General features: G+C 40.0%; 1 protein-coding gene across 4 annotated transcripts; it reads left to right on the top strand.

Moving 5' to 3' along the window:
• The first annotated feature begins 7,052 nt into the window (after positions 1-7,052).
• Positions 7,053-103,521, top strand: DUSP16 (dual specificity phosphatase 16). Of its 4 annotated transcripts, none has more exons than XM_033116916.1 (8): positions 7,053-8,357; positions 30,942-31,070; positions 61,648-62,241; positions 63,223-63,361; positions 79,924-80,087; positions 92,255-92,414; positions 97,759-97,882; positions 99,760-103,521. In XM_033116916.1, the coding sequence occupies exons 3-8, from the start codon at positions 62,014-62,016 to the stop codon at positions 100,934-100,936; spliced, it is 1,992 nt and encodes a 663-aa protein (XP_032972807.1). In that variant the 5' UTR covers positions 7,053-8,357; positions 30,942-31,070; positions 61,648-62,013; the 3' UTR covers positions 100,937-103,521. The 4 variants fall into 4 exon arrangements, with proteins under 4 accessions (XP_032972807.1, XP_032972806.1, XP_032972809.1 ...); XM_033116915.1 differs by lacking the exon at positions 7,053-8,357 and adding an exon at positions 23,524-23,982; XM_033116917.1 differs by lacking the exon at positions 7,053-8,357 and adding an exon at positions 24,975-25,125.
• Positions 103,522-107,086: the final 3,565 nt, after the last annotated feature.

Genomic DNA, 107,086 nt, shown 5'->3' with positions numbered 1-107,086 from the left:
TCTCTGTTGTATTGTTGCCAGTTCAAGATGGCCTCGTGCTGGCTGACACACATGCAATTAGGGATTGTGCAAGGAATGGTGATCTTTTGCTGGCATGTCTGGCAGCTCGGTCATCGGCCTGGACTCTCTTACCTGCTCCTCCATGCTTCACCTTTTCCCTTTTCTCACATGGTTCTCGTGTTGTGCTCCATTGTTTTTGTCGTTTTATATTTTCAGACAGCAGATCCTGAGAGGAGGTTATCCTTTCCCTAATGTTGTAAGATTTTTTCATTTGTTTTGTCTTGGAGAGCTTCAGGCCTTCTGGTGAGTTTCCCTTAAATAGCCTCCTTTTCCATTCAGCATGGAATTTGTCTGTTGATCTGCTCTGTTCAGGCCGCTGCAGGTGAGGCCCAAATACATGCTTGCTCCCTTCGTGCCCAGTTACAGCTTCCAGAGATCAAACCTCCTCTTCATGGTAACCCCCATCCTCCTGATCACCCCCCGCTTCACTGTAGGATCACTGAAGTAAGGTGAACATAGTACCAGCTACACTTGCCCCGTTTCCCGCCCTCAGTTGTGTTTCCTCCCCATTCCCATCCCTTCTCTCTTTTCTCCCTTGTTTCTACTCCTCCATCAAGACCAATTTCTCTCCTTGCCGCTGATACAGTGCTTGACAGCTCCTCGGTTGTGCCCTCCTTTAGGCTTGGGAAGAGCTACTTCTGCATTTTCTCCAGGTGCCTGCTGGGCAGCTCAGTTCCAGCCAACCAAAGTGCTAAGGTACACAGCACAGCTGTTCTCTTGATTCCACAGGTGCTACTGCTAAGTTTGGAGGCGGCAGTTTGTCGTAGGGAGGCTGGTGATAGAATCAGACCCCCTTGAGCATTCTTCAAGGGAGCTGCCTCCCCAGATTTCTTTCTTTAACGTTTCCAGCAAACAGGTGGTCACTCCAGTGGTAGTAAATTCCTGGATATTTTTACCCAACACCGCAGAAATGAAATGACAATGTTATTGGACATGTCATACAACCAGGCATATGAGTAATGTCCCCATTAATCAATTTGCCAAAGAAAACAGGTTGCTATCTAAGCTTGTTTGGAGAGATGCTAGCTATGTGAAGGAAGAAAAACTCAGGCATCTGGTTAAAAGTACACTGTCAAGATTAAAATGATATATATTAGTAACTTGGTGTGTTTCTAAGTTAACCTTTTGCTATGCAAGACGGCACCAACTGTACAGTTGACATTCAAATAATTGTTACAAGACCCTCACTATAATGCCTTGGGTAAGTGCCTGTTGCATAGGAACTGAGGTAAAGATAAGATAGAATCCAAGAGAGAACAAGTTTTACCATATTTTGTCACCCTATTAAGAAATGTCATACTACAAAGAAACCGTTGGCTGTAGTATGACCGATTCATTTCTTAATCTATCCATTCATTTATAAGATGGATAGACCACTCCTTTTCAAAAGGCATCATGCCATCCACTAGACACACCAAGACTGATGAGACACGGTCCCTGCTCTCAAGGAGCTTACACACTAATGGAGGACTCATTTGCATACTTCTTTAAATTGTAAACAAATAACTACAGGATAGTGTGTTAAGTGTGATAATAAAGGTATACATAAAATATAGAGAGGATCTAGGAGAAGTCTTTTCTGAAGGACTGACTTCTAAGCCAGGTCACAAAGGATGAATACAAATTTTTCAAGCAGGCAAGAAAAGAAACATTTGCAAAGGCACACCGGCATGAAATAACAATGAGGAACTGCAAATAATTTGGTTTGGGCGTAACATAGACCTCTCAGGAGATGGGAAGAGCAAAGTCAAGAGCTAGCGCCAAAACAAGCGAACAGGAGATAGGTGATGAAGCACGTTTAGGAGTGGGTACTTAATTTGAAGGTGCATGGTAACCACTGATAGTTTAAGCAGGAGAGTGATGATTAATGCTGGGGGGAATTGGGCTTTTTCATATGCGGCTGGTAGCTCTTCAATATCTTTTATTTTATTTTGTAATCTTTGATTATATTATGTCAGACTTATAATATATGATGGCATGGTATAGGGTATATGGAATTTACCTGGCATGTAGTAAGGGCCTGGCATATATTAAGCTCTTACTGAAAATCTGATGACTGAAGGAAGGGACTGGCATAAGTCTCTCCACCTTGGTCAGATGGTGATGTTACTGGCAGGCCCATAGGCCAAGCCTCCTCACTTTCTGCCCCATCCAGGCTCTGTCTATTACACATGAGCAACAAGGGACAAAGGAATTGCTGGGATGTCTCCATAGGTAGGCATTGCAGCTACATGACAATGCCCAATATATATGTTCCATTTGCATACTTCTTTAAGTGTGTAAACACTCCATGACCCAGAATTTTCATTCAACCTGTTGTAATATCTCTGGGAAAGGACAGTAAGTTTAAAAATGTTAGTAAGACATGGAATTCACTCTAGAGAAGACTTTCATTTTCACCTTCGCTGAATATGTCCATTTTGCAAGGTGAATAATAACCTATAATGAGTAACTACTTGTACTGTTTTTGATCCTTAGTTGGGAATTCGTAGATGTGGGGGGCAGATTATGCATTTATCTGTGCCTTTTATGTAAGGGACTTGAGTATCTGCAGATTTTGGTATCCGTGGGGGTCCTGGAACCAATCCCTCATGGATACCAAGGAACAATTAAGTTTTTTGGGAGTCAAGTTATATGCAGATTTTCGATTGCATGACACCCCTAACCCCCAAGTTAATCAAGAGCAAACTATAGTTATACTTATTAATCTTTTCTTTATGTCTTCTGGATTTTATTTCATATTTAGAAAAAGCCTTTTCCATGACAAAATTATACAAAAATACATTGTTTTATTCTAGTAATTTATGATTTGATTTTTATATTTAAGTCTTTTGTCTACCTTAAATTTAAGTCTTTTGTCAGATTTATTTTTGATGTGCAGAGAAAAATAGAGCTCTACTTCTATTTTTTTCTAAAAGACTAACCACTTATCCCAACACTATTTATTCAATATTTTTTTTTACTGACTTGGAATGCTCCTTTAAACTTATTTTGTTTGTACTTGGGCCCATTTCTGGATGGTCCACCTTTTCCCATTGATCTATCTATTTTAGTACTATACCAAATGTTTTAATTAGTGTAGCTTTAGAAAACATTTAAAAAATCTAATGGCTTTAGATTTTTATCAGACAGTGAAAATACTCCTAATGATATTATAATGATGAATATATGTCCAAACTCATAGAAAGTACAGTACCAAGAGTGGACTCTCAGGTAAAGTATAGACATTAGGTGATTATGATGTTTAATGTAGGTTCATCCTTGGTGAAAAGAAAAAAAAGTACCATTCTAGTGAGTAATGTTCATCATGGGGGAGGCTGTGTGTATGTGGGGGTGGGGACATATGGGAAACCTCTGTACCTCCCTTTCAATTTTATTGTAAATTTAAAACCACTCTAGAAAAATAAAGTCTTTAAAAAATAAAATTCAAATTTAAAAAATCCAACGGAACTAATTTCCTTTCATAATTCTGTTCTCATGTTTATATTTCCAGATGGTCTATACTCAACTGTCAATAAAAAATATAATTGTATGCTCTGTTTGTACAGGGTAACAATGGCTGGTAAGATAATTTCGTGATTCCTAATACCCAGTATGGTTTTTATTATTGTTTTCATTTCTAATATTGTAGCGTAAACAACATTGATCATATCTATTTTTTTTCTGATTTGTTCATATGTATTCCTTCCCCAAATTAAACTTTTGGCTGAAAACTACTTGAGAATGCACCAGTGTTTACCATACTGAACCCTCTAAAATGCACAAAAACAGGCAGTGCCTATTGAAGATTGGAAACACGAGGCCTGTGCTAGAATATGGATAAAAAAAGCTCATGTTCATCATGCTTCTGATCCCACACTCCCAGTAAGTACAGGGTTCCAGAATCAGTCTTTGTTCACTATCTTTTTCTCCTTACCACATATCTCTCATCCATGTAGTTAGTTAGAGATGCAACTTTTCAGTCTTGGAAAAATACAGATTTATCAAAAAGCACTAAGGAAACATGTGGAATCATAGTAACTACAGTCACTGTCACAAAAGTCTAACCTTTATGTGGTTTCCCATAGGCTCAATCCTCCCTCTGACCGTGCCTCCCGCTTCTTGAAGTCCACAGGCATTCTGAAGTTTTCTTGCAACATCTGTGAGTCACAGGTCAGGGATTCAGAAAAGAAGATCCATAAAGCTCAGGAGCTACAACCAGAAGGAAATGACCAATGGCCTGTTGGTAAGCTCTGTCCCTCCTCCTCATCTGAACACCACCATCCTGCTCCCTGCCCCAACCCCCAAGATCTGAAAGTTCAAAGGTAGCATTGCCTCTATAGGACCTGCCCAGGGAATTTCTTAGTTAGGCTCCCAACTTCTAACTCTCCATTCACCTGGAATCTTCTGATGGTTGCTATTTTCACCACCATCCACAGAAAAACTGGGTAAACAGGAACTGATAGATTTCCACGTGAAAAACAATAAGAAATGGCTTTGACTGGTTTATGTGACCATGAGCACAGCCTAACACCAGTTGTCTGGTGAAGTCATGCGCTTTTCCTTTGATGACCTCCCGCCTGGGTGCCTTCGATAGACTTTCTGAATTGGGCTAGAGACTAGACTAAATGATCTTTGAATTGGGGTGTGTATGAATCATGGAAAGCTTCCCCAAGGAGGTGGCAGCTGAGGCAACCTAGAATGGGATTCAAATAGGCACATAAGGGGGAGGAGAAGAGAAAATAGCATTCCAGGTAGAGGGAAGAGTATACACAAAGGCATGGAGATATGATATAGCACAGCAGGACCTACAAATAATTCATTACTGAGATATCACTGGAGTATTAAATACCCGGAGTGGCACGGATGATGTTGGAGAAGTAGGGAGTGGCCGGGTCCTGGGGGTGCTGGTGTACCATGAGCAAAAGTTTGGGTTTCATCTTACAGACATTTGAAGGGTTTTTAAGCAGATGAATGACATATGGTAAATCATGATGACCTCACCAAAAAGAATATAAGGCAATTTTGAAATTAACCTAATCAATGAAAGCTGGTGTGATTCTTGTCATTGATATGCTCGAGGATCATCATACAGATTCTAAGATTGACAAAAAGAAGTCTCCACTGACCTATCTTCTTACACTGGGTTATGACATAGTTGGATTGACATATTAGAAAGATCACCCTGGTGGTGTTGCAGGAAATCATTTTAAGGGTATGGAGACTGGAAGTAGGGAAGTAAGTAAAAGCATTATTGGAATTGCCTAGGTGAGCAATGACAGAGGCTTGAACTAGGGCAGTAAGTAGAGACATCTGTTGAAGAAAAAACTCAGCAGATTTGTTTGAAGAGATAATGGAGCAGAATGTGGCAGCAATGAAAATGTATCTCTCAGAAAGGATTACAGCTGATAATCCCAGTCTCTGTGCTCTGAAATCCGTCACTACTCCTTGCTACGGTCATGCCTCCCCCAGTCTGCTTCATGACGAAGTGTGGGAAGGATACTAAGGCAGGCCCACCTCTGGGAAACGTGGGACTGCTCGGATGAGCAACTTCAGCTCCAAGATGTTTCATCAGCTTTGCTGAACTTTCTCAGAACTGCACTACAATTAAAGATTCTTTCACTCAACCAACCTTCCAACCAACCCTTCCTCCCTTCCTTCCTTTCTTCTATGATTTGTAAGGATCAGACCTACATCATGGTCTGGCGGCTTTCCCCGAGAACCGGGGGACTAAACTTATGGTGGGTCAGCTTTTGGGCTCTGGAGTCACAATAACCTGGGTGTGAATCTGGCCCCACCATTCCTAGATATAAGAGTGCAAGCAAGGAATTTAATTTCTTAAAAGTGCCAGTCTTCTCATCTGTAAAATCATAATAGTTCTTGTGAGGATTAAATTAGTCAGGCTTATCAAGTATCTTAGCACAGTATCTGGCACATAGTAAGTGCCTGATAAATGTTAGCCATTCTTATTATTAGATGTGGGGGATGAAGGAGAGGAAGAAGTCAGAGGTAACGCCTAGGTTTCTGGCTATTTACAATATATAAAGTCATCACAAATAATTCACTCAAGTTGGTTCTCCTTTTGCATACAGCACGTATCTTTTTGAGTACAAAAGAGATTAGGACATCCTTCCTTTCTTTCCTCCCCTCTCTTAAATCTCTTGAGTCCTCTAGCTCTCATGGCTAAAGGAAAATAAACAATTAAATGGTACATCAAAATGGACATAAAAAAACCTCTCGATTCTGCAATTTAGAGGGTGGCCTTTCGCCACATTACCCCAGGCACCAAGTTCCGCGGATGAGACAAGCTCTGAGAATATTCTTCAGCCCATTCTAGAGCTCCTGCATATATACCAAGGCGGAAAAGTTAGCCACCTCCCTTAAGGATCTGAAAAACTAGGCCAGGGAATTCCAAATTAAATGCTCTTTATAGTTTTATTTAGAACAGGTGAGCTATTAAATAGGCGCTAGCAAGCACACTGCAAAGTGCACATTAGCTACGATCTTCCCCTTCCCCAGCACACTTAAAAAGCTTAAGACAAACACAATTCAAATTATAGACTGGAATATGAAGTTAAAACTAGCAAAATGGAATGAAAGGGAAAATGTAAACCCCTAAACAAAATTTTAGGAAATGAATGGTATAAACCTGGGATGGGGAAAATGCAGCTGAGCAGTGGTTTGTATGAAAAATGCCATGGGTTTTAGGTTAACCATCCTCTCCATGGAGCCAACAGTGTAATTTTGGTTGTAACGAAATGAGTGTACTCGTCAGCGGTGTACTAGAAGTATAATAACGGGAAACTTCTGTTTCCTCATCTGTAATATTAGGGGCTGGATTAGATGACTTCCAAGTACCATCTAGGCCTATGATTTTGTAAGTGCATGACTAGGACTCGAAAGCGCTAAACCCGAATTCCTACATTTTCAGGACCTGACCATAGAAAAGATACATAGGCTTGATGAACACAGACAATCCATTTTAATCTGGTTGACTTTACAGCTTAAATGATCTTGGGGACGGCGGATCTTCCCATGTGCTGAAGTGACCCACAGATACCTCCCCAGATGAGTGTGGCAATGGAACAAACTTACGTACATCTATTTCGCACCATGTCAAGCTTTACACAAAACTGTTTCTCTTGAGGTGGCAAGCTTGAGCAACCAGTTTTTCCTGAAGTTTGCCTGATACCCATGTTTACGGTGAGCTGTTCTGTCGTTCTTCTCTCTTGCCATAGCCATGGAGGGGCCCTCCCAAGTCAACTAGCTGACTATTGACATTGGTAATCAAGGATTTCAGAGGCAGAGATCAAGGTCAACATAGGGCAATGACAGAAAGGACTAGAGAGCCCTAGTTCACGGGGCCCCCTTACTAGGCTCTGCTGTACATTGGCTGAGGGAGGGCATGGATCCAAGTTTTAGCCACAGCATAACAGGCAGTCTGTGATGGTTTTGTGGGTAACCAGCGAGCTTCCTCCCTCCATCAGTGCTGCTACCATTCTCTTCTGGATACCTAAGCTGGCATTTTCAGGCATTTTAAACATCTTCTGAGAAAGAGACAGTAAGAGACCAATCACGGGAAAAGCAAAACTTAAATAAAAATAGAATTCCAAATATTTCAGCTGGAATCTCTTTGTCTAGCTAAAAGAGATTTAGAGAGTGGATCAGAAAGCCTGTGTGTCCTTGTTCTGCAGTAACCAGGTGTATGTATGCCCTTGGGTAAGTCACTCAACAACCCTGGGCCCGTTTCCTCACTTGTAAAATGAGGAAGAACCCCATTCAGCTACTTTTGAGTGTCGGAGTCCCTTTAGACTCCCCTGGTTTATGGAGGAGCCCTGTCCTAGGAACAAATTATATACTGTGCAGGAAAGGAATTGTATATAGACTGGGAGGTGATCTCCATCAAGCCAGTTAGAAGTACCCTAGAACCTTAAAAGGATGTTTGTGAAGAGCAATAAGCAAGAACTGAAATCACAGGACTCCCAGGTTCCTGCCCCAGGTTAGTCCCTCCCAGGTACTGGCTGAGTTGTTCTGTGTCTCATTCTTAACTCGGTCAGGCAGAAGAGGTCACAGAGGGTGGGGCTATGACCAATGGATCACATTCTCAATGTTCTGGAAAAAGGACAGAGGTAGCAGAAAGGCCAGAAGAGGAGTTTCCGCTGCACATTAGCCTCAATTGACTACCCCATTCTCTTTCCAGATTGGAAAGGACATGCCAGCCAGGTAGCTTTGGCATCCCCGGCTCCTCAAGTACCTTTATCACCTCAGCAGCACAGCCACCAACTTGGGAAGGAAACCAAGATCTTGGACCAAAAGGGGTAAGTCCAAGAGATGCTAAGTTCGATGGGCTTTTGGAGATTTTTGTGGGATTCATAGACACTTATATTTTCAGGGGAGAGGTCTTCCTTTTTTTTTTTTTTTTTTTAACTGTGGTACAATATACATGAGTTTTACGATTGCGACAATTTTTAAATATACAGTTCAGTGGAGAAGTATTTTTTGATTACTTCAGTTCTCTCCCTATCCTGATGTAGAGTGTGTGTTCCCTGCTACCAAGATTCTTGATTATTCTGTAGGGTTCAGACTGTAGGGTCTGAACGGTTAAGCTGGGTTTGACTTCTGCAATAGAACATCCAAAAATACCAGAAACAGGACAGGAAATTATTCAGTGGTCATTTCTCCTTTGATATGGGTGATATCACACTTGCTGCTCTGTCTCTTTAATTTTTATCTCTGCCTTGGCCCTAACCACTTGTCCAGACCTGTGGCTTGCCCTTGGGCCTGCTTTCTTTTGTTACACTGCATTTTTGTTCTCTGATGACTCCTGGCTCATTCTCACAGTGAGAAAATTATTTTCCCTGGGATGGGACTAGTCTGCCCCTTCAGTGATCCTGCAGAGCTTCTTTGTCAGATAGAACTGACAGCCTCTGCTCTCTACCTGAGCTCCGATCCCACACCCCTGACCGTGTGCTGCCCATTTCCTCTGGAATGTGCCAGTCATTGTTCTGCCAAACAGATTGCAACATGTCCAAAAGCAACCTTCATTTTTTTGCCACAAACCAGCTGCTCTTATAACCTTTGAGTCCCTTACTAGTCCATTAAGTCATTTGGAGGAGAAGCAAAGTCTGCTTTGATTTAATCTCCTTTTAGTACCCTTAGCCATTCGGTCCCCAAGAACAATCAGATTTTCCTTCAAATACTGGTCATTGTTCCCGCCCCTCCCTCCCACCCTCATGCTCACCTCAAATATCATCTGGTGCTGTGTCCACTCTTTCCCTGATTGGATTCCCTGTGCCAGGCCGATGCCAGACCTAGACCTACCTTCACTAATCAAGTCACATCTGTTCGAAACCCGGAAGGTCTTCCCCATTCCTATGGTATAGGCTTCTTGCCCTTATTAGGCTCTTAAAGTTTTCCCTAATTTGATCCCATTCTAGAAAATCCATATGCCAGGCAGCTGTATTTTAAGGGGAAGTTTAATGAACTTGGAATTACTGGACCTGCTTTCAGATTCTAGCTTTGTTCTCAGCAGAACCTTGCACAATTTACTGATTCTGGGAGCCTTACATCCCCATTTGCAAAATGGGGATACAAATACCTATATCATGGGAATTTTATGAAGATGTAAAGAGATAAATATGTGTGGAGGCAGGTTAGCATTGTACTCAGAACCCACATTTGAACTGACTCCCTTGGTTCACATCCAGGCTTTTCCACTCAATAACTATGTGACCCGGAGCAAGTTCCTGAACCTCTCTGGGCTTCATCTTTTTCATCTGTAAAGTAGAGATACAACAGTGCATACCTCCTAGGTCTGTAGTGATAATTAAATGAGATACTATATGTAAAGGGCTTAATATATGCCTGGCACACTGGAAGCTGTAATAGGCGTAAGCTATTATTATTATTATTATGTGCAAGAGCCCTATTGCTTGACAGCTAATCAGCACTGAATCATGTTTGCTAAGTTTGTTAATGAATTCATCTTATCCATGTGATCTCATTTCCCACTAATTCTTGCTATGCACATTTTTGTGCCACTCCTCCTCTAGACCACCTTGGCTTTCCATTAAAACCTCATCTACTTTTCTTGTCTTTGGTTATGGTATTTCTCTTTTCTACAATGTCAAAATTTCTCTTCTCTGCCTATCCAAATTCTTCCCAGTGTTTAAGGTCTATCCTAAACCCTGCCTCCATGAAACTTTCCCTCATTACTTCTGTACTTAGTGATTTCTCATTTTTCTGAACCAATTACCATTGATTTAGCATCTGATAACACTCAGATGCTGTTTCCTGTGTATTCATTTTATGTCTTCAACTAGTTTGGAAGATATTCCTGTTTAACATTGTTTCAGAATTCACAGTAAATATGGTGAATATTTAATCTACTAGACTACCTTATCAACCCAGACTATCTCATGGGTTATGCTCAGATTATATTTGGGGTGGAATTTGGAGAAAGGGAAACACATTTCGTTGCTTGAAGGTGAGGAAGGGCCCAGAAATCTAAAAGAAATTTTCAGACCTAGAGTCTCTTATCAATAGAGTGGCACACGGGCAGATGAGGGAGGTGAGGGGTAAGGAGCTCCTGCTGCATGGGACAAGGTCCTGTGGCCTCTGGGCCAAAGTGCTGGAGAATGCTTAAGGATGGAGGTCTCCACGGCGAGGGGCTGGAGGCAGACCATACCTAACACAGACAAGAAAGTGTCCCCATTCAAATGTGGTTCTTGCTGTGACAGGCTTTGCCTTTAACTAGTTTCTCAAGCTTCTTACACCTTTACACAACATTTGCCCTATTGAGAAACTGGTTTTGCATGAAACTTCCCATGGCTTGAAGCAAGTCTCCATGACGGTGTTTGCATACCAGTGGGGTTTTACCCCTCCCTTATGTACCAATAAAGATGAAGTGGCATTCAGATGACGTGATAGGAGGGACATCACTGCAGCCTCCAAACTGAGAATGTTTGAACTATGTGAAAGGTTCATACCAGGATTTCACAATTACAGTGAAGACCAAGAAAGACTAGTCCAGATACAAGGTACAGAACATAGTCTTTGCCCCAGTTCTCACAAAGCCTTCTCTGAGTCCTGCAGCCTATGTTCATCTCCCCTGTCTCTGGACTCCTGTAGTAGATACTGTCTAGACTACACAGTTCAGTCCTGCTTATACATTGTCTTCTAAAAATATCTCTGTGTGTTGGTTGTGTCCCCCTAGCTAGTTTTAAGTTCTGAGAATGCAGACTATCGCTTAAACTTCATTGCCTGTGGAGCCTCTCAGGACAGTTTAACTCAGTGTTGGGCACAATAAGATTCTCAATAGTAAGTGTTGATGATTTGTTTTTGGAAATGTGAATTCATAAAAGGTGACTCCACAAAGGAGAATTAGAAGACCTGTTTCTTTTGGAAGTGGTGGGCATTGGGAGTCCCATCATCCTCTGTGGTGTTGTCAGTAATAGTGGCTTCCTGTCATAGGTCAGGGAGTCAAGACAGTACAGCTAGGACACTAAGTCCCAGTCCTTTCCCACTTAGGAGAGAGGTGATCTGCCCTAGTGCCCGAGACCCCTTCCGGATTCCCCTTTCTCTCCCCAGCCACTGAAGGCCATACAGTGAGAGAGCTGTGAGGGGCGTCAGAGATTGACTCAACTCCTTTATTTCATAGATCAGCAAACTCGGGGCTCAGGAATGAACAGCTGAGGGTGGCAGAGGGAGGGTGTGTGGACTTTGGAGTCAGGCAGAATTGGACTCCAATCCCAGCGCTGCCACTTTTTAGCTGTGTGATTTGGGAGAGTCTCTTCATGTCGAGGAGCCTCAATTTCCTCATCTTTAATGTGGGGTAACGATGCTTACTTACTGAGGTTGTAGTGAGAATTAAGTAGGATAATGTATGTAAACATGGTGTTTGACAATAAGACATGCTCAATACTTGTCGGCTCTCTCTCCTTTCCTTCTCTTGAGTGTCCTACCCAAAGTCATAAAAAAAAAAAAAAAATTAAGTGCTAGCCTCTCCTGTTTTTCAAGCTAGATATTCTTCCAATCACGTGCTGAAGCTAGCCTCCTACCTACTAGAAAATTAGGATTAACCATTAAAAAATTTTAAATTAACTTCACTGGGGATTTGGACCAATTTATTTTGAGCACGTTTATATGCCTCAGAAATAAAGGAATTAGAAGACAGGACTACTGAATTTCAGAGTGAAATTCAAAGGTATTGAGGTTTTATGCATTTCTAACTACAGTGTTTGAACTCCTGCTACTCCTAAAATAGTACTGATGGCCTTTTACCCCTTTAAAAAAAATTCCAGTCTCTGATATATTTACATGCTTTGCTTTCAACCTGATATTTTTCACCTGTTTTTCTTAAGACATACCCTTCTTTCCATTAATCATCAATTGGAGCTAAAATGAAAACACTGCTGTTAAAGTTCCATTAAAGAAATAAATTGGTAATGATCATGGTGGACTTGTGGGTGGTTCAGTCTCAGAAATGAAATGGAGGGGTGGTCGGTTAGCTCAGTTCGTTAGAGCGTGGTAGCACCAAGGTTGCCGGTTTGATCCCCGCAAGGGCCACTGTGGGCTGCGCCCTCCTTAAAATAAATAAATAAATAAAAAGTTTTCACTTAAAAAAAAAAAAAAGAAATGAAATGGACGTTCACATCATTTGTAAAAATTAGTGCTTGATAACAATCCTTTCTTTCCCGTGTGACAGAATATTTACTGGGATCATTATTTCTTTTTAAATTTTTAGTTTGTTAATATTCATTGTGTTTGGCTGCAAATATATCTCTAAACATGGAGAAGAACCAGTATTAGACAAGAAGAAAACTCAGCATGAAATACCTCCTAGTTGTTACTATTACAGTTATCAAATTGTGTTTGATGGTTCATCATTTGGTGAACCAGGCAGGACTTACAAGGCAGAGGGGTAAAGCAGGGGCAAACCTCACTGAAGTTGCCTTTGTGGTAGGTGTGGTGGGCAGAATAATGGTCCCTCAAAGTCTTTATTCTAATCCTCAGAACCTGTCAATGTTAGGCTACATGGCAAGGGGCGGGGAGCAAAGATGCAAAAGGAATTAAAGTTGCTAATTAGCAGATGTTAATAAAGGAGGATTATTCTGGATTATCCAGGTGGGCCCAGTGTCATCTCAAGGGTCCTTAATAGGGAAGAGAAGGGCGGAGGAGAACCGGAGAGAGGGTTAGAGGTGGGAGAAGAACTCAACCCATTGTTGTTAGCTTTGAAGATGGAAGAATGGACCATGAACCAAGGAATGGCAGCCTCTAAGCTGGAAAGGGCAAGAAAATGGATTTTCCCCTAGAGCATCCAGAAGGGAACTCAGCCCTACTGATACCTTGACTTTAGCCCAGTGAAACCCATTTTAGATGTCTGAATTCCAGGAGCATAAGACAATAAATTTGTGTTGTTTTCAGCCTTTAAGTTTGTAATACTTTATTTATAGCAGCAATAGAAAACTAATACAGAGGGTCTCTTCAAACATAGGCTGACAGACCATTTTGCCTCAGAAATGGTGCCTGCAGTATGGGATTTCATACCATCATGGGTAACAAAGTTCCCAAAGGGACTGAGACACAGAGAGAGGCTGAAGACCAATATCAAGGGGGCAAAGTGATTAGCAGTTAGTAAAGAGTGCTTCTCATGTTTGGGCCTGTAAAGGATGGAGAAGAAATATAAATACAAATCATAAACTCCAAGAGAGACAGGCTTAATAGCCATACTTGGTATTTATATCATATCTTTTATTTAATAAAGGATTTCACTTAAATACTCTCATTTAGTCCTCCCATCAGCCCTATGAGATGGAAATTTTTACTACTACATTTTGTAAAAAAGAAAACAAGCTTAGAGAGTTCGTATTTCTGAAATCAGACAACAGTAAGTAGGCGCTTCACTACTTTGATATCTGTCCTACCAGAGGGGCCATTCAGCCAGGAAGTCAACATGTGTAGGGATTGCCCATTAGTTAGGGTAATTTCTACTAATACATGAAGGTTGTGGGAGAGGTGCAGATAATACTTTACAGTGAGTATCTACTCTCCACATGTCTGCTTCTCATGAATACAGAGTCTTCCTAGAATGTATCTCTTGCCAAAAACATCACTTGCCAGTGATGGCATCTTGCTGAACGTTTTAAATTAACTATCCCTAAGTCTAAATTTGACATGTCTTAAATATAGCTCAACCCCACTTCCCTCACCTCAATCAGCCCTCTACCTTATTTCCTCTTTCTTTTTTAAGAATTTTGTTATTAACCCAGTCATCGAGATTGAACAGCTATACAAACAACAATAGCTAACACTGAGAATATATTCTAGTTATTGTGCTAAGCATTTTAGATATCATTCATTTAATCCTCCCAACAACCCTATGAGGAAGGTACAATTATTAACTCCATTTTAAAGATGAGGAAATTGAAGCTTATATAAATTGCCAAAGGTGACACCTTGGCATCATCTTTCATTACTCATCCCCTTCATCCTCCGTAAGTCATCAATCACCAAGTCCTCTCAATTTTCCCTCTGTACTATTCATTGCATTTATCGTTTCCTTCCATGTCCGTTACCACTGTACCAGTCTTGGCCCTTTCTGACTTATGCCTGAATTGTTTCAATAGGCCAATATGGTCGATCTTGTTCCATGATCCTCTTACTTAGATCTAATAGGCTTTGGTCAAACTAAGCCACCCAAAATAACATTCTTATCCCACCCATTTCTAAGTTCAATCTTTCAGCTGAAAAAAGGTGTACCAAATGTCCCCAGAGGTTATCTTTGGACAGTGTAATGGTAGCAACATTTTTTTTTAATTAAGTAATTTCATTATATTAAAATTAAAAGGAAAAAAATACGACAACTATAGGTTTAAATTGTAATACAAGATGTATTAATACAATAAAGATAAGCAAACACTTTACCCCGTAAATGTGTAGCTCTAACTTCATTTTTCCAGCATTGAGGAGCTGTCACTGCTTATTTGACCATCCCAAATATGCAATTCCACTTTTTGGAGGTAAATAAGAACCTTGCATAAGAACACAGTTATATAAATGTGCTTTGTGTTTGCCATGTATTTATAAACTTCATTGTTAGTATTAAAATAAATGTACATGGTAAAAGAAAAACTGAGTCAAAATACTGCCAAAAGGATTTAGCAGTAAAAAAATTTTCTCTCTCCTCCAAGGTAACCATTGAACAAGACAACTTATGTTTTCTACTTTACACTTTTCTGTAATTTACAGACATTTAGCAATGCACGTGTATTGCTTTATAATAGAAAATAAGGCCAGTAAAAAATAATGTTAAAAAGAACCCAAAATTTCCAGCATCCTCTGCTACTTACAATGTAAAAGCTAAATTCTTTGGCTGAGGCCCTATGTAATCTGGCCTCAAACTGCTTTCCAGTCTTATTATATACTATTCAATACAAATGTTCTGCTTCAGTTAAACTATTTTAAACACTCTTTCTCTGCTGTGTCTCTGACTGTGTGTTTTACCTTCCTGGAATGAGCTTCCCTATTCTCTTTTAATATCCCAATTCAATCTATTGTTCAAGATCGAAGTCAGTTCTACATACAGCCTTCCTAAAAAGGAAGGAATCAGTATGTAGTGAGTATTTACCATGTGGGCTATGCACTATATTTGGTGCTTTACTTGGTATTCATTTGAGCCTCACAACAGCTCTGGATGATTGGAATTAATCACCAATTTATAGAAGAGGAAACTAAGTGTCCCTCAAGTCACATAGCCAGTATGTGGCAGAGCTAGAATTTGTAGCTTACTGACTGTTCTGCCCCAGCTCAGAGAGCTCTCCTTTTTCCCCCAACTTTTATAGCACATATCTGAGTAAGCTGGACCAATAACCACAGAAGTACATTCCAAAATAGTGGCATTGCTTATAATGTTATTTTGAATTACTTATATTTTGTATTTATGATTATCCTGTGGGAAAACCAGTGTTTGAGTTTTAATCTGTGTATTTCCTAGCTATGGGGTGTCTTTGGGCTATCTCCTTAACCTTTCTCAGCCTCAATTTACCCCACTCTAAAATAGGAGAGACCATAATATACCTAACTCTTAGGATTGTTATGAAAGTTAAAAACTCAGTATATACCTTGTACAAAAGAGCTGATTGTTGTATATTTGAGTTAACGTAGTGATATTGGTTTATTTTAAAATTCCATTTAATTTCTTTATCGTAGTGGTTTCAGATATTCCTAAAACTCAGTGACCTAAAGAGGACTAGACCTTTTTTTTCAATACATTAATTGACTTTACATAAATTTTAAAAGAACTTTTTAATCAAAATAGTATTTTGCTATATAGTCAGAGTATCCTATCTTGCTGTTTAATCAACATTGAATAAGAGGTTCAGTTACTTGTTAAAGACTGTTCCTAAAGGTAAATGTTTACATTTATAAACATGAATGTTGTTACTGAATGTTATCACGGTTAGTCCAGGAAGCCATTGCAAATTTTAAAACTAAGCGCATTGAGGCCCATATTTACTTGGAAAATGGAAAAATCACTTAAAAATCCCTGGCCTTCAAAAGCAGACACCATTTTTTTTTTAATCTTCTTTATGTCAGAGGAAAAAAGGAATCACTGTTCATCCCAATTATTTTCCTTCAGAGTCAAATGAAAGGAAGTACAATTCACAAATATTTTTTAGCCTTTTATTTGTTTCCTTTCCCTCCTACTACTGTCACCATTTTTTTTCTGGTTATAAAAGAAATTTTCAACTTTTTGAAAGATAAATACATCTGACGTTAGAAATGATAATTCTTTTATCCTTAATATTTTATTTCACTGTTATTAAGAGACTTCTCAAAACGACCCAGACAAAAACCCCAAATGTGTATTCTACATAATATTGAAAATAAAGTTTGGGCTGTAGATAACAAAACTCCGTCTGCAACTTTCTTGAGATTGCAACTGAGAGATTTGCATTTCTCAGAGTATTTCTCTAATACCTGTTTGTCATGAATTGTTTGATTAAAACAAACCAAACAAACAGTATGGTTATCAGGACATTAGGTTCTTTGTAGGGTTTAAATGTCCTACATTTGTCTGTAGCTAGGTATCACCCTTCTTTTTCCTCCTAACAGTCAAGCTATTTGAGAGAGGAGTTTTTATTCCAGTGTTTCCATTTTCTTCCTTCTTATTCCCTTTTCAACTCACCTCAATCTTGCCTCTGGCAAGACTGTTTTCAGTTAAACCACCCTCTCCAGTGTCACTATTACTAAATCAAAGAAAGACATTTTTAGACCTTATGTCATGGGGTTTCTCTGAGCAATAACTCGCAGGAAACACTCTTTCCCTACTTGAAACTCTTTTCTTGACTTTCTGGAATATCTGTGTTCACTGCTTTTCTTTTTACTTCTCTAGTTTCTCCTTCTCAGCATCCCTTTAAGCGTTTTTTGGATCGCTTCTTTCCTACACATCAGTATTCCCTTGGTATCCAGCACCTTTTTTCTTGCACTCTCCCTGTATGATCTCATCCACTAGCTATGACTGCAACTAAATATGGCAAATAGATCCCAAATCTTCATCCCCTTCCAGCTATGGCCTGTGAGCTTCAGACCCATAAATGCAACAGTCTATTCCTCTTGAGGTTCCATAGGCATCTTGAAGTTAATATGCTTAAAATTCAACTTCCCACCTTTCCCTTAGACATAGAAAGTAGCACCATGATCGACCCATTGATACAGCCTTCCCCCTTACCAGCTCAGATCACACCAGTCACAAGATCCTTTGGTCAGAGTTTTTAAATCTCTTGAATCTGTCTTATATATCCATTTATATTTAATTCTCTGACTTGCACAAATGCCTCTTATCTTGCTTATGTCCTCTCCACCAAACCATTCTTTACATAGCAAAATGCAGATCTGATCCTGTCATCTCTCCTGCTTAAAATCTTTCAGTGACTCCCCCATCGCTTACCTTGAATAAAGTTTAAGCCCTTTGTCATAGCTTACAAGGCCTCCATGATCTTGATTCTGCTTAGATGTGTAGTGCATGTTATTCAAATCCCAGCTCTTCCATTTCCTGTGCGACCTTGAGCAAATTACTGTAAAAGGGAGGTAATGATTGTGAGGATTAAATGATGTAATTTTCAATAAATGTTAGCTATTATTTTAAATTATGATTAACACCCTTATTTATATGTCTTTGGAAAAATAGTACTAGTATTTCCTAAGATAAATTCTTAAAGTGGAGTTGTTGAGTATGCGTTTTAAAGACTTTTGAAAACATTGTCAAGTTGCCCTGCAGAATTGTTGCACCAATTTATACTCTTATCAGTGGTATTGAGAGTGTCTCCACACTCTTGACCCAATCCTAGGATTAGCCATTTTTTAAATCTTGGCCAAATTGATAAGTGAAAAATCATCTAGTGTTTATAACATTGTACCTATTTACATATTTGCCACAGAAAAATCAGTTGTACACTTATAACATAGTGTTATTGCTATCTGCTTCTTCTTGGCTATGTCTTAATTTTACATTGAGATTTTTTTCATCTCTTTCAGAGCTGGGATTTGATATGTTTTTGAACCGCTTTACCTCCCTCTTTCCTTCCATTTCCTTAGGAATGAGCATGTATTTGTTTAGTTGAATTGAATGAATTAAACATTTAATTCCTATGAAACTTTTAAGCACTGTATTTGGTCCAGTTTCTTTAGATGAGGAGCACAGATGAGCGTTGGAAGATGTTTCCAGTCCAAGTTTAGTCTCTAAGTAGCTGTGTTTCCTTGGGCAAGCTACTTAACCTCTTTGGGCCTTTACTTTCTTATATGTAAAGTGACTGGGATGGTACCAGGTAATGTCTTAAATATCTTCCAGTTCTCACATTAGGTAAGTAAAAGTTTCTTTCCATGAAGTTCCTTTGGAGGCAAACTCTTAGAATATTCCTCCTATTCTGCTGCAACTACATGTTGCTCTCCTCCAACATAGTGTCACCTCTTGGAGGCAGAACTTGCCTCTTTCCAGAACTGTGATTCATTTGTGTGGTGCTGTGAGTCCTAGGAGAATAGCAGCAACTACAATCCAAAAAGCACAGCCAAGACTTAAATGTAAAGTAGGTCATATTCGTTTTGAGTGTGTGTGTGTGTGTGTGTGTGTGTGTGTGTGACAAAATCCTTCGAAAATCTGTTGAAAGCTAGGGACCCACTCCAGGAAAACACATAAGCATATATGCACATTTTAGGGGGCTCCTGGACCCTCTGAAGCCTATTATGTACTTCCTAGGCAACCATGAATTCTAGGCTAAGAACATTTGATTTGGGGACATTAAAGGGATCCCTGGAGAATAAATAAATTATCAAAAATGCTTCCTTCATGGGGCAGCAGTTAGCTCAGTTGGTTAGAGCACAGTGCTCTTAACGACAAGGTTGCCGGTTCGAGCCCCACATGGGCCAGCGTGAACTGCGCCCTCCGCAACTAGATTGAAACAACTACTTGACTTGGAGCTGATGGGTCCTGGAAAAACACACTTAAAAAAAAAAAATGCTTCCTTCATATTGGAAAAGGGCGCTACTAAATTAAATATTTATAGAATATTATTAAAACTCTCTTTTCAAAACCAAACTATTACGCTTACTTGCTCAAGTCTTTAGAATAGAATGCAAACTCCTTACCATGCATTTTAAGGTTCTACATATTCTGGCTTATGCCCACCCTCACTTTATACTTTTGAGCCCCACTGGCCACCCTTTTGCTCTGGAACACACCAACTCTCACCAAGTCCTCTCTCTGCTTAAGAGTCTGAGTGACCTGTTTCCTCTGCCCAGGCCACTCTCCTGGTTGCCATCCTTCAGGCCTCAGTTAAAATGTCCCCCCCCATACAGATGTCCCCCAACCACCTTTGTCCCTACCCTCAAATCATATGCCAGCACATCACCCAGTTTTTCCCCCGTATAGTTGATCTCGTTATAGTACTGACCACTGTTTTTGCTCATTTGCTTATTGTCTTCTCTCCTGGCTAGAATGTTAGTTCCATGAGGGAAGGGGCCTTGCCTCTTATTTATAACCATATCCTCAGAGCCAGGCAGTGCCTGCACATTCTGGCATTAGGCACTCAGTTACCAATTGTAGAGTGAATGATTACCCTTCAGCCAGGGATGGATTAAGACCTTAAGAGGGTCTAAAAACTAAAGATTATGGTGCTTTTCCTCCATATTTAATTCTAACTAAAAATATTGGTGCTCCTCCCCCATGTTTAACTCTAACTAAAACCAATATTAAACCACCCATACACTTACAAGTACTGAAGTGAAAATAGCTTCTTTGTAGATTAATTATCTGATTTAAGACCTTGGAGCCCCTGCTTTGCTGGTAACTTAGGTATATGAACTTTGTCTGCCTTTGGGGAATCTAGCATTCACTCATCCCTTTAAACATGCTGGAAGCAGTTTTAGGTTAAGTAAGTTTGTCTATGCCTAAAAAAAATCCTTGTTGGGATTTTGATAGGAATTGTGTTAAATCTATAGATCAATTTGGGAAGAACTGACATTACTATATTGCTTCTTCTAATCCATGAATATAGTAAGTTGCTTCAATTATTTAAGTCTTCTTCAATTTCTTTCGTCAGCATGTTCTAATTTTCGGAATACAGATCCTGTGCATAGCTTGTTAGATTTATACCTAATAATTCATGTTTTTTGGAGCAATTGTAAATGGTATTGTGGTTTTAATTTGGTTCCACATGTTTGTTGCTAGCATACAAGTATACAGAAGCTCTTTTAGTAGAACAAGGAGAAATGTATGCTAGTGAAGTAAACTCATTCGGTGTTACCTTGGGCACTAGTAACGAGCTATTTATCATAACATTCATGAACTTCTATAATGTGTCTCGAAAGCTCTTACATTTAACCTAATTCTTAATTGCTACACACAAATCTCTATTATTAGAAGGGTCCACTCATCCCTCACCTGAATACACCTTATTCATTCCACCTCGTGTCTTTGCTCTTGCCATTTCCCCTTTACTGTGCTTCCCTGAAAATAAGACCTAGCCAGACCATCAGTTCTAATGCATCTTTTGGAGCAAAAATTAATATAAGACATGGTCTTATTTTACTATATAATAAACATAGTATCATATCATATCATATAATGTAATAATACAATATAGGACCAGGTCTTATGTGAATTTTTGCTCCAAAAGACTCATTATAGCTGATGGTCCGGCCAGGTCTTATTTTCGGGGAAACATGGTAGAATAGTCCCTTCACCGAGCCCCTTTACCCAAACTAAACCTTAGCTATACTTCAAGGATGAGGTCAAAGCTCTTCAGAAGATGCCTTCCCTGACAACTCCTACATTGCTCTTTTCCTCCACTGGATTGATTTAACCAATATTGTATACCACTCAATCATTAATTTAGTTTTAATCCATGTTTTAGTTTCCCAATTAGATCATATATACAAGACAGGCTCTCATAATAGCTATCATAGCACCACATACATGGGAGGCACTCCAATTTAATTATTGTATAGATGTAGAAAGGGAAGAGAGGTTTCAAGATGTGTCACTAAAAGTAAGGCTACTGAAGCTGCAGCATGTAAAGCGTACTCTATAAATTCTCTTGGAGTCTTTCACCCAGGCAAGAGCCATGCTCTCTACTCTAGGTACAAGAATTCTTTCTCTTTTCCTTCTTTCTCCCAAGTCCTAACTCCTCCAACTAAGCAGATTTGAGATGCAGGTCCTTTCCAACTACCCCTTCAAGACTGTTCTAAACCAGTAGGTCCATGGTTAGATTCTTAGAGGCTTCCTTGAGCACAATCCCATTGAAGCTGCAGTAACATCTCATGGCCAACAGAGGACAGGGAGCAGCGGGAGAGATTGCTCCCCCTCTGCAGAAGTCTTAAAGAGGTCAAAGGCAGAAGCAGAACGTAGGCTCTGCACCTATGGCCTTCAAGCTTTTTTTACTGCCTGAGGTCCTCAGCGGTCTCCCATCTCCAGATGGGCTCCCTTTCCTCCTCCAAAAGATGGACAGGAAGTTTCCAGAGGCTTACCCCAATACTAACCTTAAATGATTATCAATAATAAAATGCACTTTAGTTGCAGGATTTAACGGCAGAAAAGGAGTACGGAGGGAGATGTTGTTTCTCTTTCTAACCTATCCCAAACCTGCTTCTCAGCTCTTGAGCGAGTTAAAAAGAAGTCCCTTCAGCAGTGTTCAAATCAAATAGACATTCCACAACAAAGATGGCTTTAAGGGACCAATGTCCCAAATCCAGTACATTGCAAATGGAATATTTTAGGAGCTAGATTATTCCTACACATAAATTCTGGCTCATGGCGCAGTCCACTCGCAGTGTGCTTTTCCGTCATTAATCACATCTTTGTTATGTGATATCCACGTGAGTCCTTCTCAGTAGAAGCAGCTTCATGCTCAAATGCTCAAAGAACACTAGAATAAAGCTCCGATTGTCCTGTTCAGTGATTCCAAGTCCTGGTTTGTCACCACTTCAAGTCTCCAGTTTTCCAAAGTGTGCAATGTAGTCTCAAAACAAAGTTATTTTAATTAATCCAAATACAAAATGCACAAAGTGTATGGAGTTAAATCAACAGCGTTTGGCACCTCTGAAGACAGTGAAACTCTGGTCTAATTTAAAGATGATTCTGTGCTGCGTGATGTCTTAAACGTTTTTAAAGAGAATTTTTGGGTGCTCATACTCTTTAAATTTGTAAATATAAACAAGTGTAAGAAAATATAAACAAAGTAAAATAAAGAATGCTAGGAACATTCATGTGGGGGCTTTCAACGACACATATAGAAAGCTGAATGGCTGGCAACACCAGTGTGACTTTTCTTAAAGTACCTGTAGCTTCTTTCATAAAAGATTGCAGTGCCCTGCATTTTGGATTCGTCAGACTTTTTAAAGAGTGATTGTAATTCTCTCAAATCATTGTTTGCATTTCTTCACCCTGGTGAGGCCGCTGGAAACAGCCCAAGGAAATGGAAAAGGCTCTGTCTTGGTGCGGGGGAAAAACCCTTCAATACCTGTTGGGGTGCAGCGCTGAAGGCGCGCGGCCGGGGCGAGGACCCCGGCCGGGATCTGGGGCCGGGAGCCCGGGGGCGACCGGCGCGCGGGAAGGAGGAGGCCGCGGGGGCCGCCTCTGCGGGCAGCCCCGGCTCCTCCCAGCGGCGCCTGCGGAACCTGCCTGGGAGTCGCCGAACTCTGGAACGGAACGTGACCCGACCCCTCCCCGCGCTGCCGAAACGAGGCGCGGAGCCGCGCTCCGGGCTCCGGCGGCCGCGGGATGGGCGGGCGGGCGCGCGGCCCCGCCCGGCGCCCACCGCCCTGCCCTCGCCTGTCTCCTCCTTTCCCCCGGGCTCCGCTGAGTTCATTCACTGGGATTGGTTTCAAGTGACGCCATCTCTTTATTTTTAAACCAATGACCTCATCCGCGCTTGAAGTTTCCTGACCAGCGACTCTTTCTCTTTCCCCCCAACCCCCACCCCACCCCACCCCCCCGCCTTTCCCCCTCTTTCTGTGTATCACTGTTTGGGGGGTTTTAATCAGTTTTTAAACGATTATTATCACCTCTCTCCACCCCCTTCGCGATCCCCACGCGGACCCCCACTTTCACCTCCTAACTTCTTCACCCCTTTCAACATTGTTTTTTCAAGGCTGATTGGTGGTGGTGGTGGGGGGGTGGTGGAAGAGAAAGAGTGAAGAAAAGTTGCAAACGTCTCCTCTCTTCCTAAACCTCCCGCCCCCGCCCACCCCTCAGAGAAGGAGCAGATAATATAGTGAAAAGAAGACCAGGCGGAGAGCGCGACGGGACGGACGCGAGCGGGAGCGCAGCCGCCCTCCCGGCTCCGCGGCGGCGCCTCGCAAGTCCGGGAGGCGAGGGGGAACCGAGGGGAGACGCCGTGACAACTTTCGTTTCCCCCAGAGGGAGTCGGGAGGTCGGCGGCCCCAAAAGTAAGTGGCCTCGGGCCGGCCGCGCGGACCTTGCGGGCGGGAGGGTGCGGGGCTCGGGACACCCGCCCGCGCCGGCAGCATGGACGCTCCGCGGCGCGCCGGGACTCCGGGTGCCGGGCGCCGCGCTCTCGCCCCGCCGGTTCTGCCTGCTTGGGCGTCCGGGCCACCTTTTCGGACGGCAGTGTGGGGGCGACCGCGGCCCGGAGCCGCGCGAGCGTTTGAGCGGGGGTGTAGGCCTGGCTGGGGGCCGGCCCGAGCGGGAAGGGGGCGGGCGGCCGGGCGCGGGGTCTCGGTCCTTGCGGGCCCCGCGGCCGGTTCCACCGCGAGCAGCAGCCAACGCGGAACGCGTTACTTTCGCGGGCGAAGCTGCTCACTTCCAGGCGCGTCTCTTACACAACACGCCTGCCAAGTGGAGCCCCGGCCTGACTGTTCCCATTATCCCAAATTCGCCTTTGGTGTAAGGAGCGTGGCCACCTGGGTGGTGACGGTGTTGCTTTCTTAAACCAGAGGAACCAACCAACAATTCAGTTTTCATACTGGGGCCCGAGTCATGAAGTTGGGGGGCCCGGTGCGCCAGTGACTTCTACATTTATACTAGTCGTAAAACGTGAGAAATAAAGCCCAGGGAGACAACCGAGGGTCTGTTTATCATGTGTGGTTTCACGTAATAAAACACCAGGGAGGAAAATATTTATGCAAAACTGAAGTTTGCAGATGCTGGGTTTATTTCCTAAAACAAAACAACAACAAAAACCAGGTAATTATTATGACTTGAGAAGATATAATTAGATCTTAAAATGAATGGATACTGCAAAATTCTACAGAAGATTATTAGACGTTAGCTGCAAAGATCCTAAAGTCCTGGATGTCTCAAGTTGTTTGGAGAAAGCACACCTCTAACCAGCCTGTGATGAATAAAGTGGAGAGGAAAAACCTGTTGCATAATCTCATTTGCCGTGGGGTTTGCTGTGCCGTCCCCTTGAACCAAGGGGAAGTGAGTTAAGATGCAGGGTTTTAAAAACTCTCTGAAGTTTTTATTTACCCAGTGCTCTGGCTGCCACTTCTGCTTTAAAAGATTATAAGTAAATACTCTGCTCTTAACAAGGGAACTAAACCTATCAAACCTGTTTAGAAAATGACCAGGTATGTTTCTTTTCTTTCTTTCTTTCGCGCGCGCGTGTGTGTGTGTGAAATTTACCATCCGCGAAAGACTTGACGACTACTATTTGAGGAACTTTGTCAGAAAAATGCCTCTTTATGCCACTCATTTTATGGGGCTGATTGAGAATGCACATAGGTGACAACTGTTTATTCAAAGTATTTATACTATTTTGAACTCCATCAAGAAAAAACATATTTGAAGTTAAGGTAAATTTTTAAAAGAAAGCAAGAATTATTAACAGTTGATTTAGTTAATTTTTAATTATTTACTTTTCTTTGAGAATCATGTATATTGGTGCACACACAACTTGGGAGGCCGTAATTAATTAATTGAGATCTGTGGAGTTCTGTATTTGGTGAAGGCAGCAACCTGGAGAAGCAAATTAAAAAACGTAAGAACTTATGACCTTGTATAGGTATTTTAGTCAAAATGTGACTATGCACAATGAAAGTTTTTTTTTTTTTTTTTTAAAAATACAGTTGTGGAATTTATGAGTTTTAGGACTGTGGAAGGTTGCTGTTACTATTTTTTTTGGGGGGGTGGTTAATAGTTAACATCCTACGTAAAATTTTGGGCTAAATTACACCAGCCCAAAAGTTGGTTTTTAGGTAAAATAATTTGTACTTATTAAGGTTCCACATGGGGAAAAATTAGAAATTAGTTTATTTTTAATTCTGCTGGCAATATGGTAGCTAATGTATGGAAAAAAAGTTGGTTGGAGCACTATAAACCTACATTCAGTTGTAAAATAATTGAGTACCTATAATGTAAAAACAGTCGTGTAATATTGAGGATGAGGGGTCTCTTTGGCCAAAAGCTTAATGGCAGTAACTGAAAAGGGGGCAAAAGAGAAGATCTGTTAACTCAGCTTTTTTCTTTTTGTGGGAGTGAGGCTGAAATCAGGTCTCAGGTGGGTACAGGGTTTAGGCTGGGGTCAGAAGGTTGATGTGTGAGTTTTGATGCTGTTTTCTATAAATGCCTGTATTGGGAATTTAATCCATAGAGTTTTTGGCCTGTGGGATTATATATTGATGAAGCTGATTTATATAGCTGTCCAATGTTCATGTTTTTCAACCTGTCATAGTATGCTACTAAATATAATTTTCTGGAATTACCAGTATAATGGGTTTCCTAGAAACCCATCTTTTTCTGGAGTATCTGAAAAACGTGGAGTTTTCTATCCTGTTATTTGGACTAAAAATTTCACTGGGTGTATGTTTTTAAAATGCTTTGAGTTCTCAAGCAAATGGTACTTTAAATTGAAGAAGTAAGTTAATATAGGTAAGCTGATTTGGATCAGATACCCAAGAAAAGGGAGGAAATAATCAGGGGAAAAGAAGCCAGATTTTATGACAGATTTTAACAGATTGAGGAAACTAGTTAAAAGGGCTTCATAGGAAAAAGCACAGTTGATGTTTGATGGGCTTTTTAAAAAAATTACATCAAAGTTTAAAACCAAGGCAAATATCCACCATCATAAAAAAAAAAAGTTACTAATGTTGGCTTAAGTAAAAACATAATTAAGAAAGTAAATCTTGCCCAAAGCTACATATGATATATTCCAAAGCCAGATGTCATTTTTTCCCTGATTTTCTTGTGTTGTGGATAATCTGATATTTTTATACATTTCGCTAGTCCAGATGATCAAGGGTTGGCCATGTGAAGGGCTGAGACTTATGAATGTTTGACTGGATTTAAAGAAGCAGGCTCAGGCTTTAAGAAGAGGCTATTCTCATCCACAGACTAAGAAAGGGAGTTTGAAATTTAATCAAATGACTGGAGGAAACAGGAGTGGCTCAAAAAGAAGGATCTAAGGCAGATTACCAAAGACAGGTACAAAGAAATAATAAAAGCTTGCCAGGGTATGATCAGTAAAGAAGGAAATGGGATACATCTTAACATGAAAGGAAAAAGGCATAAAGGGAAAAAATACCCTCCAATACCTTAGTAACGAGAAGAGTGTAATGAAACTTCACCTCCTTGATTGGGGTTAGATACCTCATTAATAGGTATCACCAAAAAGTCCAAGACTTTTTTATCACATACAGTTTTCATCTTGGGGGAGGAGGATAGGTAAAGTAAATTATGAGCATAAATTATTATGAGAATGTAAAACTTGGCAAAGATAAATTAAAAAATAGAGGAAGACCCACTGCAATTTCAGTGGAATTTTTGGGAAGGGAGGGATTGGTTATAAAAAGGTGAAACTATTCATTGACTTCTGAATTTGCTGCAGATATAAATCAAGCAAAACATTTATTGATGGTATACTAATTAGGTGTACTGAGGTGGATGCCAAAAATTGGGGACAGGGGCCCTTAATAAGGATTATAAGAATTTTAAGGGAGGTATGTACATATGCAAAGATAAACAATTATCCGCCAGCAGGGAAGTGCCAAATTCAAGGTCTAAAGGAGTAAGAGATTGGAGGATTAGGGGAAGTAATCTTCATAGAGATAATAGAATTTGACCCTGGCCTTAAAGGATGGTTAACATGTGTATGGAAGAAAGGAAGTGGGGGAGGTCAAAGAATAAGGCCATTCATCTCTTCATTTAGCAAATTTAAATTTATTTGGATTCTCTGTTATGTGGTAGATACTGTTTTAGGAACTGGGCACGCAGTGGAAAACAACAAGTTTTTTGCCCTTATGGAACTTACATTCTAGTGGGAAAAGACAAAAGGACAATAAACAAGTAAACACTACATGGAAAAGGTGATAAATGGTGAGGTTTTGTGAAACTAATAATGATCAGGGCCAAGGAAATTATAGAGGGTTAGTTACAGTCCCACTTACTCTGTGAATAACCTATTTTGCCTATGATATCCTGATAATGTTAATGATAGAACTTTTTAATATTTATTTACAGTCCAAACCAATTTGAGAAGTCTACACATTAATTAACTTCATCTTTAACCAGTTTTTTAAAGAAACCTACATAATGTTTTTTAGATTGAAGCATCTGAGCTTTGAGTTTTTAACTCCTCATTAACAATTTGTCTACAATTTTTTTTTTTTTTTTTTTTTTTTTTGCTGCCCTTTGCTAAGAACCTCATGTTTTTCAGTGAGGTTCATATCCTTATTTACAATTTACTTAGTGTTGTGTTGTATTGGGCTGTATACTTAGGTTAGCTTCTCCGTTAGGAGCAATAGTCACAATAGTACTATAAAGTTAACGCCAAATTTCAAGGGCACTTTTTAAAAATATATATATACTTAAATTTTTTTTTTATATTGGGGAACTGTGTTTCTCCAGGGCCCATCAGCTCCAAGTCGTTATCCTTCAATCTAGTTGTGGAGGGTGCAGCTCAGCTCCAAGTCCAGTTGCTGTTTTTCATCTTTGGCTGGGGGCACAGCCGACCATCCCATGTGGGAATTGAACCAGGTTAACCAACTCACGCTCTAACCAACTGAGCCATCCAGCCGTCCCTCTGGAAGCTCAGCTCCTTGTCTTCAATCTAGTTGTGGAGGGCGGAGCTCACTGGCCCATGTGGGAATTGAACCAGTAACCCTGTTGTTCAGAGCTTGTGTTCTAACCAACCTCACCATCCGGTTTTGATGGTACCTTGTATGAGAGCACACAAAAGATGTACAGACAGTGTAGGTAAGCTATTTGGCTTGATTACTAGATGGGTAAAATAGGGTAAAGGGATGACACCTCTCTGGGTCTTGTCCACATAGTAGTACAGGAATTGGTTGGTAAATTTGGACTGTTTTGCTCTGTGTGCTTAGTTACGTTTCCTTAAAAGTTTGTAGGGGACCTAGTGATCTCACTGGAAATACTATCTGAAACATGATTTTTACTGTCTTTCTACAAATAGTAGAAACCCAAAGCAAAAGTATCAGTTCTGCAATGGGGAAGTCTAGATTCTTACTGCAGTTATATAACTGCCAGGTTTTGTTGTTGAGAAGATGTCCTTTACAATGAACTAAAAATTCCTTTGTGACTATTTTCTTGTTTTTGGACACGTTTATGAAGTACTTCTCAAGCATTCTTGAAGAATTATGTTCCTCCCTCTTCATTCTTTCTGCTGTTTTAAACTTAAAAGAAATTTATAGATGAAATTGAGATAAAGGAATCCTTTTGTGTGTCTGTATTTTGTGTGTGTCTATAGAACCAAATCTCGAAAATTTTTCTATGTGCATTTGACCAATTTTTATCTACAGTATATTCTAATGCACTAGAGTAATCCTATGGAAAAGAAAACAATTTTCAGAGGAGGTAGGAAATTCTTTAGCATTCCCTTGATTTTCTTCTAAATTAAATACTGCATTTAGAAAATAATTGTAGGTATAAATGCTGGGGGAGTCTGTGGTGTGTGTGACAAAAGCTAATGTGACGTGTACTCTTCAAAAATATTTGGGAAGGAAGGGCAGTAGAACTCAGATTTGTTTCAGTGTCTGGGTGAGAGGTGGGACAAACTAATTGACAGAAAAGATGCACTATAAATTGTAATGGTATATGACAAGGTAATTAATATTAAATACCTCTATTTTTCCCCTTAAAATTAATCTGGAAAGAGATGCGTAGGTAAGTATGTGTATGCTATTTATTGTTTGTATTGTATAAATTAAAACAAACAAACAACTCATATCCTAGGATAGCACCTGGTAGGGTCAATTTTTGGTAAATGTTTGCTGAATAAATTCTCACAACTGTTACTTTTGATCATGGTTCTATTATATCTCTAGCTTAGAGCACTATTCATTGAGTTTTGTGTTGAAACCTGAAGGGAGTTGGTTGCCTTAACCGATTTGGGCATCTGACTTGTTTGATATGCTCACTCTAGAACCTGGACCCTGAGCTCGCCTCCAGCTTGGCTGAACCCATGGCTGACCTGATCTCATCTTTTCCTAAATGGCATGTGGTTGTTTGCTATCAACTCCTTTAATTCCCGAGCAGCTAAGCTGTGTCCTCTTCTGGTCACTACTCAGAATACTGAAGGTTACCAGTCTGGCCTATTTTTTAGTGGGTTTCTTTTGTTATTTTTGTTTGTTGTTTGGTTGGGGGAGAAGCACATTCCTCAGGAAGATAGTTTTTGACATTGTTTGGTGAACTGTACATGGTATAGAAAGAATAGTATTATTTCTTCTTCCTAGCTTTTGCTAAAAATGTTATGTTCCTTGAAAATGCACTGGTAAGAATGATATTTTGATGATACAAACCAACTGAAAACTAAGATTTTTTTTTGAGACAATCAAGAATTAGAACATGGAGTGTGTATTAGGTCGTATTTAACGATTATAACCATAAAATTTTTATATCAATGGTATTATGGTTACATTAAAAAATTCTCATATGTTAAAGATACATATATGCAAGTATCTATAGACAAAATGAAATCATGCCTAGGTAATATTTGTTTTAGAAAACTTCAAGATAGGCGCACACACATACAAATGGGAAATAAAACAATATTGAAATATTAAAAAAAAAAAACAATATTGACAAATTTTTGATAATTGTTGAAGCTGGGTGATGGGTACATTGGAATTTGTTACTATTTTCTATACTTTGTGTATATTTAGAAATACTGATAATTAGTTAAACTATACATTAACGATTATAACTGTAAGGGAAGAAATTTAATACAGTAAAATTATGTGGTTGGACATTTGAGCTAATTGGCTAATCAAAAATCTCCAGTTTGCTTTTAGTAATAAATCTTTAAGAAGGGAGAATTTTGTAGAAATATGGTCACAAGAAGTGTTCATAAACTCTTAACTTTGAGAACTTGTAGTAATAATATACCTGTAGTTTGTAAATTGCTTTTTCACATTTTGTCTTTTATCTTCAGAACAAGACATGAGTTACCCATTTTACATATGAGGAAACTAAGACCTTAGACTAAGTAATTTATCCAAATGCCAAAGCAAGTAAGAAGTGGTATTAGAACTGGAGCTGAGATCTTCTGATTCATTTTCAGGTAACCATTCTCTTACATACACACATAAGTCCTCTTTTTTGTGGTATTATAAACTAGCGGTTTTCAAACATTTTGGTGTCAGACACTTTTGTACTCTTAGAAAATTATTGAGGACCCAAAGAAAGATGTTTTATTATATATGGACTGTATCAATATTTAACGCATTAGAAATTAAAACTGAGAAATGTTTAAAGGTTTATTTATTTAAAAAAAACTCATTAAAGGTAAATATAAATAACATACTATTATGAAAAATGTATTCCAAAACAAAAAATATTGTGAGAAGTGTGACATTGTTTTACATTTTTGCGTCTCTCTTTACTGTGTTGCTTAATAGAAGACAGCTGATTTTCACAACTGCTGTTATATTCAGTTTGTTGTGATATATTTGAAGTATATGAAGAAAACCCAGCCATACCCAGATATATAGTTGAAAAAGGGCAGAGTACTTTAATGTCTTTTCATGAAATTGTAATATTCTTTGTTACATCAGAACTCAACAAGTGGTAGATTCTTAAAAGGTTAGTTGCAGTGTTAACTCAAACCATATCAGTGAATTTTTTGTACACTGTAACATTAAAAATCTGTTGGTCCATCATGCACTTTAAATGGATCTTTGTGTGTGATTTTGTAATATACATTGGTCATTTGAAAAATAATGATATACTGAGTTATACAGATTTTTCATATGTTGACACATTTGCTTACCCAGTATTTAAGAAATTATTCATTAATATGACCATGAGTCCCTCAAAAAAGTCTTTAAGAAATTGGAAGTGGTTAAAATTTTGGTGTTGATTTAAATTTTCCAAAATTCTATTGTTTTTCTCGAAAGCTCAAATTTTATCATTGGCAACAGATTTTGTCTGTTTCTCCTTGAATTGTCAGGCTTACTTTATTCATTTTAGAGAAAATGTCTGCTAAGTTTCTAGGTCTGCATAAACTATAAATTGTTTGCCAGTTATTCTTTTAAGCAAAAGTGGTATTTTATGAAAAAAGTGTATAGTTACCTCATAACTCAAACAATTGCATAAATGCTTTTCCTCAAGACAACCACTGTATTAGGTATGTAGCAAAAGTGCTTTTTGTGTACCTCCCATTTCATCACACAGAAAGGTAAAAAGACCAAGTTCTCAAGAGTGAGATTTAATAAAATTAATGTATATTTATACCTTTTATCAAAAGCATTGTTAAGTGAAACTGGCTTTTTAAAGTAAGTTTGATAGTGAGGTATATAATTATTACTAGTACAGTTTTGTACCCTTGCCTTGATTCATGCTAAAGCTTCAGCATTTTGTCCACCATTGCTTTTGTACCATCAAAAGAGATATCAACATGGTTGTTTTAGGATAAATCACGAGATTCAAAAAGTTATTTAATACTTTGAGTCATTCAGTAGCACTTGTATTTGTTGCCAAGTATTCATATAAAAGAAGACCTTTTTCGATGGTTAGTTGGCATGGATATTGAAATAATAAAAACAAAACAGTAAGTCTACCCACATCGATAGATTTTGTCCACTTATAAAGTAAAAGTAATCCTTAAGGCGAGATATTAGCTTGTAGTTCATGTTTGCAGTAAAATCTTTAATTTGATGAGACACTGCATCATTGGTAAGTGGCATTGCTGTGATTTTTTTTTTTTTTTACTGACTTTTCATCCAGCAGACATTCAGCAGTGTCAACCATGCAAACCTTTATTAATTTCTCAGTTCTTGTGTGCACTGCTCCAACCTGTGCAATCTGATCATTTACCCTGTGTGATGCTTCAGTGACTTTTTTATTTCTAATTTGAAAATAGTAATTTAAAAATAATCTTTTAAAGAGCTCATCATGTGAATGTTTGAAACATTCAATTTCTTTTTCTTTAAATTCTCAATGAATTCATTGGAGGATAATGAAGTTGTGGAGATTATAGCAGATATAATCAAAGATTATTTTCCCTAGGAAATAGAAGTACTGAGAACACACTGAGTTAATTTTTGAAAAAATAGCATATTTATACCTTAAATTTGCTACCTTAGAAAATTCTAAAAAATACAAGATTATACAAGCATATGTTTCATTAGCAGCCAGAGTGATACATTACCATCACACACCATGTGTCCTCTGGATTCACTGTTGTATACTCGTGACAGGATGAGCAAACAAGACAGATGATATCTTTGTATTACTAAAAAATAGTTTTGACATTGTGGATCCCAGAAAGGTTCTCTGGGACCTCCCCCCAGGGGTCTCTGGATCATACTTTGAAAATGATATAAACTAGTGTGGTGTCCTAATATATTGTTAAATCAGTCTAACACAGACATCTATATCAATAAAGTAATATTTTTATCTTAACTGATTAATTTGCAAGGAAGAAGGAGCTGTGCTAGTGTGTCGGATGAACCATGTGACCCAGAGACCGTAATGGGTGGAAGGTCATATAGCATCAAAGAGAAATGCTATAAAGGGTAGACAGAAGGGTGGAGTCGGTAAAGGCACTTTACAACTTAATAAAAAACGAGCATTTGCTCCCTGTTGTTTTTTTTTTTTTTTAACTAAAAGAGCACTGAGCCCACACATGTACATACACACACATAATGTTCATATTTATTCATTTGTATCTACGCTCAAAATCAGGAGTACTCAGCCATTTTTCCCTTGAGAGATCCAGGCGAGAGACACTAACCTACTTGAGAGGAGAACGGATGCTCAGGGTGGTTGTTTGTTCCTTTCAACTAGGGAGGCTGTTGACCTTTTTTTCTGAGGAAGCTGAGGGATGACAGAAGACACATGAAATTAGAAGAAATTTGTAAGAGGGGGAAATGAAATAGACATAGTGATCATGGGAACAGCTATCGGCAGAACTGGGCTGTGGACAGAGTAGAGATAAGCAATTGTGAGCAGACAGGACGACTGGGTTGAACTGAGTTCTATGCCCTGGACACAGGAAGAATCGGGCCCGGGCAAGTACGCGATGGGGGTAACGAGTCATGAAGATGAACATGTATGTGAAAGAGTTCCATGAAAATATAGTTGCAATAACTCTGCTGGATAGTCTTTTTATGTCTTACCAATATATTCAAATTGTGTTATAACCAGTAGGAGAAAACAGTGCCATGAGTTTGGTGTAGTGCTCGTAAGTCTCTAAGCTTTGGTTACAGGCATCAGGATATGAAAATACTGACTGGGCCAGGTTTGGGGCTGGAAATTGAAGAATGAAGTTTTAACACTTTATTTTTTTTACTAATAGGTAGTTATGATTAAAGGAGACAGAAGAAGAGTTTAGTTCAAAGAGGTATCATCCATGAGTTTGTTATTTATGTGGTACTTAATTCCAAAAAGGATTTGAGATGGTAGAAGGATCAAAGTCAATAATCAAGAACAAACATGATTCTAAATTATGTGGTGTCTACTGATGATATTTATGTTAATACGGTCCTATACAGAGGGTGCCAAAAAATGTATACACATTTTAAGAAAGGAAAACTGTATCAAAATTTTAATACTTAATATACACCGATAACAAAAGATGAATACAAGTCACGTTTGACTTCTGCAATTACAAGAGGTACTCAAAGTGATTACCTCAGTGTCCAGGCAGTTCTGATTACAGCCAACTACTGCTTGAGCAATATTGACCTAAGTGTCCACCTGTATACATTATTTTGGCACCCCCTGTAGGTGAGGTACTATAACTATAAAGTAACTAAACTGGTCTCTAGTAACAATGTGGGAGAAGTATAATCCTATCACTGTTTGGTTGCATGTAGTATAAGCAGAATATATGTTTGTAATGGGAGTGAGATTGGGCAGGAAAATCATAGCATGCCACAGAAATTTTTTTTTTTTAAATTCAGACTGCTTGCAGCTGTAGTTAACAGAAAGCCACTAACAGAGGCTTAAACCATAAGCTATTTATTTATGCGGTTCAGAGAAGTTTAGAGGTCTCAGGAGTTGGTTTAGCTGCTCAGCAATGTCCACAGTTTCTCTCAGGAGTTGGTTTAGCTGCTCAGCAATGTCCACAGTTTCTCTCCAATCGTTGACCTTGCCATCTTTTGCCTATTCACTTATTGTCACAAAATGGCTGCTTCAGCTTTAGGTATCACATCCCCTTTCAAGGCAAGAAGGAGGAAGGGGACAGAACAAGAATTCTCTCCTCCTGTGCTTGCCTAACCAAGAGTAAAATCTTTCTCAGAAGCTTTTATTCGATTTTCTCTTCAATGTCATTTGCTTGAACAAAACCGCCCCCATTCACAGGAGAGATTGGAGAAGTGAGTGTATGGCTAAGGGGAATGTGGTTACCATGGTTGGTGTAACATGCATCATTTCCTGGGCTTAGGCACATTGCTTGCTGCTCAGTAAAAACTGGGATTCCACTAGCAAATTAGAGGGGAAGAAATGTCTGTTGGGCTCACTGTGTGTCTGTCACAAATATGCAGAAAGGGAAGCACAGAGTATTAAGTAACTTGCTAAAACATCTTTTCTTAGTCCGGAGACTGTTTTAAATGTTCCCCTCAAAAAAGGCCATATCCGGGTGATTGGTTAGCTCAGTTGGTTAGAGTGCGATGCTCGTAACACAAGGGTTGCCGGTTCGATCCCCACATGGGCCACAGTGAGCTATGCCCTCCACAGCTAGATTGAAACAACTGCTTGACTTGGAGCTGATGGGTTCTGGAAATAAACAAAATAAATAAAAGTTAAAAAAAAAAAAGGGCCATATCCATTTTCTTTCTTATTTTGGTGGAAGATTACACAGACCTATATCCCAATTCGTTGTAGAACTAATTTAGAGATACGTAATTAGGTCTCAGATTTCTCAACTATGAAATAAGAATATTGTATTAGGTAATCTCTGAGGTAACTTCCAGTTTTAAAACGCTTGTTTCTCTTCCTTTTTTCCTGTCTACTGACCATTTCATGTTTTATTATCTTATTTATCAAGAAATTGGACAGGATTAAAGAGAGGTTATGAAAATGTATGGTGTTTTTTAGTCATCTTGATAGCTGGGTAGTTATCTCTAATAAAGATCTTGATCTAGAAGGTTAAAGCTAGAATTAGATTTTGGCTTTTTGGCAGATACTCATATTACTTTTGCCCCACATTTCTACTGAAAATGGATTGCATTTTTATTTTAATAGGGGGACATATGCATATATGTGTGTAGTCTATAAAATCAAAATAGCCTCAGTACAATGTTGTGAGGAAATGCCCTGTCCCAACACAGGATGCATTTTAAGCACTATTGTTAAAAACTGGGTAGAACATGCCCTTTTGCTTGCTGGGCATTTGTTCTTATTTGTTAATAGTGTTCACATTGCATATTAGCATTAGATAAAGGACAGCTCAAGGAAAATGATTCCCTTCATGAACTGTAGCAACTAAACTTTACTTGAACGAGGCAGAATCTTTGATGTCTCAGGTGCCTTGAAATGGGATTCTAGCTGTGTTTCAGTGAGAATGGTGATCTGGTTCCTCACATAGAATCTTGTCAAGATTATATGAATTTGGATATACAGTGAGTTGAAAATCATATTCCCAACTTGAACAAATTATAAAGCAATTACACTGCTTTATAAAAGAGACTTAAAATGTTACCCTAAATAGTATTAATCTAATATCCAACAAAAATCTTATAGAAGTATCCCACGGCATTTTATCTGTGATTGGTCAGTATTGGGAGATAACCATTAACTATGGCATATAAGGGATCCAAAGGCACCTGCAATTTGGGGTGTGTTTTTAAGAATAAAACGTGTGTATGTGTATGTATTTAACAGCTGCTTTAAACAGCTTAGAGGCAGTGTCTGATTTCATTGCCACAGAATATCCAAATATCAGAAACTTGTCCTTCTACTGAAACCTTTTTAAGTATGTAATTGAAGCAATTGTTTTCATTTTTCATTATGTGAATGACTAAGAGCCTTGTTAATGTAAATATTCCGGAAGCTTGATTTTATAGCTTCTTGGTTTTATAACCAACAATAAAAATCATGTACAGTGGAAAACCCCTTCTTCTTTTTTCTGCAGTCTCAACTGAAAGACAAACTCAAGCAATTTTTTTCTGGCAAATAAATGACCTGTGTGGCAGGATCTTAGATGCTGCCAGTGGCTATCTCATTATAGAATGTAATTAACCCGATGTTAGTTTAAAGAGATACAGTACGGGGGGAGGGGGGATTTCCAAGTACTAAGTGTTAGGCAGTATGGTATCCACTTGCCAGGAAAAAGTTGTTTTATGCAAGTTTTTAATAAAAGTTATTATGAAATCAGTAGATATTTTTGTTATAGAAATGACCTTAATTCATTAAACTAAGCCTTTTGGCTTCTGTATCTAGTAGGCTTTTTTCTGGACAGAAGATTCATTCTTTCTCCCAGTGGTCATCAGTATGTCATTATAATCAGCATGAACAAGTATTTACTAGTGACTTCTAAGAGTGAGATATTAAAAAGGGCGCAAAGAAGTAGAACATGTTGCTTCGGTTATCAAGGAGTTTATACTTGGTGCCAGCATCTCTTTATTGATGATCTACTTTTCATGGTTTAAGCAGATCACCATAAAAGATTCCTTATTCTTTGCCCTAGGAGTTCTTCACTTGGGGATCCAACATATCAGTCTCTACTCTCTCCTAGGTTGAGGGATAAAGTCATAGTTAGAAGTGGAGGTCAGTCCCCCTGAAGTTTTCTACTGGCCATTTCCCCTTTCTCCTCTGATTGTAGACCTGCCCTGCACACTCTGAGAGCAGTGTGCTAGCTGGGTTCTTCTGTAGGGTCGTTGGGGAGAAGGAAGACCGTGTCCTGGAGTAGTTTTTGGCACCTTGTAGAGTATGAAAGGTTGTGAGGGACACAGCAAGAAGAAGTAAGAGCTGTTGCAGTTTTCTTTATCTGTTTTTTTTCCATTTTTTTATTGTGGTAAAAACAAATAACATACAGTTTACCATTTTAACCATTTAAATGTACGTAGTCATTATTTTAACCATTTTAAATGTTCAGTAGTATTAAGTGTATTCACATTGTTGTGAAACAGATCTTTTAGAACTTTTTCATCTTGCAAATCTGAAACTATACACATTAAACAACAAATCCCCTTTTTTCCCTCCCCCTAACCCCTGGTTAACCACCATTCTACATTCTGTTTCTATGGATTTGACTCTTTCAGATACTTTATATAAATGGAATCATATAGTGTTTGTCTTTTTGTGACTTATTTTACTTAGCATAATGTCCTCAAAGTTCATCCATGTTGTGGCATTTGACAGGAATTTCTTCCTTTTTAAGCTGAATAATATTGAATTATCATATGTATAATCACATTTTGTTTATTTACCTGTTGAACATTTAGGTTGCTTTTGGCTATTGTGAATAATGCTGCTATGAACATGGATGTACAACTATCTCTTGGAGACCCTGCTTTCAATTCTATTAGATAAATACCCAGAAGTAGAATAGCTGGATCATATAGTAGTTCTATTTTTTAACTTTTAAAGGAACTGTCATACTGTTTTGCATAGTGGTTGTACCATTTTACAGTCCTACCAACAGTGTACAAATGTTCCTATTTCAAACATCCTTGCCAATACTTGTTATTTCCTAAGTTGTGTGATTGTTTTCATTTGATAATAGCCATTCTAACAGATATGCAGTGATATTCTCATTGTGGTTTCAATTTGCATTTCTCTGATTAATGATGGTGAGCATCTTTTCAGATACTTGTTGACCATTTGTATATCATCTTTGGAGAAATGTCTGTTTAAGCCCTTTGCTGATTTTTTTGCTCTGTTTATTTGATTCTTTGTTGTTGAGTTGTAAGGTGCCATTTCTTCTTAAAATAGGAATAGCAAGTTAGAACTACTCACAGATCAGGTGTGATATAATGCAGGGATAAAAAATGGAGTGAGAGGAGTATACTAACTGCAGTCGCCTCTCCCATCTCCGGCCATCACCAGTGCAGCTTGCTTAGTTGAGGACTTTGTGCTCCACAGAAGATTTGAGGCGTCAGATTATTCTCCACTTCCTTTGTCTTTTCCTCCTCATTACCTAGAGAACCAGGGAGGTGGACAAGATGATAACTGAAGTGTCTTCCAGCTCTACAATTCTGAGTTCTGAGAATATTGTCTTTTACCAGCTGACCTCTAGCATCTAAAGTTTCCTTGGAACCTTGGTAATATCTGACCCTGACCTGAGATATCTTTGATGGCCAAGAAGCACGCCACCAAAGCTCTGTTGGATCTTTGGTGTTCTAACTTTCATTTTCCTCTTTATAGTTTGATAAAACCTTCAAATCCTGGGCCTCTTTAACTGCTTCTGTACACACAGGTCCTTCACTGGATATGTCATGGAGTGGTAGAGCTTGTACTTTGCCCTGGCGATATACAGCAGTTGTTTTGTTTTTTTAAAGCTCCTCACAGTCATGAGGAAATAGAAGCCAAAGTTCATTAGACAGTGTATTTGTTGTTGTTTTAAATACATAGAGCAAATAGAACAACTAGTTCAAATTCACTAAATTTTTATTTCTGTAAAACCAGTGATATTTTTGTGTTAAATGCCAGCTTTAAGGAAATATTACCCAACTGATTTATTTCCTGCCTATGGCTTTCATACTGATACTGTTGACTGGCAAAAATAACTCTCCAGATAAATCCACAGGAAAAAAAATGGTTTATTTGGGGGAAAAAGAAATAAAAACCACCACTGCAGTGCGGGAACGCAAACCTCTAACTTGGGGCTCCAACCGGCTCCCGCGTAAAGAAGGGAAAATATTGGGCCGGTTCCAAGATGGCTATTCTGTTTATTAGCATCCCTCCCCCTGAATTTACCACAAAGTTTACCAGGAAGTCAGGGCTAGAGAGTCCTTCCAGCTCTATGGTTAAGCATCCCAAGATGTCAGTTCACTTCCATCAATACCTATTATGGTAGTAATCGAAAGAAAGAAGTCATGTGATTATGGTGGTTGTGGTTGAAGGGTACTGTGACTCTGCTATGATATGCTTACTTATAGGCTTCAAGTATTTGACATTTTTAATCTTTTTTCATCTCATAGGTACTGTCTGACAGATAACCAGTCTTCAGGGAGCTCATCTTAGTCACAAGGAGTTTTATGTTACCGCCATATGGTGCTGTGACTTAAATGGTTCTAATGCTAACAGTACTGTATGAGGTAATCAGTAAACAAGCACAGTCCAGTAAAGCAAGTAGGAATGGGTGAGGAATTGAATGGTGACTCAGAAAAGGACTTGCTGGTAGTGCTTGCAACAGAACCCAAGATACCTAGTCTAGCGTTGTCTTTGTGTTTGGCTGTCTGTGGCACCTACATTGCTTTCTGGCCTGTTGCCAGGCCTTGATGGAACATTATCAAATACTAAATACTTTTGCCAAAATACTAAATATAGCTGGGTATGTGAACAGGAGAGGTAATGCAGAGGACTAAGGCAGGTTCAGAGAACTGCGTCGTGGGAAGCTGTCATAATGTTTAGAGCCACCCCCGTTATTCTTACATTATACGGTCAACTCAAGGATTGAAATGCATTTTGTATCGGGCGATATCATTGCAAAAGATTAATCTAGGCCCTGAGGGGGCTCCTCATCACCATTTCTCTGATCATAGGTTGGTAATTTAATTGTGGAAAAAATACAACCACCAGAACACAGGTAAAACCAACATATGCATGATAACTACAGGCCAGAATTCATTTATGTCATCATTCTCAAAAAGGTGTTAAGATTCCCCTCCAAATGATAGCATTTCAGACATAGTACAGAAGACAATCAAATGTTTTCATTATTCATTTATTTATGTTACATGGGAAGTACAACTTACATGGTTTCTAGAAAGTATAGTTAATATTACAACATCAATATCATTTGTAATGGAAATTCTTTTTCCTTCTGGATGCTTTATAATCCACATATTAAACATTAGAGTGGTACAAATGGCTCTAGGGCCATGATTTGGTCACTATTGCTCTGATCTGCTTTGTATTTAGGAAAAGATTTGCTAGGAAATGTGAGTGAAGTGGACATACAATTCTGGCTAGGTGTGGTAGCTTTTAGAATACCATTAGACTTCATATATCCATTTAGCTTCTTTTCTATTATTAGAGTAACTTAAGATTTTATCATAATTTGTGTAATAAGTAAATAAGCTTTTCTAATTACATAGGGCATGTATGTATAAAAGTGTTTTGATAGTATTAAAAAATCAATATAATTCATCACATTAACTGAAAAAGTAGAAAAATCATATGACTCAGTGCTTTCAGACAAAGCATTTATTAAAATCTAATATCTGTTTATGATGAAAAAGCTCCTAAAAAACAAAAATAAGGACTTCCCAAATATGATACCAAGATCTGGTAAGCAGATGGAACTTTCATATGTTGCTGGTGGAAGTGCAAAATGGTAAAACTACTTTAGAAAACACTTTGGCAGTTTCTTGTAAACATAAATAGACACTTACCACAGGATTCACCAGTCCTACTCCTAGTTATTTACTTAAGAAAAAATGGAAAGTTGTGTTCACGCAGAAACCTGTGCTCAAATGTTTATGTAGCTTTATGCACAGTCACCAAAAAAAAAACTAGAAAGAACCCAAATGTCCTACAACTGGCAAATGAACATACAAACTGTGGTAGATCCCCACAAACAAACTACTGATACGTGCAACAACATGGATGAATCTTTAAGGCATGATGTTGAGTGAAGCCAATCTGAAAAGGTTATGCACTGCATGGATAAGTGGACTTAGTATAAGTCATATTCTAGAAAGACAAAACTATAGATATGGAGAACAGGTCAGTGGTTGCCAGGGTTTGAGGGTAGGGAGAAGGTGCTGATTACAAAGGAGTGGCATGAGGGAATTTTGGGGGTGATGGAACTATTCTGTATATTGGTTGTGATGAAGGTTACATTATACATTTGGTCAACACTCATGGAACTGTACACCATGAATTTTACTTTATGTAAATTAAGAAGAATACTTTTAAAAAAGTAAATTTAGTAATATTTGTAGATACCACATCAATATACAAAATCTGTATTTTTGTATAACAGTAATAACCAGAAAATTAAATTTTAAGATGACATTTATAATAGCATGAAAAATATCAAGTACCTAAGACTAAATCTAATGAAAGCTGTCCAAGACCATTGCAGAAGCTGATTCTAAAATTTATATGGAAGTACAAATGGCAGGAATAACTAAGGTAATAAAAAAAAAAATTTCAGGATTTACACTGTTGGATATGCAATCTACAATAAAGGGATAGATCAGTGGAATACCGTAGAGACAGAAACAGACCTGTACATACATACAGGCAATAAATATATCTAAGTATATATATTTGTGTGTACATATACATATGTGTATATATATACGTTCACACATTCTTATTTTATGATTAAGATGACATACAGCAATGTGGAAAGAAAAATCTTTTTAATAAATGATCCTAGATCAATTGCCTATCCAAATCAGAAAAAGCTAATTTGACCCCTCACCTCACATTATACACAAAAATAAGTTCCAGGCCAATTGTAGATCTAAATGGGAAGTTTAGAAAAGGCTGCTTGTGATAAAGTATGCTGAATAAAACCACAGTGAATTACCACTACACATAGACCAGAATAGCTAAAATTTCAAAACAAATACAGTAACAAACTCGAAAATATCAAGTGTCGGCAAGGATGTGGAGCAACTAGAACTGTCAAACACTGATGGTGGACTAGTAAATTGGTACGATACTTTGGAAAATTAGTAGTATTTTTATTAAAGCTCGAAATACTCATCATGCCTCTGACCCAACAAATCCACTCTTAGGTGTGTACCCAACAGAAACGTATACTTATGTTAACTAAAAGTCGTGTACAAGAATGTTCATAGCACAATTCATAGTAACTCCAAACTGGAAACAACCTAAAGGGTCCTTACATGGAAGACAGGGTACATACAGTGTCGTATTTTCAATGAAATGCTATGTATCAGTGAACAGGGAAAACTGTTGCTGTTTACGACAACATAGTATCAAATATAATGTTGAGCAAAAGAGTTCAAAACAGGCAAAACTAACCTGGTGTAAGAAAGTCAGGATCATGGATACCTTTAGGGAAGATTACTTGATGGGATGGTATATGACGCTGACTTCTGGAATTTTCTGTTTCTTGGTAAAGATGGCAGCCTACATGAATATAGTAACTTTGTAAACGTTCTTTGGGCTGTATGTTCATGATTTGTATGCTTTTTGGTATATATGTTATATTTGAATTTTAAAGTTTATTAAAAGAAGTATTTTGAGTTAACCATAGGAGTGATTGGCATCCAAAATGGTAAGTTTCTTTTTTCATTAGTAAAGTTCATGTTATCCGTGTTGTAAAAGAGGAAATTATTTGTACCTACAAATACAAATAACTAGTTCCATAAATAAATACAGAGAACAGGCTTAAATTCTTTCCTAACTAAATCAAGACATTTCTAAGCTTCTTGAGTTTTTTATTGCTTTTGTTGCTAGGGATAAATCCGTTTTTCCTATATCCCTGTGTTTTGGTTTTTGTTCTTCACAAGGGAACCTTTTTGGAAACCCTTCTGTATCAGTACATATAGGCAGACATCTTTCATTTTAGACAGCCATATGGAATAATAGTACATTGATATAGTAATACATTTAGTCCATTTATCATCCATTGACATTGAGATTGTTTGTTTCCGACTTTTCACAATTACAAACATGTTTCAGTGAACAATATTTCACATATGCTTGGGCAAGTATTTATATAGGACAAATTATTGGAAGTAGAATTTTAAAGTTACAGAAAAAAGATCGTCTACTATTAACAGTTTGCTCCTTTTGCTTTCTTTAATCAGTTGCTCTCTTGTCACATATACACGATATATTTTTCCATTTTAGAATAAGTTGCACATATCATGGTCCTCTATCCCCAAACACTTCAGTGTATCTCCAAAGAATAAGGATATTCTACCTTCACTAGGGATGTCAACCCAGGAAACCTAACATTGATTTAATACCCAGTCTGCCATTTCTATTCTCATCTTGTCAGTTGGTCCATCAAGATAGTTTATAGCATTTTTTCTCTCCACTACAGGATCCAGTTTGAGGATGAAATATGACGTTTACTTGTCATGTATCTTTTTAGCTTTCCTTTATTTTGCTATAGTTCTTTGGCCTTTCTTTGTCTTTAAAAGTAACTTTATTGGGATTTAATTCACATACTATAAAATTTACGCTTTTAAATAAATTGAGATATAATTCACAACTATTTGAAAGTGCACTAATCAGTGGTTTTTAGTATAGCCACAGAACTGCAGCTTTCACCACTGTCTAACTCCAGAACATTTTTTTATTATTCCCCCAAGCAAACCCTGTACACGTTAGCAGTCACTCCCCATCACCCCCACCCCGTCTCTGGCAACTACTAATCTACTTTCTGTGCTATAGATTTGCCTATTTTGGGTATTTCATTTGGACGAATTCATATAATGTGTGGCCTTTTGTGTCTGGCTTCTTTTTGCATATTGTTTTCAAAGTTTATGAATGTTATAGCAGGTATCAGTATTCATTGTTTTTTTTTATGGCTGAATAATCTTTCATTGTATGGGTGTATATATACAACATTTTGCATATCCATTCATCAGTTGATGGACTTACTGGCCTTTATAAATAATGCTGCTATGAACATTCTTATTCAAGTTTTCGTGTGTTCACGTTTTCAATGCTCGTATCTAAATTCTGATCTAGACTTCCTATCTCACTGCAGCACTCGGCAGAACTTACTTGGCCATTGTTTCCTTTAGGGTTTGTAATGGATCATGAGTAATCAGAGAAACAATTGTTGGGAAAATGTGGATCAGGCAGTTTTGTCACTTTGAAGTAGTCTGTAGACTGAAAATCTGGAGGACCATGGGTCTAGACTCCTACTTCTGTCTACAACGACTATAGCTTGTCCAGCTCTTGGGAGCCCATGCGTTTTGCCTACCTTACTGGGAGGCAAAAAACCGGACTAATTTTAATAAGGGTTCCTCTCTTATTTTCCCTGCTTACACTTTGTGGGGAGATGCTGTCGGGCAGAAATAATGTCAGTGTAGTCTTGTCAGATGACTGTCAGAGTTGTGAAGCCGGTGCCTCCCTTTCATTCTTCCTTATGTTTGTATTTGTGTGGAGGGAGGGGACTGTATGTACCTGGAGTCTGAAGGAAGGGGAACTGTCTTCCCCCCGTTTCCCTCTGCTAAATACGTGCCACAGTGAGAATCAGTAACCTCTCTGCCTCCTGAAGATGAATCTGTATTAAGTGTTTCCTGGCAGGAAGCAGCCAGCCTTCAGGGACCGGCTGAAAAGAAGTTGCCTCCAGTTTCTGTACCAGTTTGGTAGCTAGTGTTGTCCCTGCACCTTCCAGACTTCCCTTGGCCAGAGGCTATTTGTGAATACAAACCGATCATGTAGCCCCCTAAGGAGTTAGGGTAGGAGAGCCTGCAGAGTAAATATATGTTGGTGAGATTTACCACCTTGCTGACTTCCAGACATCACCACTAGAAATTCTTTCCCTTCTACTCTTATAGCACTCCTACCATACTGAGCCTAACATATCTGTGTACAAATTTTATTTCTGTGATATTGTCTTAAATTATGTCCTCCAAAGCTACATGAGCAAAAAGGCTTGCGCAACAAAATAGATGTTTAGAAACTGTTGTATAAGTTAATGAGCCACAAGTTAGATCTATTCAAGGGAGACTGCATTCTCTGTCTAGTGTTTCTTTTGTTGTGTGTTAATAAGGCATGTTACGAATAAAAACTCCTGACAATGGTTAAATGCTACCTTCTTCTTTTTTTTAAGTAATTGCAGGTACAACCTTGAGAAGGGTGAGGATGTCCTTTCTTTAATGTAATATAGGTTGTTTGGCTGGAAGCCCACACCTTGGTTTCCATCAGCAGCTTATTAAATGAAGTCATACAGGATTGGATTAGAGGGAGGAATTACAAAAGATTGTCTGCCCTTGTAATGGTGATTTGCCCTTAGTAATGGGAAATTCCTGGGTGGAGCTATGTATTTAACTTGCATTCATACACAGGTGAACACTGAGCTCTATCTTGACTCCTGCCAAGCTGTAAAGATCTTTTCTTGATACATCTATAGCTAGAAAGCAGTGAAGAAAGATTGGAAACTACTAGCTTGCTTCAACCATAAACTATTTTATTGAGCCAGAATAGGGTTCTGTGCCCTAGCATGTCTGTGGTCTTTTGTTGGGTGTCATAAGTGAATTGTTGTGCTCCTTTATGAATCATTGGAATTACAGAAACTGTGACATTGAGAACTTGATCTATTACCTGATCATATATTCAGAACCCCAGACTTCCAGAAGATATTATAAAACATACACCTCAAAATAAAGGTCAGATGAATTACAGTATTACGTATGTCACCAGATTTCTCCTTTCCTCCCTCTTAAACTTTGCCTTCCAAGTGGCCTATCCTTTGTCACCCTTGCATGGGAGGAGGTACAGAATCCACTTCTACCTGTTTGTGTAAAAAATATGATGCCTGGGTCCCACTCCCCAGAGATTCTGATTTATTGGTCTGAGGTACATCAGGTCATTTAAGAATCCCCCAGGTGACTTTAATGGGCAGCCAAGGTTCAGAACTACTGTATTAGCCAAAATATTCCTCCATTAACCCTGTATTGAGTTTTCTTTTCAGTGAATGTTACAGTTCACAAAGGACTATTCTACACATTTACTGCATTCTCACAGTGACCCCGGTGAAGCAGACAAGCTTCTGCTACCAGGGTTCCTTACTCTTCATGAGTGTTCTGTGAGGTCTTGTTGTATTAGCAGTTTGTCCTCTGCTTCATGCTTGGACATTTATCTGTATCTTCACGGCCAGCCAGCATTTCAGTGAGGCCACCTCTCTTCCCAACTGCATCGAGTGCTTCACAGGGTGCATTCTTTCTCATCTTTTGAAATCTATTGCTTTCTGTGTCTTTCAGAAGTCTGTTAAATTTTGCAGAATGTTTGGTGAACGCTGTTGGGTGTAGACAGCACTGTTCTATAGACGCTCTTGTTTCTGTCCACCCACTGACGAATTAGTTGACTTTGGGCAGATACTTAACGTTTTGTAAAGGGGTTCTTATTAACCTATCAGAAGGCATGCACTAGGTTAAAGGGAAGCCCTGCTTCAGTGGTGAGTTTGAATTGTTCTCTGGGTGACTTCCCATTCTTCCCATTATTGGAAATTACTGGTGCCATTATTTTCAGTTCAAACACAACTTTTGCGCCTTTATGTCCTCCAGGTGAGACAGACTGAAAATCGGAAGGTCTTGATAACTGATCGAATGTGAACAATTGAGAGACCCAAACCTGTCTTTAGGACAGTTTCTCAAACTTGCCCCATCCTAAGAACCTCCTGGGACAGTTGTTAAAAATACAAATTCACAGTCTGCGCTCTAGACCTCAAGTATCAATCTCCAGGAGTGGGGCCTGGATTACCACTTTTTTCATTTAAAAAATTTTTTTTCAATTTATTGGGGAACTTTGATTAATAACATTATGTAAGTTTCAAGTGTACAATTCTATAATATATCATCTGTATGTTGCACTGTGTGCTTAGCATCCAAAGTCTAGTCTCCTGTCACCATATAGTTGACCCCCTTTACCCTCTTCATCCTGCCCCCACCACCTTCCCCTCTGATAATACCGCACTGTTCTCTGTGTCTATGAATTTGTTTTGTTTGTTGCCTTGTATATCCCACATAAGAGTGAAATCATATGGTTCTTGTCCTTTTCCATTTGACTTATTTTGCTTAGCATGATACTCGCAAGAGCTGTGTATATTGTCATAAGTGGCAGTATTTCATCCTTTCTTTTGGCTGAATAGTATTCCATTTTATTATTTGTTTTTTTACCAAGTTCCTAAGTGATTCTTGTGATTAAACAAAAGTGAGAAGTTGCTCTGTAGGAAATTGAATGTAGTCAGTTTTCAATAAATGAACACTTGTCTATTCCACATGTGTTCATTTATTGAAAACCTACTATAATTATAATTTTATTTTTTTCCCCTGGATTTTTCAGATTAGCTAAGGCCACAACCCCAGAATTAAGAAGAACAAGCCGTATTTGCAAGAGAAAAACCTGAACATTTAGTGCACTATACTTTGAGGACCTGTTAGTCTCTGATACTTAGTGCTCTGTGATGCTTAAATGTGTTGATAGCAAATGTTGATAGGTTTCTTTTGAACCTGTTGGAGAATCTGTGCAGTGTGATAAAACCGTAGAGCTTTGTGAACGTTAATGCTTAGGGTCTGTGCTACGGACTGCATTTTAGATGAGATGGTGAAATGAGATATTTTGGTATTTAAATCATTGAGCTTCTTAGTAGACAGTGCCGTGGCTTGCTTTATGCTAAATTTCACTTGTGGCCAGCTGATTGTATTGGTAATGATTTTGCTTTTAATTTTAATTTGGAACATGTGGTCTTTGATACTGAAGGTTACATTTGGAAAAGGAACATTGCCTTGTGCTAAACCACATGCACTTCTTTGCTTTGTGTGGAATACATATAATGCCTCATGCCTTGGAGCGTGGCTGTCAGGAATATGTAATTACATTTTTTAAATCTCTTTACTTTTTGCGTACTACTAAGTCATTGTTGGATGAATCCCATGACTCTGTGTTAAAAGTTATTTTGGTTAATGATTCATACAAAATTATTTTTACTTAGCTCATGCAGAGAATAGGCTTCAGTACTTCGACTTCCAAATCTTCTCTCTTCCTCTGAACGGCATGCACATGACTTGAGTTGTGACCGATTAAAACTACATATGTACTTTTGTTTTTTTGTTGCGAAAGATATATAAAAATGGAAAATTTGGAAACGACTGAAAAATATATAGGAGAAAGTCACCCATAATGCCAACACGAGTCTACCTCTGTTTACATTCTGCCTTCCTTTAGTTTGGCACTTTCATGTGCCTGATTCTGGTTTATAAACAGTGACCCGACTACTAAAAGTTGCACCTGTACAACTTTTGCTTCATATTGGTTCACCTGAAGCAGGGACAGACTAGGGTACTGGGATATTTTATAGTGGAATAATTTAATAATGTAGCCAAAATAGCCATTTTCATGGACACTTTCAGTCAGGAAGTCAGTTATTAAGAGTATATTTTGTGCCAAGCATACTGACTTGGATTTTGACCTTCACCAGTCTTGCCTTTCCTTGGATTTTTTTAATTTCATAATTGCCATTCGAGGTAGAACCCATTCTTAGACAACTAAAACTGTATGGTTATAAGTAGTTAGTCTCCTTACTTGGAGTTTCTCCTCCTTTCAATCCATAGGAAGTTACCAGAGTGAGACTCTTGCAATAATGTTCTCATGTTTTGTTCCTAAAGCTCCCAGTGTCTTAGGCAGCTTTAGACTTTCAGGAAAGCTCACCAGCTGGCCCCTTCAACTTCACATACGTATTCTGTTACTTGCTGATACTATCTGTGCTCTAGCCAGACAAATCTGCACAACTTACCCTACCACCTTAGCTCATGCGTTTTCCTCATCTAGAATTTTCTCCCCTTTTCTCTCTGGTAGTTCGTGTCCTGTTTTCCTTCAAAACCCTAGGAAGCCTTCCTCTTTGACTTGCTGTACATCTGTTAGCACATTATCGTTTTTCATTTGTCCAAATATCATTTTTCAACTATTTACTCAACTAGTTACTATCAGGGACCTGCCGTCTATTTTGTTTTGCCCACAGTGCCCTGTATTGGTTTAGAAATGTAAGTTAATTTAACTTAAACCAGTACAGACATCGGCGTTTTCCGCGGTGGGGAACTGAGACTTTGATAGGAAGCTGTTCACCACTGCGTGTGGCAAGCCCGGGCCTGACTGACGTCTCATCGGAATTTATAGAGGGAGCAAAGTGTAATGCCGTCCAAAATGACAGCATAACCTCTTGAAAAAGGAAAAAAAAAAAAACCCAAGCCAAACTAATAGAGAACAGAAACACCGACCTCTCACACTTTCATTGTAGAGCAAGTGTTTTGTGGGAAATTTCACTTTTCTTGTTTGGACTCATGGGTATTGATTTTATTCTGTGGGTTATTATCCATTGCTATTCAAATTGTGTGGGAAATCCTTTTTAAAAAAGTAGCCAATCGAGTTACTGGGAAGAGAGACAAGGGGCCTGTAATTATTTAGTGTTCCACTCTCCCTTATTTCTCTTTGAAGATCCCTTGAATGGGGTTTGTGCTCAAATGAGAAGAGAACTAATGGCTCATCAGAGGCTGGTGGTAGAGGAAGAAGGGCAGGGCAGGGCAGGGCAGCTGCTTGCACAGGTGTCCCTCACAACTTGGCAGTCAGACTCCAGGTGAAGACAGCTTTGTCCACACGTGCAGAGGTTGCTTTCTGTTTTAAGAATCTGAACACTATAAAGTAATTCAGGTCCTGTTAGTTTTCTAAATAAGCTAGAGAGAAAACAGAGAGAATGTAGAATTTGTGTCTTCCTCTGAGGTTTAGATAGCAGTTTAACGTTTAGTATCTAGATCAGGGGTGTCCAAACTGTGGCCTGCGGGCCAACTGCGGCTCGCAATCCATTGTTAATTGGCCCGCAGCAAATTCCAAAAATATATGTAGTTTACTTAAATAAACGAGGTGAGGCAATACGTACTTCACCTCGAGTGAGTGGCCCGGCTGTTTGTGTATTTTACTGCATGTGGCCCTTGGTGAAAACCGTTGAAAAAAGTTTGGACACCCCTGCTCTAGATCATCAGGGCATTTTTTTTAGTTGTGAACCATCACTTCTATTTTATTCTATTTATTTATTTTTAATTTTTTTTATTGGGGAATATTGGGGAACAGTGTGTTTCTCCAGGGCCCATCAGATCCAAGTCGTTGTCCTTCAATCTAGTCGTGGAGGGCGCAGCTCACTGGCCCACGTAGGAATCGAACCGGCAATCGTGTTGCTCAGAGCTTGTGCTCTAACCTACTGAGCGACCCAGCCGCCCCCCATAAGGACGTATGAGGGTTAAAGAAAATGTAACATACTGAGTCATCTCTACTCAGTATAACCATGTATGAAATACCAAACTGGAAAAATTTTACCTCATTCTCCAAAATTAAATTTTTTATTTTACAGTAACAAATAAAAGATTGTAAAGGTTGATAAGACACCTGAATCCACAGATGACTGTCTCAAAGCAGTCCGGAGTAGTTACGATTATTCATTATAATAGTGACACTTCAAGGTCCTCGGCAGTTCCTCTCCCAAAACAGAAAATAGATTATTGATAAGGGCTTAACCTTAGAAAGGAAGAGGCTTGGTTATAATCATGAAGAGAGAAATGAAGATGAATATGCAGAGGAGAGGGAGGGAGAGTTGGGAAACACCGTAGCCTCTAAGAACAAACAAGGGCACAGAAACTGCAGGTAGATGATGTGATGAAGCCAAATTAGAAGGTAAAGATAGAAGGTGAAAAGCACAAAGTGGAAAAAGTAACAGGGATGAGGATGGAACAGTCCGACTCCCATCTCGGGCTGCTCTGCTGGCCTTGGGTCTCCTTCCTGCCCTGTGGTGCTGTGATTCTTCGCCCAGGCCCTGGCTCTCTCACCCACTTTGCCCTGTGGTGCAGCTTCCTGATGTCATTAACCCCCCCCCCCCACCCCTCACCCCGCCCAGGCCTAGAAGAGGAAGTACGTGGACAGATGCAGTGACTTCAGTTAGCACAGCCTAGGAGCCTAGAGTAAACAGGGTGCTGCTGTTGCTGTCTCCTGGGCTCCCCCCTTTTTTGATTCCTTAGCTGGTAATGAGCCCCAGAGGGGGCTACTGCATACTGTGGGGCTGGCAGAGAAAAGTGGAATCATTGTCTTGGAGCAAACCTTGGAAATCCCCCGCCATAAAAGAAATGATCTGCAGCAGTTGCCATGCTGTTTGTGGAGCCATTACCTAGGAGTCTCCCATTTTAATTTGTGTGCCATAGGATATAAACTCTTAACTCCTTAATGTGACTGCTTAATGATCACATCAGTCGGCGTACTCGGACCCTTACTAAGATCTGAGATGCACTGACAGTGATATCATTCTTAGCGAAGTAAGCCATAGAGATTAAGTGAATGCAGGACTCCTCCTTCTACAGGTGAGGAAAAAACAGGCTGGGATGTCAAGTAACTCTTGCTTGGGATGTCAAGTAACCACATTTTAACAACTGTGGTGTAGGAGCTGAAATTAGGAACAAGGTCTCCTGAGTCCTGGTCCACAGTTGTTTTTTTTTTTTTAATTTAAACAATACACCATAAAACCTTACTGTTTGTAAGTTCCTAGGATAAGTTTTGGTGTCACGAAGCAAAGAAACTTTGCAGTCCTGGGATGGAGGTGATTGGTACATAGAGACAAGGAAAGAAGCCTGTGTTGGAGTTTTTTGTGATTGTAGTCTTGTAGCTCCTACTTTTACTGTTATTGGAGCTGAGCAAGGGGCCTGCAGTTACCCTTGGGCCTGGCTAGTGTCCCGTTTTTGAGGCCCCAGAGTTATTTTTAGCCTCAGGGCCTTGGAAGCAGGTGTGGTCCAGCCTTGAAGGCCACGCCTGGAATGTGTTCAAGTCTTGTTGTGCATGTCTATTTAGGAGCTGAGAACAGTGAGGAGGCCACTGTATATACTTTGTTAAAAGAATTTGTGCTTTTCCAGTGAGAAGCAGGAAAGTCATACTATGTTTCATTGGCACTTTAAGCAGGTTTATTTTGGAAACTTCATAAATTGAAATACATTTTAAGAGTGTTAGGGACTATGTTAATTTTAAAAAGAAAACTAGCAATAAATCCTTTCTATACAGAAGCAACTTTTAGTATTAAGAGTCATATCCCAATTGACCTGTTTTAAAAGCCAAGGTATATCATCACAAGTGTGTGATTTAAAATTTAATTTTTCTCCCCTCTCAAACATTGTTATTGAAAGTAATTTTTTGTAAGTCCTTTTGTAAAGCAAAAATTCAGCTTTTACCTTGACAGCTAGCGTAAATTTCCCTACATTATACTTGTTCATCTCACCTGACCTGAACCCACTCTTTTCCTAACAATACTGATCAGAAGGAATGCAAGCAGGACTGCTGCAGACTCTTTAAGTGGATGTCATGCCCTTTTTCTAATATTTTTTCACTTTCCAAGATTATGGAAGAAAATATACTAAGTATAACCTTTAATTACCCAAGCAAAACTATTATAACATTTTTTTTTGGGGGGGAAAGGGGAACAGGACTTTATTGGGGAACAGTGTGTACTTTCAGGACTTTTGCCAAGTCAAGCTGTTGTCCTTTCAATCTTAGTTGTGGAGGGCACAGCTCAGCTCCAGGTCCAGTTGTCATTGTTAGTTGCAGGGGGCAGAGCCCACCAACCCTTGCGGGACTCGAGGAGTGGAACCCGCAACCTTGTGGTTAAGAGCCCACCCTCCAACCAACAGCCATCTGGCACTGGCCCATGTGAGAATCGAACCGGCAGCCTTCAGCATTAGGAGCTCGGAGCTCCAACCGCCTGAGCCACCGGGCCGGCCCTATTATAACATTTTTAATATATCCATTCTATGTGTTTGTATGTATGTGGGTGTTTAGGGTTCTATTTTACCTCCTGTAACTTGATTTTATTCTCTTAATATATCATGACCATCTTTCATTGTCAAAATTATACTTTTATACCATCCCTTTAAAATGTCGCATGATACTATGTCGTAGAATTTTTCATAATTTATGCATTACTTAGCCAATCCACTTCTGCTGCGGTTACTTAGGCGGTTTCCAATATTTTTCACGTGTTTTAACTGAAAGGTGAAACAGTTTTTTGTAAATCATTTTGAAAATATCCTTGTAAGTGATTTTGAAATTATCTTCAGGAGAATGTAGTTTGGCATTCTAGTTTTACTTATTTTAGCATTAAGAGATTTAAAGTAGTTAAAATTCTGGAATATTACTGTTACAAACTTGGGCTCAAGTGGAGGTGGTGGGAAGTTTGGTGTTGATGATTTCTAATTGTTTTCCTTGTTCCTAGAGCCTCCTGATCGTCTTAGGAAAAATTAAATGGTAACCCCTCCCCATTAGACGAACATTTCAAATTGTCCAGATGTTTATCCTGGTTATAATATCTTTAGTAATTTAGCTCTTTGTCAGGAAAATACACCTTACCTTTCATGCAGTGGAATTTTGTTGTTTTAGGGGTGGGCTAGGCTAAAGGTGGTACATGGACAAAGATTATAAACTTACATTAAGGTTACCAACCCCTTGAATACAGTAATCTAACTTACAAAGTATTTGTGCTAAGCATTTGATACCCCTTCTCACATGGTGAGCTCCTTGAAAGTATTTTTCTTTATTTTAATTCTTTTAAACTACTTCTTTGTTGTATGGATCTATTCAACTGTACATCTTGTGTAATACATCTTTGATATTTTACTACTGTGCTATAAAACCGAGATTCGCTTATTAGGTAGAAAACATTTGTGGAGTTGGAAGAATTGTATTAAATTAACATAAATTGTAATCTTTCTTTTTACAGTATTTTCATTTCTTTGCCAAATAATGTACTGATATTAATTTGTCCCCTTGTAGTTTTAAGGAAGAAATTGTACTAAACTTTCTTATATACATATTTTTCATATTGAAGTTAAAAGTTCAAATGCCTAGAAATGCTTCATAGATACAACCATAGTTTTGAAGAAAAACTGAGCACCCGCCATGTCTTTAATTGGCATTTGCCCAATTCAGCATTATCTTGGCCAATATATTAATTGGCCTTAAGCCTTTGACATTAACAGAGAGCTACAGTCTCCTGGTATCCACATAGCTCACTCTCTCACCTCCCTCGTGATCTTTATTTAACCATTAGAGTAAGGCCTTTTGATCTCCCCAGCTCTCCTTCCTTCCCTGCCTTATTTTTCCTCCATAGCATTTATCACCATCTGTAATACAACATATTTTGCTTTTGTTGTTGCTGTTTATTACGTGTCTTCCATCACTAAATTAGGAAAACGGGCATTTTTGCCTAGTTCATTTTTCCTGCACAGCAGTGCCTGGCATTTAGTAGGTGCTCAGTAACTATTTCTTAGTTGGCTGAATGAGTTATAGTAGACCTGACAGATGCTTAAGAAAACCAGGATGTATAAATTAGTTCCTATCTGACCTCTGTTTGGTTTGTTCTGAATCTCTTCTCTCTGGCCTCTTGACTGCAAATACCCTTCCAAAATGTTTTCTCCTCCCTAGGGCCAACCCCTAGCCACATTTTCTCTTGCTCAGCAACTCCTCCTAGGGATCCTTCCATTTCCACCCCCCCCCCCCCACCTCATCTCCAGGCCCCTCTTCATTGTTTTCAGGCAGGGTGCCAGCAGGAAGCATTAAATGTAGAGGGGTAAGTGAGGGAGGCTTGGGGGTGAGGGGTGTGTTTAGGATACATGCATGGTTTGGTAGAAAGAAAGAGGAAGGGAGCGAGGGAAGCCTAGATGAGGATTGTTCTGGGGGATCAGGGAAGGGGACATTGGTGAAACAGGTGAGCATAAACAGGAGGCAGTGCTAAGAAGTAGAGACAGAGGCTCCAGTTGCGCCAGTCCTCTTCCTTAGCAGAAACTTGGGGAAGGCTTCTCACAGACCTGGCCTCTGCCTGGGCTGGCTTGTGTCTGAAGCAAAGGCATTCTGTTTAGTCTTTGAAGGATGGCCGCTTTTCCAGCCTTTATCTGTGGCTCCTTGAGATGTATGTAAGCGGCCTGAGCCTCTGATAGGAGTGGGTTCTCTCAACAGTGCTGTGGGTTGGTGAGAGGTGGCTGGATTTTATGGTGCTAGCGAGTGTTGTCTCCTGGTCTGGTGCTGTCTAGACAGTATCCTTATCAGAACATGTGTCCTCTATTTTGGGGTAAGAAAATACAGTTAAGACACTAATAAGCAACTGAAAAACATATGAAGCTTATATAGTCTTGGCTTTGGGGAGGGTGGTTTTTGGTTTTTATTTTTATATTGATTATATTTTACCAAATACCAGACCTCAGAATTTCTCTCAGGGTTTAACCCACAGCATATGAGGCAAAGTTGCTTTAATCAAGGTAGAATGAAGACAGGCAGTGTGTACGGTGTTTCCAAAACGTCCTAGCCTGCTTTTCTCCCTTTTGATTAGTTCAGTTTTTCTGTTACCGAACAGTCTATGTTTAAAGCTCTACTGAAAGGCTGTTTGGTGTATCTTGTTGCCTATTTCTTCAGTTTTATTGAAGGAAAAAAATTTTAAGACTAGCGTGTAATTTAATAAAAGTAAACTTCTCACCTGATTATATCCTTTCCATAAATTCTGTGGGAATTTGAACTTGATCAAGCCCAACCAAATAAGGCTCAATTGCTTTCCTCACTGAACAGGCCTTTTAAGCACCTTATAGACATAGGATCCTGTTCCTTCTCCTGAGAATTTCTTTGTAAAAGGACGTGTTTAAAGTGGAAATGTGCCTCTCTGAGGGGTCGTCCCTGTCTCCTTATGGATCCCCCTTTTCAGGTCAGCAGGCCTGGCACGTTCCTGGAGCTTTATCCTGCATGCTGTCGGCCTTGCTGTGGGCTTTGGGACTGGGTATGTTAGGGCAGCAGTGCCTGGTGACAGGAACTGTTGGCGTCGACAGAAAATAACCCATGGCTAGATGGGGAAACTGTGTGTGAGAAAGGTTCTCGTGTGTGTGTGTACGTGCGCGCACAACGTACCCACTGTCAGTATGACTGACTGACCTAGAAGCCAGGATTATGTCTGGTAAGTCGAAAAGACTAATTCCTCAAACTGAGGAGAGAAATGCTTAATACAATCATTTAAAAATGACCTTAATCTTTTTAAAAATTTTCTGGTTGGGTGTCATGCAAAGTTGGATGCAAAGTGAATTTCAGTAAATAAAACTCCACTGATTTCCATTATAAAGTCATAGGTACATTTCTATAGATAACTGAATGAAATCTAAAAATAAATTGCATAGAAAAACTTTAAAAATTATATATTAAAGGGGGGAGGAAGTCTTACGCAACTCATGTTAATATTAAATGTGATAAAATACAAACAAATTGCTGAAATTTAAGATATACTAAAATTGGCATTTCTTTAGGGGATTTGCCCATTTTGTTCCCTGATTGTACAGTAATTTTGTTACTCTAAAATACTGCCTCAGCATATCTCTAACCTTTCATAAATAAAGTCTTTTAAAAAGTCTTTATTTCTGAAAGTGTGATACTTTGCAAATATTTGTTTAGTGGCCCTGGTTAAGGTTACTAGTCTTCAGTATGGTAAATAATTATTTGCCTTTTTTTTTTTTTTAAAGAGAATTAGAAAGCTTTATTAAATGTGTCGAGAAGGGTTATTTAGTTGTCTTTTGAAGGGTCCACTGACTCCCCGATTTCCTCGATGGCAGGCTGGGAACTCCACACCCTCCCAATGAGAGTCTCTGCTGTCCTGCTCTGGCCTGCTCTGGCCCCATCGCCTGGGCATCAGGGTGGGCCAGTCCCCCCGCCCCCCGCCCCGTCACCTCACGTGTTTCCTAGGCCTTGAGCCCCTTCCTCAGGGTCAGCAGGGGTGGGATCAGCAGCAGAGGGACACAGCTGAAGGACAGCACAGCCACCAGGGAGGCTTTAAACCACAACACCTGTGGCTTCTTGACCTTCAGCAGCCCCGAGACCACCATGTAGGTGTCCCCTTCCCCCAGGAACTCATGGTGCCACCCTCTCTTTGTGTGGGAACAAAGTCCAGGCAGGGTATCCTTTAGAAGATAATTCCACACATCCATGAATGTGCGCTGTCACATTTTAAATTTCTCTTAAGTCAGAGTAGTTCGAGAGGATGCTCTCTCATTAGGATGCCATAAAACAACGTGCTGACCCTTCAAACACACTGTTACGAATCACTCTTCAGCTTTTAGGTCCTCAGGTAAACAGTTGATTGAAAAGGTGTAACTCTAAGGGAAAGGGATTGTGGGCTCACAGTCCCAGAGAGCAGTTTCCAGGCCCTCGGCCTCGTGTGGAAAGGTGCTGGCTCGTTTATTAGATGGCCATCAGCTGTTACCAGTTAGCCATTAGCCATTAATATAACTGCTGTGGCTACACTAGGGGGTTGGTTGGTGGGTTGGCAGAGAAGCAGATGGCGGATTGCGGCAAGTGTGGTTAGCAAGCGTGGATGGCGGATTGCGGAGCATGTGAATCCTACTTCCTGTGTCTGTCCCGGCCGCCAGCGAGACGGGGGTGCAGGAAGACCCCTCGTTGGGGTACTGGCGAATGTTTGCTTTTGTGTCTCGACTAGCCGCCATGGAGAATATAGTGGTATGACTCCCCTACCTATGGCTCCATGGGTGTTCCTTTTTGGCCTCACCATGTCCTTCCTGCGTTCTTATGTGGGGAGCGGGAGCTGAGTCCCTGCATTACAGGGGAGTTATCTTTTAAAGGTTAAGTGTTTCTACAAGTTTTATTTAGATTTCTAATAGTGCATGTGTGGAAGACCCATGGATATACAGATTGTATCACATTCTAATTAAATATTGAAAATAATCACATTAGAGTATTAAAGTGTAGGAAAAGGCAAGATACACAACACTATATACTGTGTAGCCAGTTGAAAAAAGAAGGAAAATAATATACATTTGCGTTTTATGCTGTATTCATTTAAAAAAAAGTCTGGAAAAAATCAGAAGAAACTATTAACAGAGGTTACCAGTTAGGGCCGAGGGAGGACGAGGGTGGGAGAAGGATTTTCAGTATGTTCATTTTTTTCACTTACATATATTTGTTGGAGTTTCCATATCATGGCAGTTTTTAACAGCTTTATTGAAGTATAACACACAATGAACTATATGTATTCATAGTACGTATATATTTTATACCTTTCTTTGAACCATATGAATATATTACCTATTAAAATTGGAAAGAAATTAATTAAAACTTTAAAAATTGGCTAAGTAAATAGATAAATAGCAAAGCAGGCTTCCCCTGGGTTTTATTATGTGCACCTGGACCTTTATGGTTCAGTCTAAGATTTTTTTTGTTTGTTTCGACTTACTGCAAAAATTTAGGTGAGGTCTAGCTTGTTGGTTGTGCCAACAGTATAATACTCTTTTTAAAATCCTACCTCATGCAAAAGATTTTGAAAATGAAACTGTCACGTACGTGTCCCTGATGTCAGGCTATTGACATCCTTCGGAATGAACAGTGAATGCAGAGACATTTCTAAATTAAGATGAGGACTTAACCAAAATTCTCGAGCTGTAAATAAACGAGGTTTAGGGCCATTGTTCCCCATCCTCCACGCCCCTTTGGCAGGGCTCTGCCTCTCACATAATCGATTTGGGACTCCAGAAAATCAGACGTTGGGCATAAAGGAGGAATAGGAGGGCTCCAGCTGGCCTCGGACAAGGTAAAAGAGTGTCACTTGATCCTCGTTTCACTTCCACTCCTTTGCTTCAGTTACATCCTCATATTAGGGTCACTTTGACCAGACCTTTGCTTGGTTAGGGAAAGCGTTGTTTTGTATCTGAAACTACTGACTGGTTCTCTGGGTAAGAATGACCATCTTCTGCCCAGTAAAACTGTTTGCCGTAACCTGTGTTTGGTTTCAGTGATTTGGGCTTATGAGATTTGGCTGAAGGGAAGCAAAGATGAGAACTTTCTAATTCCACTTCTGCATGTTTGCTGTCTTCTCCCTCCCATTGTCCCTCGATCTGCTAACCCAGATAACTCCTTTGTCCCATCCAGATTTTATCATTTCGAGGAGCCAATCAGACTCAGAGACTCAGTGCCATTGTTAGAGTCAACTTGCTCTTGTTCTCGGATTTCCACTTTCTGTGCCACCCGGGCATCCTCATGGACAAGTCGCGTCATTCTTTCTCAGTCCAGTTTCATTATGGGAATGGGTACTTAGGGAAAACAGGGTAACCCAGTAGTAGGAGCCCTGGTTTGGGAATCAGACAATCTGAGTACAGGACCTTACATTGCTGTGAACTGTGTCACCAAGTAGTTAGGACTTGATTCAGGACTGTATCCTTGGCAGGTGCTTTGCAAATGTATTAGTTGATTGACTAGCGTGAATTTTCTGCTCAAGTTTCTTCAGTTGAAGACAGAGATGACTTTTGTACCACATTGCCATTAAGCTTTACTGAAAATAAATACAATTAATATAATGAAGACAAGAAATGGGCGAGTAATGTATTCTGTGGAGCTGATCTACAAAATGTGGGGGTGGGTGAGGTGATGTACTCAGGTGCCTTCTAAGTCTGTGTGTGTCTGGCTCCATATAAAGGATGGAGCTCGGCTGCAGTGGGACTGGAGGATGGAACTGCTGCTGTTTTTATTTGCTGAGTGGTGACTTAGATTCCAGATGCAGGCCTCTGGTCACCATTTCCCCTCCTTTCTCTGTATTATGTGTAGTTGCTTTTTTACTTACTCACTTTAGAGAACTTAGATAATTTTGTCCTCAAACTTTGTGAGGAGACAAGGCCAATTTTACATTTACATTTTATAGATGAGGAAACTGGTTCAGAGAGGTGATATCATTTGTCCAAAGTTACATAATATGTAAATGGCAAGGCCACTTCTCTTTGTATCCTGCTACCTCTTCTCTGTACTTCAGTTTCTAATTTGTAAGTTTGAAATTAGGAAATAAGACCCAATGATGTTTGAGGGCTCTACCCTCCTGATCTGAAATCAGTTAATCAAATATTTATTCAGTATCTTACATTGTTTGGGAACAAGAAGGATTTTAATTATAACAGTGTAAATTGAGTATGTTATGTGCAAAGCACTGTGGAGGTAAGAAATATAAAACCTTTGCCATCAAAGAGTATATCCTCTAGAAGTTGAGTGCCACATACTCCGATGTGAAGGGTCAGGGAACTCCAGGGGGTGGTGGTTTGGGGAGACTGGCTAGTCACAGCTGAAACTCCCTGGATGGAGCTGGGGACGTTGCAGGCCCCATCAGTGAGCTCAGCATTGGTATGACAAGAATATCAGCCATTTTTGTCCTTTCTTCCTTAAAAGGCAGCTGAAATTTATACAACCTTCTGTTTTTCCTGCCTCTTCTCTCCTCCCGGTGGACAGTTTAAAGGGGTGTGTGCTGTTTGTCTGGGTGTGTGTTTGTGTGCACACACACAGGCACACCATTATAGTAATTCTCAAGCCCTCAGAAAAGATTTTTTTTTTTTGGTCCCGATTACTGGGCATTGCTACCCTGGTCTTCGGCTATTGTTCTTTTGTGCTATTTTAAAGAAATAAGCAAAGAAAATGGAGGAAACCCATTTGGAATAATAATTCTTCAAGCAGCTTTTTATAGCTGTTTTAATTTCATGCTATAACTCATTTAGTTCTGGGCCCCGGCGATTACAATTCATGACTATGTCTTGTTGTTTTGTTTTCTTCGAGTTTTTATATTTTGAGGTAAAACTGCAGTATCATTAGTATGCTTTCCTGAAGCCATACCTAATTGTCCCTTTTGTTTGTTTGTTCAGATGAAACAGTGCATCAAGTATGGAATTAGATTAATGGGGTAAATATTATGAATCATATACTCTCCCTAATCTGATGCTCTTTCTTTTTTTGACCCTGTTTTGTTTTCTGTCTGTCTTTCTCTCTTCGTGTAGTCTTTTCAGTCCAGTGTCAAGCTGTTGGAGCGAGGGAGCAAAGGTAAAGAATGATGTAATGCACTGGCCGCCCCAAAGCATCTTTTGTTGCGGAATGGTTATTCCAGTCATCTCTTTATGAATCAAATGTGAGGGGCTGCTTTGTGGAAGGAGTCCTTTGCAAGAGCACATCAACAGGAAAGAGAAAGAGACATTCACTTGGAGGGCTCTTGCTGAAAATGGGTTTAACTCTCCTTTTGCCCGTCACCACCAGCCTGACCTCATACGTTTTTAGTACAATGGAGTAGCTGAGCCTTTGAGCGCACCACCATTACATCATCGTGGCAAATTAAGGAAGGAGGTGGGAAAACAGGACTTACTGTTGTCATGGCCCATGAGATGATTGGAACTCAAATCGTTACCGAGAGGTTGGTGGCTCTGCTGGAAAGTGGAACGGAAAAAGTGCTACTAATTGATAGCCGGCCTTTTGTGGAATACAATACATCCCACATTTTGGAAGCCATTAATATCAACTGCTCCAAGCTTATGAAGCGAAGGTTACAACAGGACAAAGTGTTAATTACAGAACTCATCCAGCATTCAGCGAAACATAAGGTAAAGACTGTTTTTTCCCTCCCCTTTTTAAAATATGTAGACATACTGAATGGGAATAATTTTAAATGAAGCCTCATTTTTTAAGGGGAGAAAATAATTTGAGAAAGTTTGGTTGCTTTTAAACTTCGGTGTAACTTATGATACCTTAAAATAATTTACTCACCATATTGTCACATTAAAGAATATTTTTAAACTATACAGAGGGGTTAACTTGTTTTAAGTTGGTCAAGTGCTGTTTTCCCATTAATGGCTTGCTAAAATTGTTCTATTAACTTAAACACTAATAAAAAGTTATAATTAATACATTATATTAATAATTATTAGCAATTATATATTATGTACTAGTATATGTATTATTGATAATATATTACTATATTATTTTTTATTGTCTATATACTTACTGAAAGGAAATTATTCCTTTCAATGGCCTAAGAAAGAAACTAGAAACTATATTAGAAGTGCTTTTGATTTGTGGGAAGATAAGGTAACATTGGTCAAGACTTAAGGATATTATCTTTAAGGAGTTATTCCTAGGAAAGCAAACTGTTATCTTTGGTAGATAAGGCTATTTCTTTTCTTCAGGAATGAAAATGAATTCATGTTTTACTTTTATTAAACAACTGATTTCTTTGTTGTTATGTGGAAACCATTTTTTAAATATTTCTTTCATTCAAGTATCATTATGTTTATTTTGTCTATTATTTTGTTTTACATGCTTTACCATTTTATAGTGTTAAGGATTTAAAACCAAGGAGCTTTGAGCACCTCTACACAGAAATAGCATCAAATTGCCTTTTAAAAGTTTATTTTTACCAGCATTTAAACCATTTGTATGCTGTTTTTATCCAGTAGGTTGACTGTATCTCATTTTTATTAAAATTATTAATTGAAAACCGGAAGCAGTTATTTGCTTCTGCACCAGTAGTTTATGGGATTGTTTTTCTCACCTTCCTTCCTAACAGTCTCACACTTGCATTTTAGGTTGACGTTGATTACAGCCAGAAGGTTGTAGTTTATGACCAGAGCTCCCAGGATGTGGCCTCTCTGTCTTCAGACTGTTTTCTCACTGTACTTCTGGGTAAACTGGAGAAGAGCTTCAGCTCTGTTCACCTGCTTGCAGGTAAGGCTCATGTTGGAATTGAAAGGTCTCAGAATCTCATTGAGCTCTATGAGTAAGCAGTATTTTACAGGGAGCTCAAAGTACAGTAGATCATTACAACTATGACGTTATTGTGTACAATGATTTGTTTATAGCTTTTTATTGACATAACTATTCTGTTGAACTCGAATACTGTCATCCTTCCGCAATGGCCAATGTATTCTTGACTTAGCTCAAATGCCTCTACCCTTGGTATTAGCTAGAAGTGCCACATAGATTTGTGTGCCGGAATACATAGCTCAAAGCCAGCTGCTTCTGTCCATGATTTTTCCATTCATCTGTGTTACAAGAACACAAGATGCTCTACATCTCAGCTCCTGCACTTAATTCCCTGCCCCTGTGGAAAGAAGCAGACCGGTATTCTGGTGTCAAACTCTTATTAAACATTTATATTTAAAGTGGACTCCGGTGATAAGATCACGATTCTTGGATATTGTGAAGAATGAGGAAGGAAGAGAATGTGTGTAGACTATTCTCATAATTAGGGGGAACATTTTAAAACTTATTTATTTGTATATTTTTGTTTATTTTCACAACTGAAATAAAGTCTCAACTTTCAAATGCTAAGCTACCAGAAAGTACATGGGAAGACTAAATATTTCACATCTGCTCTAAAAGGAGATGTGTGAGTTCCATCTCATCAAATTTCTTTTTCTTTTTCTTTTTTTTTATTGGGGAAGGGGAACAGGACTTCATTGGGGAACAGTGTGTACTTCCAGGACTTTTTTCCAGGTCAAGTTGTTGTCCTTTCAATCTTTAGTTGTGGAGGGTGCCATTCAGTTTCAAGTTGTCCTTTCATTCCTAGTTGTGTCGGGCGCAGCTCAGCTCCAGGTCCAGTTGCCGTTTCTAGTTGCAGGGGGCGCAGCCCACCATCCCTTGCGGGAGTCGAAACCGGCAGCTTTGTGGTTGAGAGGATGCACTCCAACCAACTGAGCCATCCGGGAGCTCAGTGTCATCTCAGCTCAAGGTGCCGTGTTCCATCTTAGTTGCAGGGGGCAGAGCCCACCATCCCTTGTGGGACTCGAGGAATTGAACTGGCAGCCTTGTGGTTGAGAGCCCACTGGCCCATGGTGGGAATCGAACCAGCAGCCTTCAGAATTAGGAGCATGGAGCTCTAACCACCTGAGCCACCGGGCCGGCCCTCATCAAATTTCAAAGCAGGCTGTTGGCCCTTTGCTTCCCCTGTTTTGCAGACATTACTAAAGTCTTTTCACTCACATGGGCTCCCAGAGTTGGGAGTACAGTTTGACAATGCACAGGAACCCTGACCACAAAGCTGCTTGTCCGGCAGACTCTACCACAGTGTTAAGCAAGGGTGCTTTTAAAAATGTGACCTAAGAAAAAATACTGATAGTTTCATTTTTACACCTTTAGTCTTGCGTTGTAAGGAGGGTACCGTGAGCTTAATATTATTGGCAATTATTAGAATATGTATAAACATTTCAGTTTTAAGAGAGTAAGATTAGTCAGTTGTTGGTGTGTGAACACTTTTAAGCTCAGTGCAGGTTTAGGTAAGTTTTCCATGTCTCCAGTTCTCTCTCATCAGTCAGCCTTTGCTTCAGTTCCCAAAGAACAAGGGTCGTCTCTTGTCTCAGATCATCCATTGCTACATCTTTCGTTTGTGCTGTGATTCTGTCTGATCTGTCTATTAGTATCCTTGAGCGAAGCCAGTTTACTTTAGAATGTTTTTCAGAATTCTGTAACTGAGAATGATAGTGTTAGATTCTGGCTCTTGTTGATAGGTACGTTCCCTCGCTGGGAGTATTAATGTGTTAAGTATGACAACTGTTTAATTAGAGTTCCAGTAAACTAGGTTGGTGAGTTGAGGATCTCATTTCATGTTTCTTGTAGCTACCGTGAGGGACTTGGCTTTGGAATCCTAGTAATGGGACTAGAATTTTTCCTGAAGAGGGTGCAGCAAGACGTGCTTCATGGCCAAGGGATTATCCCTCCTCCGACCTCGCTCTCTATTGAGACACTGTTCCCTGTGGGGTGGCCTGACGTGACACTTGGCCAAGCTGACATTCCCGTGGAGGAATGAGCTCATGTTGAGTTTCTAGCTCAGGTGTTTTAGTTACTTGTATACCCTTTTTCCCCTTTACCAAAGAGCACACCTTTGTTACCTGGGAAGGTTTTAAAGGTTCTTACCAGTCTCGTGCCCCTTTGGGAGGGGCACTCATTGGGCAAAGAAGAAAAAGGACTCAGTCTGATCACCTGGGTCAAGCCTAGGGACACATGGAATGACATGCTGAGTCAGAGCACCCTGACATCCCCCCTTCATGCAGGAAGTGTGTCCTAGACCTACACACAAGTCCACTGAGGCAGCACCAAGAACCACAGTGAATGTATCGATAGCACCATGTCATCACCCACACCCTAGAATCCTGTATTTCGTTTAGTTTAGGAGGTAGGTGGCTTCAGGAACCAGATTACCTTTTTGAGGAGTTTCTGAGCAGCCAGATCTCTTATGATACCTAAGAAAGGGTTCTGGATGGTTAAAAACCTCCCCAACCATCCGAAAGCCTCTGACCAGTTGGCAGTTCCCTTGGTTAGTGAGTCTGTTCCACAGAGGAGACAGAGAAGTGGGGTAAGTGGGAGAGGATGCTGGGAGAGGTATGGCCATCCATTCTTGGCAGACTGTTTTTTTGTTAACGTCCAGTTGGCGAGGATGTTCCAGGGATGTGAGAAAGGACAGATCCACACATGTTTCTTAAATATGTTGCTTTGTGGGCGTTGGGGGAATAACTGTTGAAAAGCACGCTAGCTTCTCACAGGTGCAACAGGAAATTACAAGGTCACTGGAGACAGTTTTCACTACAAACTGCCCCAGTTGCTTTCAGCAGTTAGAGATGCTTGTCGGCCTCATGTGGATGTGATAATAGACAAAGTGGTTTCTTGGAGTAATTTTCCCATCAGTTTAGAGCTTTTAGCTACTCTGAGATTTTTCAGGAAGAGAACATCAGATATGTGATATGGTTTTTATGGTCATTATATGTGGAAGCGAAGAATTGTGACCCAAAGTCCATTCACATTCTCAGGGCTCCCTGACCCAGAGAAAAAAGACTTTGGAGGAGGAGAACAAGAGGACTTCCCCAAGAAACTCTTGCCCTCAAACAGGAGGAGGCCCAAACTTACCTATGTGACACAGACATAAAAAGATGAAGGCTTATTGAGGGAAGGGAGCATTGGGTTACAGGAGACTGTACTGGAATGCAGCGGGCTGAATTCATTAATACCGACCAGGCTTTGGGTCTGGGGCTAGCCTCGTAAACTTCAGCTTCCACCCTGCAGGTGGAAGGGGTTCTTTTAAGCCGTTTTGACAGCTGATTACCAGTGAGACTGGATTCCCAAGCCTTCTCATCCTGAAACTTAGAACCTGGTCCTGCATTGAATTTTTGCGTATACTGCCCACATCTGTGGGCCTACTCAGCCAGGACCTCGACCCCTGCCTGGCCAACTGTGCCTTTTTCTAAGCCCACTCAGTATTCTGAACAAAATGATTAATTGTATAGCTGTATACTATCCTGTTACGTCTTTCATTTTTATCTTAAAAATCTTATTTAACCTTATATTGTCACCTTTTTCATTTGTTAGCTTAACTCCCCTACTGGATTCTCTTTTTCAAGCTGAGGACTATGTCTTGTTCATCTTTGTGTTCCCCACAAAGCCTAGCACTTCCTAACTTTTAATAATTATTGGACATATAAGTTAGCTTACATGTAGGTTTATACCATTTATATTTCATAAGATTCATTTTATTAGTCTAGAATATAAATGATTGTATTAAACAGTAATGAAACTAATCTGGAAGTGTAGCAAAGCTTGAGATTGTTTTGAAATAAACGATTTCCAAAGTGTATTTGTTCAGTTCAGGTAGAGCAAACATATAGCTGCTATGGTAAAAGTGTCTAAAATGAAAAGGTTTCCATCTGTTTAAGTAGATTTAAACATGATTTTAAGATTTAATAACTGCTGCAATTAAACAATGCTCATGTTGGTGATCCTTAAACACTGAACTTTGTTAAAGAGTTTTTAGTTCTAGAAACCTAGCTCCGCTCAGAGAAATACAAGTTCTTAAATCCATATGAGTTGAGAATGGTTGAAATAATTGTGTGTGTGTGTGTGTGTGTGTGTGTGTGTGTGTGTGTGTAAACTGGTTGTTCTATTTGGGCATCAGTTTCCCAATAACCAAGACAAACCAAACCATAGCATTGTTTTACACCCCCCACCCCAGGATTAAAAGGTTTAATCATCAGTAGCAGCCTCATTTTAGCCAAAAAGAATGAATTTGGATCCCTTTGGAAAGTTCTCCATCGTCATTGATGGATAGGTAATGGCAAAACCATTTTTTCCCACGTTTTTCTTCAATTTCAGAGTCAGTTATAGTAAGCCCAGTTAAAGATGTGTCTCATAATCATCTTTAAAAACGAGTCTTAAGAATTTGAAGTAATGGAATGACAGAATGGTGTGACATTAGGAGGGTCATATTAGATAATGTATGTGAAATCTCTATATTAATAGTCTTTTTTTTGTAAAAAAATTATGAGTTAGAAAACAAAATAAAGAGTTGCCAGCACTGACTTATTGATAACTTTTTTGGTCTTGTTAAACTTCAGAAAACTAGTTCTCTTTGTTTCTTGGCCTTTACTTATTCACTGTGTATCACTTTATTCTGCTTGCCTTTGTCTATTATATTTCTAAGGGTGCCAGATTGCAAATAAATATAGAAGAAGAAAGAAAAACTACTAAATTTGGACTTTTGTGCTAACAGAGAAAGGACTATAAATGTTAATTTAGGAAAAATAAAAAGCAACCTACAGATGAACAATACTGTTGTATTATTTCCCCGTCTTTCCCTACTGTTACCTTGGAGTACCAGCAGAAGGGACCCACAACAGTTTTTTAATCCTACAGCACTCATTTCTATCCTGTGATGAGGCATGGGATGACCTTACAGCAAAAAACCATAAATGAAGCACAGACTTCAGCCCTCTCATTTACAAATGAGGAAAATAACGGAGCCCTTGAGTGATTCTCCCACAGTTCTCACTGTGTGCCCAAGGCCCATAATCCACAATAATTTCACAGTCTTCTGGAATTTCATCAGAGGCTGGACCAGGGAAGCAAGGGTGCCCATTTCAGATCAGGCTTCTCCTGAAAGGCTCTTTTTGTGGTAGCTCTCTTTCAGCCTCTGTGGATTTCAGGGTCATATTCTTACTTCACATTTTATGGAATGAGCAATGTATAAAAATATTCTGTATATAAAAAAATTTTAAAGCATTAAGTTATTTCAGCCAGAGGGGATCATCAAACAAAAATCTGACTACTCTGTGCTATGCTGAAGTCCAGCTCTGAATAATGAGAAGATGCCATTTATTATGCACTTACTATTAGGTACAGTGCTAAGGGCTTTTATAAACATTTAGTCTCTGATCACAGCTAAGGTTTTAGATTAACGTTTGTTATAGTTAAAGGCCAAATACACATTTCTTTGTTTTGAGTTAGATTTGCTAGTGTAGTCAGAGCTGGGAGTGAATAAAAATGTATTTCACTGTCTCCACATTTTCAGTTTAACAGGGATCTGGACTCAGTCAGCAGTTCTGTGTAATGTATAGCTTTAGTGTCATGGCACCATTACTGTCCTTCCTGGTGGAAGTCTAGTAAAGCCTGACCTTTCTGGTTATAGATTTTGCCATACGTGCTATTGTTATCATCAGTTCTGTTACCTAGTTTGGCATCTTTTGTCTCTTCGTCTAGAAAAGGGAACTCTTTAATCATTCCATTTCAAATCCTGGAGTGGTTGGTAAAAGAGAGTGATATTAATGAATTTCCGTAAAAGTACTACAGTTATTCAGGAATTGGCTGTTTTCGTGTTTAAAAGCCATAGTGACGGAGAGCCACTGAAAACAGACTCAAAACAGGTGCTGTTGTGCTCACTGGTTGCCATGTATTTGCTGGCTCTGCTCTGCACTTCCGTTTGCATGAGGCTGTCTGCATTGGATCATCTTGTTTCCAGTTGCTACCTGCCGGTGTGTGGAAAGCCAGTTTATGTCACTTCCCAGCTACCAGTGGTTAAGACATAATGCCTAAGGCTGTGTCTTTTTAAAACATGGGACTACACACCAGACTAAAGATAGGTCCTCAGTTCCTCATCCTGTTATTTTGCACAAGTCAGACAAAAGCTCCCTAGATGACAGCAGTGACATCAGCCTTCCCTTGCCCCAGTCGTGCCATCTGTGTGCTCTGGAGCAACACCAGGTCCGGACCTTTTCATTCAGTCAGCCTCTCCTCCCTGTGTTTGATAGGCATTTTGTGGTTGGGCCCAGGGCTGGGCTCTGAGGGGCGGGTACCAACACAAGCAGGTCTGCCCCACTCAGTCCCCACACCTTCCTTCTGACCCCTCTGCATTTCTCCTCCTCTTCTGCTACCAACCAGGTCAAGTCAGTATCGTCCCTCCCTCGGATTGCCCCAGGAGCCTTTTAAAGGGTCTTCTTACATCCTCTGTCTTGCCACTTTCCAATCCATTACTCACACTATAGCCAAAGTTATATTTTTATTTTATATTTTTAATGTACTCCTGATTCTATCACTTCAGTTTAATATGCATCAGTGCTCTTAGGATAGATTCTAAAATCCTTAACAGACTCACAAGGCCCTGTAGTGGCCAGCTCCTGCCTACCTCTGTAACTCCATCTCATACACTTGAAGCCCTCAGTTTGTTTCTCGTGTGTTCATTGTAGTGCTTTAGGCCTTACCTGGGTGGTGCTCAGCCTGCCGCATCAATCTGTCTGGGCCTTCACAGAGGGTCTCTTCCTTCTCCCCAGCTCACCGAGGTGTCTCCTGCTGGATTCATTGAGGTTGGCAAGCCTCCACTACCTACCAGGCAAAGTTAGTTTCCTCTGTTATATGTGCTCCTTCAGCTACCTGCCATAATTAGTTAATTATTCATCTAATTATTTGGTAAAAGTTTGTCCCACTAAACTGTCAATTCCGGAGAGGCCTTCTGTCTTGGTCACCACCGTCCCCATCACCTAGCGCTGTGTCCAGCTCACAGTAGGTGCTCATTAAATGTCTCTTTGAGCTTAGGTGTACATCCCTGTGGTCTCTAGTATAGTTCGGTTGACTGGACAGGTATCAGTCAAGTTCCTCACTGCTCTGTGAAGTCTCCAGGGAAGCTGTGCAGTTGGCCAAAAGGAGCACTGTTGACAGAGCGGAGCGCACAAAGGTCATCTGGGAGAGCCTGCTGCAGGGTAGATCAGAGAGCTTTGAGCATCCCACAGAAAGCCCTGAGAAATGAGTTGTGTGGTGATTCATGGACAGTTTACAAGTTAGTCCAATTTGGTTCTTAAGAGTCATTCTCCAGAGACGAGACTCATGTTCCTTTTTCCTCTTGACTCAGAGCGTTCTCTCTTTGACTGACAACCGCATTTCGTTGTGCCCTTTGATGACCGCTGTGGACATAACCAGCAGCCGCTCCCTCCTCATCTGGGCTGTGATGGTAATTGCTCGGCTTGGTTTCTTGAGGCCTGTGCCCCTGAGTCCCTGAGCCATGGAGGTGTTAGGACACTCTCCAAACCACTGTGGAGTCCTGAGCCACTTAGAGACATCAGAGAGAGTTTTCCCTCTTTGCCTTTATGTGAAGTTCCCTGGATATGGCAGGAGCACACTGAGGAAGATGCATTGTTGCTTTTGGGGGATCAAAGCAGCATTCACCAATTCTCTCGTTTCCTTTTGTAGGAGAAAAATGTTTTTCTTGCCCTGTGCCACCTCTGTACCCTGAGAATCTAATAGGGCACTGTGGTCCAGGAATAGGAAGCAGATTCTGGGCCCTCACCCATGCCAACATAGCTTTCGGCTTTCAATGGAATCAGGAAATCCTTCTGAACACCAAAAATATACAAGACTTGTGTCCATCAACAGTTATTCATTGTAACAAGGAAGGATTCAGTGAACATTTATTGCATTCTGATTGTGTGCCAAGCACTGTGCTAAATGCTGAGGTGATGTACAAAGGAGTGCAAGTCATAATTCTTAGCCACAAGCAGTTCGCAGTGTATTATAGCTGGAGAAATAAAGTGGTCACAACACACACACATACAGTTAATTCAGTTATCTGGTCATTGGTAAGCACTTATTGTCAGATAATTGCTATACATTTTTTCGAAGTTCTAAGTTGGCAAGACCATATCTACATACATTGGCCAGGGAAGGTTTTTGTTTGTTTGTTTGTTTTGTTTTAATGTAACAGAATAGAGTGGAAACTATCAGAGAGCAACTCACATAGTAAGGGAACATTGTATCGGGAAACTTGTTTCAGTGGTGAATGTTCAGCAGGTTTTAATGTAAAATGTATTTTATTGGTCATGGTAAAAAAGTTGGAAATATACTGCTGTAGGAGAGGTGTGACTTATGCTTGCCTGCAGTTTGGAAGGAAATATAAAATGATTGGAAGTACTGAATTGCCAAAGGCAAGGGAAAATTAGGTTGGACGAAAGATTGGGATTAGACTATAAAGGGTCTTGAATGTCTAGCTAAGAATTTTGGGGTTTATTCTATTTGGGAGCAGAAAATAATACACCAGAAGTTTAGTTTGGGATTCTTAACCTGGCAGCAAGTGGAAACAAGTTGGAAAAAGGACAAGTGGATCAGAGAGATCTGTTACTGAATTTATCTAAGAATGAGGTGCAAAAGTCAAGGACTAGGTCGGTGGCAGGAAAATGGAAAGGCGGGACAGTTACAATAGAATGACATTATGAAGGCACATCACTGTGTTGGCATACCACCTGAATATTGCTGAGATGACCGGGAGAATGGGGCGCACGTGAATGGGGCTGCAGAACAAAAGAGAGGCAGGTAATGGCTTTGAATTTATTTAAAAAGTGTCACTAAATCTTTTGAATGAAAATGACCAAAGGGGGTTGAACACCTTAGATTGGAGTTTGGGACTCGAAGCTCAAAAACACAGACTTGGAAATGTTTGATTTTCAGGTGAAAATGAGCAAATGGGATCTCCTTAATGACCACGTCTCACATGCTGAGGGAAGTAGAGGCTTTCTAAATCCCTCCTCTTCAGGAGGGATTTCACTTGGCTGTTGTCTTCATATCGTAAAGCTACTAGAGGACCACTCAGGGTTGCCTCTGTGAATCTGGCTCTCCTATGTACTTACAGCACTTGTTGACTTTATTAGCCAGGTGGTGGGTTCTGGCCATATTCCTTTGGATTGGTTATTTTGGTTACATTCTTCAGACCAATCTTTGAGGGCATTTATTAAGAGTCCTGTGTGTGTGGTTGTGTGTGGTTGTGTGTGTGTGTGTGTGTGGGTGGGGGGGCTGTATGTGTGATTTAAGAGAAGGAATTTCTGTGCATAGTTCTGTATTGCCAATTTTGAAAGTCAGTAAAATAGTAAAAATCTCACTCTGTATCTTCTGAAAACTAAACAACGCTTCTGGAGTTTGCCAGTTGAATTGATCTAGACAACATTATCTTGACTAATAAATAATAAGATCTAGATATTATGAATCACAAAACATTGTAAGTTGCATTATTTTAGTATTTAGTGATATTTTTTTGTGCTAGTACTTTGAAATTTTTAAATTAATGTATTATATCTATGGTAACTGTGTTATACCAAAAATTAGACTAGATATTAGTCTAGGATTTTCCATTCCCCAACTATGCCGGGCGATAGAGTTGTTTAACATAGAGTGAGCTTCTTTTGAAGTGTCATTTATGCAACAAGTTTTATGAGATGTGAGGGTACTTGTCATGCTTCCTAGAAGGTCGCTACAGATACGCTTATCTGTCCACTTTTCTCTCAGGTGGATGGAATGAGAGTTTAAAAGTAATGCTTTATGTCATTTGGGATGTTTCTCTTCAGTACTGCTTATTGATTCACTGCTGCTCAATGGAGACTTGAGCAGATAGGACATAGATGGGACGATGCTAATGTTATGAAGAAAAACGTGCCATGTGTGGCTTGGCTTACCCAGACCAACAGATGTGCTTTGGAATATCACAGTTACATATTTTTGTTTGCTTTCTTTGGGGGTACAAAATTGTGTTGCCTTTAGTTTTCATTTTATTTAACTAGTTTCAACTCTCTATGCATACACTCTGCTGACCCTGGAAGACTTATAACGGTACTTGAGCCTGCTTTTAAGTTGCTGGAGAACAAAGTTGCCTAAATCAGTCACTTCAGATTAAAACGGAAAATAATTACTCTTAATAGCAATTAAAACACTTTATTGTGAAATACACATTTCAACATTTTAATTTAATATTAGGGTTGTCTCCTTTGTGCAATAGCAAAGCAGCAGATTTTATTTTTAGTCTAAAGAGGACTGTACTTTTCTCTACAGGTACAGGTCTGCCCCCCATAAATCTTTCACATACATTCTAGAATAAGTAAATGAGTGGGTTATATTTATGTCACAAAAAGGGAGTCTTTGTTTTATGAATGGATTAAACTACATGAGAGCTATATTTAAAAACTATGAAACTATATAAATTATGTCAAAATGGTTTAATATACAAAAATTAAGTTTGCATGTGACTTTTTAGAAAAGTGTCTTTCATAAAGTAGAGCTTTGTGTAAATGCTATTTCTGTACATAGCCATGGAATCCATTCACAGAATGGGAGGAAGTTGCCTTTAATTCTTCCTTCCCACTTTGGCCAGCGCTGCACACCTATTTGATCTGAAGAGTAAGTGGAGAAGTTCTGGTTCTCCCTGTTGGGAACCATCTCTAAAGTAATGGAATAAACATTTATCTCTTGCTTGATGAAAAGCATAGGGATCCATTTTTAGAATTTGGGACTTAGAAATATTTTTTTAACATCACTAAACTGTAGTAAAGGGCTACTTTTATTTATTATGTAAGCGTTCTTGCATTTTAAGAAGAAACTGATTTGTAACTGATTGCAAGGGTCAGAGGAAAGAGAAAAAAGTGTCTAATTGCAATTGTGTACTAGAGTTACATGTATTTTACTTGGCAGATTTTTTTTTCCCTCTGAAAATTGAATGGTGGTTCACATTGGCTTTTACAGAAAATGGTATTTATGAATGGAATTGTGAAGGAGGTGACTTAAGGGAAGGAGTTTTTCTTGGCTGAATTAGAATAAAGTGACATATAAATTGCAAATGCCTTTAAGCTATACCAAATGTTTTCTCTGTCCAAAATAATATATATGTTTTTATTTATAAACATGCATGAACACTGGTTGGATTTGTGGAAGACTAACACGCAGAAATGTGGATGTTAACATTGCAGTTCATATGCCTGTCTGTCCAAGTCTGTAGAGGCCAAATGTGTCTGTCCATCTGTCTGCCAGTCTTCAGTTCCCATTTCTCTCTACAGGCCAGGGTGTCTGCAAATGTGTCTTCTTTCCTTGTACAGACAAATACTCCGAGCACAGGGTGGGTAGCAGCTACAGCTGTACCTAGAGTCAGGTCTATCTCAGGGGAGCACATACGGGTTATACGCTTTTTATTTTCTATATTCCCAGATGATAAACAGTGTTACATCTAGGGACAGGAGAAACTTGACACGATTGGATGGCGAGTCAAATTCTTGAACAACTTTAAAAATATTTTAAAACTTTTCTCAAGAAGCTTTTCAGTTCTTCAGTGCTGCTTTTCACAGTAAACAAAGGAACATAATGAACTGATGTTAGGTCTTCATGTAATGTAATCTAACTTGGAGTCTATGGGTAAGCCCAGAGCTATGACAAGGATGGATGAGATGAGTCTTTATTCTGTGTGTCAGCCATTTGTAACAAAAAGTTTACATAAATGAATTATATTTTTCTTATTAGGTTTAATTTGTAAGAGGAAGGGAACATTTTAGACATATTTCAAAACTGAGTTTCTGATGAGGCCACAGATAGTTTTTCAAGGGTTCGGGGAAATCAGGCAGTGTCTCATCTGTTGTTAATTAATGAAATGAAACTGGGGTCACTGGAGTACAACAATGAATGAAAGGTCAGTGAATGGAAAAAACTGTCAATGAAGGAGGATGTCAGCAGAGTGGAACATTGTCATAGATAAAGATCAGGGAAAATGTGCCCTTTGGCCAAGGTACTGTTTTCTGCAAGTGACTAGGAGCCTTGGTTTGGGACATTTCAAGCCAGACTGCACACTAACTGACTGCTCTGCTTTCAGTGAAATCTGTTAAATATTTTAAAGCTATTCAGGTTTGTGCTAGAGATTAGTTGAAAAAAATTATAAAAGATATATATATATATACATTTTTTTTTTTTAAACAATGTACTGCTGTTGTGTTTGCCTTAGGTTTTGTTTTGAGGGTGTATACTGCTTTTTTCCTCCCTCTCATTTATTTCTGTTCTCCATCTTAGAATTTTCTAGAACCACACTCACTTTTGAGGTCCACGGATGTTAAAGTGATTTAGGATCACTGTACTAATGAATGATGGAGCTGGACCTGGAACAGGCTAGCCAGTTCTCAGTTTACAATTGCTGCAGGATCCCCATGAGATGTTCTGTAGAGTGCGGCCTAAAACTCATCAAGACATAGTTTCAGCTTCATTACCAGTTTGCAGACTGATCATGAACAAACCAGTGACTGTAAATTTCAACTAGTTCATCATGCAAAGTACATTTAAAGAGTCTCTGTGTGTCTGTACATATCAGACCTCCTTTTTCCTCTTTCATTGAAACTTTTGAACCATATGGCTTTGGGGCAGCAAGGCTCTTCTGTCAGTTTGGTAGAGGCCCATGGCCATTTTTAGCCTGGTATTGAGACCTGGCAGGTCATGGCTGGTGAGGGGAGGGCCCCTCACAGATATCAGCAAGGCTGTCCCCACATCCTAGAGAGCTATTCCCATAGTATTTAGAGAAGTGATACAGCACAGCGATTGACGGTACAGTCTCAAGACAGACTGCTAGGGCCCATATTCAGGCTCTGCCAGTTAGTACTTTGTCTTTCTGAACCTCTACTTTTTTAAATCTGTAAAATGGGAATGATAATAGCATCTACCTCCATAGCGGAGTTGTAAAGATGAAATAAATACTTGTGAAGTGCTTAGAGCAGTGCTTTTCACATAGTAAATGTTTGGTAATTCTCTGATTACTTGTATTATTTATAAGTATGATTACTTATAAATTTAAAATGGAATTCAGGCAGTTTCCTTGGATTGGTTTCTTTTTTCTCTGAGAACATTTACTGGAATATTGTTTTGTTGGATTTAAATGAGACTGTCTCATGAACTGTTTGGAGCCAGAATAGAAAACATATGAAAGCAGTTCTTTGGAGAAACACCAGAACCACAGAAGTTAATAGAAGTTAAAATTTAAACTCATGCAGTTAAATGATAATTAAAATAGTGCCTTTCAGTTATTTTGTTGGGTAGGTGTAAGATAGGCAAAAAATGATGAGATTCTTTAATATTTGTTGTTACAAGAACTACTTTGGGGGAAAAACCCTCACCTTAAATAACTGTATTATGCAATTAGAGAGGCTGAAAAGGAACAGAACAGTAACAGAAACAAAGTTAGAAATCCTAAACAGTGACACTCATATACATACACATATGCCAATGTTGGCTGGCCCCTTTTTTGAGATTGTCTGTGGGCTGGTTATACTTGTAGGTGTAGGAATTCTAATTCATTTCATTTTAGTGGTTGCCATGGCCCTAGTATAGCATTTCCTTAAGTGTGAGTTCCACTAGCTACATACAGATTTTGGGGAAATGGGAAGGGGAATTCCATGGTCAAATAAGTTTGGGAAACTTACTGAGCTCAGTGAAATTAAATTAGTTTCCTTGGAGATATTTTTCAGAGTCTTTAATACGCTAGCGTGTGCTGTGACTGTCCCAGGAGATATATGCTATATTTCTCTTACTTTTTGGATCAGTATCTCGTCTGTCAGCTTCCTGCAGGCCACCAGTGCCCTGGGGCACATTTTGGGAAATGTAACCTTACAAGCATTGTAACCTTAGAAGCATTGCTTTTTTCACTCTGTGTCAGGCGAATCCTAACAAAGTGTAGCTAAACAACTAGCTGCACATCAGGGTGGAGGAAGGCCTCACAGATGAGCCTGGGTCCCAGATGTATGATCACCTTATTGCAAGAGTCATCACTGGTACCTTTCGAGTGCTTTCTATGTGCCAGGCACAAAGTACTTTACATTTATTAACGAATTAATCTTCTCAATGTGGTAGGTATGATCATCATCCCAATTTATAGATGAGGAAACTAGTAGCCAGAGGGCTTAAATAACTCGCCCAAATCAGACAACTAGAAAGTAGTGAAGCTGTTACCGGATGGCGCGGTGTCCAGGTCCTTAGCGTGTCGAGCAAAGAAATAAAGTGATGACAGAGGAGTTTGTTGGAAGAGATAGCACACTTCAAAGAAATAAAAGTGGACCCAAGCAGCAGAGAATGGTTCAAGGGCCCAAGGTGGCATTATTAGGAGAAAAGTACACTCCAAAGGGTTTGGAGCAGGCCTCTGAGCAAAAGCAAGACTCAAGAGACTCAAAGTGGCCCAGACTGGCAAGGACTTTATCTTTTTTTTTCTCTAGAATGGGCTGTTCCCTTCCGGGCTTGGGACCATTTGATTGACACCTGTGATTGACAAGAGGCTATTACCTCATCTTTTTTAAACTGCACAGGTGTGAGTGGCCGGTTTAATCTAGTTGGGTATTTTGTACCCATTTGTTCCTCATAGGGGAGATAATTACAATGAAAAGGGGAAGTTTTGGCCAGAAAAAGAGATGTCTCTTGGGCGGTTGAATACTATGGGTTATGCAGGAATGCAGAGACCCGATGCCTATCTCTAACTGCCTGCCTTGTTTTCCCCTTGAGAAATGTGATCCCCATAAAATCTCTATGGGAAGTTGAGGGACAGAAGGTCTGTTTTTCCTGTATCTGCTTCCTGCTGGCCAGGGGCATAAGCCTTGGCACCCTCCCCCTCTCAACTCCCTGCACATCTGCGTTTCTTTAAGGGCATATTTTGTGTGTTTCTGGAAGCGGGCTGAACACTGATAGAATGTAAATCAACGAGATAGATTTATGGATCTCATAAATATTATTGAGACTTTTAGGGTCTTGTTTAAAGCTTGACTAAACAGGTAAACCGGGGGCTGCCCTGTCTACTAGTAAGACAATATGGTAATTGTTTTTTAATTAAATAGTATTTAAAATATATAAAGATTCTCTGTGATCCAAATCTCTTCAGTTCCTGAGTTTGAGCTTAGTAGTGAGGCTTTGAGGCCTTGGATAGCAAGGGATTTATCTGAAAATTTATCAGAATCTACTCAGTTCCTGGGTTTGGATAGCAAGGAATATTTATTTATTTATTTTAAAACTTTCAAAAATTTATTTACGTTTTTAAAAAATTTTATTTTAATAAAAAATTGTTTGTTTATTTATTTATTTATTTATCCATCCAAGACCCATCAGCTCCAAGTCAAGTAGTTGTTGCAGTCTAGTTGTGGAGGGTGCAGCTCACAGTGACCCATGTGGGGATCAAACCGGCAACCTTGTTGTTAAGAGCACTGCTCTCTAACCAACTGAGCCACCCCACGAGGAATATTCAGAGTGGAAAGCCCAGTGAAGGCCTTATTCATTTGTTTCTTTTCCCAGAGGAGGTGAGAGTGCCTTCTATGGCTAGATAGATTTCTCTTCAGGAAGAAGTGGCAAGATTGTGACTTAATGAAGGTGGTGGAGCAGATCATTATAAGGACAGGACTAGAAAAAAAAATTCTTCTGAGTCCAGGAATCTTGCCGCAAGGCTGTCATGTACGCTAACCACCTAGGGTCTGTCAGCACTTCTTGATAGTGTTCAGCGAAAGGAATGGACGACCCCAGCAATCACTGGTAATTATGGAAACCTTAGGGAATCCCAAGGACTTGACATAGTGAATATTTGTAAGAGCAGAACTATGTTTCTGATAACTTTGCAATAAAAAACCTGTACAGTAGGAAGCTTTAAACTTAATTCCAGAAAGAATTTTTAACTTGATCGATTTTACTTGGAAGAAATACCATGTTGGCCTCAGTTCACATTACTTTTTCTTTTTTCTTTTTTTTTAAATTACTTTCAGGTGTACAAAACAATGCAATAGTTAGACATTTCACCCCTCACAAAGAGATAACCCCCTCCTCCAATTTCTTATGTCCTCATTTTGTTTATGTGAATAATTGTCTTACCGTGGTCACTGGCTACTTACCTTAAATCCTCTTTACATTTCCTCAAAAAAGCATTCACATAGGGGATGGCCAGTGGGGAGCAAATGTTGCAGGATAAGTGAAGATGAAGAGGGTGTGGAAGAGAGGCGGCATTTTAAGTGCCTTCAGGGCTTGGTATCCCTATTGTGGCCCCACAAGCCAAGCGGGGTTACCTGTCAGACCTAACAGTCAGCACCTGTAAACAGGAATACGGGTGCAGTATTCCCACTTGCATCTATGGGATTTGATTTTTCTTTTCAAACAGTTTTATATGAGTAGTTCACAAAGGCTGATTTTTATCTTTGTGCATGGCATAATTTTATACTATTTATTCTTAGGTGGGTTTGCTGAGTTTTCCCGTTGTTTCCCTGGCCTCTGTGAAGGAAAATCCACGCTAGTCCCTACCTGCATTTCTCAGCCTTGCTTACCTGTTGCCAACATTGGGCCAACCCGAATTCTTCCCAATCTTTATCTTGGCTGCCAGCGAGATGTCCTCAACAAGGTGGGTGCTTTGAAAATATCCTTCATTGCAGGGTTTATTGTTAGCAGCTGGAGAAACAGCGCTTGCCCTTTAGCTGTCATGTCAGACACACCTGGCTCCCAGGGAGGACGTGCATCGCTCTGACTTCCCTGGTGAGGAGTTGCGTCATCCTTCAGAGTGCTGTTCTGTGTGATGTTAATGATTGCCATAGGAAACCTACGCTGGTGTCATATTTTGTTCCTCATAGGTCCACGAGATCTGGATAGGACAGGATTCTTCAGACGTTTAGCCTTATTTTCTTAGGGTATTCATTGTTCTATTATAATGATTGGGCACACTCAGGAATACTTCCTAACTTCACATTTAGAAATGTGTTTATTGACTGCAGCACAGTAAGAAGGGACTCTGGGTGGGCTTGGATTGAGGAATGACGACCGCTGGCTGGAGAGGTGGGAGGAGGTGGTGTCATGCAGGGTCTCAGCTCCCGCTCCCCGCACAAGAACGCAGGACATGGTGAGGCCAAAAAGGAACACCCAACGAGCCATGGATAAGGGGGTTCATACCACTATATTCTCGCTGGCGGCTGGTCGAGACACAAAAGCAAACATCTGCCAGTATCCCAATGAAGGGTCTTTGCTGGCAGCCGGGCGAGACACAGGAAGTAGGATCCACACGATCCGCAATCCACTTGCTAACCGCACTTGCCGCAATCTGCCGTCTGCTTCTCTGTCAACCAACCACAACCCCCTTGCCAATCTAGCCACGGCGGTTATATTAGTGGCTAATGGCTAACCGGTAACAGCAGATGGCCATCTGATTACAGCTGATGGCCACCTACTACCCAAGCCAGCAGCTTTCCACGTGAGGTCGAGAGCCTGGGAATTGCTCTCTCGAGCTCCGTCCCCACAGTGGTAAATGACAGAGAAGACGCGGTAAGAGTGGCATTGCAGGCCGCACTGTCTGAGGCTGTGGAGCAGTTTGATTGAGGAAGAAGAGCACGGATTCTTGCTGGAAAGGACCTGGGCTGTACTGAACAAGCTGTGCCCACAGGAACCTATGTTGACTGAGGCATTTGTTAGTGGTACAAGCATAACAACACAAGTAGAACTAAAATGTGTCTGCCTCCACAGCTCATGTGCTTTTAACCAGAAGTGCTCGAAAACAGTGCTCTCACTGCCGACAGTGATTTTTCTCTAAAACCTCTTATTTACACCCCCTCTAGTTGAAAAGGCAATCCAAGATACTAATTCAGCTGTTGGTGATTTACAAGTGCTGCTTTTCTATATGAAGGCAGTACTTCACCATTTTCTCCTTGAGTAACTGAAAGAATTGAGCTGACTGTAAAATAAACTTCCAGATTGGCTTGCTTTAGCAAGAGGAAAGCCCGGCTTTCCAGGAGGAAAACAATACCCTATCATTGGGAAGCAGTGAGGCATTCATTTTTTTTTTCTTTTTTGTTCTGAAAACCCCCACCTCTTCAAAATTATACCTCAACATTGTTGTTGAGATATCAGTCGGCTCTTACTGTGAGATCTGCCTGTTTGAAATTCGATAGCTTGTGCTTGTTCTGAGTCTTTCTGGTGAGGTCACAATGCTTTTGAGCATGTGATGATGATTAATTCTCTTTTAGAGATAAGCGAACTATGTCACAGAAAGCAAAATTAATTTCCTAAAGTCACATGCCTCCCTGGGGCAAAGCTGGAGATACTTTATTTAATCCTCAGATCAGAAAATAAAATAAAATTCATAGTTAGGGATCCTCTACACAATTACCCCAGTAAAATATAACCAGTCAGCCAGCAGGTAATTTCAGAAATAATTGTGTTACAGATCATTTTAGTTACTTTTGACATTAAATTAAATGACACACTCATTTTGCTAGTACATGACCTTGTCCGGGTTTAACAAATGTGTCCGTGAACAATTATGTGAGTGCCCGCAAGGTGAGAGCAGTTGAACTGGAACCTGGGGTTGAGGACAGCGGAACAGTTTTCTCATTTTAACTGGCTTCTTAATGTATACGAAACTGAGTACATACGCTTACGTAGATGCACTGAGGAAATGGTTGTGGGGAAAAGAATGAGTTTGTGGAGGTTCGTGAGTAAACAGCTTGGGCATTAAAGAAGACTATCATAAAGTGTCTTTAAAAAGTGTAGACTAGGGGATGGTGAGAAATAAGAATGCACTGGTGGGCTGGACACTTTGAAAGTGGTGATGAGAAATTTATATTTAACCTCCAGAGTCGTGGGGAAGAGTCTTAGTGCTGAAGGGGATTTCAGAGATCACTTAGTCTTCTTCCTTCATTCGATAAATAAGGACATCGATAGCAGAATGTCGAATGAATTCCCCACCATCACCCCCAGATGGTGCGTTTAGAATTAGATTTGCCTCTTTCACAGATAGCATAAACTCATTCTTTGTGCTCAACTCTCTGATTTAAACTTTCCGGGAGAAATAATAACGCTTCTTTTCTTTTTGAAGTTCTCTAGCAATGAAGATTTTATCATTTTGCCTAATAGTTCATTCCTTTTGATTAAAATTTAGAAGCTGAAGTCTTTAAAAGAGTCATCCACAAGGCTACTAATTTTATTAGTCTGTTTTGAAAAAATAAAGTGACACCAAAAAATGTTAAAAGCATGACACACAAGTTTTTTTAGGAGGATCATAATTACCATTTACAATGCTGTGCTCTTCACATCATTGCATTTAACCCCTATAATAGCATGAGGAGGAGAGTGGCCCCGACTTGTTAAGTCACTTACCCAGGATTTTCTCACTAGGAAGTCATTGGCTTCAAAGCTGGTCAGTGGCAGAGATCAAACTCAAGCCCAGGCTACTCTGGCTTTAAGTCCTCTGTTTATGTGACACCAGAAATACCCATCTTCCAGAAAATGGAACTCTGTGTAGTAGGCGGTTATCAAGGACTGACAAATCTTAACAGTCCAGTGAATCACAACTGAGATTTTCTTTCCCTGCTACTTCTGTATCGTATTCTATACCAGCTCTGTCCAATAGAAATATTATGCAAGCCACACACATAATGTCAAATTTTCCAGTAATTTATTTAAAAAGTAAAAAGAAACAGGCAAAATTAATAACATTTATCACAACATGTCTAGAATATTATTTCAACAATACATATTGAGATAGTTAACATTTTTTTGTACTAAGTCTTGGAAATCTGGTGAGTATTCTGTGGTTACTGAACATCTCCGTGTGGACCATCCACATTTCAGGTGCTCAGTAGCCCCACGTGGCGTGTGGCTAAGCATCCTGGACAGTGCAGGTCAGTCCTCTCAACAAATGTATTACTTTTTACTTATGCTGTAAAGGCATGGCTGTTCTACAAAAGACCATAAGAAGACACTGGTAGCAAAAAGAATCCTTTTATTTTCCTTTTCCCTTACAACTATACTCTTGTGTCTCACAATCTGTTCTTTATCCTCTAGGCTTTGGACTAGAGTTGGAACAGAAACAGCTTATTACACTAAGAGTAGTTTGCTGATGCCCCAGTCCACATCCGAAATGAGTGGGGTTTGAGCAAGAATCTCTAGTTATTATGTGAAAGACAAAAGTTCTTGATCGCTTTTCTCCCTTATCACCTAAAATTTTAAATAGGAACTTTTGTTTCACACTTAAGTACATGAACTGTATGACGGAATTACCTGTTATGTTAAGAGGAGTTGCTAAGCCAGAGCTGTATCTGCCATGAATCACTTCAGCCTCTTCACCAAACTTGTTCTGCTGTCCCCTCTTCCCGCATTTTGACCAGAGTTCTGCCAGCATCCTTTGTGTCGCTTCTGATTTCAGTCTTTTACTGCAGGACTGGCTTTGCTGTATGGCCTTACTATTCTGCCTGCCATGCGCAGTACTGCTGCTTTCTGTTTTCTTGTGTGTTAGGCAATCGCCTAGACACACTATGGCCAAATACTGCTTTCAGGGGGGTTTCCATATGATCTAGAAAGACAAAGGTCATCAAAATTATCAGTAAAAATGCAGCATGTATTCAGTGTCCACTGTGTGTAGAACACCATGCAGAGTGCAAGTTGATGAGACAAGACGTGTTCGCTAAACAATAATTCACAAGACAAAGTGATTGCTAGTGTAACTGCTGATAATGAGACAGCATGGCAGATGGCTGGGAGCCAGCTTTCGAGGTGGGCGCTTGTGCATCCCAGGTCTCCACCTTACCAGCCATATTACGTCAGCCAAGTTACTGAATCTTGGTTTCTTCACCTATAAACTGGAATGATTCCTGCCTCCTGGTGGTTTACAGGGACACTCAGTATTGTCATCAAGAGGGGGATTATACAAGTGGTAGATACAGTGGGTGTGGCTAATTGAGATACAGTGGGTGTGGCTAGATGGAGGGAATAGGATGTAAAGTCAACTTTGAAGGCAAAAGGAGTGGCAGATGCAAAGTTAGTCATTGAAGTGACTTCAGAAAGAGAAAGTACAATTCCATTATCTAGAATGTCAGTGCCCGTGGGGTGATGGAACGGGATCTCTGTTTTCAGCCGAGATGAACATGGGAAACTTGACCAAATAGAGCAATTTTATTAAGGCTGTATATTAATCTGTATTCTATATATTACTCCAAAGTCTACACCAACAGATCATAGAACCCATATTTAGAAACTAATCCAACTGCAGGCGAAAGTTTACTTCGTGGTTTAGGAGAAGCTTTTAAAGGGAAAATATAGTGAATGAAAATCATAATATAAAATTAAGGTTCATTTTTGACTCACAAATATTATTTTTGAAAGCTTTCTTGTTTATTGAAACCAGAATCCACTTTTTAAAATTCTTAGGGACTAATCTCTTCTACTTTGTCACATAAACCCTTTTTTATATCCATCCTGGTATATTTAGTGTAATTTCCCTACTTGAGGCCAAGTAGGAGAAAGGACAGTTGGCATTAGTGAAAAATACACATTACAGGCTTTTTTAGGGGGTGGCGTAAACAGCTTTATTTTGGAGAAGGGGCAAAAGTTTTGAGAGAAAATTCATATACTATATGACTTTTGAGCTTTTTTATCGCGATATGATTGACGTATAACATTGTATTAGTGTCAGGTATGCAACATAATGATTGTATATTTGTATGTATTGTGAAATATCACCACAATAAGTCTAGTTAACATCCATTACCACGTAATTTTTTTTCTTGTGATGAGAAGTTTTAAGATCTGCTCAGCTACTTTCAAATACACGATATATAGTATTGTTAACTCTAGTCACCATGGTGTACGTTATGTGACCTATTTATTTTATAACTAGACATTTGTACCTTTTGGCCACCTTCATCGATCTCGCCCTTGCCTCTGGCAGCCACCAATCTGTTCTCTGTATCTGTGAGTTCAGTTTCTTGTTTGTTCATTTCTTAGATTCCACATATAAGTGAGATCATATGGTATTTGTCTTTCTCTGTTTGACTTATTTCACTTAGCATAATGCCCTCTAGGTCCATCCATGTTATTGCAAGTGGCAAGATTTCTTCTTTTCTATGGCTGGATACTATTTCATTGTATATATACATGCACCACACTTTCTTTATCCATCCATCCATCGATGGACACTTAGATTGTTTCCATGTCTTAGCGTTTGTGAATAATGAATGAACATGGGGGTGTAGATATTTCTTAGAGATCCTAATTTCGCATCTTTCAATTATATGTCCAGTAGTATGATTGCTGGAGCGTTTGGTAGTTCTGTTTTTAATTTTTTGAGGAACTTCCACATTGTTCCCCATGATGGCTGCACCAATTTATATTCCCCTGAGCTATTCTTAAGATAAAGTAAGGGCACTGACACGAACTAAACTCATATTATGTGCCAGTTAGTTTATCCTCATAATAGCCTTATAAAATACACACCATTAGCCCTATTTTACAGGTGAGGAAACCAAAGCTGAGAGAAGTAAGGTCATCTGCCCAAGACCATTCAGTAACGTGCTAAGCTGTGCTCTGGTTTTCCTGGGGCCAGCACCCACCTACTTTTCACTATTCCATGCCACGCGGAGTTCATCCATAGCAACAGGAGGGAAAGGAGAGAATGTCGATGCATGTGCTCGTAGACGTTTATCAAACTTTGCTCTGTTTGTTTGTTTTTTCAGTGTAGTAGGAAATAAGACCATCCATCAGCTGAGAGGGAAGATGAAAAGGGGACATACAGAGAGTTTGAAGGAAAAGGGAAATGGGTGGGATGGCATCTAGGAAAAAGGGAGAGTGAACAGACTAGGGAAATAGAATGAGTGCTGAGGAGCAATGAACTGAGCGTGAGATACAGCAGCGTTGTTGTCTGTCTCTAGCTACGTTCAGCTGCATGGATGCAGATGCAGACCAGGTAGAGAATTAGATTTAACCAGAGTTGTAATTTTGCCAAGTGAGTGTGAAGAAGCGATACTGGGACAAGGGAATTGAGGGTGAAAGCAACGGAATGATTATAATGATTGAGCACAGAATTTAAGTTGGACAAGAAAGGAATATGGACATCATGAAGATGAAGGATAGAGAAAAGGGGTTAGGACCAACAGGTAGTAGGTCCTGGGGGGATTGAAGGGTTCCAGGAGTAGTGGGGTAAGATAGAGCAAGCTGGAAGGACAGGCGTCCCAAAGCAGGTGTGTGAGGTGGGTTGGGTGGGGCGTTGTGGTCACTGGTAATGGCAGAGACCAGACTAGGTCTCATGGGCATGAGTGGGTAAGGTGAGGAGTTCAAAGAACTAAGAGGCCACAGTGTTGGAAGTATATTTGAAGGCCGGAGAAGAAAGATTATTTTATTAGTAGAAAGCATCTATTAGCAGACGTAGCACAAAGTTGAGCTAAATATTAAACAGTCTGAGATGACTGCTCTCTGGAAGCTTAAAGATTATGATGTTTAACCATGGAACAGAGTAATTAATACCCAGCTGTGTATGTTTCACACAACATACTGAAACAAAACTGAACGGATAACAGAAATATCTTAATAATTTAACAAAGAGTCATTGACATCCATCTTGAATAAGAGCAGTCATTCTTCTTAAAACAGAACCATTCTTCCTAATTGTAGTTCGATCACAGTTCCATTGACAGAAGATGCTCTCTTAGCCACTTGTATGTACATTCATAAAAATAAACAGGAGAGCAGGTTAATAGGATAAGTTACAGGAAACTTCAGCAGAAACTGAACTGACTTCAGAGATGCACTGACATCTCTACCCCGACGCTCTCAGCCAAGTGAAACCTCCCTCATACTGAGCAGTAGGCTCTTCGTTGCAGCACGTCTACTCCCACCTCTACCAGGAGGCAGTTGTTGTGTTGGTTCTGAAACCTGTTTAGACCAGTGTACTTGTTGTTATAATAATGTACATTAATTAAAATATTATGTACACCAATGACATATGAATGAGGTGGAGAGTCGTTTTCCTGTGACCTAAGTTAAATATTTTCAAAAGATTCAGGAAAGACAAATTGCTTTACATTTTTTTTTTTTCTGTGTGAACTAAAGTGGGAGGAAGGGAACTGTAAAATACTTAGGGGGCAGTCATAATCTAGAATTCTGTGCTGATACTATTTTCCAAGTTCTTGCCCTTTAAAGAAATGGAAACTATAGATGGTGAAAGCATTTGGTTGTGATTTGCTTAAGAACTCCAGTCAGCAAACCTATAAAAATAAAAGCCATGGTCCTGCATCAGAAGTTAGCAAATGAATGTCTTTGTTTTGAGTTCAAATAAAATGTTTCAAGTATGTATGTATCGTTTTTAATGATTTCCTCTTTGACCTTTTTCACTGATTGTAGTAATTATCAATCCAGATGAGAGGGTATTTATTTATGGTATTGAATTTAATAGCCAAATTATATTTAAATTTTACATGGTGACATTTTAGGATTTCTGCTTTTTTTTTTTTAAATCGACCATGTTTTATTTATCAAGTCCCATCTTATTAAAAAAAAAGAATTTCAATGGGAGGGGTGTTGGGGGTTGGGGGAAAAGGTGAAGGGATTAGAAAGTACAAATTGATAGTCACAAAATAGTCATGAGGATGTGAACTACAGTATGGGGAATGTAGTTAATACTGTAGTACAGATTATGTGGGGTGACAGATGGGTACTGGACTTATCAGGGGAATCACTTCATAGACTGTGTAGATGCCTGACCACTGCACTGTACACCTAAAGCTGATGTAGAATAATATTAATATTGAATGTCAACTATAATTAAATATTTTTATATAGTCACGGGATGTAAAGTACACTATGGGGAATATAGTCAATGGTATTATAACAGCTATATACGATGTCAGAGGGGTAGTAGATTGGGGGGTTATCACTTTGTGAGGGGTGTAAATGTCTAATCATTACGTTTTATACACCTGAAATTAATATAAAGTTCTTTAAAAAAATAAAAAAATGTTAAGTCCAACTGGATAATCAATTTAATAGATTTTTTTAAGTAAAATTTTTATAAAATCCAGTTATACCAGTTATACCATTTCTGTATATTCTATTTTTTTCACATTTTGTGTTTAAATTATTTTCTTATCGCTAAGTTTCAACACATTAATATCTTTTTCTGCTCCGCCTTTTGCCAGTTATCTAAAATAAAGCTACTATATAAATGCATCTTTTTTTTTTTTTTTTTTTTAAGATTTTATTGGGGAAAGGGAACAGGACTTTTTTGGGGAACAGTGTACTTTTTCCCAGGACCCATCAACTCCAAGTCAAGTTGTTGTCCTTTCAATCTTAGTTGTGGAGGGCGCAGCTCAGCTCCAAGTCCAGTTGCCATTTTCAGTTGTTGAGAGCACACGTTCTAACCACCTGAGCCATCAGGCCGCCTGGGAGCTCAGCGGCAGCTCGTTGTCTTCACTCTACTTGTGGAGGGCGCAGTTCACTGGCCCATGTGGGACTCAAACTAGCAACCCTGTTGTTCAGAGTTCGTGCTCTAACCACCTGAGCTATCCAGCCACCCCTAAATGCATCTTTTATGGCATATTTTTTTTATAAGTGCAGAATACTTTGCGATATAACAGCACTGTAAGCTTGGATTGCTGATGTTGCTTACAGGAGGTCAGAACTGCCGTTTTTCCTGTTTCCTCTCTGTGCAGCCATAGGAGTGCCGCTGCAGTCTGGCTGGCAGCAGTCAGGTGAGGGCAGTCAACATGCCTATAGGTACTTAGTCCTCAAGCTGCAGCAGCAGGCAGTGTGAACATGGCAGAAAGACCGGCACTTTGATGCCTAGGATTGCAGCTGAGGTGCCAACGGGGATAAAGAGCGCAAGTAACACTTGGCTAAGTCTCCTGAAATACAGAGCCATCTGGTTCCCTGAGTCACTCGGAAAGTCTTCTCAAAGAAGTCTTCAACCAGAGTGGTGCTCCTGTACTTTCTAAGTTGTTATAGTTAAAAAGGGTGAAAAAGAAGAAGTTAAAACTTCTAACATTTCATTTAGTTAAAAAAAAAAGTCTGTGTAGGCTAGTTACTTTATTCCATCTAATTTGCTTTAAAAAAACAACACTTCAGTACAGTATGGCAGTTAAGAGGACAGATTCTGGAAGTAAACATACTTGGATTTGAATTTTGGCTACCACCTGATCGCTGTGTAACTTTGGGAACATTATATAACCTTAGCCTCGGTTTCCTCATTTCTAAAATGAGGGTAATAATAGTACCCACATCCGACGGCAGTTGTGAGGATTAAATGAGGTTAATTTAAATGCTAAGCACTGTATGTGGCACATAGTAGTCATTCATTAAATGTTAGAAATTAATGTGTTAATATGTACTACGTGCCATAATGATATATTATTAATAGGCCTCTACCAAAGGTGCCCCAACAAATATTTTTTTATTGAAGTTAGGTTTATTAAGTGGTCATCCCTACAAACTGTAGGTTATTAGGCTACTTGTCAGAAGTGCACATTGTTATTCTTTCTATGGGGAAATCAAATTTGGACAGTCCTTGATGTGTAACGTTTTATCCTTAGAGTTGTCTTTTGATGGTGTGTAGCGGATAACACTGGCAGTGTCGGCCCCTTTTCCTCAAAGCTTTTATGTCTTCATTGTTATGGAAAATGATGTTACTGCTTCCTTTTATTTTAATTTAATAAATCTTTGTCACATGGTTGGAGGAAAAGAGGGAGGTATATAAAATGCTTCCTTTCTTTAAGGATCATTGGTGAGAAATGGCCTGAGAGGCCTTTAACTCCTGACTGACCCACTGCCGTTCTTCTGTGGGAGATACTGTTGTTGATCAGACGGTCGTAGGTGATCTCAACGTAGAAAAACACATGTGACCTTTGCTACACGTACAGAAGTTTAAAAGCTGTAGTAGGAAACACCAGTAAGATCTCCACAGCCTGATTGTTAACCTTAACAGAAGCATATGAGACCATCAGGAGACTGGCACGCAGCTGAAGGCTGGTCACTCTGAGAAGCTTGCCTAGTTCCAAAAGCTGTTTCCTGACATAGTTGTCTCGGAGTTGATCTGGATTTATTAAGTCTACCTTTTATATGAAATAAAATATGTTTATTGTGCCAAATGTGGTAAATGAAGGGATTAGGGAATTGGATTATTTCAGAGGGGTAAAATAGGAAGAAAACTACCAACTTTCTATAAGGTAGTTGGAAAAGACTTGTGGAGAAGGTAGCATTCCAAGAAAAGGAAGAAGTGACCAGAATTGCTTAGAAAAGAATTACCGTGTTTCCACGAAAATAACACCTAACTGGAAAATAAGCCCTAGCATGATTTTTCAGGATGACATCCCCTGAACATAAGCCCTAATGCGTCTTTTGGAGTAAAAATTAATATAAGACCCGGTCTTATTTTGGGGGAAACGCGGTATTTCAGGCTTAGAACATTTTCTGAGACGTGACAATGGATGACTAAATGAAGCGAGGTTGTATAGGCTGGTCTGGAAAATGGCAGATGGGGTGTCATTTGAACAAACGCTTGTTGAATGAAGCTATGAAGGTAGAAAAACAAGCAAGAATCAGTCCAACATCTCACGACTTTACTAGTTAGTAAGAGAGACAAAGAATTTTCTCCTAATATAACAGTGTGCTAGGTGCTTTACTAACAATATGAACAAAAACAAGGACTTTGGAAGGTCATGGTGATTATGCATCAGTGGGAATGTTACTTTAAACAAAGTAGGACGAGGAGGACAGGACCTGGTAAGCATAGAACCGTGGGCAGACGTGTGACGTTGGGGGATTTGGAGGTTGTATGGGACAGGAGCAGGCGGTGAGATGTGATGAAATTAAACGTAGTAAAGCACTTTCCCATGCTAATTACAAGAAAGATCACTCTAGTTTTTGTTCAGTCTATGTTTTGGAGAGGAAAATACTGCAAACTTCAAGAGCTCCCTGGTGGTGGTGGTGGTGGCTTTTATGTTGTCCCGAGGGCTGACCACTGAACAGCAATGGTGGGAATAGAAAGAAGAGGATAAATGGGAAAGGTGATACTACAAGGATTTGGCAACTATTTGTATGTGGGGGTCCTGAGAAATGTGACAGCCCTGTTTTCTAGCTCAAGTGTTTGGGTGGATGTCATCACCATGAAGCAATTCTGGGTTGCAGAGAGGAAACAGGAATTTAGGGCAGAGTCGGACAGAGATGCTCGTAATGTGTTGAGTTTCTGACATTTTGAGTTTGAAAGGCCTGTGGAACATGCAAATAGAGATCCAGGAGGTAGCTGAAAATTTGGGTTAGAAATTGAAGAGGATGTATATAATTTAATCATCAGCATATAGAGTTGATAATTAAAGCCTTGGAAATAGACTCAGCCTTTAAAAAGAGTAGAGTGGGAAGATTGCCTAGAACTGTATCTTAGAGAACAACCAGCATGTTCAGTTTGGGAAGAAAATATTCTTGTCATATGTACATAGGTTCTAAAGTCATAGTAAACTGTGGTGGTTTTATTTTGTATTCTTTGTAGCTCTCTCTGGTAGTGAAGTTAATAGAGAGTTGACTATAGTAATGGTATGTGATCTTCAAGCATACTATCTCAAACAGCCTTTTTTGCCCTTAAAAACTTCTATTTTTAACTTGTCTCTAAATGTCATTGTGCTAGGTTATTGGATTTCAGCATTTGAAGAAACTCTGATTATTTCAAGGAAACTAGTAATTTTTATCATTACATTAAACTTGACTCTTTCAAAATGATTGTGCTAGTATGTTATTAGTCATTTTAATTGCTCTTTCCCTCCACAGGAGCTGATGCAACAGAATGGGATTGGTTATGTGTTAAACGCCAGCAATACCTGCCCAAAGCCAGACTTCATCCCCGAGTCTCACTTCCTGCGAGTACCTGTGAATGATAGCTTCTGTGAGAAAATTTTGCCGTGGTTGGACAAATCTGTAGATTTCATTGGTAAGTAGCTCAAGTACTATTACAAGTCCTTTGGGTTGTAGTCTCCTGTATAGGTCTACCCCCTCCGTCTATCCCCTTTCTGTTTCTTTAGAGAAAAGGAGCCTACTTCAGAGATTTCAAACATCTGAAAACAACACATGATGCTGTTTATCTCATTTAGTAGCCGAGGTGATGTATGTGTGCCACGCTCTCCCTAAGGGACTGGCCTTGTGACATTCTAGCTAACTTGACACTACCAAGGTTAAGCCTGCTGGGATCTGTGATTATGTATTTGCAAGCATTTGAAAATCAGTTAAATTTCTTACCTACTTTTTCAAATCCTATAAAAGACTTGGAAACTTTGGTGGCATTCCTTACTTAAACTATTTTTGCCTTGCTGGTTTTCCCCAGAGAAAAGTCAAATCCTGTGAAAACAAATCCCATTATATACATTTAAAGTCTTTATGTCACAAGATTTCTAAGCCTCCGTCCATGTGCCAATAATTTCAAATAGCATTGGATCTAATAAAATTCCAACACACACACACTCTTGCTCATTTCCTTGGCATTGGTTGTGACAGGATCTGATCTGTACCAGAATATCAGTCCTGTGCCCCGTATGCCCCGACCCAACTGCCCCGTATGCCCCGACCCGACTCCTGGCTTCCGGGGCTGCTGTGCCATTCTGGTGCCGCAGCGTCAGGTCTGCTGGTAGTTAGTGGGCGACATGGATTTGCAATGTGGTTCCAGTGGAGAGCGGTGAACAGAAGAGCAACATGGCTCCTGGCTCTTGAGCAGCATCACAAGGTTGACTGTTGATGGTCCATAGCAGGAGTTTTTGTTGTTTCCCCTCAAAGACACATAAATTTGAGCAACTCTAATCCATAATGAAATACTCTGAATTGGTTACTGTAATTTATAAAAAAGAACTGGTTCCTTTTAAAAAGTGAAATTATGTAAATTAAGCCTCACTATATATACCTTCATCTGTGAGAGAAATTTTTGAGATAATGTTTTGGGAACTTTGGGTAATTCTGAAAACAGTTCTTTTTTTTTAAGATTCTAGATTGCCAAGAGTTCTCATCTTTAATTAGGATTCATCTGTGAAGCATCTGAACCTAAATGGCTTAATTTGCATTAAAACAATCACAAGCAAAACTCCGCAAATTAATCCCACCCATTGTACTTCTAGGAAATACTCAGCATATCATTTAGTTTTTGCCTCTTTAAAAGATAATAATTATGATTAAAGATCTCATTTCTTGTCACATCAATTCAGAGACAGTTTGGCTCTAATTTCAGCTAAAAGTGCAACTTTAGAATTTATTTAAAGGAACCTGATTACATGAAGTCATGACAATGTCTAAGCTTTTGGAGGGTTAATAGAACAGAGAGAATATGAACACCTTTGCCCCCAACTTATTTTCTTTCATGGGAGATATTGGGACCATCCTTCAGTTCACACCAAAGGAACTTTACTGTGTTCCAAGTTGGTTAAGTACACACACACAAACACATTATCATAATTTATTTGTAATATCTGAAAATATTTTTACTTACAGTATTTCACTTGCTTGGCCCTATTTACTAGGGTTGCCATCCTCTTCCCATCCAGTAATTCAGGGCAAAGTCTCCAGCCCACCTTTGGGATGCAGCCCTGTTCGCTCTAGTTGCTAGTCTTCTCCTCCTGGGGCATTTTCAGCCATGGCCAGTCAAGGCAAAGTATGTAATTTGCAGGTGCACGCTCATACCAGGACTTACAGGGTATCTTTTCTTTTTTATTATTTTGATTAAATTTCAGTAAGCTTCTCAGCTCATTGAGAGCACTCAGGTTTTCATGGAGTTTGATCTTTATTTTTGGTTAATGTAGGCAGCAGTAAGCACGCTTTGCCTGCTTGTGCTATGGGACACTCATGAGGTGCCCCCAGTCCCAGCTGGCTGCTTATACGGGCTCCTGCCCCACCTCCCCCACCCCAAGCTCATAGGCAGTACAGGGAGGGAGGGAATTAAGAGCATCTATTCAGAGCTAAACTGTATTTGATTCCTGCCTCCCTTGGTTTATTAGTTAAGTGATTTGGGGTTAAGGTACTTAAAACGTCTTTGTTCCTCATTTTCTTGATCTGGAAACTGAATAATGTATCTACCTCATAGGAATATTGTAAGGATTGAAATCGATTATGTAGGATATCTTGCCAAGTGCCTGGCTCATAATTAGCTCTTAATAAATAGTAGCTGTTTAAAAAATTATTATCTGAGAAGTTTTTTTGTTTTTTTTTCCCCTTCTTAGAACTGTACTCTGTAACCTCAGCTATTACCTCCTCTTTTTTAGCCTTTGGAAGTTCTCGTCCTCACTGGTTTCCCCTTACCCTTTATGTCTTTTATTCTCTCACCCTTTTTTTTTTTTTTTAAAGATTTTATTGGGGAAGGGGAACAGGACTTTATTGGGGAACAGTGTGTACTTCCAGGCCTTTTTTTCCAAGTCAAGTTGTTGTCCTTTCAGTCTTAGTTGTGGAGGGCGCAGCTCAGCTCCAGGTCCAGTTGCCATTGCTAGTTGCAGGGGGCGCTGCCCACCATCCCTTGCGGGAGTCGAATCAGCAGCCTTGTGGTGAGAGCCCACGCTCCAACCAACTGAGCCATCCGGGAGGCAGCTCAGCTCAAGGTGCTGTGTTCAATCTTAGTTGCAGGGGGCAGAGCCCACCATCACCTGTAGGACTCAAGGAATTGAACCAGCAACCTTGTGGTTGAGAGCCCACTGGCCCATGTGGGAATCGAACCGGCAGCCCTTGGAGTTAGGAGCACGGAGCTCTAACCGCCTGAGCCACCGGGCCGGCCCTTCTCACCCTTTTTAAACCTCGATTTTATCTCTGGATTACTGTGGTGGTAACCTGCTTCATTTTTTATTTCCAGTTTTCACCATCAGTGCCTTCTTGCCTTACTCAGGAAACTGCAGAGGCTCCTTAACTGCCTACGAGTCCTCAGCGTAACATGCCCAGACCCTCTGGCACCTGCTCCCCACCTGTGGGTTACTTCTCTCCAGTTACTTCCTGCACATTGCATGAGCGCCAGCCAAGGCAGACAGACTATGTTCTGAGCACTTTGTTACCAGAGAGTTTTCTTGCACACATTTCCCTTCTCCTCTCTGTCAGGTCTGTGTATATTACTTCCTTTGCTTTAAGACTCAGTTTAATACTCACTTCTGCGAAGAAATATGTTCTAATGAACCCCACTCCAGTATAATCACTTTTTAATTAGATTTTTAAAATACATCATCAGAAGAGCCAAAATTGGAAGAACAGTGTAAATAAAATGCAGAAAATTGGGAAAACAGTGAAAAGGAACCTTATAACCTCAACATCCTAACACATCTGTTATCATTGTTTTTTATTTCCTTCCACCCCTTTCTGAATGTTTTTATAAATATTGCTTTTTAAAATATGTATCAGCCAGCCAGCCAGTATTTACTAGATGCATACTGTGTGACCAGGGTTAAACCCTGTAAGGGGAATGTTAGAAGTAAGACCCTTCTAGGTCTTTACAGTCTCATTTTGAGATAATTATTTCAATTAATGAGAGAATATTGTCAGTACTAAAAAAAATTTTAAACACAGCCTACTTTTAATAAGAAGTTGAAACTTACAGTAAGATACTGAGATCAAAAGTACATGTACTCACACACATACACATTAAAATGGGACAAAAGGACAAAAACCAAGTAAGAGGCTGGGCAAGGTACAATAAAATCTGAATTACAGTTACTTATAGAAATTGAGTGAAAAGTTTAGCTTTGAGCTTCTTAGCAGCCAAGGCGGAAAGGGAAGTACTAAGTAGTATAGGCTAAAGACTGTGTACCTGAGAGAAGGAAAAGGACTGTAGGCCCAGGAAGGCAGGGGGCTTTATGTATGTGGGTTTATATAATATTATGTTGTATAGTACTTACTTGTTTCAGTGCTGCTTTGTATTCGTTTGCTTTATTGCATTTGATTTCTCTATCTAAAGGGAAGCTGCCTGATTGTTCATATGCTATCCAAAAGCCCTGTGGTGGTTAGTGCATAATGAATAATTAATCATATACATTAGAAATTTGTAATATTTATAACAGATGGTGAGATTGGAGTAGCCTTGTGTTATTCAGCTGCCAAATAAGATGCCCTGGATATCTGTTAATTACAAGAATATTAATATAAGGTTTGGTAAACTTTTGGTAGTGTCAGCCAAAACAAGAAGGAAAAGGGAAGACTTTAGCTCCGTGGTAGGAGCTCATGGTAAGCACACATGTAATCGTTTAGAACTGAGGTAGTCAAAGTGTTGGTGCTTTTAGTTGCTTCCAGGCTGTGTGGGATAGCTTCTTCCACTCCCACAAGAAAGCTTTTAAAGCTCCGCGACAGTGGGAGATGATGGCAGTGCTGTTTGTTGAATTTCCTTGGTTCTTGGTTCTAACAGAGTGTCCATGAATCCTTCTACCATGTTATGGGGAATTAATAGGATGTAATCAGAGAGTAACTCCTGCATATCAAGGAAGGGATAACATTCCCTTAGTCCTCACTAAAGAGACCTGCTAAACCTCATTTATAGTTTATACATGGTTTCCTTTTTAAATTGAGCAAATAAAGTTGAGCCACTCTATGACATACAGAAAAGTCTAAAGAAAAACAGGGAAACTGTAGGTTCTGTGAGTCGACATGTTACGAGTAGCTTGGCCTGGCCACTGGTTGTGATGTGATACCCTTGTGATTAAGTCTCTCCCCCTCCCTGCCTCTCTGCTGTGTAAATAGTAAAGTATGTCACATATGTTTGAAATGAAAATTTTTTTTAATTTAATTATCTCACATATATCAAATTATTATGCGGTGCAACTAAAAGTAATACAATGTTATGTCAGTTATATCTCAAAACTGGAAAAAAATTTAATATTGCTTATAGAATTAGAAAAAAGTTGAAGTGTCAGACAACATGGGTAAACAAAATGTTAGCTAAATCGTAAGATTTTGGATATTTTCTTTATACATTTCTGTATTTCTGAAATTTTCTACATTAAATAAGTAGGATTTATACTCAGGGAAAGTTATTAAAATAATAAATAATGTAAAAAAGACATGGTGAAAGTCCTTGAGTAAGAGTCAGGCATCCTGATTTAGGGACAGATCGCTTATTAACACGTTTGGACCTTCATTGTCCTATAGGTAAATGGTGGGGAAGTGATTTTCCCTTACTTCCTTAAAAGAATATTGAAGGAACTATCTGTAAGTAGATGAGATGTATTACTTTGAGTTGTCAGATGAAAGACACTGAGTAGATAAATGCAAGCAAGGTGTCGTTGCTGAACAAAGCTGTTATCTGTGACCCTCCTTGAATTTGATTCCTGCAGAGAAAGCGAAGGCCTCCAACGGCTGTGTCCTGGTGCACTGTCTGGCTGGGATCTCTCGCTCTGCCACCATCGCGATTGCCTACATCATGAAGAGGATGGACATGTCCTTAGATGAAGCTTACAGGTGAGGACAGGGACGTGTCCTGTCTGATTGGCTTTTCATTTGCCCTGGAACATGAAGAGCTCGGAGGGTGGGTAACCAAATTGAAGCAGACTATGATTATGTTAGTTACACTCTTTGCAGTTGACTGGATTTTTAAATAAGTGGTCTTTCAAAGATTGGAGGAGAATGCATTTTTGTAATTCAGCATTAATTCTACCTTAATTAACGTGTCAGATTCATCGTCAGCTGTATTTTAGTTTAAGGAACAGCAAATCCAAACAGATCTATCTCCTGTTACATGAATTTGTATCTTTCTCTAATTGGGGAAGTTATCACTTGTTCTAATTTATATGTAAGAAAAAGAGCTCCAAGAGAATACTCCTAGAATTTCTATTCTGCTTCAAACTTTGTGTCTCTTTCACTGTGACTAAAAAGCCTAATACGTGCAAGTATAAAACCTAATAATTATCAAATTCCATTTATTAAGTAAAATTTCTTATATTGTAGAGTTGCCCAGCTTTTGGAATGTTTAATTTTGACTAGACGCCCCCACCCCAAACCAGAGGACAGACAAGTGACAATAGCCTAGCACTAAGGACAGGGGGTTTTGTTTAGTGACTAGAGAATCGGAGTCCTCTGTGTCTTGTTGGATAGAAGTGGGTAGTTTTCATGTGATTAGGAAATCAGTAACTATAGGTGAATGGAGCCAAACTGGTTTTGGACTTTTTTTTCCAAATTAGAAAATTTGGAAAAAAACGAGCTGCCTGAACAGCTTCCATTTGAAGAAGGAAACGGAGCAGATGGGTCCTCCATTTGTGTTATCTCCCTCATCCTCCATTCAGCTTTTCTCCTTAAGGTCCTCCTGTGCCATGTAAAAACCAGAAGAAAAGGCACCCATATATCATGTACAAAGTCTTATGAGCACCCTATGTTTATAGTTGTTACAGTTGAGCCAGGTATTTCTGGCTTTGTTAATTTACTTTAGGCTACTCGATTTCCAAGGAGTTTATTTTTTTATTTTTTTCTTATTAAAATATAATCTTTCAGCGTAGTTTTCTCATTCCTGCATCTCCTCTGAGGAGTGTCCATGAGGGGTTGGGGCCTCTAAAGAATTTATCTGCTCTCTCTTAAGAGTCTTTATTGCCACAATGAAACATAAAAGCTATTTATTACTAGTTTTGATCCCTTGATGAATCTTCGTTAACATGGTAGTGACAAAAATGAACCTGAGATCTGGTTTTGAATCCCAGTGCCATCACGTAGTAGCTGTGATTTTGGGCAAGTCCCTCAAGGACTTCATGTACTTGTATGATGGGGAGAATTACAGCCACCTGACGTAGCACGGTGCTGAGCACTGAACTGAGATAATACTCGGTTAACTCGATTTAACGCATTCGCACGTTCTAGGCACACAGAGCCCCTGTGTGTGTAGGTGGTTATGCTATCGTGAGAGTACAAAGACCGGGCACTCAGAAGAGTAGGCTTTGATGCTCAGACTAGCTGATACCCTCTCTTTTGGTCATTAATGAAAACTGTGAACTGTCTTGAAGTGACGTGGGGGATTTTGAGAGGCATGATATTGGGACCAGTGGGGGAGTCCCTGGTGTGGGGAAAGAACCATCTCTTATCAATTGCATTAGAAGCTTTGGGTCCTTGAAAATAAGGAGGCTAAAACTGGAGCTTTTGGGGACCTGGTACCCACCCCCCCTTTCTAGCAGGCACCAAGTACACGTTATAAAGCAAAGGCCTTTCTGATCTCTATCTTGAGGTGTCGCCTGATTAAAACAATCATCTTCCAAAGCTATTCGGGAGGATGTGTCTAATAATTCCCTATCACGTTTATGTACTTAAGATAAACTGTAGTTGTAAAATTCAAGTTCTCCCCCCTCTCTTCATAGATTTGTGAAAGAAAAAAGACCTACTATATCCCCAAACTTCAATTTTCTGGGCCAACTCCTGGACTATGAGAAGAAGATTAAGAACCAGACTGGAGCATCAGGGCCAAAGAGCAAACTCAAGCTGCTGCACTTGGAGAAGCCAAACGAACCTGCCCCTGCAGTCTCAGAGGGTGGACAGAAAAGCGACGTGTCCCTCAGTCCACCCTGTGCCAACTCTGCTACCTCAGAGGCAGCAGGGCAGAGGCCTGTGCACCCTGCCAGTGTGCCCAGCGTACAGCCATCACTGTTAGAGGACAGCCCCCTGGTACAGGCACTCAACGGGCTCCACCTGCCCTCAGACAAGCTGGAAGACAGCACTAAGCTCAAGCGTTCCTTCTCCCTGGACATCAAGTCACTTTCGTACTCAGCCAGTATGGCAGCATCTTTGCATGGTTTCTCCTCCTCAGAAGATGCCCTGGACTACTACAAACCTTCCACGACTCTGGATGGGCCCGGTAAGCTATGCCAGTTCTCTCCAGTTGAGGAAGTATCGGAGCAGACTCCCGAAACCAGCCCAGACCAGGAGGAAGCCAAGATCCCTAAGAAGCCTCAGGCTCCTCGGCCCGCAGACAGCCAGAGCAAGCGGTTCCATCCAGGAAGAACCAGCAACAGTGGTGCCACCCAGAGGTCCCTCTTATCGCCACTGCATCGCAGTGGGAGCATGGAGGACAACTACCATACCAACTTCCTTTTTGGCCTTTCCACCAGCCAGCAACACCTCGCGAAGTCTGCCGCTGGCCTGGGGCTCAAGGGCTGGCACTCGGATATCTTGGCTCCCCAGACCTCCACCCCTTCCTTGACCAACAGCTGGTACTTTGCCACTGAGTCCTCTCACTTCTACTCCGCCTCAGCCATCTACGGAGGCAATGCCAGTTACTCTGCCTACAGCTGTAGCCAGCTGCCCACGTGCAGCGACCAACTCTATTCCGTGCGCAGGCGGCAGAAACCAAGTGACAGAGCTGACTCTCGGCGGAGCTGGCATGAAGAGAGCCCCTTTGAAAAGCAGTTTAAACGCAGAAGCTGCCAGATGGAATTTGGAGAGAGCATCATGTCAGAGAACAGGTCACGGGAAGAACTGGGGAAAGTGGGCAGCCAGTCTAGCTTTTCAGGCAGCATGGAAATCATTGAAGTCTCCTGAGAAGAAAGACACTTGGGACTTCTGTTGACAGTGTTTTTCTCGTTCACAAAAAAAATATTCCCTGTAAATCTGAAATATATATATGTACATACATATATATTTTTGGAAAATGGAGCTATGGTGTAAAAGCAAAAGGTGGATCAACACAATTGTTTTCAACATCTGCATTTGAGAGAGCAGCCAATACGTCTCTCAACAGAAGTGGAAGGGCAGATGCTAGATTTCCCCCTAGACAGCTAAAACAGTTTTATGCAATGAATTGCACATCCCCTCGTTCTTACTAAATCAAGTTTTATTTGGTGTTGGAGGACAGAAATCCCCTACCGTCCTCATGTTGTGCTACAGCGATCTCCAATGCTAGTCTTTGTCCCGTCCTTCCGTATGCACCTTAGCGCGGAGACTGAGCCAGCCTGTGGGTCGGGGGTGGGGGGGTAGACCCTGCTAGGGACAGAACCTAATGGTAAATCCAAGGGAAATGATCACCTTCAAAGCTGATGCACAAATCCAAGCTCACCGGACAGCCGAGCGATTCAAGCATCATTCTCCTGTTCAGACCATTAGGGGCCTTGCCGAGATCTACTTTAGAGCAAACCTAGTACCTCAGACAGAAAGTCGGGGTTTTACCACTACCACGTCTGGTAGCCCGTTTTCTCAGCATTGTGAATAGGAGGGTAACTAGTCACACTTTTCAGACCAATTCAAACTGTCTCTGCACAAATTTCCAGTTGCGCCTGGATGGAGGTAGTTGATTGCTTCTTCTCAGATTTAGGAAGAAGGGAAACCATCTAGGATTCAGTGTAACAGCCACGAATCTGGCAGCGTAATGATTGGGAGGCTAAACAGTCTAGCCTCTATAAATCAAACAGTTGTTCAAAACGGGATTGCTAATCCTTTAAGTAAAGATGGCCTTGGTTGAAAGCCAGATGTCAGTTTGTTTGGGTAGGTAGCAGAGCGCAGCACCTTCAAGTTCTCAGCCAAAGTAGATGTTTCCCGTGTCCGTTTCATTGCAGATATGTTTTGTAAAAGTGTAACAATAAGGTAGAGTTTTATAGGAAACTACCAAGAGGGAGGAAAACTATGACAAGATTAAAGAAGTTTGTAAAATTTCTGAAGAGAAGCAGGAAACTTATTTCTCAGTGGTTTTCCCCCTTAGCATGTGATGAGGGTGGTATTTCTATAATTTCCTAATTAGAGACTTTCAGATTTACTAATCGGGCTGGAGAGGCTTTAGTAAGGAAGGAATGTTCGGAATGAAACAGTATAGGCTGGTGAGAAGGGGGTTGGATTTTGTGTCGTCGTGAGCAGAGTGGAAAGCCACAGCCAACCTATGCTCAGAAAGTGGCCGCAGCATTTTTTTGTTTTAGTAGAAGGGACATAGCAAAACAGAGCAGGACCAAGGTGGCCTCTCAGTCCTTGACCTACAATCACTGTATGGAATCAGTCCTGGCAGCTGAAAATAGGAGGCGATCAGAACAAGTACACAAGGGACAGTACATACCTGCTTCTCAACTTCCCGGCTTGGGTTTTGTCAACCACAGGACGGTCCTCTTTTGAAGCCTTAAATCACAAATTCACATCAGCAGCTTTGGTGGGGAGGATGGGAGTTACTGTTCTTTACTGTAAGGGTAGCTAGTCGCCAACTCATATCTCAGGTTTTTCTGTTTGAGAAATGAACAGTCCTTTGACTAGGATGTGACTTACTATTTCCTACGGTGGCTGCTAAAACCAGCATGGAATGACATGATTCAAACCTGACTTGACCGGGACAATTACCAGCTTCCCGTAACAACTGGTTATGCACAGATAATGTGCTACGATGTGGGTTTACGATGAAGGCAGAGAGTAAACTGCACAGGGAACGTGCATTGTTACCGTATGGAAAAAGTTCTGTTAAATGATTTGAATTAGTTTTTCTGTGTACATTTAAGTTTTGGATGTAATCAGACATTCTCAAGGTTTCACCCAGTAATTTCTGATGTGTGATGTATACACACACCAAATGTGTAACAGCTCACTGCTTTCAGAGTTCGGTCACAACTGTTGAACATCTTTAAGAAATGACAGCAGTAGCGCCAATGTCCAGTATGTTTCAGGAGGGTAGCGGGACTTTGTTTAGGCTGTTTGGGCAGACGTTCGCCCTCCATCATTCGGGATTTCCCTTGGCCATGGTCCCCCTCCTTCCTGGGACTGCGCTGGAGTCACACACTACAACCTTTGGTCCTTGATTGGGAATGTCAGGTAATCAGCTCTTGTAACCCAGACCACCCTGCTGACGGGGCACCTGCGGGGCGCGTGCTGGCTGCTTCTCTTCGGCCTGTAATCGTAGGGGAGGCCGAGTCTACTAGGATGATACACAATGGTGATTTCAAAGAGCAAAACTCGACTTCTATGTGAGAAATGCTGGAAAATGGTTCAGGATATTTGTCAAATTAGGTGGAAAGACTGTATAAATGTTTAATATGAACATAGTGTTCTTTTGGAGTAAGGCAAGCTGTTGAATGGTTAAATTGTGTATTTCTCATGTTGATGTGTCGTGTGTTAATATGATGAAATAAAATCAAAACTGGTACCTGTTTATACGTAAATATGAGAAAGGACCTCTCTTTGAAACTATAAACTTGGTGGGAGCAGCAACGTCCAAGTTGTGAAAGGAGGCAGTAGTGGAGCCCGTCCTATTGTCACGTCGAAGAGGATTTAGCTCCAAATAAAAGGGTGAGGTTGTCAGATAATCGTGCCTCTGTCATTCACATGAAACACTGGGTCACTGGCAGTTCTGTGCCAGCTTCATTCTTTAATATCTTCACCAGACGCACATTTGGTAAACGTCTGCTGACTGACTGAATCCAGAACAAGTACAGGACAGGAAGAAAAAATACCAGATACACAATTGTGGGACATTTTAATGTATGTAAATGGTCTTCTAATTGTAGGAAAAACTGAGGAGAAATGGTTAGTAAAGATCTGTTCGCCATCATTGCCATGGACATCTCAGTGACCTCTGCTTAAAAATGACACTGGACATGATGACTTGGGAGACGAGAAGCTTAGTCTCATCCGTGTGTTAGTATCGAATTATGTATTAAAGGAATACAGTGTTTCTTTAATCCTTTCAGTGCACACAATGATGATAAAGAATCAGGTGATGTCATTTAAGTAGTTGTGAAAGGCTTCTGAGTTAAACTTAGATGTAAGAAAATGTAAAAGCAAGGGTTGGACTGGGTGAGTGACGACGAGAAGAGCTGTCTTGGCCAGGGACCTTGTAGAAAACTGGAGGTGGGCGTGTGACAGAATAAAGGGAGTATGGAATAAATCTGCCTCAAGATGGAAGGCGGCAGGAGGGGGCACATGTTTCTGTGAGAGGCTTCAGATGAGAAGGTGTAGACGTTGGGAAGGCCTGAAAGTCAAGCCAGGTATTTAAACAGACAGATTTGGGGGGCTTTTAGTGACCAGGCTCAGTAGGCTGGTGTTGGAGGACTAGTTTGGGTCTGACAGCTGAGACCAGGGCTTAGATAAGCAAGGTAGATGTGAGAAGTAGGGCGCATAGTGGGACTAGTTGATGGAAACTTTTCACCCTGAAACTTTCACTGCCATTTTAAATAACTCCTGCCTGGTTTTGTTTTTCTGACATTAAGTAGTAATGTTTTAGGTCTAGTAAAATTTGTCTAGGTGCTTTTCTCTGAATATTACTCTTCTGCATCTATAAATGGAAGAGGGAAATAAGTTATTTAGAGCGTTCTGTGGGGCCCATTCATACTTGTACAGCATAATTATATTGACTATATCTTTAAAGTGTTGTGAAATAACTGGAAAAGTACAGCATCTTCTTGGAAGATGTTTACAAGTCCATCATTGTTGCAGTTTAGGTGCCTGACATCAAATTGGGTTTATGTGAAAACAGAAGTTTTGTGCCTTTTAGCTAAAACACGAGTGTTTGAAATGCTATCCCACAGGAAATACGGAATGTAACCTTGTAGGAGCAGTGTCACAGGCAAACTGGGTAACTTACGGAGGGTTAGTGCAGCTATGGTCTGTGGGTTCTCTCTGTTCAGGGGGATTACGACAGTGTCAAAGACTGAATTAAAAGAACTTGGTTTCACAAAAGCTTTCAGCGCAAATTATGCCTCACTATATAATAAAAGGTAGCAGTAGGAATATGCCTTGATTGGTGAAAAATTGAGGCATCAGTAAATGCCATCAGGTCTTATAGTGACACTGATGACCCAGAACAAATCCCTAAGAGTAGTGGGTGCACACATACACACCTGTGTACCGTCTGAGATACTGGTTAGGCTAGCAGCCAACTAGATTTAATTGCCAAGAGTTTTGCTTTTGATTTGAAGCATGTGAATAATTTATTTGGTTACCCTTCCTTCTTGTAGCATTTGAAAGCCTTGTGTGTGTGCAAGAAATTAAATGTTATTTATGAGTGAACAATGACATCTCTGGGGCACTATGTAGCTCTTAACAGGAATGAAAGGGTAGGGAAAAGAAAAGCAAAATCACTTCTCTCATGATAAAAAAAAAAATCTTACACCTAACTAATCCACAAGAAAAATTTCACTTCTCTCCACTCTACAGTCTTTAGTATCAACATTTTAAATAATTTCCTGAGCGCTGTATATCTGGGTTTAGCTGAGGTCTGAACGAATTGGGAAGATTTTCAATCACTGTAGAATTGAACACGTGCTTGCTCACAGCTCTCAATTTCTGAGGATTCCTGGTTCTGCCTTGGGACTTGCTAGGGGAAAAGCCAAAGCTAAATACTACAAATCAACACAGAACCAGTGGCACACGTCAGTCCCCTGGGGCCATTAGTTTATGTAACCTTGGAAACGGCATGTTTGTAATACCTATAATGTACCTTTTTCATATGTCAGAAAAAAATACCTAGAGAATACTTAACCAAGAAAAGAAAAATCCTACCTCATTTCCTGAGTGCACTCCTGTATCACAAGGGTATGGAGTCCTCAAAATTCATCAAATATTTACTCTGGCAGAAAATACAAATTAAATTACTAATAATAAAACTGAGAGAAACAGACATGAAATCTATAATTATAAAGGTGCTCATGAAATCTACATTATCACTTGCTCTTAACCCCACAATTCATTTATCGTAAATTTATGTACACACAAGGGGTGAGGGCTGGCTTCTACTGACCTTTCACTTCAACTAGTCAAGGAGACTGAAGGATAGGGGCCTGTTTGACGGTGTTTGTAAATATAGATGAATAAGTTGATGAGCAAAACAGGTTCTTAGGGAGCCACCGGACACTAATTTATCAACAAAAAGGAGAGAAGCTCTCCCTTGGGAACTCAGAATAAAGTCACTACCAAGACCTGGGGCCACTGCTCAGTGACAGCAGGTAGCCATATTCCTTAACACTGCTCAACAGTGAAGTATCGGAATTGCAGCCTTGGAATGTTGGAGTTGGAAGGGGCTTGAGAGCCCATGCAGACCAGCTCATGCTGCAGGGAGGTGGATGAGGCTCGGGAATGGAAGTGACTTACAAAGATCAAGGCTGGAAACTTCCAGCCAGGGCTCTTCGGACAACTCCAGCCTGTCTCTTCACTTCTGAAACATCCTGTAGGAGCCAGATGGGTCATCTGGTATTAACCAACAGAGATCTAGTGTAACTTTCTCGAAATAAATCAGATTCCCAGAATCCATTGGAGAAAGTAAAATACGGAGAAAGGAAAGGACAGGTAACGCCATGGTATCACAGAACTAGGAATGATGTAGAATAAGAGAATTTTTAAAGGGACTGACCTTAAGCAATTAATTATGGGAGCTGGTAGGGGTCCAGGTTCAGCTGTTTCTTTGTCTGAAGTCACTGGGCAGGTTGGTCAGGCATGAAGCTGGGTATGCAGGACGGGGAGAACTAGGACTGAAGCCTGCAAGCAGCAAGATGGAACCAGCATCTGTCTCTCCACCAGAGCCCTTACTGGCCTCTCCTGTAAGCAGATGACCTGAAGGAAAAGCTAAGTGTCGTACCTGGTCCAGGATTTCAGAGCTGCTAGCAGCATTGTGTGGGAGCTGGGGAAGCTGTGGGCCCAGCTGCTGCCCAGACCAAAGGTGCAGGAGATCCATTAATGTGCGTAGACGCAACAGGGCCTGACCGATGGCGACTCGCAGAGAGTAAGCATGGT

The sequence above is a fragment of the Rhinolophus ferrumequinum genome, chromosome 10, assembly GCF_004115265.2.
Source record: "Rhinolophus ferrumequinum isolate MPI-CBG mRhiFer1 chromosome 10, mRhiFer1_v1.p, whole genome shotgun sequence".
NCBI classification, from domain to species: Eukaryota; Metazoa; Chordata; class Mammalia; order Chiroptera; family Rhinolophidae; genus Rhinolophus; species Rhinolophus ferrumequinum.
The sequence above is the reverse complement of the archived record's forward strand: the minus strand, read 5'-3'. Positions and strand labels throughout refer to the sequence as shown.

Bases quoted from the DNA above. Each gene is read 5' to 3' on its own strand.
- DUSP16 (XM_033116916.1), top strand. From the start codon at position 62,014: ATGGCCCATGAGATGATTGGAACTCAAATCGTTACCGAGAGGTTGGTG. The intron at 62,242-63,222 runs GTAAAGACTGTT...CTTGCATTTTAG, and splicing joins AGCATTCAGCGAAACATAAG to GTTGACGTTGATTACAGCCA. The intron at 92,415-97,758 runs GTAAGTAGCTCA...TGATTCCTGCAG, and splicing joins CAAATCTGTAGATTTCATTG to AGAAAGCGAAGGCCTCCAAC.